Raw genomic sequence first — 120,585 nt, 5'->3', positions numbered from 1 at the left:
TGTTTTTTGTTTCACTCTATTCATGCCTAATTTTCGTTACTTGGTATTTCTTAGTCACAAAGAGGACATGTGAGAGCTTTATTTTGCTTGTAAAATTGACTTATGACCTTTCTGTACGCCTTCTTAGCTTAGTTAAGTGAGTTTTATTTGGAAGCATATCAAAACAATATATTTTTGTTTATTCCGTGGCACCTGCATCTGTATGAGCTCTCTTAAATCTTTTATCTTCAAAATTCATCACCGGTTTCATCAAGGACTGTCAATTTCTTCTGTATACACCCCGAACCAAGATGAGTATTGAAGCCTGAGTTTGACATGTAAAAAAGTTTATAAATTTTAAAATATCTCATGTGACTTATGTTCTTTAATCTTGAGTAATGGTAATAATTAGTTTCTCGACAAAGCTCTCATGTGACTTACTGGATGTGTTTAATTGAGTTTTTCTATCTAAGAACACTCAAAATTCATCAATAATCTCATCGCAGACTGTCTGTTTCTTTTGCATACGTTTGCCTCATTTGTTTTGGCCTTTTACTTTTGTGAATTGTGCAGAATGAATGCTCACTATACTCCCAATTTTTTCAGAATGCTTTTGGTTATGCCGCTTGATAAAGAAACCTGAGAAAAAAACTGAAGGAGGAACTGCTGCACTGATATGTGATGAAGGGGAATCCAGTAGAAGCGTGGTTTCTGACTATGAAAATCAGGCGATAGCAGAAGGAGTTCCATCCGTAAGCTGATGCATATTTCATGAACATACATACACTGTGACATGCCAACATACCGACAATTGATACTTCTTCTTGTAATTATATATATGATTTCTTTTTTATTTTTCAGGGAGGTACTCTAACCGGAAATGGAAACAATCTGTCACGTAACATATCAGGCAGAAAAATGCATCTCCCTACAGAACCGTCACTAATTGAAATTGAGCAGGATGACGATGCCTATTTTAGAAATGAAAACAACAATGGGCGGAGTCCTTCTGAAATTATGCAGATTCCTTACGAAACTATGCACACTCCTTGTGAAACTATGCACACTCCTTATGAAATTATGCAGATTTCTTGTGAAACTATGCAGACTCTTTAATGAACTTTGCAGATTCCTTGTGAAACTATGCAAGTTCTTGTGAAGTATGCAGACTCCTTGTGAAACTATGCAGACTTCTTTTGAAAGTATGCAGACTCCTTGTGAAACTATGCAGACTTCTTTTGAAAGTATGCAGACTCCTTGTGAAACTATGCAGACTTCTTTTGAAAGTATGCAGACTCCTTGTGAAACTATGCAGACTCCTTTTGAAGTCTGCAGACTCCTTGTGAACCTGTACAGACTCTTTGTGAAAGTATGCAGATTTCTTGTGAAGTATGCAGAATCCTTGTGAACCTATGCAGATTTCTTGTGAAACTATGCAGATTTCTCATGAAACCAACCAAATTCCTTTTGAAATTTTGCAGTTTTCTTTTTGAAACTCCTTTTCAAACTATGCAAACTCCATTAGAAACTAAACAAATTCTACCTAAACTCCCGAATTCATTATTAGCCGATGAATATTTAGTCACTCAATCAAAGTCATTGAAAAGGGCATATTGCGAAAGCTCTTATAGAGATGCAGAGTCGTCCCTGAACGGGTAAATATTTTTCTGCAAAGTCCAAATAACATTGATGAGCGTATCTCCTTTCGTTTCTGAACTTTCATGCTGGTTTAGTAAGTTAAAAGTTGTAGTGTGCTTTATGTTGATTTGAATTTTGTCATATTTTTCACCAATATATAAGGATTTTCTCGAGTAGATTCTTGAAAGATACTCAAGGAAAATGCCTAGTTTGAGTTGGCTTTGATGTGATTCATGATCGATTGATGGGTTATTATGGAGACTATAGGACTTGAGAACTGCACTATTTTCTTGAATTTGTTATATTGTTATAGCACTTTTAGAATGAATTCATCTGTTTATTTTCTTTTGAAACCATTGCAGGACGCTAGTTTTGAGGATATTTCAAGTTTGTATACTGAGTATCTTAACTCAGAGGAATATCATGTATTAAAAAGGGTTTAAAACATCATATGATGTGGACATGGTGACACACATCTTCTATTTTCCGGCCAAGAAGCAAGTGAAGAGAAACAAGAAAGTATATTTCAAGATGATTTTTGGGGATTGGAGACATCCTCATGTGATCTACAACAAATAAACTTGTGGAGATCAATTACAGTGAAATATCTAGCTTTCTTTGCACTTAAAGGTCATGGGAAGATCAGTATCATCTAAGACCGAGCAACTTCATAGGATTCGAACTATGAACTTCGTAGCATGAATGGATTAGTAGACAAGAGTATATGTTATTAAAAGATAAGAGTATGTAGTGTATGCATTAAAATTGCTCTATAATAGCCACTTTATTAGAAATTGCATAATGAAATTTATGCATTAAAATTTAAGAGTATGTATCATAGGAAAACTATTAGAAAGTATTAGAAACTGCACGATGAAGTTGTGTATATTTAAGATAGTAGATTGTGTAACTGGGAAGTTTGTGTGGTATTTGTAGTGAATTTTTGTTGTAGGATACCAATTGTCTTGCTGATCAATTTATTATCTGTGATTTTAGTATTTAATATATAATTTCTTAGTTTTGGAACGCATGAAGAATACAGTTATTTTCCCAATCACTTGAACAGAGGATTGGTTAGACAACCACTTTATTTTTATATTGCTCAGCTGATCTTTGTTTTCTGAAGCAAAGATGGTTTATTCTTGATCATAAAATGGTAACTAGGTGCCTGATTATGTCCAGGGACTCTAGAGAAATATTCTAATTCAGCATGCAAAAATTAATAAAAACTTGGATCTTATGAAACAATCTATTTTGACAGAATGAGCTTCTGTTTGTTTTTGGAGAGAAGCATGAGGGAGCACAACAAATCACACCATTAAATGCAGCCTAAGGACAAATAAAATGACTTGGATTGCTGGGAGCTATCAGAAAGAAAAATTGACTCTAAAGATTCTATATTTCGTCATAATAAGTAAATGGATTTCACAGTGATTCAATTCAAAAATATTACTCTTTCTTTCTTTGACGATGAGTGTTTCTTTATATATATATATATTATCATTCTATATGAAATGTCTTACCTATTCTACATTATGGATTAATGGTGTGTTAAGTAAACACTCTCAAATTTTAATTCTCAACAAGAATAAGAAATGACTGAATTCCGTTTGGTTTAGAAATTCGTAATCTATTATCAAAGTTATTAACCTCTATAGAATCCAAATAAGTAGTGTTAATTTAAATATTTTAGTTATAATGATTTTTACAGGAATTTATTAAAATGAATCAAATTTATATTTATATATTTTTTAATTATATATATATATATATATATATATACCTTTAATAAGAGAGAATATTTTTAAATTTGTCTTTTTTTACACAATCTCTTATAAATCTAGTTTTTACACTTACAATGTAAGTAGGAGATATAAAGATCATATGTGAAAAGACCAAAATTTGAATTTTTGGAAGAAATTTTTTTTTTTTACCGACAAAGCAAATATGGTAGCACCTCAATCTTGACAAGACAAACACAAAATCTGATTTTTTTTTTACATTGAAATGCTCAAATTAATTTGTCTAGACCAAACCCTTCTCGGCATAAAATGCAGAGAAATCACGTCACATCAAATTACACATTTTAAATCCTTTATCTCCTAGCAACAAATAGACCAAAGCATTCTAATTTCACATCCTCAATGCAAAATCAACCACAATTGCATAGAACCCTATTATAAGATCATAAAAAATCATCCAAGATTATCACATTCCTCACCTCATTTATCAATTTGGACACATGATGCATATTCCACATTTTGCAACACATACTCAAGATTCACACCACATTCGACTACAGAATCGCATGCAACTCAATCCAAACTCAACGTAAGACTCACATACAAATTTCAACATATCATAGTCCAAGGCTCAACAACCATTCAAATCCGAGATTAAACATGAAAGTGCTATAATTAGTTCATCTTACCTTAGCCAAAGATGTTCCCTAAAAACAGAATTTCTTTAGAACACCAAACACATTGAATCCCATAGACAAACAATGAAAGCCTTAATTAGAGTTCTAAACTTACAATTCAGATTGGAGAGCAATAGAAAATCATCGAGAACCACTTTGAGTCACATGTATGACTTTAGTGTCATATGCAACTCTAAGACTCAAAACCTGGAAAAAGGAAAAATCAAAACTTATTCAATTCAACTCTTTGATAGGAGGTTCCGTAGAGTTTTTAATGAGAATCACAACTAGAATTCTTGATCTTCAAAAAATAAAGAACGGATGAGATAAACTAGAAAAGACGGAAAGAGTTTAAACAATTTGATTGTAGAGATAATGGTTTTATAAAATTAAACTTTAATTATTAAAAATCTTTATATAACTTAATCCTTTAATATTAAAATATTATAATGTTGTGTAATAGAACCATGAATACTCTTAAACCGTTTTATAGCCATCACATGCCCATTGAAAATGAAAAATTACGCGGATTCAAAATTTTACCACATTTTCAAGTAGGGCAGAAAAACGGTGGAGGAGAAAAAAGAGTAATTAAGTACCTGCCATCAATTTTTTGAGTTCAGCAGTGATGCGAACATCACTTATAAGTTTACATCACTCTACTCAAATCTTGAAAAGGATATCAAACTTTGTGATGAAGTTCTTAGCAGAGAAGCATCGCAATAAAAGCAAAGGTGGCCATATTTAATTAAATAAATTTCTGTTTATTTTTTGTTGTTGGGAGAGCAAGGAATTGAAATGATTGGTCATGGAATAAAGAAGCGTAGGTATCAAGACTAAAATAATAAACCACAAATAACAGTTAAAATTAGTTTGTCAACAAATAATTTTCCTTTGATTATTATTATATATAACCTCTAGAATCTTCTTTTCTCATCTGTTACATATCATATATTCGTCCACATGATAGATAATAAGATAACAAATATATATCCTTCACCTTAACAGCACAACATAGTTTTCTATGCGTTTTGTATTTTCCAACTATAACTTGTGAGCTAAGTAGTAAAGTCAGTCAATGACTTTTTTGCATTATAAATTCCTTTCCACAGCACAACACAACACAACATAAACACCGAGCTTTCTTCGTTTTCCTTGGTTAGTAGCTGCTTCACCACCTTTCCTTCCATCTTCCTATCTTTGTTACAAACTACTACAATGGATGTTATAGGATTCGGTTTTCGTCCCACGGAAGAAGAACTTGTGGACTATTACCTCAGACATAGGTTGCTCGGTAATGATCCACAAGGCCATGTCATCCCGACATTGACCTTTGTCAAGTGGAACCTTGGGACGTGCCAAGTAATAATATAAACGTTTAACACTCCATGCATCTTCATGCAACCATCCTTTCTTCTTTATCTTCCTCTTTCTTTTCTTCACTGTTGTTTGTTTTTCTTTTCTTGTTTGAAAACAGTGTATTTCGAGGAATCAGATGCACAATTTGATTTCCCAGAATGGTTTTTCTTTAGTCCTGTTGATTTCAAGTATCAAACAGTAAAAGGATTAACCGGACAACCAAGTGTGGCTTCTGGAAACCCACCGGAAAAGATCGTGAGATTAGAAGCTCCGACTCCAACACTCTCATTGCCACAAAGAAGACTCTTGTTTACTACAAAGGTCGCGTTTCACGTGGTCAGAAATCCAACTGGGTTATTCACGAATACCATGCTGTCACCTTTCACCAAAGCCAGGTTGTTCGCGTTTTGGAGAATTTTAACACTCATTGCAAATTATCCTTCTTCATTTTTCTTCACTGTTCTATAGCCTTGACATATATCAATATATTTTAGGTTTTAGCATTTATAACAAGTTTGAGCATTTTGCAGAGGACTTTTGTTTTGTGTCGTCTGATGAAGAAACCTGGGGGAACAACTGAAGGTGGGGGTGATGAAGGGGAGAGCAGTAGAATCATGGTTTTGGCTATCACAATCACTCATAGGAACCACCTTTCAGCAAGACCAACGTCTTTTCCAAACCCCTCATTTTACGATGCCCATTTTAGAAATGAATCTAACATTGAGCACAATTCATATGAATACCAGGAACAGGAATTCGTGAATTCTTTTTTGTTCAGGACAATTTGTTAACAATGAAGAAAGTACAAATACCTACTTCAATACTTTCACCCAATCGAAGTCATTGAGAAAGGTATATGATACAGATGCCGAGGCCGTCTCTCAACAGGTAAACATATGTTGTCCAAATTTTTCCAATCATACAGTGAGCATCTCCATCTGTTTCTGAACTGTCCCATTACTTTAGATTTGATTTCTTTATTCGAACACTTTGAATTCATCTGTCTATTTTCTTCTGAAATCATTGCAGGGTGATAATATTATGGATATTCCAACAGTGTTTACTAGATATCTTAACTTAGACGAATACCATTCATCAAAAGGGTTTGATTCTGAATTATCAAACGTTGATGTCCATGACGGTGTATGTATGCCATCTCCTATCCATGAAAAAAAACAAGAGAAAAAGAAGAAAAAGAAGAGCAAATTTTCTTTCTTCTGATCATCACAGAGGAAGGTTTCAAACAATGCAGTATTCCATGCAGAGGTGAGAAAATCAAGCAGCTTCATTAGAAAAATGAAGATTACTTTCTTGACGAATGAGGCAGATGCTTCACTTGAACTGATTTTCACTTTAACATATTATTGATATACCATGCTGCATGTGTTGCATTGTGTAGGCTGGGAAGGATTTTCTGTTTGTGAATCAGAAGAAAAATAGTTGAAGAGATAACTTGAAACCTGAAGCCATTAATCTTATGATAACAATAGAAAAGGTTCTTTCATCTATATGGAGACAACTTCATGAAGACAACGTAGTTTTAAGGTTTTTATGTGTGTATTATCAGTTAGTTTGAAGTATTATCACTTTAAGTAGATGTAGTATATGTGAAGGGGTGATGTGAGTGCTACCATAGTTCCTTTTCTTTTAGTGTGACAATGTGGAAAACTCTGTTTTAAGAATTTCATCCTTGAAAGATTGGTAAGACATGTATTTTGCATTGATGCATGCTCACTGCATCTTTCTTATTATAATTGAGTAGCTAACATTAAATAGTTAAGTTAGTTGTTGGAAGTTAGCATGATCCTGTTCAAACCTTGGAAAGTGTATCAAACTCTGCAATGATGTTTGTGCTCAGTGGTGGGAGCATAACAAACTACTAAAAGAAAGAAAAAAATGCATAGAAACTGTTTTATTTTTGTTCATTGAAATGGTGGGCCAAGGAAGAAACTTGGGGATCAAGGAGACTAAAACACTGAATCTATATTTCATCTACAATCACACAAATAAAGAGATTGATTTGAAAGGAAACAGTGTTAGTGTGATGGATACTCATAACAGATTATATACATATGTATTCATGAGAAGCATGTTAAATAAATTCCTTTCAATTTCATGGAAACCCGTGTTGTGTGGGAAGAAGATTCTTATGACGCGGCATTTGTATATAACAAGCGTGTTTAAGAGGCATAATATTACTTTATTTTTGTAAAAATTGGACTGAATTAAAACTAAAAACAAATATAAAGATCAAACTGAGTCATTTTAACATGTGATACAACGATGAAGTGACATGTGTAAAAAATAAAAAAATCAAAAAATCAAAAATTGACACGTGACATTGACTTTAATATTGTCTGGTCAAACAAACAGTAAGGACTAAATTGAATCATTTTTAAGTAAATAAGGATCAAATTGAAACAACGAAAATTTGAAGGACCAAAATGATATTACTTGATAAATAAAAAGATAAAAAGAGTAATTTAACCTAGTTTTAATAAACTTTACGAACTTATTAGAAGCACATGATTATTTATCATTAAATAATGGAAAGAAAATTTGATTCAATGTCATTAAATCAATAAATTTATAGGTTCATTTCTGTTTGTTGAAATTTCCAATCAGAGTACTTAATTTATAGGTCACACAATTTTGTTGTACTTAATTATTAGTCATAAATTGCATAAAAAAGTTATTAGTCCCAAATGACGGTGACACATTTAAATGTATATATTTATATTTTACCGAATTAAGTTTATCCAATTGATTTAAAAGAAAATTGAATGAGTGATTAAGGATGTTTATCCTTCATATTAATTTTGAAATAATTTTTTTTAACTTTAATATAGATAAGTATTTTGTAATAATTTTTATTACACATAGAATGGTAGTGTAATAAGTGTAAGAGATCTATACATTTGTTTTCCCTGTTTTTATTTTTATTTTTTGTATTTTTCTATGATAACTTGTTAGCGAAGGAGTCAATGTCTCTGCAATATAAAAACGAGGAGAGACCAAAGTCACAACAAAACATAAATTCTCCTTTATCTCTGCGATCGATTTCCTCTTCCGTTCTTATTTTCTTTCTTTGGATGTTTCATTCAAACTACAAACACAGAGTTCAGTATTCACCAAAATCAATGGGTAAAATTGTTGGTGTCGGTTTCCGTCCTACAGAACAAGAACTCGTCGATTTCTACCTCAAACACAAGTTGCTGGTGATGATTCCCGTGTCGACGTTATCCCTGTCATTGACCTCTGCCATGTGGAACCTTCGGATGTACCAGGTAATCTAGAAAAAATCGAATTACCGAACATCCCTTCTGTCATTTATATTCTTCTTCTCTTTATGTCATGTTGTGTGAGAGTGATCCTTTTGTTGTTTCGAACAGGGATACTTGCAAAATCACGGATTCGATTCGGTGACCCAGATTGGTTTTTCTTCAGTCGGTTGATTTCAAGTATTCAAACAGTAAAAGGGTTACAGAAAACCGAGAAAGGGTTCTGGAAAGCCACTGGGAAAGACCGTGATATTAGCAGCTGGAACACCAACACTCTCATTGCCACAAGAAGAATCTTGTTTACTACACAGGAATTGTTTCCTGTGGTGTCAAGTCCTACTGGGTTATTCACGAATATCACGCTGTTACCTTTCATGAAAGCGAGGTTTGTTTTATTTTCATTTTGCCTAGAACTTTTAACACTCATTGGAAATCATCTTTCTACTAGATTGTTATGTCTCTATATTGTATAATTTTAGGCTTAGGTTATTGTTCTGGCTTTAGAAGGTTATTGTTGGTTGTTGTTGGATTCTTTGCTTCAATCCCATGTTTTTGTTTCACTCTATTCATGCCTAATTTGGTTACTTGGTATTTCTTAGTGACAAAGAGGACATTGGAGACCTTTATTTTGCTTGTAAAATTGACTTATGACCTTCTGTACGCCTTCTTAGCTTAGTTAAGTGAGTTTATTTGGAAGCATCAAAACAGGATATTTTTTGTTTATTCCAGTGGCACCTGCATGTGTATGAGCTCTCTTAAATCTTTTATCTAAAAATTCATCACCGGTTTCATCAAGGACTGTCAATTTCTTCTGTATACCATAGCCTGGTTTTTGTTGACTTTTGTTTGTATGAACTCTATAAATAAATGCTGATTGTGCTCAAAATTTTGCAGAGGTGTTTTGTTTTATGCCGCTTGATGAGAAAATCGGGAAAACAACTGAAGGGGGAACCGATCCCACCAATCTGTGGTGAAGAGGAGCCCAGCATAATCAAGTTTTTGACTATGAAAATCAGGCAACAGAAGAAGGAATTCCATATGTAAGCTGAATAATCCGTGATAGACATATTTACACTCTGTCTTGTGAAACATGCTGAGAACTGTAGTTGTTTCTTACATGAATTTTTTCAGGAGGTACTTTTTCAGGAGTGGAAACAATCTTTCTGGCTGATCCTCAGACAGAGACATAGTCTCCCAAATACAACCGTCTCCACGAGAAGAAGCATCTTTTCCAAATTATCCACTAAACAATGTCTGTTTTGGAAATGAAAGAGCTTATGCAAGATGATACCTGAATCGAATTTTAGCCGATGAAACTTAGATAATGATGAAGAAAGTAGTTGTACTTTTGTTGATAATTTTTCTCAAAAGGTAAATCTTGATATTACTTATATTTCTCTTAAGCACTTCAAAAGTTGAATTAGTCTGATGTTTCCAATTGGAATGGTTACAGGACACAAATATCGTGGATAGTTCATTTGTTCACGATAATATTTCAATTATGACGAATACCATTCATCAAAAAGGTTGAATTATCAAAAGATGTTGCTGATGATGCATCAACAAATCAAGAAACAAAAGAAAGTATGATTGGAGATGGATTTTTGGAGAATGGAATCATCCTCTTGTGATTCAACTCCAAATGGAGTTTGGAGATTAATTGCACTGAATTTCTAGTTCTCGGTCCATTTCATGAAGAAAGGAAAAATAATATCATTAAAGAATAAATATGATCAAATATGATACAATTTATGATTTAAGTTAGAACAATGATATTTTGATAACTAATTTTTATAATTTTTTTTTATAGTTGAGTGTTATTTTTTAAGTAGTTTTGGAATAAGAGAAATAAAAAAATGAAAAATGGGAACTATTTAGAAGATACCACTCAAGTTATAAGATTAAGTTGTCATAATTTAGATGTTAAAAATCATTTTCTTTTAAATTACTTTTACCAATGTATTGGTAGTAGTTAATATGTTGTGTCCTCTAGTAGGAAATCAATTTCGTATAAGATATATTGTCTATTAAGAGTATAATTGGAAACAATTAACAGTTATACATTCTAAGTTTGTTAAACTCTGCAGGATAACTGCTGGTATGTATGAGGAGTATATTTGTGATATGTAATTAAGAAATGTGTATAGTTTATTTGCACTTTATGGAGAAAGAATACTCTGTTAGACTGTTGTCCTTGACAGAGGAAAGTGTATTGGTGTATCCATGTATTGTGTGCAATTCAGAGTTGAATTATGTAGTTTGTTAGTTTTTCTAGATTGAGAAGGAAAGAACTTTAAATTTATGAAAACTGCAGTTATCACAAGAACCTTTAAATTTATGCACTCTGAGATGACTGAGAAGGGTAAAGCATAACAAACTACCATTCATAAATGAGCCTAAGGACATAACAGAAACTATGATCTTATGATGGCTTTAAGAAACAATCATATTTTAACAGAACTGTGTATTATTTGACAGAAGAATGAGTAAAGATAACAAATCAAACCATTAAGTGCACCAATAGAATGGCTTAGATTGGTGGGGGCAACCACAAGGAAAAATTGATTCCAAAGATTTTATATTTTTGTCACAAGTAAATGGAGAAGGACAATGGATTCAGATGGTAGGGGAAGCCAAAACCTTGTAGAGCAAGTTTCACAGTGATGCAATAACAAAATATTATTCTTTCTTTATTTAATGGTGATATGAGAAACAGTTTTCAGTAATACCTTTATGTTATTCTATTCGAAGTTTCTTACCAGTTCTAAATTATGGACGTGTCAAGTAAACAATATCAAATTTGAATTTTTACATAATTAACAAAAAATAATTTCTGTAATCATCTCATAATAATTTTTGCTGTACATATTTCATTATAATTTTACTTTTATTGATATTTATTTTTAAAAAAATTAATTATTTTAAACTTAATTAATTACTTACAATAAAGAAAACTACCTTCAAAAAAATATTTATAATAAAAATTTTATAAATCATTCATTATATAATAATAACAATAATAATAATAATAAATACGATAACATTAATTATTTTTATAGTAATAAGAAAAAAGTGAATATACATTTGTACATATGCATGATATATTTACTTACACCTATTTTATATATTTGTAATTTTTTATAATTGTCTTTTTTTACATAATATCTTATAATTTTACTTTGCAACTGTTTTTTTTTTTTATATACATTAACTCAAATGTAAGAAGAGATGTAAATGATATACAGTAATAAAAGTTAAAAGACGATATCTGAAATTTTAGAGAAAATTAAATCTTTTTAGCAAGCAAAATATCTTAACAACTAATATTTTAAAAAGGACAGTGTAATGTTTTCTTTGCTCTTTGCATTTTTTTGTGATTGTAATGATAGAGTTTTTAACGAAACTCAAAACAATAAAATAAATTTTGACTATTAATTATATTATTATTTTAATTATATATTTTTTATATTTTAATTTAATTATATATATATATAATATATTATTTTTTTTTTACAATAAATTCTTAGAGATTATATCTAAAAAAATTATTAGAATTGTGTCTTACCTTAGTCAAATGGTGTGTATAAAGCAAGAGCGTGTAGACCAATAGAATTTGTCATCTATATTTTCTTTTATTTAAGAAGGCAAGAGTGTCAGCACGCACTACTGGCCAATTGCTAGTTTTATCTTCAATATAAACTTATGATGACAAGCAAAATTTGACAAAGTTAACAAAATTTCTAAAAATATAATTAAAATTGATTAATTTTTTATTTTTTAATTAAAATAAAATAATAAAATAATATTTTTTTATCTAAATAGGAAAGTTTGTCGAATCTTTGTTAAAAAATTTTGTTAACATATCATAACTCTGATAATAATAGCTAAAGTTAATGTTAAAAGTAACTATTTTTGAAAGAAAAAAATCAGAATTGATAAATTTAAATGGACAAAAATAAATGTGTTGAACTTTAGAGATATGAAAGTTATGTTTTTATTATATTCTTATTTTCTCATGCACAATAGAAAATTAAAATCTACGCGGATTCTGAAACCTTACCCCATTTCCAAGAAGGGACAGAAGTAAAGGAGAAGAAGAAGAATACTTGTGTAGCTGACATCAAACTCTTGAGTTCAGCAATGCTGAGAACATCACTTACACTTCTAAACTCTACTCTTTAAATTAGTTTATATATTAAATTTTTTATCTTATTATAAGTTAATTTAACGTCGATTTTTTTTACTTCCCTTGCAAAATGTTTAATGGAAATTTCGTGCCCAGTTTAATCTCATATCAACCACAAGGGAATTGCATGCGTATTTAATTTTTTTTAAATGGTAGATTTATTAGAAAGTTACATGCGAGTTGTGTGTGCGGTAGAAGTTTCTTGTTCTTAACTCGTCATTTACCATATAAATGATGTAACGAAAATAAAAATAGAAGAAAAATCATATATATATATATATATATATATTAATGTGGACATGGAGTAGACAAAAACAAATGGTTCTTAAACAAGTCAAGTATTACAGCGAGGTAAAAAATTTGATGTTATGATGAAACCCGAATATAACTTTTTAGGATATTGTTGAATATAATATAACCTCTAGAATGTTCGGTTTCATTTGCTACGTACCGATGATAATAAGATAACAAATATCCTTCATATAACAGCACAACATGGTTTCCTTTGCTTTTTGTTTCTTTTTTTGTATTTTCCAACGATAGCTGTCAGCTAAGGAGTAAAGTCAGTAACGACTTTTTGCATTATAAATTCATTTCCAAAGCACATCACAACACACAACACAAAAACACTGAGCTTTCCATTTTCCTTTGTTAGTAACTGCTTCACCACCTTCCCATCTTTCTTTCTTTGTTGCAATTGCAAACTACAAAGTTAAGTGTTCACCAAAACAATGGATGATGTTGTAGGATCGGTTTCCGTCCCACAGAAGAAGAACTTGTGGACTATTACCTCAGACATAGGTTGCTCGGTGATGATCCTCAAGTCCACGACGTCATCCCCGACATTGACCTTTGTCAAGTGGAACCTTGGGACGTGCCAAGTAATAATCTAAACGTTTAACACTCCATGCATCTTCATGCAACCATCCTTTCTTCTTTATCTTCCTCTTATCTTTTCTTTTTGTTGTTTAAAACAGTGTTATTGGGGGAATCAGATGCACAATTCGATTTCCCAGAATGGTTTTTCTTTAGTCCTGTTGATTCAAGTATTCAAACAGTAAAAGAATTAACAGGACAACCAAGTGTGGCTTCTGGAAACCCACCGGAAAAGATCGTGAGATTAGAAGCTCCGACTCCAACACTCTCATTGCCACAAAGAAGACTCTTGTTTACTACAAAGGTCGCGTTTCACGTGGTCAGAAATCCAACTGGGTTATTCACGAATACCATGCTGTCACCTTTCACCAAAGCCAGGTTAGTTCGCGTTTTGGAGAATTTTAACACTCATTGCAAATTATCCTTCTTTATTTTTCTTCACTGTTCTATAGCCTTTGACATATATCAATGGCTATTTTAGGTTTTAGCATTTATAACAATTTTGAGCATTTTGCAGAGGACTTTTGTTTTGTGTCGTCTGATGAAGAAACCTGGGGGAACAACTGAAGGTGGGGGTGATGAAGGGAGAGCAGTAGAATCATGGTTTCTGGCTATCACAATCACTCAATAGGAACCACCTTTCAGCAAGACCAAACGTCTTTTCCAAACCCCTCATTTGACGATGCCCATTTTAGAAATGAATCTAACATTGAGCACAATTCATATGAAAATACCCAGGAAGAGGAATTCGTGAATTCTTTTTGTTGAGGACAATTATGTTAACAATGAAGAAAGTACAAATACCTACTTCAATACTTTCACCCAATCGGAGTCATTGAGAAAGGTATATGATACAGATGCTGAGGCCGTCTCTGAACAGGTAAACCTATATTGTCCATCTGTTTCTGAACTGTCCCATTACTTTAGATTTGATTTCTTTATTTTGAACACTTTGAATTCATCTGTCTATTTTCTTGTGAAATCATTGCAGGGTGATAATACTATGAATATTTCCACAGTGTGTAGTAAATATCCCAACTCAGACGAATACCATTCATCAAAAGAGTTTGATTCCGAATTATCAAACGTTGATGTCCATGAAGGTGTATGTATGCCATCTCCTATCCATGAAAAAAAACAAGAGAAAAAGAAGAAAAGAAGAGCATATTTTCTTTCTTCTGATCATCACAGAGGAAGGTTCCAAACAATGCAGTATTCCATGTAGAGGTGAGAAAATCAAGCAGCTTCATTAGAAAAATGAAGATTGCAGAAGCTTCACTTGAACTGATTTTCACTTTAACGTACTATTAATATACTATGCTGCATGTGATGTATTCTGTAGGCTGGGAAGGATTTTCTCATTGTGAATCAGAAGAAAAATAGTTCAAGAGCCAGAAGCCATCAATCTTGTGATAACAATAGAAAAGGTTCTTTCATCTATATGGAGACAACTTCGTGAAGCCAAAGCCTATTTCCACAATTGTTATGTCTTGTCAACGTAGTTTTAAGGGTTTTTATGTGTGTTTGATCATGTTAGTTGGGAAGTATTATCTCATGTTACAACTTAAGTACATGTAGTAGTACATGGTGAGTGCTACTATAGTTCCTTTTCCTTACGTGGAAAACTCTGTTTTAAGAATTTCATGATTGTAAGATAGATATGTAAGACATGTAGTTTGCATTGATGGATGCTCACGGCATCTTTCTTAATCTAATGAAATATGTGTGCACATTTGTTTCCTTTAGTTTATTCATTTTGTAATTGCAATATTAATATCTTTTTACTATAGTGTTTCGAAGATTCTGTATCACCAAATTAGTATTTAAAAAATATATAATCTTATCAAGTTTGTCCTTTTGTTGCTCCAGTCTAGTTCTCCATAAAGACAAACGTGGTGACACTTTCAATATTTGAGGGACTATTTCGGTGACATCGTAATATTTGGAAATAAAATTTAGGAGTTTACTATTTAAACCTGTGATAACAAAAACCTTAAGGCTAAACAAATTTTGTTTTGTTTTATTAATTTTGAACTGAGATGAACTTTCTTATTCGTAGCTAATCTAATTGGTGGTTCTTAAAAGCAATGTCTAGTCGTTGAAACACATCTTACTAAGACTATGTGGCCTGTACTGAAAATGTTTTGTTGCTGTCACCCAAATTAACAATTCCTGGCCCATATTTTTCTTTTTTTGTTGTTGGGTAGAAGATTTTGATCTGCAACATGAAATGCTTAACCATAATGTAGAAATCTAAATTTTAAGGTTAATATTTCCTTTAAACATGTAATTTTAGCAGCATACAGACACGCACAACTCATCATACATGGTAAAAGTAAACACAACAAAGATATGACGTAAGAGTGAAATCAAATTTATATCAACTCACAGCTTGTATTTTGTTTTTGGTAGACACTTCAAAGAATAATAAAGGTTTAATTATACGGAAGGTTTCCGTTTTTATTACAAATCTTAATTAGGTTTTCATTTCAAAGTTATTTCAATTAGGTTCTATTATATAAAAATTTGTTCTAATTTTGTCCTTTCTGTTAGAACATCATTAACGACGTTATGTGTGTGTCATGTGTCAGCTCATGGTTTTTTAAATTTTTTTCTTGAAAAAAGAGCTGACACATATCAAATTAGGGTTTTGCGACATGTAAACTTGTGATTTTTTAATTTTTAAATTAAAAAAAAAATTGCCACATATCAAAATATGATTCTGCCACGTGTCAATTATTTATAAGAAAATATCGATTTGGTTCCTGTATTTGTTATTTTGTTTCAATTTAGTCATAATCTCTCTTTAATCATAATCTCTCTTTAACCTGAAGTAATTTTATCTCTTTCATATATAATATTATAATGATATTTTGAAAGAGAAAAAGTAGTGGGGAGCATAACAAACCAACACTATACAAACACCTTAAGGACATGGTGGGTCAACAAAGAGAATTGATTAAAAAGATTCGATGAATGAAGGGACAACGAGTTCAGAGCTTGAAATGGTAAACTTGGGAAGCAAGTCTCACAGTTTCATAAATTCATAGTACCAGCTTCAGCAATGCTACTCTTACCAATTTCCTTCTGGAACCTTCATAGCAAAGTTCATTTCCATCAAACCTTTTTAAAAAGAATTACGCGTGGAAAGTAAAATGCATAAAAAAGTAAACTTGCTGGGGGAAAAGCTGAATATGAAAATCCATTTACGCGTGGAAGGAGAAAAAAAAAATTGAGGTGATAACATGAATGGTTGGAGTTCACTATCTGCAATTGGAAGTTAGCACATGACTGTTCTAAATCTTGAAAATATATCCACCTTTGGAGTCATGTTCTTGACTAGCAGTGAAGAGCATAACACAACAAACCTCAAAAAATAAAAAATAAAAATGTAAATGGAAATTCATTACCAATAGTCTTGAAAGAACATTGAAATGGTGGGACATGGGAGAAACTTGGGGACCAAGGCTCAAATAACAAACCAATAATCAAAGTATTGCTTTTCTGAACTTCATGTAAAATCAGATTAGCCAATTAACTTTTGTACTTTTACCTAATTTATTTGAAAGACACTGATCCTTGTGATAGAGACTCATAACGGATTATATCCCTATCGAATTATTAAATATATTAAATAGATTTTTGTCCATTTCGTAGAAAGTGCTGTGAGCAGTGAGGAAAAAGATTCTCATTTTCACGCGGTTTTAGTACTATACAGTCACTGCAGCATTTGTTATTGTATCTCTCTATCTGTTATTACTTCACAAATTGAAAAACAAAAATTTCAAAAATTTATGTGCGTGATCTAACTTAAATTACATATGTTAATTAATTTTATATAGTTATATTACGAGCTTTTTATAAAGTTTGAAAGTATGCCTCAAACTCGAATCTTGAAATATTATTATAATGTATTTTCCAACGACAACTTCTTAACTAAGGAGTCGAGTCAGTGAATAGCGAATGTGGCATTATAAATTCAGTTCCGTAACACAAACACAAACACCGAAAACATTCAGTAGCGTTCTACACACAACTCTGTTTCATAATCTTCCCCTGTTCCTTTCTTGTTAACTACTGAAGTCAAGTGTTCAGAAAAACCAATGAGGATTGTAGGATTGGGTTTTCGCCCCCACAGATGAAGAACTCGTCGACTTCTACCTCAAACACAGATTGCTCGGTGATGATCCCCGTGTTCGCGTCATGACTGTTTTTTTTTTTGTATTTTTCTATGATAACTTGTTAGCGAAGGAGTCGATGTCTCTGCAATATAAAACGAGGAGAGACCAAAGTCACAACAAAACATAAATTCTCCTTTATCTCTGTGAACGATCTCCTCTTCCATTCTTATTTTCTTTCTTTCGATGTTTCATTCAAACTACAAACACAGAGTTCAGTGTTCACCAAAATCAATGGGTAAAATTGTTGGTGTCGGTTTCCGTCCTATAGAACAAGAACTCGTCGATTTCTACCTCAAACACAAGTTGCTGGGTGATGATTCCCGTGTCGACGTTATCCCTGTCATTAACCTCTGCCATGTGGAACCTTCGGATGTACCAGGTAATCTAGAAAAAATCGAATTACCGAACATCCCTTTTGTCATTTATATTCTTCTTCTCTTTATGTCACTGTTGTGTGAGTGATCCTTTTGTTGTTTCGAACAGGGATACTTGCAAAATCACGGATTCGATTTGGTGACCCAGACTGGTTTTTCTTCAGTCCGGTTGATTTCAAGTATTCAAACAGTAAAAGGGTTAACAGGAAAACCGAGAAAGGGTTCTGGAAAGCCACTGGAAAAGACCGTGATATTAGGAGCTGGAACACCAACACTCTCATTGCCACAAAGAAGAATCTTGTTTACTACAAAGGAAGTGTTTCCTGTGGTGTCAAGTCCGACTGGGTTATTCACGAATATCACGCTGTTACCTTTCATGAAAGCGAGGTTTGTTTTATTTTTCATTTTGCTAGAACTTTTAACACTCATTGGAAATCATCTTTCTACTAGATTGTTATGTCTCTATATTGTATAATTTTTAGGCTTAGGTTATTGTTCTGGCTTTTATTGTTGTTGTTGTTGGATTCTTTGCTTCAATCCCATGTTTTTTGTTTCACTCTATTCATGCCTAATTTTCGTTACTTGGTATTTCTTAGTCACAAAGAGGACATGTGAGAGCTTTATTTTGCTTGTAAAATTGACTTATGACCTTTCTGTACGCCTTCTTAGCTTAGTTAAGTGAGTTTTATTTGGAAGCATATCAAAACAATATATTTTTTGTTTATTCCAGTGGCACCTGCATCTGTATGAGCTCTCTTAAATCTTTTATCTTCAAAATTCATCACCGGTTTTCATCAAGGACTGTCAATTTCTTCTGTATACACCCGAACCAAGATGAGTATTGAAGCCTGAGTTTGACATGTAAAAAAGTTTATAAATTTTAAAATATCTCATGTGACTTATGTTCTTTAATCTTGAGTAATGGTAATAATTAGTTTCTCGACAAAGCTCTCATGTGACTTACTGGATGTGTTTAATTGAGTTTTTCTATCTAAGAACACTCAAAATTCATCAATAATTCTCATCGCAGACTGTCTGTTTCTTTGCATACGTTTGCCTCATTTGTTTTGGCCTTTTACTTTTGTGAATTGTGCAGAATGAATGCTCACTATACTCCAATTTTTTCAGAATGCTTTTGTGTTATGCCGCTTGATAAAGAAACCTGAGAAAAAAACTGAAGGAGGAACTGCTGCACTGATATGTGATGAAGGGGAATCCAGTAGAAGCGTGGTTTCTGACTATGAAAATCAGGCGATAGCAGAAGGAGTTCCATCCGTAAGCTGATGCATATTTCATGAACATACATACACTGTGACATGCCAACATACCGACAATTGATACTTCTTCTTGTAATTATATATATGATTTCTTTTTTATTTTTCAGGGAGGTACTCTAACCGGAATGGAAACAATCTGTCACGTAACATATCAGGCAGAAAAATGCATCTCCCCTACAGAACCGTCACTAATTGAAATTGAGCAGGATGACGATGCCTATTTTAGAAATGAAAACAACAATGGGCGGAGTCCTTCTGAAATTATGCAGATTCCTTACGAAACTATGCACACTCCTTGTGAAACTATGCACACTCCTTATGAAATTATGCAGATTTCTTGTGAAACTATGCAGACTCTTTATGAAACTTTGCAGATTCCTTGTGAAACTATGCAAAGTTCTTGTGAAAGTATGCAGACTCCTTGTGAAACTATGCAGACTTCTTTTGAAAGTATGCAGACTCCTTGTGAAACTATGCAGACTTCTTTTGAAAGTATGCAGACTCCTTGTGAAACTATGCAGACTTCTTTTGAAAGTATGCAGACTCCTTGTGAAACTATGCAGACTCCTTTTGAAAGTCTGCAGACTCCTTGTGAACCTGTACAGACTCTTTGTGAAAGTATGCAGATTTCTTGTGAAAGTATGCAGAATCCTTGTGAACCTATGCAGATTTCTTGTGAAACTATGCAGATTTCTCATGAAACCAACCAAATTCCTTTTGAAATTTTGCAGTTTCTTTTTGAAACTCCTTTTCAAACTATGCAAACTCCATTAGAAACTAAACAAATTCTACCTAAACTCCCGAATTCATTATTAGCCGATGAATATTTAGTCACTCAATCAAAGTCATTGAAAAGGGCATATTGCGAAAGCTCTTATAGAGATGCAGAAGTCGTCCCTGAACGGGTAAATATTTATTCTGCAAAGTCCAAATAACATTGATGAGCGTATCTCCTTTCGTTTCTGAACTTTCATGCTGGTTTAGTAAGTTAAAAGTTGTAGTGTGCTTTATGTTGATTTGAATTTTGTCATATTTTTCACAATATATAAGGATTTTCTCGAGTAGATTCTTGAAAGATACTCAAGAAAAATGCCTAGTTTGAGTTGGCTTTGATGTGATTCATGATCGATTGATGGGTTATTATGGAGACTATAGGACTTGAGAACTGCACTATTTTCTTGAATTTGTTATATTGTTATAGCACTTTTAGAAATGAATTCATCTGTTTATTTTCTTTTGAAACCATTGCAGGACGCTAGTTTTGAGGATATTTCAAGTTTGTATACTGAGTATCTTAACTCAGAGGAATATCATGTATTAAAAAGGTTTAAAACATCATATGATGTTGGACATGGTGACACACATCTTCTATTTTCCGGCCAAGAAGCAAGTGAAGAGAAACAAGAAAGTATATTTCAAGATGATTTTTGGGGATTGGAGACATCCTCATGTGACTCTACAACAAATAAACTTGTGGAGATCAATTACAGTGAAATATCTAGCTTTCTTTGCACTTAAAGGTCATGGGAAGATCAGTATCATCTAAGACCGAGCAACTTCATAGGATTCGAACTATGAACTTCGTAGCATGAATGGATTAGTAGACAAGAGTATATGTTATTAAAAGTAAGAGTATGTAGTGTATGCATTAAAATTGCTCTATAATAGCCACTTTATTAGAAATTGCATAATGAAATTTATGCATTAAAATTTAAGAGTATGTATCATAGGAAACCTATTAGAAAGTATTAGAAACTGCACGATGAAGTTGTGTATATTTAAGATAGTAGATTGTGTAACTGGGAAGTTTGTGTGGTTATTTGTAGTGAATTTTTGTTTGTAGGATACCAATTGTCTTGCTGAATCAATTTATTATCTGTGATTTTAGTATTTAATAATATAATTTCTTAGTTTTTGGAACGCATGAAGAATACAGTTATTTTCCCAAATCACTTGAACAGAGGATTGGTTAGACAACCACTTTATTTTTATATTGCTCAGCTGATCTTTGTTTTCTGAAGCAAAGATGGTTTATTCTTGATCATAAAATGGTAACTAGGTGCCTGATTATGTCCAGGGACTCTAGAGAAATATTCTAATTCAGCATGCAAAAATTAATAAAAAACTTGGATCTTATGAAACAATCATATTTTGACAGAATGAGCTTCTGTTTGTTTTTGGAGAGAAGCATGAGGGAGCACAACAAATCACACCATTAAATGCAGCCTAAGGACAAATAAAATGACTTGGATTGCTGGGAGCTATCAGAAAGAAAAATTGACTCTAAAGATTCTATATTTCGTCATAATAAGTAAATGGATTTCACAGTGATTCAATTCAAAAATATTACTCTTTCTTTCTTTGACGATGAGTGTTTCTTTATATATATATATATTATCATTCTATATGAAATGTCTTACCTATTCTACATTATGGATTAATGGTGTGTTAAGTAAACACTCTCAAATTTTAATTCTCAACAAGAATAAGAAATGACTGAATTCCGTTTGGTTTAGAAATTCGTAATCTATTATCAAAGTTATTAACCTCTATAGAATCCAAATAAGTAGTGTTAATTTAAATATTTTAGTTATAATGATTTTTACAGGAATTTATTAAAATGAATCAAATTTATATTTATATATTTTTTAATTATATATATATATATATATATATATACCTTTAATAAGAGAGAATATTTTTAAATTTGTCTTTTTTTACACAATCTCTTATAAATCTAGTTTTTACACTTACAATGTAAGTAGGAGATATAAAGATCATATGTGAAAAGACCAAAATTTGAATTTTTGGAAGAAATTTTTTTTTTTTACCGACAAAGCAAATATGGTAGCACCTCAATCTTGACAAGACAAACACAAAATCTGATTTTTTTTTTACATTGAAATGCTCAAATTAATTTGTCTAGACCAAACCCTTCTCGGCATAAAATGCAGAGAAATCACGTCACATCAAATTACACATTTTAAATCCTTTATCTCCTAGCAACAAATAGACCAAAGCATTCTAATTTCACATCCTCAATGCAAAATCAACCACAATTGCATAGAACCCTATTATAAGATCATAAAAAAATCATCCAAGATTATCACATTCCTCACCTCATTTATCAATTTGGACACATGATGCATATTCCACATTTTGCAACACATACTCAAGATTCACACCACATTCGACTACAGAATCGCATGCAACTCAATCCAAACTCAACGTAAGACTCACATACAAATTTCAACATATCATAGTCCAAGGCTCAACAACCATTCAAATCCGAGATTAAACATGAAAGTGCTATAATTAGTTCATCTTACCTTAGCCAAAGATGTTCCCTAAAAACAGAATTTCTTTAGAACACCAAAACACATTGAATCCCATAGACAAACAATGAAAGCCTTAATTAGAGTTCTAAACTTACAATTCAGATTGGAGAGCAATAGAAAATCATCGAGAACCACTTTGAGTCACATGTATGACTTTAGTGTCATATGCAACTCTAAGACTCAAAACCTGGAAAAAGGAAAAATCAAAACTTATTCAATTCAACTCTTTGATAGGAGGTTCCGTAGAGTTTTTAATGAGAATCACAACTAGAATTCTTGATCTTCAAAAAAATAAAGAACGGATGAGATAAACTAGAAAAGACGGAAAGAGTTTAAACAATTTGATTGTAGAGATAATGGTTTTATAAAATTAAACTTTAATTATTAAAAATCTTTATATAACTTAATCCTTTAATATTAAAATATTATAATGTTGTGTAATAGAACCATGAATACTCTTAAACCGTTTTATAGCCATCACATGCCCATTGAAAATGAAAAATTACGCGGATTCAAAATTTTACCACATTTTCAAGTAGGGCAGAAAAACGGTGGAGGAGAAAAAAGAGTAATTAAGTACCTGCCATCAATTTTTTGAGTTCAGCAGTGATGCGAACATCACTTATAAGTTTACATCACTCTACTCAAATCTTGAAAAGGATATCAAACTTTGTGATGAAGTTCTTAGCAGAGAAGCATCGCAATAAAAGCAAAGGTGGCCATATTTAATTAAATAAATTTCTGTTTATTTTTTGTTGTTGGGAGAGCAAGGAATTGAAATGATTGGTCATGGAATAAAGAAGCGTAGGTATCAAGACTAAAATAATAAACCACAAATAACAGTTAAAATTAGTTTGTCAACAAATAATTTTCCTTTTGGATTATTATTATATATAACCTCTAGAATCTTCTTTTCTCATCTGTTACATATCATATATTCGTCCACATGATAGATAATAAGATAACAAATATATATATCCTTCACCTTAACAGCACAACATAGTTTTCTATGCGTTTTGTATTTTCCAACTATAACTTGTGAGCTAAGTAGTAAAGTCAGTCAATGACTTTTTTGCATTATAAATTCCTTTCCACAGCACAACACAACACAACATAAACACCGAGCTTTCTTCGTTTTCCTTGGTTAGTAGCTGCTTCACCACCTTTCCTTCCCATCTTCCTATCTTTGTTACAAACTACTACAATGGATGTTATAGGATTCGGTTTTCGTCCCACGGAAGAAGAACTTGTGGACTATTACCTCAGACATAGGTTGCTCGGTAATGATCCACAAGGCCATGTCATCCTCGACATTGACCTTTGTCAAGTGGAACCTTGGGACGTGCCAAGTAATAATATAAACGTTTAACACTCCATGCATCTTCATGCAACCATCCTTTCTTCTTTATCTTCCTCTTATCTTTTCTTCACTGTTATTTGTTTTTCTTTTCTTGTTTGAAAACAGTGTATTTCGAGGAATCAGATGCACAATTCGATTTCCCAGAATGGTTTTTCTTTAGTCCTGTTGATTTCAAGTATCCAAACAGTAAAAGGATTAACCGGACAACCAAGTGTGGCTTCTGGAAACCCACCGGAAAAGATCGTGAGATTAGAAGCTCCGACTCCAACACTCTCATTGCCACAAAGAAGACTCTTGTTTACTACAAAGGTCGCGTTTCACGTGGTCAGAAATCCAACTGGGTTATTCACGAATACCATGCTGTCACCTTTCACCAAAGCCAGGTTGGTTCACGTTTTGGAGAATTTTAACACTCATTGCAAATTATCCTTCTTCATTTTTCTTCACTCTTCTATAGCCTTTGACATATATCAATATATAGTTTAGGTTTTAGCATTTATAACAAGTTTGAGCATTTTGCAGAGGACTTTTGTTTTGTGTCGTCTGATGAAGAAACCTGGGGGAACAACTGAAGGTGGGGGTGATGAAGGGGAGAGCAGTAGAATCATGGTTTTTGACTATCAGAATCACTCCATAGGAACCACCTTTCAGCAAGACCAGACGTCTTTTCCAAACCCCTCATTTTACGATGCCTATTTTAGAAATGAATCTAACATTGAGCACAATTCATATGAAAATACCAGGAACAGGAATTCGTGAATTCTTTTCTTGTTCAGGACAATTATGTTAACAATGAAGAAAGTACAAATACCTACTTCAATACTTTCACCCAATCGAAGTCATTGAGAAAGGTATATGATACAGATGCCGAGGCCGTCTCTCAACAGGTAAACATATGTTGTCCAAATTTTTCCAATCATACAGTGAGCATCTCCATCTGTTTCTGAACTGTCCTATTACTTTAGATTTGATTTCTTTGATTTGAACACTTTGAATTCATCTGTCTATTTTCTTGTGAAATCATTGCAGGGTGATAATACTATGAATATTTCCACAGTGTGTAGTAAATATCCCAACTCAGACGAATACCATTCATCAAAAGAGTTTGATTCCGAATTATCAAACGTTGATGTCCATGAAGGTGTATGTATGTCATCTCCTATCCATGAAAAAAAACAAGAGAAAAAGAAGAAAAAGAAGAGCAAGTTTTCTTTCTTCTGATCATCACAGAGGAAGGTTTCAAACAATGCAGTATTCCATGTAGAGGTGAGAAAATCAAGCAGCTTCATTAGAAAAATGAAGATTACTTTCTTGACGAATGAGGCGGGTGCTTCACTTGAACTGATTTTCACTTTAACATATTATTGATATACCATGCTGCATGTGTTGCATTCTGTAGGCTCAGAAGAATTTTCTCATTGTGAATCGGAAGAAGAATAGTTGAAGAGATAACTTGAAACCAGAAGCCATCAATCTTATGATAACAATAGAAAAGGTTCTTTCATCTATATGGAGACAACTTCATGAAGACAACGTAGTTTTAAGGGTTTTTATGTGTGTATTATCCGTTAGTTTGGAAGTATTATCACTTTAAGTAGATGTAGTATATGTTTTTTAGTGTGACAACGTGGAAAACTCTGTTTTAAGAGTTTCATCCTTGTAAGATTGGTAAGACATGTATTTTGCATTGATGCATGCTCACTGCATCTTTCTTATTATAATAAAATATGTGTGCACATTTGTTGCCTTTTATAAGTCATTAATTTTCTGATTGCAATCTTAATATCTTTGTAATAAAATATGATACAAACCCCTGTAGTTGTTGTCTAAGATGACAATAGCACTATTGTGCTTCAAAGATTTTTTTATCACCAAATTAGTATTTCAAAAACATATAATCGTTATCATAATCATCTACTTGGTTTCTTAAAATCAATGTTCAGTGGTCTCTCTCGTCTTGCTCAATTAATTGAGGTATGAAAAAGCGTGGGAGAGAAAAGAATAATTGAGGTGATGACAAGAATCATTAGAGTTCACTATTTTTACTTGAAGTTAGCACGTGACTCTTCTAAATTGTTAAAAAGTATATCAAACTTTGGAGTCATGTTCATGATTAGTAGTGAGGAGCATAACAAACCTCCAAAATAAAGCAAAAGATGCGTCGAAATTCACTACCAATAGTCTTGAAAGAACATTGAAATGGTGGGCCATGGAAGAACAAACTTGGGGACCAAGGCTTACATAAGAAACCACGAATCACAGTATATCAGTACAATGCAGTCACTGCATTTGCTACTGTATCTATATCTTGAAAAACAAAAATTGCATGAATATTTGTGAATTTAGATTTAGAATCACGATAGCATTTCATATGTTTAGTTTTTATATACTGATTTTTTTTTTTGTAAAATAACCTGCGAATAAGATCTATTAGAGCTACTTAATCACAGTTAACATATGTAACAAATGTGATCTAATTTAAATTACATATGTTGATTATTTTTAGTTATATTACAAACCTTTTATAAAAGTTTGAAAGTATATGCGTCAAACTCTAATCATGAAAGAGTTTTTTTCTACTTGTGCATTATTATAATATCTTTTCCAGAGATAACTTCTTGAGTAAGGAGTCAAGTCAGTGAATGTGGGATGATAAATTCAGTTCAAGAACACAAACACAAACACAAACAATGAAACCATTGAAGTCATGTGTTCACCAAAACCAACGGAGATTGTGGGATACGGTTTTCGTCCCACAGATGAAGAACTTGTCGACTTTTACCTCAAACACAAGTTGCTCGGTGATGATCCCCGTGTCCACGTCTTGACTCACATAGATCTCTGCGATGTGGAACCTTGGGAAGTACCAGGTAATAATCGAAAACCAAATGAAATCAACACTGTCCTTTTCCTTGCTCTGATCTTTGCTTCAACTTTTATTGTTTCAAACAGCGTTGTTAGCAAAATCAGAAGTACAATTCAAAGACCCAGAATGGTTTTTCTTCAGTCCTGTTGATTTCAAGTATTCAAATAGTAAAAGGGTTAATAGAAGAACCAAGTGTGGGTTCTGGAAACCCACTGGAAAAGACCGTGATGTTAGAACCTGGGACACCAACACTGTAATAGGAACTAAGAAGACTCTTGTTTTCCATAATGGCTCAGCTTCCAAAGGTGTCAAGGCCAACTGGGTTATTCACGAATATCATGCTCTTAACTTTCATCAAAGCCAGGTTCGTATTTCCTTTTCTTTTTAAAGAAATTTTTAACTCTGCTGGGAAATAATCTTTGTACTAAACTATAGTGTGTAGTAGGAGTGTAAATTAGCCGAACCAAGCTCTGAGTATTTGAAGCCTCTGTTTGATGAATTTTAAAATATCTGATGTGATTTATGTGCTTTAATCTTGACCGCGATGAAAATCTTGACCAGTTATAAGACCAGTTTACTGTATATAAGTAGTACATATCTTATTGATTGATTTTGTAAGAATGATTTAGATTTAATGTTCACTTGTTAACGATTTTTATTAATTAGTTTATGGCCGAAGCTTTAGGAGAATCTCTATGTGACATGCTGGATGTGTTTAATTGAGTCTTTCTATCTAAGAACACTCAAAATTCATCATTAATTTTCTTCCAAGACAGTAAAATTCTTCTGCATACGTCTGCATAATTTTCTTGCCTTTTACTTTTTGTGAACTGTGATGAAATGAATTCGGGCTCCAATTTTTGCAGAAGGCTTTTGTTTTATGCCGGTTGATAAAGAAACCTGGGAAAATAACTGAAGGAAAAACTGATGCAGTGATATGTGATGAAGTTGAATCCAGTATAAACCTGGTTTCTGACTATGAAAATCAGACAAGAACAGAAAGAGTTCCATCTGTAAGCTGAAGCATTTTTGATGAACATATATATACACTGTGTCATGCGAAAAATGCAGAGACTTGATACTTGTTTTGTGATTACGTTTACATTTCAGGGAGGTATGTTTACCGGGGTGGAAACAATCTGTGAGGCAACAGATCAAACAGACAAAGGCATCTCGCCAATTGAAGCTTCAATAATTGATGTTGAGCAGTATGAAACATCTTCTCTAAACTCTTCATCAATCAATGCCTATTTTAAAAATGAAAACAATAATACTAAAATTTCATTCAAAAGTATGCAGAATGCATATGACAATATCCAAATTCTAAATGAAAATAATCAAATTTCAAGTCCAAATTTAAAAACTTCATTGAGAAATTTTCATACACCTTCTGAGAGTACATGGATCCCATATGAAATGACTGATATTTCACAAATTCCATTTAAAAGTATCCAGAATTCATATGAAATTAGCCAAATTTCATATGAAATTTTGCAAACTCTATTGAAAAGTATCGGGAATTCAAATGAAATTAGTCAAATTCCATTTGACAATACCCAGATTTCACATGAAAAATTTCAGACTTCATGTGAAAATAACCAGATTCCATTTCAAATTACTCAGAATCCATGTGAAATTACCCACACTTCATTTGAAGTTACCCAGATTCCGAATGAAGATTCGCAAGCTCCATTTAAAATTATCGAGACTCCATTTGAAAATAACTCAATTACATTTAAAACTACCCAAATTCCATATAAAAATTCACAGATAACATCTGAAACTGTACAACATTCATTTGAAACTACGCAAACTCCTTTTGAAACTATACCGAAAGAGGAGTTGCCGAATTCTCATGAGAGTTTAACAATTGATGAAGAAAACATGTTCGGTTTTCTTAATTGCTTCACTCAATCAGAGTCATTGAAAAGAGCATACTACGAAAGCACATGTACAGATGAAGAAGTCGTCCCTAATCAGGTAAATATTTATTTTGCAAAGTCCAAATGATATTGATGATGAGTGTATCTCCCTTCTTTTCTGAACTTTCATGGTTTAGTAAGTTAAAATTGCATTGTGCATTATGGTGATTTGAACTTTTGTCAGATTTCTCACAGTGTATAGAGATCTTCTCCTACATAGACCATAGGACTTGAGAACTACACTTTTTCTTGAGTTTGTGAAATTGTTATATTTGTTTGAGTACTTCAAGAACTGAATTCATCTGTTTATTTTCTTTCAAAACCATTGCAGGATGCTAATATTGAGGATATTCCAACTATGAGTACTGAATATCTTATTTCAGACAAATACCATTCATTAAAATGGTTTAAAACATCATATGATATTGGACATGGTGACACATGTCTTCTATCTTCTAACCAAGAACCAAATCAAGAAAGTATATGGCAAGATGATTTCTGGGGGAGTGGAGACATCATGTTATGACTCTACAACAAATAAACATTTTGGAGATCAATAGTATTGAAATATCTAATTTTCCTTGCCCTTAAAAGGTCATGGGAAGATCAAAATCCGACAAGATCAAAACATCATGATATTGGACATGGTGAAACATGTCTTGTATTTTCTAACCAAGAACCAAGTCAAGAGAATCAAGAAAGTATATTTCAAGATGATTGCTGAGGAGCGGAGACATCATGTTATGACTCTACAACAAATCAACCTTTTGGAGATCAATAGTGTTGAAATATCTAATTTTCCTTGACCTTAAAAGGTCATGGGAAGATCAAAATCAGAAAAGAACAGACAACTTCATATGATGAGAACTAAGAACTTAGTTCCATTAATGGATTAGTGGTACTTAATTATAGGAGTATATGTTATTAGAAGTAACTTACTCTGTAATCGCCACTTTATTACAAATTGTAAAATGACAATAATGCATCAAAATTTAGAAGTATATGTGATATCAAATCTATTAGAAAGTATTGGAAACTGCATGATGGAGTTGTGTATATTTAAGATAGTAGATTGTGTAAGTATGAAGTTTGTGTGGTTATTTTCTATTCAATGGTTAAGAACACATCAGAGGGGTCAAGCTGATAAAAGTTTATGCAGGGTCTCTGCATACTCCTTTGAGCATGTAAATGCATGTTTGTGAATGGTGTACACATATTTGAAGCAAATCTTAACTCTAACTTGCAAATGATAAGCCTTTTTGTCCATGTTATATGTTTTGTTGGCACAGAATTAAGAACGAAAAATACTGGAGTCAAACAAGAGCAGAAAAAAAGTGCGAGAAAGATTGGGGTGAGAGAGGCTCGAACTCTCGACCTCAGGATAACTCAACGAAGCTATGAGACCTACGCGCTAGCCAACTGCGCCACCACCCCTTGATGATTCTTCCGATTTTTTGTTCAAAATAATCAATAATTTTTTTTGTAAAAACTAAAAACAAAATTAACATAAAATTATTGGGGTGAGAGAGGCTCGAACTCTCGACCTCAGGATCACTCAACAAAGCTATGAGACCTACGCGCTAGCCAACTGCGCCACCACCCCGTGTTGTTCATAGGATATTAAATGTTTTAATATATATTATCTATTATTCAATTGTAGCTATAAAATGTTGAACCAGTTAACATAAATTGATTCGGTTTAAGTTTACATTTAATAATCTCATTTATCATAATACATATGTTTAATTAATGGTGCGTTAGTTTTACGATATATTAAGATAAAAACCAAATCAGTTACCAGGGTTCTTAAATTTAAGTCAAACTAATTAAGAACTTTACTTTAATTCTTCAAATGTGTCGCACAATCCAATGCATTCATTCTGCTTTTTTCTTCAGTAAATTTATTTACTTCTAAAACACCATTCATAAAGACTAATATCAAAGGTGTGCATTACAACAAGAGAATTTTATTTTTTTGAAGTACCCTTTCATAACAAGGGAAATTTGACACTATAACTTCAACCCCCACCCTCATAAACTTGAGCATTCAAAATTTACCTTCTAGTTTGAGATTTTCAATTTCAGTTTTGGATTATGTAATATAGAAATTTTATAAAATAGAAAAAAAAGTCGTATAATTTAGAATTTAAAATTTTAATTTTGGAATGTAAAATTTGTATTACAAAATTGTGTATTCCAAATTGTATATTTTGGAATACAAAATAAGAAAAATTACATTTTGGATGGTCCATTTCGCAATACAAATAAAAATATATATTTCAAATTAATTCATAATATATCTTTTAATAAGATAATACATGGAGAGGTACTTTTAATATTTCTCACACCTTATGAAGGGTGTAAGAAGAAAATGTGTAAAAAAGGTTGTCACGAAAGAGAGGTACCGAATTGATTCACCAACAAATAGGAAAATTGCTTTTTCCACCCATCTTTTCTTCCTACATCTCCGTGAGGGTGTAGGAAAAGCCTGATATGTCCATACCTGAATTGTGAAATTTGAAAGCATATTTAGAGTTACACTTACTAAATTCATTAATATGTTTTTCAAAATTTTCGAATTAATCCAGAAATATATTTTAAAATGTACTAATTTTTTTACTATTGGTAAATAAACGGTTATAATATAGTATGATAATTTTTTTACTATTTAATTAATGACTTCCTTTTTATCATGTTTTATTTTATAGTGTTAAGTATCTATTTATTTTGTTACTAACTTGTTTATAATAAAACATAAATATTTTTAACAAGATTTGTTCTAGTAACATCTTTCCGTCTATAGATTTAAATAAGACTTTAAAGAATCCCCCTAATTTTATATAAATTAGTGTTGATGTAAATCAATTTTCTTTAAAGACTTTAAATAAAATTATTTTTTTAAAATTACTTCAATACTAAATATAAATAAAAACATAGATTTATAATAAAATTTTAAATAATTTTCAACTTTCTAATATTTTCCACCGATAATTTAACTATTACTTTATTATAAAATTTATAATCAATCTTTATCAAACTTTTTAATATCTAAATTTTTTCTTCCATTAAGCTTTTCACAGATATCAAATTATATTTTTCAAAATTGCAATTTGTATTTTTTATTCAAATTTGATTTACTTAAGGTAATGAATGTTATAGATATTCATATAGATATGTAGATACAACGATACTTACTTTTACAAGTATAATAATAGAAGCATTTATAACATAACCGTTGTATGGATATAATAGCATAAAGTTAATTTAACATATTTAAATTAAAAAAATTTTAGCTACTAGCCTATATATATACACGCTAGTAGCTAAAAATAATTCATTTATTTTATTGAAAATATTATTTATCAATTATAAATCGATAATAAAATTAAAAAGACATAAATCTATAATCTAATTCTAAATATTCATTTTAATTTTTCAATATTTTCCTAACCAATAACTTTATGAATAAGATAACTATATATGAAAATAAAAATTACAAATGACTAATCGTAAGTATGTATAAATATAACTGCCACAATAATCGTACTTACACTCTTAATAAACAAATAATTGAAATACTTACATCCTATATGCATCCTGAAATATATTATTTATGTCCACTATCCTGAAATATGTGTTTTATATCATTATGAAATTTATCATATATGTTAATGGACAGAAGAATAAGTTTATTACTCAATAAAAAAAACAAGATTAATTGCTTTTATATAATACAGTACTTTTGTACATTGCAAAAAGTGATCACTTCACCCTAATTGACAAAGGATTGTTAATCCTTTTTTTTTTTAATAAAATTAAAACATTTTTAACAAAATAACTAATAATTGATAGAAAAATACCAATCATTATTTTCTCAAATAAAACAAGTGATGAAATTTGAAACACAGCTCTTTGAAAACTAAATTCCAGCTAATAATTTCCTACAAAGAAAAAAAATATATACCCTTTGATTTCTTTGTTTTAATGAAATAATTTTTTTTATTCTCTGTGATAAATAAATGGTACATTGCATTATGGTAGCTCATTCAATACCTTTTCTGCAAAATTGTGGCTACCATTCATTCTCGGTCCCCTCATATAAAACCACGTACTTCCTTCAAGTCAACCATGCATTGCATTGCATTGCATCATCAAATCTTATCACATAAAAAAAACCTCTACAACACTGCAAATTTCTCATTAATTGTACAATAACTTTAAATGCATTTTCACTATTATCAGTTTCCTCATTCACATTTTACCTTGTTATTGATTTTCCCACCACCCAAAAGTTGCAGTGGCACCCCGAGACAAGAATAACACATTTGGATCAGAGTTCTCGAACGCAATGCTTATGAGAAATTGAAAAGTTGTGTATAGAGGGTTCTAAATTTTGCTTTTCCATAATTTTGTTCTCTCTGCCGTACAATTTTTTTGCTTCCAAAACATTGCTCTGTCTCATCAACCATTAGTGCATTACCTAACTAGAAAACGTCATTTATACAATTTCCACATGCACCTGTTCCATATATAATAGTACTAATTGTAAAAAATATATATATAAAATCCACACACACATACACATGCACTGCAACCGAGAGCCATGAGTCTGAGACCACATCCCAAAGTAACAACATGGGTGCCACTAAAGAAACTTCGTACACATTACATTCTCTTGTTCCTTTCAAATTTGGTGCAATAAAACGAAAACAGACAAAAGGAAAGAACAAGACATGTGGAGGCTAGCTAGCAAACCCTTCTCACACATATACTTGTAATGTAATAGCTTCAAACTTTCTACCTTTCCCCTTTAGCTTACGTTTTCAGAAAGCAGCCATTGTTGACTATCAGATTCTTTCAAACTGGAAGTCACGACACTTCTTATGCCTTTGTCCAAACACGTTTTAGAAATTTTCTATAAAAACTTTCACAATCTGTGTTATGTTATGTTGTGTTGTGTTGTGTTGCCACTGTTACATGTGAGCGAAGAAAAAAGAAAAACCTAACTCAAACAAAAACCATGTTGATGAAAAAGGTCGATTATTTTTACATTGGAAAGTAAGGGAAAGGGAGAAGAAAGATGATTTGGTTTGGTTTGGTTTATTTTGTTCTCTCTCTGGTCCTCTCTATCTTCTTTTTTGGGGTGCATGGTCCTCAATCGAAATCAATGTGCATGCATCTGATCTGTTAACTTATCATCTCGGGAAACATAGAAAGCCCCAGCAAAAACTTATACCCAAAGGATCTGTCACTTTTTCGGGTTCACTTCGTCCTGGTCACTCCCATGATCTTCCCCTTCACTCTCTCTCTCTGGTCCTGCACCACCACCACCATCTTCTTTCAAACACAAAAAGATTTCCTCAAGATTTTTCCCTTTTCCTATGATGCCTTTGTCCTTAGGTTATTAATTCATGATTACAGATCAGTGTTAATCATAGCTTGTTAATATCTTCATCACAGTTTGTTAATAAATTTGGTCCAAATGAATTTATTTGATTATTATATAAAGTTGGTGGTAGCTTTAAAAGTACTTGCATAAATCTTCTTTAGTTTTAGGGCTTTGAAAGTTACTGTAACAAGCATCAGCATTAGAATCAGACGGTGTGTATATATATATATATATATATATCCAAAAGAAAATCTAGCCCTAAAGTTGATCTTGCGAATAATTATTGAAAAAGATATACATTAAACCAACGAGTCTCACTTTCATAGAAAGGACTAAGAAATCCTTGACTGAAAAAATAAAAGAAAATAAAGATTCCTTTTTCCAGCTTGAAACTGATAAAAATGAAAACACGAATAGTTGTGTTGTTTAGAATATAGAAGAGTGGGAAAAAAACAAAAGAAGTTGTGTAGATGTGTATTTGAAGTGGTCCATTGAGGTTTGAGTACAATTACAATGATTTGGATTGATCACTGGTGTGCACTGCATGCGTCCAATGATCCGATTTACAGTTAATAAATGGAAGGCCACGCCATGGGAGGTAAAAGGTGAAGAACTTCTGCTGACTTTACGGTACAATCTACTTTATGATCATCGTCGTAAATATTATTAATAATGCAACCTCACACCTTCCTCTTAATTACCCTATATACACCCTACTTTTCTAGGGTGGGGCACCTTTCATTTCATTTCATTTTCAGTTTCATTTCAGATCTTCTTCACCTTCTCCTTCTCCCGATGCAAACCCATTACCACTTTCAATGGGGTAATGCTTCTTTCACCATTTGCCTCTAATAGAATTTTTCTCATCCAATAACCTAATTAGTTTTTCTCAACAAGATTGCGACTTCTCATCCCTTCTCTCCATTTTTTCATATATGCTTTCAGCTTGTCTTTTTTATCTCTGGGTTATACTATATTTTTAGTTGTTCTCTATGAAAAAGTGTTAAAACCGCTTAAAAGACGATAAGTTATGTTATGAATAAAAAAAAGTTATTAAAATTTAATAGTCAAAAATATTATTGTCCATTCTTTATAAAATTCATATATAATTAATAACAGATCTCTTATGTAACAATAAACTAATTCTCTATTTGTTTTATCTAACATTAATTCAAACTTTATATTATATAATATATAATATATAATATATAATATATAATATAATACATAATGAGATCTAAAACTAGTCCTACATATATAATATATAATGACAATCCAAAATGAAATTTTGTCAGTAATTTATGTATGAACTCTTTTTTTTTTTCTAGTTAGTTCTAGAAACAACTAAAATTCAAATGTTATATTTACCCGACTCTAACATTTTTGGTAAGGTTAAATAATCTTATATTTATTTATTTATTTATTACTATGCACATAATTATTAAGATTCTTTTATTAGAAATATCGGCCTGTCAATAGTTTTTTTTTTTAACCTATTCACACTTTTACGTGTTGATTTTCAGTCTATGTTGGATAATCATAGATTTTTTTTTTCTTGAAAAAGGTTTATATATATAATCCTTGTTTTGCGGATCAAATTTTAAATTTTATCTCAAGCATAGAGGAAATCATTGACTTTGATTCTGTATTTCTTAAATACCCCAATTCTAGTTTCAAAAGTTAATTCCATTAACTTAAAGTGTTGACTGTTTAACAGTTCTCATAATTAACTAAATCTCAAACCACTCTTTGCCGCCTAAGTTTTTTGTTTTCATTAAGGTGGTATGTATGATTGATGTGGAAAATTGATAAAATGGTCAGCACTTGTTTTTGAAATTAAATTCGAAAGACTATATTTGTAGATAGTTCAATGAATTTTATTTTATTTTAAAATACAAATGTTTCAATATAACTATACAATCTTTAAGAACATGTAAGTAAAATACAACTTTTTTTATCAGAAAAACAAATATATTGAAAATAAAATATTGCTATTATTTATATTTAAACCTAACAAAATGATCACCATAACATAAAAATAATAATAAAAAATAATGAGACTAAAGTTTTACAACAATCTGCATTTACTAAAAATAATTATCCAAAATTCATATTATATATATATATATATATATATATATATATATATATATATATATATATATATATATATATATATATATTAACATAGTCAATTTAGGGATAAAAATTGTCCGTTTCTAATAAGAAAATCTTTTGGAGACGGACACTTTATTTATCTTTAAGAACTTTATCTATCTCTTTATATCCTAAGCACCTTTTACTATTTTAATTTTGACTATTTTGAGGATTAATTTGATTTTTGTTACTTGAAAAGGATGTTTACTTTCTATAAAAAAGAGAAAGAGATTTTCATGAAAGCTTATAATAAATCAGTAAATTTTAATACACAACATTTTCAAATGTAAATCATGTTACATGAGTACATATTTGATTAATTCTCGTTAGTCTACAAATTATTTTTTATTTTTGACATTTAAACATGAAATCAAAGAGATGCTAAATTGAGGAAAAATACATTCATTGTTTTCATATTTTAGTTTCTTGGGCATGTATTACCTTGGATATATATATATATATATATATATATATATATATATATATATATATATATATATATATATAATATAATATAATATAATTATCTACTTTTAGTGTTTACAGACCATTCTTTATTTCTGGTTAAAATAGATTTTTTTTTAAAACTCCCATCTCAAGCTAGACACTTAGATACTATTTTTTATTTTTTTCCCAGAGAACTGACATATATGATGAAACTTACTTTAAGTTAAAACAAAATTTTGGGGTAATGCCAAAACTTTAAATTTCGGTCTATGATTAGAAACATATATAATATAATTTCTATGACTTTAAGATGACATTTCATATTAAAAAAAAAACAAATTAAACCAATTTTCTTGCTCATATAGCTGAGTTAATAATGTATGCATTCAAATCAAAGCTATTCACTTCTGCTATTCTCGTAGTGCAGATGGTAAAAAAATACACATATATGTAATTCTTCAATTTCTTTTTATCATTATATATATACATCAATTTAAAATTATTTTTATCAAGCAAATTTTGCTAATTAACGATTATATTTTTTGAACTAAGAACACACACAAAAAAAAAAAAAAAAATCAAAGCAATATTCATGCAATAAACATCATAGATTTAAGTAATTTATGCAAAAACTACCTTTAGTGTAAGATGTGTTAAAATTTACTTCACGTATATATTAATATATAATTTTGTAATCAAATTTAGCTGTTCTTAGCGCATATATATATATATATATATATATATATATATATATATATATATATATATATATATATATATATATATATATATATATATATATTATTAATTTCACATTATTAGTTACACTATTGATAAATTTTATTAAAACAACTTTGTTTATAAATATCTTTTAAATAGATGACATAAGAAAATAACCAAACTTATGGAAAATTAAAACTATTTATGATTAGTGACAGAGAACTTATATGATTTATATATGATTTTAGGTTTAATTATTGCTATATATAATTGTGCATGTGTTAAATTAAAGGAAAAAAAAGAAGATCATATTTAGTTAAGAAAAAAAACTTTCAGATGAAATGTTATATATTTTGTTGCTATTGTTAACAACAGAAATGTATGAATAATCACAACAGCCTTAATCATTTTACCATGTTGCTTTGGAATTTGGATTCCAAAAAAATAAATATTCAGCCTCTCCAAATATTCACACGCTTAAATCTCAAGCTCTAACATTTTTAAGGATTCATTATACATTATTTTATTCCTGAAATATTAATCAGTTTCATAGAAGATGTATGAAGAAACCAATTTTCAACTTTGAATAGGGTGTTGTTTTCTTTTTTTTTTCTTTTTTAAACAGTCAGGACATATTCATTGCAGCATCATATTTAAGATTATTATATGTTTAAAATATGGATCTTATTCTTAATTGAAATAATACTGGCATAATATAAAATTTAAGACAACTAAATTTAAATCACACTTTATCATAAGAATAAAATAATATATTTTTATCATAAAAACCTATTATCTTTCTTTCACCTACTAAATAGTACAGTAATTAAAATAAGTTTTCTAACACTTGTACATTAAAGTAAAAATTGAAAAAAAAAATTCAAAAGTAATTTGGTAGAGTAAAACTTTGACCTAATCAAATGACTTTCAATGAAAAAAATGGTCTTAATAAAGTATAATTATTAGAGGGATGAAAGATAAATATGTGAATGTGACTTTAGCTAATATTAACAGTGTTGAGATTATCAGGTAAAACTTAAAAAATAATTGTAAATGTATTTGGTCAAATAAAAAAAATTCTTAAAATTATGTACTTTTAATGGTTTGCAATGTATTTAAGATGACCTTTTTTTAATAAAAAAATATATAATAATTTTAACAGGACTCAAGAAAAAAAAATGTAAAAGGTTATATATAGTAAAAGGTAAGACTAGTTATACTAAACATTAAGAAATAATTATTTCTTGTGTTATGTTTTAGAATTAACTTTTGAAAGGCACAGAAAATACCATTATTAAGCACAAATAAGTATGCTTCTATTGCATGAAACTTTCATACTACAGGAGTAGCATGTGAAGAAATTTAATGGTTTTGAAGTTTTACTTTTAAACCAACAAAACTGGTCCAAGTATTCTTAAATTTACTACACTTACATCACATTTATCTGTCACTGCAAATTTATTTTCCCATCTATACCTGATTTTATGCAATAACTGCATTAATAATAAAATGATATAAATAATAAATTAATGGAAGTACTTTATTTAATGTAAGTATTGTAACAATGTACTAAAAATTAATAATGCATGACCAGAAACTCAACTAATACATTATGTATGTTGATATAGTGCATGACATTCCAAATTGTTCATATTTATATATAAGAGAGTGAATGAAGCCACCCTTATAACAGCCAACTATGCTCAGTAAAATTTAAATACAGGGAGCCAGATTATTAATTTACCATTAATGTGAAGGTGATTTTGCCTTCTGTTTTTTCAATCCCACACCCTTCAATACTTTATTTTATTCAACATGTATAATTTCATTGAAATAAATACCTATCACAAGTTCAGTATAACATCTAAATTACTTCCTAACAACAGTGAGGTTAAATGACTAGAAAAGTGCACTTCCAAGTTTAAAACATGATGAACCACTAAATCAACCAGGAACAGGGAAATGATCATTATCTACATTAGTTTTTTATGATGATTATATGCATGCATATATGTTGATAACTTCTTGAGAGAGTTATCAAGCCAATATCTGTTTTTCTGCCAAATTGAACATTATATCATGTTTTTTGACTTAAACATTAGTGATTGAACACTTTTTGTGATCTAGCTGATATATATAAATTGTGTACTCAGAAAAACTGTACCTTGGTTAAATGTTTCTAAAATCTGACTGAAATGGTAGGTGTGAGAGTCCTTATATCATAAGATCTGATTTTAGTGATTTGGTGGAGCTTCTATCTTTCCTTCTGCATAAAATGCATAAGTGACAAACATTAACTTATTAACTAAAAGTGGATATAGAACTAATTACATTGACATTAATACTGCAGTATAACTGAGAAAGAGAAACATTAATTGCTTTATAACACATTGTATCTTGGGATGATGCAATTCCCAAAACAATGATAACCTTCACGTTGCTAAGAAACAATGTTCATACTATATCATTATATGATCAATATAAAGTCGTGGTTTTATGATTAAACAAGAAACCTAATCCTAGCTAGGGAATAATTAAGCCCTTGAATTTATGGATAACTTTAATCAACCTATGACTCTAGGAGGCTCTTAATTATTAACATAAGGTATATGTATTTCATGCATGTATATGTATGAAGCATATATAAAGCTCTTGAATCCCAAATCTTCCTTGGAAAATGAGATATGATTACAAAAGTCACCTGCATATTGTTACCTCATGACCAAAAAACTAATATATTAATATATGTTAGTGTCTTTCTTTCTTAATATCGTTTTATTTCCTTATCTAATAACTTGATGTCTGCAAGATCATAAGCAAAGATGACAACATAATACAATAATATATATCAAAGAAAAGAATAAAGATTTTTGATGTTTGATTTGCCTAGTTTTATATATCCTGAGTAACTTTTACTGATTTTTCTTGTTGGTTTTGGAAGCATTTGAAATGAAGTAGATCGTCCCAAAAAGGTTTCATTTCTAGTCTCTTTCAGTCTTTAAATTCCAGCAGTGACAAGGATTCTTCCAAGGCTTTTGATGGTTCATGGAAATTGACTTTACCCTAAAGGATCTGAGATACTCCTATATATATTTTAATAGAAAAGCATCACATTCAAGTCTGTGTAGCCAAAAGAAAGGTTCTGCTCCTATATATGTCTAGTCTCGCTTACTGTTCATCTTACTGTCCTATATGTGTTGCTTTTGCTTTCCCATTTCACACCACATTCCATTTGATATCTCCTTTTTATGCCTTCAACACTGTATTTTGCATTCAATGCCACTCTAATATTTTCAACCATCTATATACTACTGGTTTCTATGAGTCAATTACTCCAAATAAACTTGGACAAAATATATAAATAGTAAAATGAGAAGGCCTTGCATCATTTTGTAAACCTAGAGCAAAGTGCATCAATCTGCCCCATCAGTTCTTCACACACAACACAGGATGAATCAAAATGATGAGTTTTGTGTTTTCTTTTCCTGGCATATGTTTTATATCTGTCATATAATATGAAGTTTTCAGGCACACAAAATCAGAGAGAGAAGAAGATATAAGCTAATTATTTATCACCTGGATCGTCAAAGTAAAGCTCTTTGATTCACTGTCCAAAAGCCTTAGCTGTAATGTAATTATTACAATATCTGTGACAAATCCAAAAAATGTATATAATTAGTAACGAGTGAGTTTGATTTTCAACTGTCGACAGTAACAAGACTGTTACAAAGACTAATTAAGCATCACATATCACATGAGGAATCTAAATCCATAAAAGTCTAAAGGCTGCATATGTTAAATTAAGATAAGAATCATAGATGAAAGGCAAAACATTGAAATAAGCATCAGAATCAGGCTACTTACTCTTTAAGGCATGAGTAAATGGGGACAAACCACTCCAATTTTTTCATTTTCCCAATATCACTTTGTGTGCAGTGCTAATCCAGACAAGAAGGCGGCTGATGAATAGGAGAAGTTACAAAAGCATATCAGCAGAAAATACAAATAAAAAAAGGTATTAGTAAGTAGCAATGTGGAGGGATATAGAGGTAAAACAATAGAGGGAAGAGGGTTAGTAGTCATTGATAAATATAATGAATAAATTATTTATGGTAACTACAGCATAGTAAGTGGAAAAAGGTAATGAAATTGGATGAAGGGAGGAGGAATAATATCAGAAAAAATTACCCTTTTACAGCTGTACAACTTTCTGCACTTTATCTGCAAAGCTAAAATGCCTAACTAAGCAGCAGGAGCAGAAGCAGCAGTGTGTTGAACGACATCAACCCAACAAGGCTAACAGAAACATTAGAGGAAAGAAGAAAGCAACAAGCTTTTCTGTGTATCATTAAATGCAGTAAACGGAAAGAGAGAGAGAACAGTGTTGAAGCAATATTAAAATAGAAAGAGCAAAAATATATAAATATATATATATATATATATATATACTATAATATTATTAATAAATAATAATATAATATATATATATTTGTGTTGTATTATACACAATTGAAAAAGGTCTAAACGTAATTGATCTCCATATGGATTTCATTTCCCTCTTTAGGTTGTGAAACGATGGATATTCCATTTCTTCAGGGCCCAAATCCCAAGCTAATTAATTCATTGAGCAGTTCTAAACGTACTAAAGACTCCAAAACGTGCAAAAGCTAAAAACTAATTACTGATCAAAAGAAGAAGCAGAAGAACAAGAAAGTCTGGGAGCCTTTTCTTTCCTTTGTAGCTGATGAAAGAAACAAAAGAGAAAGGGAAAAAAAAAATTTAAAATATAATAAAAATGCTGCAAAAGAAAGTGTAGCTAGCCCAGGTGACTTTAGATCAAACTCGTATCTTCTTGATTATTTGTTTCTTGATCAATTTGTTTATCACTGCCGGTATTGCAAAGAAGGATCCAGATCAAAAAGCATTGAAGGTTGTTGTTGTTGTTCCCCTCTCTGATCCCCAAACCTTGCCGATGATGGTGATGAAAGTGAGTCTTCCCTCAAAAGCTGAAGAGGTGGTAGTGAAGAAGAGGGAGGTGAATTGGAATTAGCCATTGTCGCATGTGCCATTGAAGATGAGGACAATAAGCTGAAGCAGTTGGGGTCTTCTGATGTTGAAGAAGCACATTCCATATTCACCCCAAACAGCCTAAGTCTTTTCCCTGCAGTGCTAGGACTTGTGCTAGTACTAGAACCACCATGGTGGTGGTGGTGGAGATGATGGTGGTGGTGAGCAACCGGAACAGAATCAATGATTATAGGAGTATGAGAAGAAACATTCCCCCCCTCTTGTTGTTGTTGTTGTCTTGTGTTCAAGGTTTGGTGATCGGCGAATGGCATTGGTGGGGGGGTAGACCTGAGGTAATAGACGGAGCCAGATCCTGAACTACTCATGTCATGATAGTTGTAGTGATGAGTTCCATTTCCTCCAGCAGCAGCAGCAGCACCTTGCAATTGGTGATGAAAGGGATGGTGATGTTGATGATACATGGTGTTGTTGTAATTGAGGTGTTGGTTCAAATGGTCATGGTGGCGTGGTGGGTTGGGAGAGGGGAGGGAGTAGAATCTGCCAGTGGCACCCCATCTGATGAAGTGAGGCTGATTGGGAAGGAAGAAAGGTGTGAAAAGGGAGGCTGAAGGGTCAGGGCCATGATGGTGATGGTGATCGGGCCTTCTCCTCCAATCTATGTACAACCTATGCCTATACAACTCCCCTACACCTCGCTGGAAGGACACAATGTCACCGGCATCAAGCTTCTTCTCCTTCACAAAACGGCTCCAGCCTTTGGTCATCACATAGCTCTGGCTGCTGTTCCAATAGGAGTACCTGAACCTCCATAACTTACCATTCCTGTCCTCAAAATTTAGCAGCAGCCCCTTCTCATTGGCCGAGGAATCAAGAGGGAAATACTTCTCAGCGTGCTGCTTTGGTATCACCAACCGGTTCAGCTTACCCACATCACTCGGCGTCACAACTTTGTCAAACATGTGCTCCTTCTCAGAAGGCTGCTGCAGGTTGCTAACGTTAGCATCGGCAGAAGAACTAGCAGTTGCATGATGAGGAAACACAGAAGAAGCAGCACCACCTCCTGATCCCTGCAAATTCCCCTCATCCTTGCTGCCCCCCAGTGTCAAGTCCATGAAATCTAGCTGCTTCGTTGTGTGGTGGTGATGATGATTATGATGATTGGTGATGATGAAATTGGAAGCTGCTGCATCCTGGTGTTGGTGTAACAACCCTAACCCAGATGATGAATTGTGAGATTCAGTGGTCTCTGGAGACTGAAGATGATGATCATGATCATGAATATTCATCCCCAGCCATGGATTTTGTTGGTGAGGAATATTTATTACATGATGATGGTGATGAGGACGTGCAGCAGAAGTAGTAGAAGTATAATTTGATATTGAAGGAGCAGGAGATAAAGACAAAGAGGGAGAAGAAAAGGGGTAGTGGTGCTTACTGCTGCTTTCTTCTCTCGTCACGATTTCTTCTGCTGTTTCCTCTTCCTCCTCCTCCTCTCTGCTATCGGAATACCCTTTCACTTCTTGCATCAACTCCATAAAATTACACACTGACCCCACCTTCAATTCTGCTAATTACAGCCTCTGGATCTCACCAAATTAAACAATGTCACCAAATAATTGAAAAAATATGAAATCATAAAAGAAGACAACAAGAACAAGAAGAACAAGAGGAGAGAAGGAAGAGAAGGAAAAAGAAGTAAAGGAGAAAATAAAAAAAAATAAAAATGCAAAATTTAGAGTCTGGAAATTGACAAGATTATATATATATATATATATATATATATATATATATATATAAGAAATAAATATATAGTTGGAGAGCTAAGAAGATATTTGAGTAGGCAGATAGATATGTGAGGCTGTGAAGAAAACAAAGAAAAGCAGGTGGTTATTTAGTACTAGAAGAGAATTGTAAGAGTCGGTGCCTTCATATTTGACCATGAGGCATCAAACCCTAAAGAAAGAGAAGGCATGGAGGATTCAAAACGGGGTTATTGTTGACCTAAACAGCTGAAGAATATGTTAGAGAGATGGAGATGGGAAAGAGGGTGATGTGAGTTTTAGCTAACACAAGTGTGTAGTTACCTCAAAGGAAGCTTCTTTACAAGTAACAAAAAAGAACCAAAAATATTTGTTGCAACCCAGTTTTATTCTTAAACACATCAACAACAACAACAACAGAGAGAAAAAAAGAAAAAAAGAGAGAAGGGGAAAGAAAAGAGGGTTACTACACTTACGTGGGGGGCCCATGAATAATGTGCGTATTGGGGTCATGTGAGCAAGTAGTCATTTTCATGATATTTGGGATAACAATAATAATAATCTGTACAATATATGCTTCCGGTTCTACACTAAAAGGCCACTTGTTTCCAGAAGCAAAGACCTCCACTTTGTTAAATCTCATCCCTCCCCATTTTTTTTTTTTTAGTTTCTCAAAATTATTTAATGTGGAAAAGGGAAAGGATATCTATGACAAGTTGTTGTTACTAGACAGAAGAGAAGTAGAGGGAGATGCAACACAACACAATGCAGTGCCAACGGTGTAGTAGAGGAGAGAGAAACAGAGAGAGTGCACAGTGTTAGGTTGATTTGAGTTTCTCTTTTTTTTGACTTTTGGTGCCATTCATTGTGTGCTCTCTCTCTTCTGGTCCCTCCCACCTTCATACCCATAATTTTTTTCACAATTACAACACTGTCAAATGTATATGTTTCATAACAAAACATCAGTTTAACTTTTAATAATGTTTTTTTTTTCATGGTTTTTTTTTACCACTAAACATGAGAATCTAATAGCTCTTTCTTTTTTCCTTCATTCTCATTGAATTATCATTTCATTTTCTCAGCTACTGCCTCCTATGCAACCATAGATATGATTCCCTCTTCAATATTCCTCAACTGTATAAATTTAAGGGAAAAATAAATATATTCCAGACCAATAACTTCTTCTTCAAAACCTCCAACTCCCGAGCTCAGTCATAATTTAATGTCCCGGATCCCAAAAAACATGCCAAATATCACCTTTTAGTTCTTTCTGGCTTTTAATTATATTACTTCTTCCTTATTGTCATTATCATCACGTATGCATAATTTATTTTCCTTTCCAATTTCTTCTCTGCATAAACTTTTCCATATACATCCATTTTATTACTTCTTCACACCACCTCAACTTTCGTTCTTATAAATTCGCCTTTATTGTTGTAAGGGAAAGTGGTGAACCAAAACGAACCTACTTCTGTTATGTTATGAAATATACTCATGTAAGAAAAAGAAGACAACATTCTTTATTCAATTATTGTTTTTTTTTAACTGATAAAAAAAATACAATTTTCATGTCGTATTTTATGAGCTTATGAAATTTATATTTTTTCTAGGAAAGGGACTTTTTGATTTTTGTTAATGTTTAATTAATAATTCTACTAATTTTGAATATGACAGTCTATATAATAATTTAATTTAAAATAAATAAATACACACTATAAAAAAATCACTTTAGATGATAGCACAAAATTGTGATATAAATTATAAAATCTGCGGTCTAAATATTAGACCACAGTTTTGTAGGCGTGGTATATGTGAGTGTAGTTATAAATTATAAGTAACGGTTTTTAATATAACAATACTTTAAAATCATTGCTTAAATTCCTCATAACAGACATCATTTTTTTCAAATCGATTTTATATCTCGTCTATGTTTTTAGACCACATTTTTAATGATTTTGTCCATACAGTTTAAAACAATAGTTATATAATTATAGGTTTTCATGATATTTATACAATATTTATAAAAATGTTGTTTATTATATGTTTAGACCATATTTATTTAATCGTTATTTAATTTAGTATGGTTTAAACTCCAAAATGTTGTAGTGAAATTTTAAGATTAAAAAGTTTAATTTATATATTTGTATTTCAAATATTGTCGCATTTGGGGTGGTCTTTATTTTTAATTTTAGTATGAATATGCTTTGACAAAACAAGAAACATAATTCATTTGTGTTTCCCTAAACACTAATGATTGAAATATCAAAAACATGCACATGTGATGATATTTAATTAATAATAAGAAGTAGCAGGTAGCTACGAGATTGTACCCAACAATTAATTCTCAATTTTTTTTTTTCCTTTCTATTGTTGATCAAATTTTCTAAATAAGACAAATTTCAATAAGCAGCTTTTGAAAGTTAAAAATTTCCTTAAGAAGATAAATAACTGGTATTTTCTATAGACTTATTGAATATGGATAAAGTATTTAAGATAGGAAAATAACTACAAAGTTGAAACTGAACCAAGTTGAAGTGTGTAACAAATTAAAACAAGTTCACATAAAATATGCAATTAAACATAACCGATGATTTAGTTCTCCTGCACATGGTTGATCCTTTTTCTTCCGTACATATTCATCAATTCAATTACAGTATTAAACAGTGTTTTCAAAAACAAATCACTAACTCAACTCACTCATTTAAGGTTTATTTATTCAGTATTTTCAAATATAATAAGTAAATCTGGTGAAGTTTATGTCATTAAAATATGCTAATAATATGGAAACTATAATAACATGATTTTATGATTTTATAAATTTTTACAAAATTTTAAATGAAATATCTTATAATATTTGAGTCTAATTTCAAGAATACACAACATTATCCGGGAATAACAACACATTTAAATTTAAAATTTATAAAAAAAAGTAATTTGTTTTCATTTTTCATCTTTGTATGAAAAAAAAAATAAAAAATGTGCTGAAACACTTTTTCCTCAATTTGACTCGTTTTATTAATTTTAGATCTTGACTCTTTCACCAATTTTTCTACATGTTATTTTTATGATTTGTTTGAATCAAACACCACCATGATCAGTTTATTGATTTTCTACCTCGACCGACCAATCGATTCAATTTAATTTTCAGAACGGTATTCTTATATGCATATGGAAGCAAAATAAACGAAAAAATTAATTATTTCAGATTTAAGCTTAACATGTACTTCAATATTTGGAACATAGTGTTTAAATTTTCAATGAGAGATTATTTTGTTTTAAAATGAGGATTAAACGAGTTTGTTTTATTGTTTAACTGAGAATTGGTTTAGATACCAATCTGTGTCAATTCAAAGTCCTATCTTGTTAATTCATGTGACACACAAACATCAATTTGGTTATTTTAATATCAATTCTCACATTATTAAATTTGGTAAATAATAATTCCTTAAACACGTATTAATATATTTATTTTAATTTTATTATAAATTTATATTATTTTATTACTTAAAATATCTTATAATATTAATAAATATTAAATACTACTACTGGTTTGAGCGTAACTTAGCCATGATTGAAGCAATAAAACAAGATAGTAATGTTTTATACTCTCTCTAAGTAGAATTCTTACACTTTTGTTGTAATTAAAAAGTTAGTTAACATTATTCAATTTTACTAATCACATTTTTTAAAACAAAATTGAAATTCAAAATTGAATTTTTTTTTTCACCTCTTTAAACATGCACAACACACAAGAATAGTATGTATTGAATGTTTTAAACCCTCTTTAAATGACCTATCATAATAAACCCAGATACCTAAAATATTGAAACATCACCTAAGTCTTTCATACCAAAACAAATGTCAAATATATATACTTGGTATGAATCAAGAGCACAATGAATTATTAAAAGAAAACAAATCACCAACGTGAAATATAAAAATCATAAATTTGGTTAAATTTTTAGAAATTTAAATATAAATTGAAAGTCTCACATCAAAATGATAAAGTTAAATGGTATATAAAAAAAATAAACTCGTAAATATTAAATCTTAGGTTTTATATTGAATGTGGTGTTAGATCTCTTATGGATAACTCATGCCTCATGGATGATCAATCTTTTTAATTTATCCAATAATCAATCTCCTTGATTTATCCTAGTAAAAAAAATTCAACATAATTATAGACTAAGGTGAGTTTCTATTTAGAAAATAATTATGTTTTTCAAATCAAAGCTTATGTTTCATGTATTTAAATTTCAATTTGTTGCAAACATCATAGTATTATCAAACAAGGAGGGTCATCATTGTAGAACTCAAATCCAAGTCGAGGGAAAAGAGTGGATATGAACATGGTAAATGCATATCTTTGTTTGTATGCACAATTTACAAGAAAGACAGATGGTGAAACTCTATCTAAGAGAAAGACCATGGTGTCTCATCAAGGACAATGAAGGTGGGTGGAAACAATGAAGTTGTAAGAGAGAAATGAGAGGGGGACTCAAAGTATGTAAGAGAAATATGTCTCAATTTAATATAAAAGAGTTCATAAAATCTTCTTACATCAATTAATTTTTTTCTGCAAAAATGTTACTATATTACTTTTTTTGGAGATCGATAACAACAACAACAAAAAAAAAACTCAAACTCATACAAAATATTTTTGTTATCATGAAAATAAATATGTAGTAATAAAATATATACAAAAATATAATAAGATTATTTTTTTTCCAACATATCCTTCTACTATTTTATATTGTACATTTGTTCCTACCCTAATAGAGATATAATTAAAATATCAATTCATACCTATATCTAATTATTTCTTCCAATTCTATATTTTAAATAAGATATTAAAATAAATTTTAACCCATATAAAGAATTTAACACCATTTCCAATTTGAAAATTTAACATAGCATGTTTACGAGTTTTTCTTCTTCTTCTTTATAAATAACTAAACCTTTTCATTTATATAGTTACATGAGACTTAAACTCACATTTAAGTTTCTAACATGTTTTATATTATATTTTTATTTAAGTAAAACACACCATAAAAAGTGAAAAGAAACTAAATAAATATCACAAAAATCAAAGAATTATGAAATAAGTATATTACACTAACAATATATTGATAACCATGAATTGGAAAGTAATGGGAAAGTTAGAAGACTAGTTACTGTTGTGAACAGTATACACACAATTGGTTTGTTTGAAATGATTGTGTGGTAAAAAAAAACAAAAAAAAAAACAATGGGGGTTTAGACATTTCACCTTTGGATAGATGTTTGTGTGTGTATGGTTATGGTTGTTGAGAGCAGAAAGCAAAGATGTCGTTGTCTGTTTGATGGGTGATTATATTGTTGGGAGAAGCAGTGGATTTGAATACTGTAGACTGTACAATAAATTGAAAATGGTGCTAGCTAGCTCTATACCAAATAGATGGATGGCTATGTTTATGAAAAGTAAGTATCATGTGGTCCAGTGTGTGATCTATGTGCCTATTTCTATGGTTTTGGGCAAACTCTCCAATCACCATAAATTGCACATTTGCATAGTTGATATAGACAACCAAAAAGATTAACATTGTCATACTCAACTTGTACCAGAGAGGTAGAAACATAATTCTTCTTCTTCTTCTTCAAATCCTTTTCAAACATCTCACTTTAATTTTCACATCAACACATTATTTATATATATACACTTCTCAAATACTTATATCATCAAAGTCAACAATCTTAATCATAACACATGACCTTCTTATAGTAGTATGATTTTACATTAACAAAATTTTCTAAACCTTCTTCTACACGTAACGTGACAATAACTTTATTATTAGTATATATTAGTGTTCTTTGATCTTCTTAATCACTTGTGCTTTTCTATCTTTTACATCTTGAAGTTACATTTGTTCATTCTTTTTGTAGAAACTCATGAAAACATGTGCAAATATGTACATTTTGTGAGAAAAAAAGATATATTATTATTATAAATTATAAAAAAGTAAATATAAGTAATTTGTGGGTAGTTTTCATTTATTTTATAGATATCTTTTTATCCTAGATATTAGTTTAAAAATAATAAAAAAATAGTTAAAATGATATTCCCTTAAAAATAAAATCGGTAAGAATTTATATAAAAAATTCTTTATTATTGTTATATACTATTAATAATTAAAATAATATTATATTATAACCTAAATTATTCTTCTAAAGAATTGAACATAATTTATATTTTTCAAAGATTTATTCATGACGAATATAATAAAAATATATATTTATTATGAATTATAGTTATTATTTTTAAATATTAAATATTTAGCATATACAATACACATGACGAAATACTAATTTGTACTAAAAAACAAATGTACCAAATAGACGTGTCCTTTATTCCTTTAGGGAAAAACACATCTTGAAAACTTATAAATAGTCATGATTTTTTTTTTCCTCATAAAGTTTTTTTTTTCTTCTAATATTAATATTTTTGTTACATTATCAATCAATAAAAATTAGGTCAAGAATGTAACTTTTCTAAGGGAACTATTATAGAAGCCGATAAATCTAAGTTACATATTTATAAAAAAAAAGTAATTTTTCTCATTAGCTTTAATTTTATTGTACTAATGAACTTAATTTATTTTATCTTTGTTCATAAATAATCATAAAAAATAGATATAAATCTAAAGTAAAGCGACAATAGAGGGAAGAAAGAAGAGTAATTTCCTGAAATAACGTTATCCTTGGTTTGAGAGAAGAGATGTGGAAATGCTATGAAAAGAGCAACACAGAGACTGATTTGATTTCCCTTTCTTGTTTGTTATTCGTTGGTGGAAAGGTGGACAACGCAATCCAGAAAGCGATTGAAATTCAAATTTACTAACTAATCCGAAGCCATTGAATGTGAAAAAGGAAATACATGTTTCATACCCGAAACAAATAGGTTAATCTGTGACCCTGCCTGTTACATATTTCAATTAATTGTAGTAATCTACCACAATATTTGTTTTACTTTTGTTAGATTCTGCAAACAGTTGGTAACACTTACCAAGAATTTCCGAGGAAATGTCACAAACACATGGTGTGGACAGATAGAAAGAAAACAACTGCATACCTAGATTCCATTTAAGGCCTAGCTAGGGCAATCGGAGAGAGAAAAAACAAAGGTGGTGCCGCCGTCCTCACCCATTCTCTTTTCTTTTAGCTTCTAACACAAATTTAAAGCCTATAAAGCTCAAAACCCATATCTATATAAAATATTAAAATAAAATATCATATCCATTGGGGACCCCTCTCTCTCTCTTTTATATTTCAATAAATTATTATTACATCCCATGCTTTTTCTTTTTATCATCAACAGATGCATAAATTGTTAATAAATGTATCAACAGTTCTATGAAATTACTTTTCAATTATGGAAGATCTCTTTAGTACAAGTATGTAGCATATAGGAAAATTTATATTGAAATTAGATGTCAAACTTTGTAAAATAGCATATTGTAAGATTTTATGTTTGTCTTGTGTATAATATGAACCAATACTATGAGATTTTAACTTTGAAAATTAATATGGCATGTATGTCTTGAAAGTTCTCATGAAATAAATTAAGTATAAAAAAATATTCATTAATTAATTTATACTTCATTGCACAATTTTTCCAACCTCTTTACGATATTCTATATGTAAAATCAAATACTTGCTGTATGATTATACATTTATAAATGTTTACTTATGTAAAGTTTTACATAAATCATTATTGGATTATATATTTATAGTAGTAAAATTTGTTTTCACAAAAAACAAAAATGTTAGTGGAGGATGTTGTTTACAAAGTTTCACATAGGCTAATGTCAATAAATTCCTCTTATATGCTTGTATATTTCCAATATCATATTACTAAATTTTATTTTGTTGTTTGGACATGCATGTATTAATTATTTATGTGTCTAATCTCACTACTTATTGAAACAGTGATAATAATTAATTATTTAATTTAGTAGTCATGTTTTTTTTCTATATTGCATTACTTATATTTTAGATAAAAGAAATCACATGGACAAATAATTTAAAAGTTTTAGAAATCTTAAAATCATAGGGTATTTCTGTCTCTAAAGATATCTTTGTTTGAAAAAGTAGTAGGTGAAATGTCCTTGTTTAGAGTTCTTAATGTCTTAACAATAAGGCATTAAACTCTACCAATCCAATTAGGTTTCCTTGGATAACCTACACCCTCATTCTCCTTGTCATCATCACACTACCAATAACTCAACCTCCTCTCCCAAAATCTGAAAATCTAAACTTCATAAACAACTTCAATTTCAATCCATGCTTCAAAATCCTTGAATATTTGGAACTTTCTAGAACCTTGAGATCATCCCCATTGTCTAGTCTTTGAGAAGGACCTATAACATCTATGAGTGAATCATTTTGAGGCTAAGTTGTCGTTAGGCATAGCTAACTTGTAGAATATCTATAAGTTGAAGTTGTTTAAGGACTATAACTTACCTTAAAGTTGTCAAAAATCTCAGGAAGTGTTTCCCTCCGAGGTGGCCTCACTTTCTGAACAATCAATTTCAACAATGCATTAGTAATGCCCTACATGATCTTAGGGTGTCGAAGGAGCATGTGATCTTATACAACTTGTTCTTTCGTATGACTATCTTACCAATTATTGATTTTGTTGTCCACTTAAAGTAAGGGAAAGACATGAAATTGATTAAATGTTCTTTATCTCTATCAATAATTAATTTCTTCTTTTCCAATATAGTTTTTATATAGAAAATATTCAGAAAAAAAACATTGAAAAAACAAAAGCTGAATAGAAACAATGTTGTATTTTAAATTATTCATAAAAAGTTATACAAAAAAAAGTACTTTTTATAGGAACAAAGTATACATTGTAGATATATGTTTGTAGTTTTCTTTTTTTTATAAACAAAACATCACCTTATAATAACTACTTTTTGGTAGATGGCGTCTGCTCTCTAATTAAATAAAAAGGATGTTTTTAACACTAATTGAAAGGAGAACTATAATTAAAATTGTTAAAAAGGAAACTTTTATAATATAAGAAATACCAAAGTATGATAAATGTTTTCTTTCTCAATAATTTTCTAATAGGATTAAATATGATCTTTCCCAAACTATTTGAAAAATTGCGTTCCATCCCTGAATTAAATATATAGTTTACCAAAATAATGTAAAACCTTTTCTCCATACCACATGGAGTGTTTTACCATATGACAAAATAAAGTTTTATATCACATGTAACAACGTAGAATATTTACTATGTAATAACAACCGGAATTTTATAGTAAACTATAATAATATAAGATCCACCTGTCATTCACTATAGATATATGATTTTTATAAATTACAAAACAAAATATCTATATATTTAATTTAGATACAAATTATATATTTAACCCTATACTTAAATCATTCATTAAAGCTGCTATTAAACAAAATTGGCATCTAAAAATACAGTTGTTGTGAATGGGTGTTGTTTAACTAGAAAAGTTGAAATATTTGATGCAGAGGGAAAGATTTATGGTTAAGTTAAGATGGGAGGGAGTAATAGTATAATAGATAGTGGTAGATATATAATGAGGGTAGAGTGATATGAATGGTAAGGTGCATTACAGCAACCAGGTAATAAATGGTTCCACAAGAGACGAGAATTGTGTAACACTGGCATGGATGACAATAATTCGAGGTACGGTGCAACTGTTGTCTTCTCAAATATAGCTAGCTTCAGCTATGTGTGTAGCATTTTTCGAGTTTTTGGACCACCTCCTCCTCTTTCTAACACCTCAATCCTAGCCTACCCTTATACACACTCTAACTCCACTTATTGCTTCAATAAACCATAAACCTAAACCTAATTAATCCCGCACCAGTACCATGATTTTTCAGTTTTTATCTGCATAATCAGATAAGTGAAACAACACTTGATTTTTGGCTGAGAAACCTAGGTTTACCAAAAATACAATAAAACTGAGATTGCAGGGAAAATGGATGTCAGCCATAATAATGACAATATACAACATTTTCTTCTCTCTATGTTTAGGTAATGGACTTGATTTTTAAAGCTCTTTAATTATCAAAGTCTAATTCTTTCCCTGACTTCAGGTTTATACACCACTCTGTGACAGTAATGTTTTCCGAATCATATGCAAATTTGACATTTACCAAAACAGATAATATGTATGGAAAAGTAGACTTCTGCTGTAGCTATTATATATCCTATGCTATTGCTATTGCAATTGCAATCACCACGTGGCTCTCGGTAGCGATACATATAAATGTAAACTATATTATTTGTCAGCTGTGAGTTAATGATCATAAAAACCGTAGAGTAAATGCTTTTAACAGCCAATGTAAGAATTAGCAACGCAAAGTAGTAATGTGAGACTAAATTTTATTGAATATATATGCATAAATAGTACAGTAGTGCATTTATAGAGTTCATCTTTCTATATGGTCAGGACTTTTGGTGGGGCTTTCAAGTTTCAGATTTCCATTCTTGGAGTTTGGGGAATCGGAATGAAGTGAGAAAAAAAGGAAGGGGTTGGGGTTGGGGTTGGACCAGTTTTTTTAACCAGCTAACACTGCAACTGTGATGAGGGTTTTTGAAATTCAAAGGAATGAAAACAATTAGGAATTTTCAACACAGTAGAGCTGGTTCTTGTGAAGTAGTACTTTAGAGACAGTTATGGGTCATTATTATACAACAAAAGAAAACCTCAATAACTCAACTTGTGTATATGCTTTCAATTTCGTCCTGAATTAATTTCTAGACCCTTATCTAGTATTGCTCACTGCTTTCTCTTCAATTCAATGTTTATTTGCCTGCACTATGTATCTGTTTTATGGTTCACATTTCAGGTAAAATTAAACCAAGTTTAAACAAAAACGTATACCTTACACACAGAATTTTATGATATCTATCATACCTACACCACATACTTTCTTTCTACCACTCTCACTTAATCTTCTTTCAACTATTATATGCCTTTATAATAATACTTCATCTGAACCTACACCATCTAGCTTTTGTTATCATTATTATCGTTACAATCCATGCGTATGTAATTCCAGAACAACATTAGCACTTTATTAATGATTATTAGTTTGATCTGAGAATTCTGTATTAATTATTATAAATTTGATTTTATGAGAGTTGTTATATGGAAAGTGTTACTCTTTTTTTTCTTACTTTCTACGAGAAACAGTGATTTTCTCAAATAATGTAACATATAGCTCTTCTTTACAGTTATGTTCTTTACAGTTATACATGCTATGTGCCCTAAAGTAGTCTACAGTTAGGGCTAAGTCAAAGTAGCTCAACTTTGATTTTAAAAAAGTTTAGTGTCCAACTCACACATGCAAGTTGGGGATAAACTTCAATTATAGAAAATCAGAGTATCTTTTTAGGGTTAAATATGTTTTTGGTCCCTCAAGTTTTAGTAAATTTTGAAATTAGTTCATTTTCGAAACTTTATACCAATTTAGTCACTCATCTTTAGAAATACGTAGATTTAGTCTTTCTAACCAAATTTTGTTAAGTTTATCGACGTTTCAAGCGTATTTCATGATAGTATTTGAATTGTTCACACCGTTTGACACATTTTCGCTTCAATATTAACTCAAATATTATCATAAAATGCATTTAAAATGTCAAATAAATTTAACAAAATTTGGTAAGAATGACTAAATCCACGTATTTCTAAAAATAGAAGGCTAAATTAGTATAAATTCGAAGAAAGACTAATTTCAAAATTCATTAAAACTTGAGGGACAAAAACATATTTAACCCTTTTTTTTTATTATTTTTATGGTTTTCTCAATAGACTTTTTCAATTTCCAGCGCAGAAATTTTTTAGTTGATAACTTCTATCTCTAGCAATTGGCTATGACTCCAATCTTACTGTTTTGCTAGGAAAACTATTATGAATATAGTTAATAACAAAATATATTTGTAATAAATATATATATATATATATATATATATATATATATATATATAATAATAATAACGTCAACTCATTTTAATTTTAAGATGAAACAAAATTAATAAATAGCATCCCGGCATTAATAAAATATAAAATAAAGAATACATAATATACGTTAAGAATTTTTCCCTCATGCTTCTTTTTTCATCTTGGGATGTCCTTATCTCGGATCCATGATTCAAAATTTTCTCAATTACCAACATAAGACATATTTTCCTAATTTGTATAAAATAATGAAAGAGTTTTTGTCTGAGAGTTTGAAGGGAAGACTCGAGGAGAGTTTGCTTTGTCGGTGACATGAACATGATGGTGTTTTAATTGTAAACATAATATAATAGTTAACAAGACAAAATTAAGAGAGAAGACATGTTTAATATTTAAAGTTTATGATACATTATATACTTTTTTTTGGTGAGGTAAGTATGAAGAATGTATCGACTATGAAGATGATGATATTTTTCAGCTAATTTTTGGAGAGAGGGTTAACTTCTTTAGAAAGTAAAGTGGAAGGTTTTAGTACCGGAAAATTCATCAAATTTTCATTATTCCTTAATGTAGAACTAGGTGCATTTTGTTCGTGTCTATGGTATTTTGTATTTATTATAAATGTTGCTTGATTTTATTTTCTTTATTAACGTTCATCAAGATTTTTGGCAAGTGATATTGACAAGTTTTCTCTATATATGTTAAACAAAATAGTTGATTTTTGTCGATCATGATTATTTAGAGTAGCTTTCATCAAAATTATTTTTAGAACATTGTTAGTTGTAGTTTTTTTAATCAATGTTCACCGGAAAACTTTTCAATTGACATTAGGAAAAAAATTATTGTTAATTTTGGCTGAACCAGTGTCTTACTTTTTCAATTGACATTAGGAAAAAAATTATTGTTAATTTTGGCTGAACCAGTGTCTTACTTAACATTAGAAAATTAATTATCACAAACTGTCGATATATATATATATATATATATATATATATATATATATATATATATATATATATATTAAATTCCATAACTCTTTTCTTTATTTTCTTTCACTATATAATTTTTTTTTTCTCTCATCTAATTGTTTGGCTTCTTCTCCATTTACATAATCCACTCACATCTTAAAAGTACTTTTTTTCTCTTATCATGCATATTACACATTTACACATTTTGCTCTCTTTTTTAGTTATATTTAAATGGTATATTATAAATTTTACTAAATCAAATAATTTTTAAATCTTATATTTGATTGTTTCTATTCTCTTCTAAAGAATTATTTACTATTTTTATTTCACATGAGATTGTTTGTCTCTTAATTCAAGTGTTCAATCAGGTAAACCCTTTGTTGACTTTGATGATATAAAAAACTTATTTTTTTTATTCTTTCATTCTTAATTTTTATATCATTTGAAGAATTTTAGTTTAACCAAAATAATTTTTATTTTTCTTAATGGTTAGACTAATTCAATATTTAGAAAGTTTTTTCAAATCTTTAAGATACTTTTTATCTTATGAAGTCCTTAATTATATTGTTTTTCTTTGAGTGATTTCGTTCAATGGTGTATCAAATCGTTTATAGGATACATATATGATTATTTTTACTTTTTTTATATATTTTTTTTATTATGTAAAATATTATTTTGATTATTTTTTACGTAATTATTTTTATTTTCTAATTCATTTTCATATGTAATTTTATTACTATAATTATATAAAAATATTTAATTTGTTATAATATAATAATTTAATGTTATTGTTATGAATCTTGCTTTTTGTTTGTCTGATTTTATTGGAATAGTGAATTATAATTTTTATTAGTTTATAAAATAAAGATATTTCATTAAAATTTAGAAAAAAGAAGTTAAGAAACATTTGAAATGTTTTTAAACTTGAATTGTTGTTTTCTTGTTATAATTTAAAAAAAAATTTAACTCCGTGAACTTTAAGTTTAAAAAGTTAATAGATATTTTGGTTGTTGTGAAATTAATTTTGTATAAGTTTAATTATATAATATTTTATATAATTCTTCCATCTTTATCCAATTGTTTTTTTATACTATAATTTAAAAGTTATATAATTCTAAATTTTTTCTAACTATTTGACATTGAATAAATAAGATTATGTCATTCTAATGTTGAATATAAGATCATTGAAAATTAATTGATTAATGTGATTTTTATATTTTTAACGAGATTTTTATTTTATTTTTTAAATAATTAATTGATATTAAAATATTAAAAAGTAACTAAGAGCACTACTACTGTATACCAGTTACCTAATTTTCTGGTAGAGGTAAAGATGAGACATAAATTTCATGCATGGAAAACATAGATGAACTTTTACTTCAAACATATGGGAATGAGATAATGAACCCGTTAAACTCTTTATTCTTGGTATATAAACCTAAATTTAGGTAAGAAAAATTAGTAACAAACGTTATTGTAGAAAATTCACATAAATGCATTCAATCCATTTCTAGGAAAGGGTCACCCATGGTTATTGAATTGAAATAATCTAAACCTCAAATTTTCAACTTCAATATTGGATTACGAATCGATTTCTTAGTGAACGTCAATCATGAGAAAACATTAAGCATTGATTCAATAGCTTAAGATTCAAAAGGGAACTCAGTTACAAGAGAGGATTACATCAAATTCAACCTAATCTATTGAAAATGAAAAAGTCGTCAAAAGAGAAAAGAAAACGAATATGAAATAGAGATAAGGATAGAGCCATGAATTCTATATTTGGTCATTTCCTTCAATCTTAAGTGAAAGAGAACAATTCTCAACTTTTTCCTTCCTTTCGGTCCTTAAGAAAAAGTAAAAGAATTACCCAATTATATATATATATATATATATATATATATATATATATATATATATATATATATTTCAAAATGAACCGTACACACCAAACGAGTGAACAATACTCATTAGACATCAAAGTCCTAGTCTAATTTATTGAGGTGCAATTTTTCATCTATAGTTCTTCAGAAAATTTTGGATAATTTTTGTCCTTAAAATTTTGGTTATAATCTGATACCATTTTTTATATCTACTACTTGAAATATGTTTTAAAAAAAGGCAAAAGAAAAATAAAAAAGAGAGAAACCAATCTTTAAGCTTGATATAGAAGGAAATATGGTTGACAAAAACAAAGTCAGCAATTTTGTTACTATAACCATGAAGGAATGGTGACATTAACATCAATATCGGTAGAATTTGTCGGTAAAATTTATCACTAATTCATAAATTTTATGATTAAATATATTTTTACTTCCTAAACTTTGACACGAAATTGGAATTTGTTCATGTCTCAAATTTTAAAAATGAATAGATATAGTACTTCTAACTCAACTTCGTGAAATTTTTTTGATGTGTTAAGCTACATTTCTACTTACATTTGAACTCTTTAAACAATTTGACACATTTTAACTCAATGTCATCCTAGAACAGCATTTATTATGTAAAAATAAAAGTTAACGTTGTTGAATTAAAAGAACTATATCCATTCATTTTTAAAGTTTGAAGACCAAAATATCTCAAAGTTTGGGACATGGAAGAATTCCAATTTCATGTCAAAGTTTAGAAACAAAAACACATTTAACCATAATCTACATTATTGACATATATTTTCATTAGTCAATTTCATTCATAAAATGGGTCATAAAATCCTCACTTTAGGTTTGACCAAGTTAGGATGAAATTCGTCGATATATCTATCGTAGTTATCTTGTTTGAAAATTCATCGGTATTTTTTCAGCAATATTTCTTAAAATTCGTCAGTAATTTTGTTGGAAAAATTGACATTAAATAACGGTATTTACCTACGGATTTACCAAAAACAAAATCCATCATTCATTATCGAAGATTATTTATCAACGAATTTAAGTCATTTGTGGTAACAAACCACTTTTTTACCATCAATAAATACAATGAATTTTTCTATATGACGGTAAAATTTATCGATGAATATTTTACTAAAATTTTTGTTCTCATCGCTAAATAGTCGATAGTTTTACTTTACTAATAGATTTTTATGATTGTCAACGAATATCGACTACCAAATATACTAGATTTTCTTGTAGTGTAATACATGATTTCTTTTTGTAAGTAGAGTTAATTATAGTTCTTCTTTAGTCATCTCCGCTAAGATTTGTTTTTGTTGATATATGTTAATTTATTTGTTAGTTTAGGATTTTCTTTTCGAATTCAACACTACGTTTTAGTTATTTTCAAACATAATTGGTCTTTAGTTGATGTTTGTCATAGTCTTTCACTAACATTAACTAATATATAATTTAGGTTATTTTTTTATCAACATTAATCAATATTATTTGATTAATAAATGATAAGAAAATATTTCATTAAAACCAATTTTAGTGATCAAAAATCGTTAATCACTATAGTAACCAATTTACAAAATAAAATAAAAAATTGTTACTAAAATAGTCATTTTTATGAATAAAAAATTATAATTAATCATTAAATTGTGTTTTAAAATAGGATCCTTCAAGGGTGGGCTAGGATTACTCTTCAACCATGGGTCAAGTTGACATATCTTGATAAAAAAAGTCTACAAGAAAAAATGCAACCAAAGAATTGACCAACATATATTACCTTTTATTTAAAACAAATCTTCATAGAAAACATAGATACTTAACATATATATATATATATATATATATATATATATATATATATATATATATATATATATATACACTATATTTAACGTCGGGGCTTGTCTAGGACTGACGTTAAGGGACGTCATGTTTTATATCTAACGTTAATTTTAACGTCACTCGATACGACGTCGGGATTTGTATAAACATTAAAAGTCAAAAATAACAAACGTTAAAAGACATTTTTGTGTTAGTGATTGCAAGTATATATTTAAGAGCAATAAAAAAAGTATTATAGTTTACTTATGCTTTCTCTTTTCATTCGTGTAGGTTTTAGCAACGAATATAAATTTTACATCTATTTTTATATATAGAATATATTTTTAGTCCCTAAATTTGAATACAAAATTATAATTCGTTCATATTCTAAATATTGATGCATTATTTGATTTCCAAACTTAAGAAAACGAATGAACATAACATGAGACATGAAAGTGATTATAACAATTTCATAAGCAGATTATAGCATCCAACAAAGCATGTAAAAACTCAAAACGAAAATACAACACAGAACATATATAGTGAAATTGTCTCAAATTCACAAAACACATATTCAAGTTTTGGGTTTCTATTATCCATGTTATATATTGTTCTTATCGAATTTTGCCAAACAATTCCTGAGATAGACAAAACTGATTGTTGACATATAATTAAACTTTGAATCACATGGACAAGAAGTTCATCTATAAAGACTTTGACACTCAAATGAATAAAAGATTTATGTAGTGGGAATACAAGTGATAATAAGATAGATTTTACTTTGTATTATATAAACATATATTTATAGTCCTTTTAAACTTATATGGACGTCAAGTATCTATTAACATGTAAATATAATTATGTTGTATCATATATCATGTAAATATATTTTCCTTATTTTAGAGTGATTAAAATATTATTTGGATCTAATATTTGGATCTTTGGCTATTAGGTCTATTTCAACATGCTAACATACATAATTAATTATAACAATTTATCAGGTAATTACATATATCAAAGTCAGGTATTTTGCCTTTTACATCCCAAACTTCACTTCTCGTGTTAGTTTTCATTAATCCTTGTCTCAGTATGTCTTCCTCCACCTTCCATTATATATATTATTAAGTATTTTCGGCACATTAAATCTATTTCCTTGAAATGAGAAAGAAAGCAAAGAAGAAGTAGGGATCAAATAGTAGCTTGTAAAGGGAAAAAGAAAAATCCTTTGAAGGAAGATTTAGGAGAAGCAATAAAAAAAATCATTGAAAATTTTAGTATCATGAGGTTTTTTATGATGTGAATATTCTAAGGAGCCATTTAGTGGATAAGGTTTCCTCAATCTTTGGCCAATGGTTCTGAGCGGTACACAACGGATATAGAGGTATTGAAATAACTATTTCGTTGGGTTTCAGAATTCTATTGTTTGGTGTAAGAAAGAACACTCAAAACTAAACGAAAAATTAAAAACTCATCCACTACATTAACCAAAACAAAATTTTAATTGTTTGTATTAATATTAAAACGTATCATTTTTAAGAATATAAGAAACTACAAACTAAATTAACTTAAGTATATTGATTAGCCATCAAGTATGTAAAGTGAGTACAAGATTCACTTACCAACTGGTTCTGTTCTAGAAGATTGAGTTAGTTTATAGTTTACTTCTTATGATGCATTTTAATCATCTAAAGTCTGTATTCTAAAAAAATTTGTTATTTATCGAACATATAGTATTATCCACTGTTGTATTGCTATCGGACTAATATTAGTGTTTAATTTTATGTTTGAAATATGTTTATATTTCAATACGAGAGATGTGTTAAAGATTTTTCATCGACCAAACATTAAACAAATTTGTAGTATATAAACAAATACAAAACTCAACTTTTAGAATATTGTCTGTATATACTTAGAGTTAAGTTCTTAAAATATAATTTATATAAAAAATTATTCACTGACTTTGCATAATTTATTTTTGTATTAAAAAGTTTGCTATCCAATTTTAATTTTGGGTGAGGGAAGAGTACAGGTCCCTCAGTTGCTCCACTGATCCGTCACTACATACATTCAATCTAGTTTACAAACTTTTTACCTAACATTTATAGCTAAATGTTGAACTCTCCTCCACATGGTGGTCCATGTCTTTTTTATCCATACCTTCACACCCAATTTTTTCAAGCAAGGAACCAATCCCAGCCATGAATTAATTACTAAACATTACCGAAAAATGTTGTGAGTGACTGAGCCGATACAAAGCTTTGTGATTAAACATGTGCACATGAAATATTGAAAGAAAAGGTCTTGTGTCAATTTCCACACAAGCCAGAAAGGGATAGAAAGAGAAAGAACATAGATAATAAAACAAATATTTTCACAGCAATTGAAGTTTAGCATCTTAATGTGGGCATGCATGAGGAGGAAGTGAGAGAAGTGAAATTAGGATATGAATATATGAAGAATAGGGCATGGTGAGAGAGAGAGAGAAAGGATAAAATGATCTGAGATGATCGATCATAAGAGGATACAGATAGCCCTACCAAAATAGCCATTAGGCAATGCATACAGATGGGACAAAATGATCTGATGAGGGAGAGTTTATCAAAAGGACAAAACATCATTGATCTATCACAGACTCAATGATCCAAAAAATCTGCCACCACCATGGGATAAAGGGAGACCACAGAAATAGAGGGTGGGACCATATGTAAGGGAATGGGGACACATTCAAATCAACCAGATTGCTGAGAAAAGGAACTTTATTCAGTGGTGGTGAGCTCACCCAATAATTCCATTTGAAGAGCATGTATAACTAAATGTAAGAGACACATCAAGTGCACACAATGTATATATAAATAGTATAGCTTCAGCCTGCACCTAGGTAGGTAGCTGTTCAACCATATGTTATTACAGTTTCCATGCCTTCGCACCCTTCATCTCTTTTACATCCCCTCGTTTTATTATAATATCATTATTTGATGTATAATTTTTTTGACAAAAACTGCAAACCTTCTCGAGATATATATAGATACGTGATTATCAAGTCTTTCATATATATATATATCTAAAAGATCTATTGAGTTATAATAACAATTATTCTTGTTATTTTCTTCTTTATATTACTCGATATGGAACTTTGAAGAACAGACTAAACAAACCAACAAAAACAAACCCTAAAGTGACATTATATGACAGTGTTATGATGATTTGGTGTGTTCATGTGATATATGAGATGGGAAAGTAAATAAGAAAAGATTTGAAGGGTGTTAGTGGTAGAAGTAGAGCAGAGGGTCTGAGGAAACCGTTGGGCTATGTTGGTGTTAGGTCGCTTTCGAAGCATGAATTGCGTAGGGTGTAGGAAGATTAGGCTTTGTAGAGGGTAGAGGGTTCTTGGTGTAGTTTCATTTATTCATGTATTGTAAACATGTCTTGGCTTTTGTTTCTCGCTTTTGTTGCTTTCCAGTACTGCAAAATTGTATGAGTATAATTATGATGGAGTGATCTGCCATATGCTCCCCTTTCCCCTTTCTCCTTCCACCATTTCCTGCATTAACTTCTCTCATCAATACTCTCCAATCCACACATCAATTTTCACCTTTCTCTCCCTGTCACTCTCTTCACTTTTTTATACTATCACTAACAACTCATATATTCTACTTAACTCCAAACTGCTCCACTTCTTCTATGCAATCTCTCTCTTTCACTTCTTCACAAAAATAACTAACTATTATAATGGCCTAGATAATCATCAAATCAAACAATATACACATTCTTATATATCTATGGTTTAACTTGTTTAACTATGTAGATATACTTTTCAAATTTTGAGATTACTATTCTTTTTTTTTTCTTTTTTGTTATGAAATAGACTAGGTCAAAGACAAGTTGTATGAACAAAAGGTCAAAGACATGTGATAAGCAAACTTTATCAAGAAATAGGACAAGGGACACTTTGATGCACATGAAAAATGTCCTGCAAAAATCGAAAAAAACTCCTTTTAAACACAATTCATTTGTTTTTAGTCAAGGCCCACAGTTTAGTATTTATCAAGTCTAAAACATCATTAACATAAAATACCTTAAAAGTTAAATAATGTGTGCATTGTATAAAAGTATCATTAAAAAAACTAGTATAGCAAAGTAATGTATAGACTGTGTTCAAAGTCTTGTTTTTTCACTATACAAAATAGGAATACCTTATAATTATCTCCTTAAAGGAAAATAAATATAATAAATTCAAATCCTTAACTTCTTTGACATACATATGCACAATTATGCATAATAGGAAGATGGCTTGAGATCATAGTATGCAGGCATAAAATCCAATGTTTTTTTATATTTTATTTATAATATATATATAAAGTTTGTGTAAATTTGTTCATAGTTGAACGAATTAAAGTGAAACATTATTTTTTAAGAATTTTAAAATTTGAGTTCAAACTTTTCTTTACTTCAAATTTGTACAACAGATTTATAGGTTTATTGATTAGGTAGTTAAGTGTCACATACAACATTTGTATTAACTTCATTTGGAACTAGACAGGTTCTCAGTGAACTAGTCATTTTAAGAATCAAATTGTACTTCTTTTTCTCTTTCATATTTAAAAATTGAATCATTGAACAACTCAAAGTCAATACCTTTATTGTATTTAGATAAATTTTTTCATTAATAAAATTAGATTAGGTAAAGATTATCTTATATAGTTTATCTAAATTATTATTTATAATTTATAAATAAGTTAATTTTATTTTATAAAGAATTACTTTGATATTTTTTAAACAATTAAAAATATTTATCCAAACAAACCCTAAATTAAATATAAGATATCATTATCTAATTACACCTTGTTTTAACCACTGCAATTTAATAATGACCCCTCTATGCAAAGTGTTTATGATCACAGTAGAATGTGTGAAAGTAGGTTTATGCAAAGTGTGAATAGTTGAATTTGATGAAAAATTATGTGGCTAGGTATCTAACTAGATACTACTCCTATTGTTGCCGTCCTAGTATGATTTGGGTAAAGATGATAATATTGATAAATTAATAAATATATAATGATGGTCCAAAACTCTCTAATGTCAGATAATGGTGGTCCAACAGATGCGTATAATAATGTCATACCCATATGTGACCCTATAAATAAATTATTGCACTCAACAATTTTCTTTCTTTAATTAAATTTGGCCCCCAACATGTATCATGATTATTAATCACATATATTTGTACAACATATATCATACCTAAATTATATACCTAACTATCTCAAAGATAACTTAATATTATTTAAAGAGTTCCAACCAGTGTCATCGTACAATATCATTTCAAATCTATAAGCATTTATTTTAAAAAATACATTATTGTAAAAAAATTTATCAACAAAATATATATATTATTCTTAGCTCATGCATGTGTACTTAATAATAAATAAGTTGAAATTATTAAAATCTTGACTATTTCAATTGGTACATCCCTTTTAACTGAGTTGTTTAGAATTTAAGTTAAAATTTATATTATTAATTAGTGAGCTAACTCATCCCGACTCATTTATTAGGAAAAAATTTTAAATCCGGTCTGGTTCACCACGAGTTGGTGAGTTAAACAGATGAGCTCACTAACTTAGTTAAAAAAGATATATACATATAATTTTTTTTTTCTTAAGTCTCAAAAAACCTAAATTATAATTTTGATTAAAATCTAAATAAACTTAAATGCAATTCAAAAATATGTTAAACTCTATATACAAACCAAAATCGCAAAATTGCAAAAATACAAATTATAAAATATGTTGGCTAAAATAATAACTTAACTTAAACGCAAATTCAAAGTCCAACATAATTAGAAATACTTGTATGACTCTTTATCTATGGGTTGGTGAGTCAACCCGACTCACCACGGTTCAACCCGAGTGAACTGGGATCTAAGTGGGCCGGATCAAAAATTAACCAGTATTAAAATTTGTAAAAAGGTTTCAACCCAACTCGTTTCAAACCTGTGGTGAACCGAATTGATTTGTAAATTTCAACCCATTTTAAGAGCTTTGTTTTAAACGAGAGAAAAGTCTATTGAAGCCAACAAAAAAAGGAGACAAAAAATATTCAGAAAACTAAGAAATTAAGAATAAATACCATAGATCACAATATGTAATTAATATTCTCATAGCTTAAGTCTATTGGTTTTAAATGCTTGAAATGTTTAAAATACATCAATAATACTCATAATTATTTTTATTTCAGAAAATGAAAAATCAAGATGACAGAATTTTGTTGATATTCAGATATAGCAGAAAATTCATACAGGTAGCAAAAAGTTGGAATTTGTAGTAAATAACTAGTTGTCCTTCCTCACATAGTTAACTTTTCATATATATAATACAATGAGTCACCATAAGAGTATGGACCAAATAAATTAAATAGTGAAATGTTCATAAAAAGAAAATTATAAAGGCATGTTTGGAAGATGCATAATGTTACAACTTAAAATTTATTTATATATCAAGTGTGAGATTTTTCTTTAAGATAAAAACATCTAAGAGAGTGACAAAACATGAATTTTCACTCCAGTTGCCAAACGTGACTGTCACTATATAAATGGATCAATCATTGGAATTCAGAGCAAAGAAATTTGTATGCCACAATTTTAGATAGAAAGAAAATTAGAAAAAGAAAAGAAAGAAAAGAACTATATACGTAAAGAAAAGAAGTTAGGATAATATTATCCTTTTGGAATAATTAATAGAATGCATGTAAAAGTCTCAATCAAATGAAACAGCTAGTTACACATTAATTTGACATAAAAACATGTATTTTGTGTTGGTAAGACTTTCATTCTGTGTTGGAAACTCTTGCTGCTGAGATTTGCAATGCAAGCAAGAGAGAGAAAAAGAATGATTTCAGATGTCAATAATAATAATAATAATAATAAAATAATAATAATATAAATAATAAGTGGGAGAGATAAAGTTGCCTATTGTACATGGCACCAAAATTAAATGATAAAATCTAGAAAAACAAATTTGACTTTTCAAAATTTTTAGTTCCTCCTGATGAGAATATTGTCAGACAAGGCAGCACATGAACAAATGCGGGTTATATACACCACATAATATTTATTTCCATAAAATTTGGTCATAGGAATAAATTTATAATAAGTGACTCTAATTTTTCCACATAACCAATTAATTAATTATATATCTAACATTGCCTAGCATACTTAATATATACAACATAAATATTTTAAAGAATTTCTGTGAGATATACTATATTAGATAATTTCTTGAACACCATCTTACATTGATGTCATAAAATATAGAACATTATTTTTAGATGGGTTAAGGTCATTATTAGTTACTTATATTTGTATAAATTCTTCATTAGACATATTTGTACATAATTTTGTTGGGAATATTATACATATTATTTTGTTGCTGATAAAAGAACACTTCCACTTTTCTTTCTATTTTCCATTCATGTGAATCACTTTTCCGTGGACCCAAATAATTTGATAGAAACTTATCTTATATATGTGGAAACCTCCCTAACTCCATATGCGAAAATAGTAAAAGAGCATAAAAGAACATGTGAGTAATGTGTGGTTGAAGATTGGATTTGTAAAATGGTATATATGGTTACGTGTACGGTTGAAATTGAAAGATGAAAATTAGGTAAGGAAAGTGCGAGGGCACATAGGAGAGTGCGCGTGAACCGCCGACCACCTGATTATCTAATCACTCTTACTTTATTCCCATTTTATGCCATCAGATCAAATCTGAATGCGTGATTCACATGTCATGCACTTTCAAAATATATACATATATGCCTCTCTTTCTCCATCACAAAACGTCACTCATCAAATTCACTTTCTACCTTTTTCGCATGCTCTTTTTACCATTTATGTTTATATTTATATTCTAAATAAATAATTCAATTATATTTGGGTTAAATATTTTATTTTCCTTCACTATGAGAAAATTTTAAAATTAGTCTATTTTAAAATTTTAGATCAATTTAGTCTTTCAACTTTCGAAATACATGAATTTAGTATTTTTAATCAAATTTTTGTTAGGTTTATTTAATATTTTGTACACATATCAGAATTGTATTTGAGTTATTTATATTATTTGACACATTTTTATTTTAATGTTAAGTCAAATACTATTATGAAACACGTTTGAAATATCAAATAAACTTAACAAAATTTAATTAAAATGACTAAATCCACATATTTCGAAAGATGAAGGACTAAATTAGTCAAAATTTTTGAAATAGATTAATTCCAAAATTTATTGAAAGTTAAGGGACCAAAAACATATTTAACCCATTATATTTTTATGAGTTACCTATCTTTTTGTCTTTCAGACTATTCTATAAATAAATATTGTATAGACATTCTTGAGTTTCTATGTTTTTTTGTCTTGTTTTAAATACATTTGGGACATGGTTTATTTAATCTTCGTATGAATAATTGATATTATTAATTCTCATTCTCATATTAAAGTTTAATATTGTCGTAAAATATTACTAGATAATAATAACTTTAATTTGACAACAACTTAACTCACAAAAAGTAAATCGAGTATACTAACCACGAAATGTCTTAAAAATCAAATGTCATGTGTATGTGTATGGATGCGTGTATGTTTTAGTTTGTAATATTATAATAATAATAAAGTTAGTATTGACATCCAAAATGTTATTCTTATTCTATGTAACTTTTTTTTCCTTTTTTATTTAATTATCAAGTTATCTATTCTTTGCATTTTTTTCTTTTTTCTTTTATTGTCTTTTAATGGAAGGAAATGTATTGTTATCGTTATTCCTCTTGGTTTTGAAGCACTTTAACATGTGACATGTGATTAATTGAATATCTTCCTAATATCCATAAAATTGATGTTGTTCAAGGGAAGTTCTTTTCCAACTATAAACCAATACATTGAACTAGCATCTCCTTATAGAATTTCTGACAAAAATACTCTTTGATTTTATTCATCCCTTTTAAGTACTGTTATTGTGTTTATACAGCAAAATAATGCATGCACATTGTACTTTTCAAAATCGTATCACATTGTCTTTGTCTTATCTTCTTCAAAACGAAATTATTAAGAATCCATTCATTAGTGATGTGAAACATTACAGAAAGTTAGTGCAAAAATAGGTTTGAATTGTTTTTTTTAATTGAATATAAATAAAAAAAAATTAAATGCATTAAACGCATCGTTAATGAGATTTATATATAGGTATATACTATTCTACTGTTTTATTCCTTATACAGTACATAACTTAGTCATTTAACTAACTTTTTATATATATTAATTCAACACTTTCTTTTTTATTCTATACGTTATTTTATTTTTTTGGTTAAGAATCATTTTTTTTGTATTTTTGTTAAAATATAAATCCATGCATTATGATGTATTTGATATATTTACCAAAAGTGTATATTTGATTTTGACTTAATATTAAAAAGTTGTGAAATTATATCTTTTACTATTATTTTAAAAATTCACCACGGTTAATCATATTTTTAGCAAATACCTTAATTAATTCAATAATCAATCTGTTTTTTTAAATGTTCATGTATAAACGAACTAAGTATGCCATAATTTTATTATGAAAATTCTATCTTCTAATGAATAATAATATTTAAAGTTAAAATTATTAAGTATACATAAATGTATGTCATCATTTGTTTATAAAAAAAATTATTATTGATAAATACAAATATTTAATTTCAAAATTATTTTCGGTAACATAGTTTGTATAATAAATATTAGAATACTACTAATGTAAATTTCAACTATTACCATGATATTTTGATGTTCTTCTACGCTAACCTTTTCAGGATTTTTGTTTTAAGGAAAGAATTTATTAACAAACAAAAAGCAAGCCCAGAACCAATTATTTTCAAATTTTTAGAATAATGCCCATGCATCCACTTCTTTCTGCAGCCCCATAGTTTACATGTACACCTTCATTGATGGTTAAAAGACCAAATTATCTTTATTCTCGTTGTTTATTTCGGAGGGTACATTTCAAAAGTTATTTTTTCCTTTTGTATTATATAATATAGAAATATTTTTTGTATAAAAAAATGTTCAGATTACCTAATTTAGGAAAACATTTTAAATTATGTAATGAAGAAGTAAAAATGACTTGTAGATTGTATAATCCAAATATAAGGAAAAATTTTCAAATTGTATAATGTGAAAGTCATTCTTTTAAGAAACAGGTGAGAATTGCCGCACTTATGAAGGTGCAAAAGAAACATAGGGAGGTGCAAGAAGAAAAGGCCTGCCTATTCCCGAAGTAGAATATACTGGGCCGATATGATAAAGAATTTAGATGGCATATGTGTTCAGGCCCATTTTTTAGAGTAGAGTGTGCGCCTTTGGATGAACTTTTTTCAGTACTTGGTTTTAGAAACAAAAATGGTTTGGATGAAATATTTTACAAATGTTTATTTTGAAAAATAAATGAACAGCCTTTTTTTTGTGCCATGAAAACTATCTTGCTTTGTACAAAAACCTAGTTATTTCAGGATTCACAACATCAATTAAAATTGATTCAATGCAACTTAATTTATAAATAAGAGCACGTATCTTAATAAGGATTTGAATTATGATGTCAGTATGACAACACGGATTTTGACCTTAAACTCCAAAGGCCTAAGTCCAATTAATGACTACAATATTAATTAAGCATGTGTTAGAGTTTATAGGATGTCATAAATACCACTGTAATTGCACAGATAATTACTGTTTCATTGTGATTTATCCTTACTTCAATTTAGGTCAATGTATTCGTATTGGACATATTTTCGTGTTTAATATTTTATGATATTTTACTGATATTTATCTATGAAATCTCTAATTTACACTGTAATAATACTTTTATAATAACACTAATTTATATTCTTTTTTATGTTAACAATTTTGATACATATGTTTTTAATTTGAATTCATACAATAACAATCATATATTTATCATATTTTTATAAATTATTATACATTTTTCAATATTCATATACCATATCTTAATATTTTTAAAATAAACATATCGACGTGTGAGATAGTGTCGTATCTAATACATGAATCTTTTTCGTGCATTATAATCAATAACACAAAACCCATAATTCAGTCAATTTTGTTTGTATTAAGAAGTTCGTACTTTTAAAATCTTATGTAATTATATTTCAAATTATCTAGCAAAATTTTCTTGAAAATTCCTTTTCCTTCGAAATCTCAATTGTTTACACTCTTAAATTACTTTTAAATTATTAAAGTGATTTTTAAAATGCATATTGTAACATCCCGTTTTCATAGTTTTTAAACTATTAAACAAAACATTTAAATTTTAATAATTCAGAAGCAGATGATGACGTAGGCCAGTATAATATATAATACAGTCATCCTCAAACTAACCATACATACACTGATCAATACATACAACCCATACACTACTAAAGGGTTACAAAACACCCGATCAGCTAAGCAAAAGAAAAGGGTACATCTACTACTGGTATGCTTAACATAATCATCTCCTGTCCCGGAGGGGTGTATCCTCACCTGCACCTATATCTGCTCACGCCATTCAATAAGGACGATCATTGCATAAACAGAAGACACAAGGAGCACACAACATACAAGAAGGGTAAACTAACTTGAACCAAGAGCAATTCATGCAATTGTTACACTTAGGCAGAAAACAGGATTTATTATGCAATTTATCAAAATCATCCAATCAATCTCAAGCATACACCACACACCATTCTAGACTCGATATCCGGATTATGTAAGTGGCATTGGAGCTTTTGGTGACTTGCACTTGAGATGGTTCCCAAACTCTACAGTTTTAGGCACAAAGGGTATTCACTCAACCACTCTCAAGGTAAATCCCATCACCTCTATGACAGATCGGATTCATAGACCAGGACCTCTTGCTACTCTCCCCGACGTAATCCATCATACTCTACTTGAGTCTTAATGGTTACTAGGAGCATCAGGATGCCACCAATCTGAGTCCTCATGCCCTTACATTCACTAAAACCATATTCCTTAGGATTTCCCTTGAAATCCTAACTCCAACATATTCCCATTCACATCAAATTCACACTCAATTCCATCACACAGTCTAACATGCATAAGGATCACATACAAGATCAACCATTATCATCTTAAGGCAATCAATATAGCATCATGTAATCAAAATAGTGAGAAAACTAACTTCTGCAGGGAATCTCGCTTAGGCTAGAGGGTCTCGCCTAAGCTAGAGAGTTTATCTCGCTTAGGCGAGTTGATCTCGCCTGGGCGAGACCTCATACAGTGGCAAATTAAAAATCCTGGGCGAACTCTCGCTCAGGCTAAACTGGCTCGCCTAGACGAGAAGTTATCTCGCTCAGGCGACTCCAGCTCGCTTAGGCAAGATTTCGTGCAGTGACAGAGGTGATCTTCTAGTATTTTTGCTCAGGCAAGAGCGGCTCGTCTGGGCGAAACTATCAGGAAATCCTCTCTGTTCTTCACATGCAAGCTCGCTCAGAATCATCCACCACCCAATTTCACACACAAACAGTCTCAAACACCAATTAAACACACAATCACATAATTAAATCACTCATGAACACAATTCACATGAATTTAGTCGAAAAGTCAGCTTCCCTTACCTATTTTCGATTTAAAGCTTGGATGAAGACAACCTAGGGGAGGAGAGCAGAATTCCTCAGTCCGACCTGGAAGAATTCATCATCCAGCCACAAGGAAAGGATGAACACATGGTTAAGCTCTGAATGGAAGCAGGAAATTCGAGTTGAATTTCGAAATTGGACATTAAACCACAAGAGAGACTTACCTGAGAGAAGAGAGGCTATGAGTGGAGGCAGCAGGAGGCTCAGGAGTGGCTTCCTCTCCAGAACCTGATCAAGAAGCAAGGTTGGTGAGACAGCAGCAAGAATTCAGAGAAAGGGAGACAGAGGGAAGAGCTGAGTTTGCAGAGGAAATGAGAGGGAGGGGGTTTGGCTTCTGTGTTTGGAAAAGAGGGGTGTTACACATATCAACCTCATAACATCAAACACTCCTATAAAAATTTTCAGTTTATATTTTAAAATTTTTTAAATTGAAAAAAAAAATATTACATGAATTTTTAATTAATTAATTTAGTTACTACTACTTTACCCTTATTTACGGATAGAAGAACCAGTAATTCAACCCATATTAGATATTCCAGCCCTGCCCCACAGCGCAAAATGCCTACTTTTTTTTTTATTTGAGAACAAGATAAAGGTCCTAACCAACCTAAATCAAATCAATAGACAACAAAAAATCAAGCTTAAAATTTAGTATGTAAGTTAGAATCACGATCACAGTATCGTAGTGAAATTTATTGTTTATTGTATTTATTGTTTTATTTGTTATTGAACTGTTATGAAATTATTTATTAATATTTAATCTCATTTTGTATATACTTCGTTTAGAGAAGTGTGTTAAAAGTTACACGTTAAAGATAAAATCAATTTATAATATATAAATAAGTGTAAATCTCATCTTACAAATTTTATAAACCAATTTTATAAAATTGAATTAGATTTAAAGTCTACTCTTAATACTTAAATGTAACACTTATAAGTGTCCAAAAATAAAGGTTATAATAGGATGTAGAATCTGACCTAATAATTTATTAACTTATTACCAAAATATTATTTGGAAACTGAATAATATAAGAAAAATAAATATATTAACCAACTGGGATTCTACATGAAGTATCACAGATTGTGACTTCTTCACTTGGTAAAACAAACAAAAGAACTATTATAGTATCCAACTCAATACAGAATACAATAACGTTTAATCAAAATATATTGAAAAGCCATCTAGAGTGTGGTTTATTCTAGCTTGTAGAGAATAATATTTTTGTTTATCGCCTCAAAGTAAGCAGAATATACTCCGCGTAAAGATCCCTGCAACACATCAGAGACAAAGTATAGTCATAGAGAAAATGAAATGAAATGATCCAGATTTCACCACACTATTTATGTTACATAAATAAATGAGAGTTAAAAAAAATCAAACCAGGTGTTCTAAAGATACTGACATTGAGAATTGGATGGCTTCAATAGCAGTAGATGCAGGTAAAAAATCATTAACTGCTACCTCCTTGTTCTCATTCTTCTTGTCTAATCAAATATGTTAAGAAATGCAAATTAAATATAAAGAATTTGCACATCTATTTACTGTCATCATTTTCTGCTTTAACCTGTTAATTTCAAAAGGGTCATATTCCTTTCAGTCTTTTTCTTGGTTTCGAAGATTTATGAAGGAAAAAGTGAATAGAAACTGTTCATTAAAGAATGAAAACATGAAGTGAAGGTAGAAGTAAATGTTTTCTTGGTTATGAAGTTCTTGGAATAAGATTTTTGAAGGATACAATCTTCAAAGAAACGTCTAATCTCAGAGAGGCGATGAGGTGCAAGTTCTTTCAAGTCAGTATAGTGTTTGTACTCAGGATCATCAGCACATACAGCAATAATTTTATCATCCTTCTCCCCCTGTGTTAATTGCACAAACCTGTTACTCTTCAAATGGTTGAAACAAAATAGCCACTGTTTTATCAACCAAAAGGCCAGAAAACTATACCTGATCAATCATAGGCATGAGTCCAATGGCTCTGGCTCTTAGGAAACAACCAGGAAGAACTGGCTCCTACCATGTCAGAAATTCAGTAAGTTTACCGATGGAAAACCTTGTTGGTGTATATAACTCAAACATTCGAAATCAAATTAAGTACTATATCTAGGAACATAATACGGCTAAAGCCGGTGACTGATGTAAGACCCTGAGTGAGTGAGAACAATATGTTGCGAGGGAACAAGTATATAAGACTAAAGAGGTAAAATAAATTTTTTTCATATACTTAGTAATAATTTTAATAAAATTAAGAGTTATGCTTGTCACACTCGTGTATATATAGGTTCGTTACTAGCTAAAGCAACATTTGAGTTTGTGACATTTTTGAATGGATGTTAATGTTGAAAGTTCCGCATCGACTAGAGATAAGACTAATTCACAATATATAAATAGGTGCAATCCTCAACTTACAAGCTAGTTTTATGGGATTGAGTTAAACTTAAAACTCACTTCTAATAGTTAAAAAATTGAAAAATGTGATATGAAGCCAAAATGGTAAGGATTTACCTGCATGAGAACCAAGACATCAAGTGGATCATTGTCCTCACATAGAGTTCTTGGGATGAAACCGTAGTTATGAGGATAAACTACTGATGAGTACAATATTCGATCAACCTAATAATTATTTAGATGGTAAGAAGAATATGAAGCTACAACAGAAAAAAAAAAGGCTCATAAAAATAAGAGATTAATATCTCAGTAAAATCTTTTTCAGATCACAGCATTAGATACTCCCATTTCAAAGTCAAAAGAGAAATTGATTCATACCTTAATTAATCCAGTTTTTTTGTCAAGTTCGTATTTGACCTTGCTTCCTTTAGTGATCTCCACAACCTACAAATACAAACTAAGCTATGGTAAGCATTGATCAAGCATATCAAGAACTGCAGATTTCAAAAATGTTATTATGCAGAAATAGAGCAATCATCAAGTTCAAGAATCTACAGCAATAAAATAATGCAGAATTGTGAAGCTTCTTTTCCAGTATCAGAACTTACACAATTAAAAATCATAGGTGCCCCAGGTCCTGCAAATGAAACCTAAGAACATTAACAACTCTTCTACGTGGTATAATATAATATAACATCAAACCAAACCAAACCAATCCTTGTTTTAGCATAAGCCAAAAGATTATGCAGCAACATGATTAAATGGCAATGAAGCAACACAGTGAAGAATAAATATACCAATTTCAAGATCATGCCAAGGGTGAGCAGCAACTGATCTCCTAGACAAAGATGACAGAATCCTTTCATTTAATTTAGGAGTTGGACGAGTTTCACGAACTTTTTCACCATTCTCCTCAGTACCCATCTTCAAAGACTAAACACAGCAAAGTCAAGTTCATATACATTCTTAACATTTCACTAGAAATTGATTACATAGCATTATAACAATAAGTGGCAATAGAAACTAAACATCTGCATACTTCATTGAAAATATGAATCTACCCTAAAAAAAGGCCATGACATGAAACTCAAAAAGGAAGCATGATATAAAAATAAATGGTATATTATAAAGTTTGGAACAAAAGAAGTAACATACCTTAAGCACTATAGTGTATGAAAATGTTGCTGAAAGAAGTTAAAAGAGATCTGAGAAAGAAGATGATGATTTGTTGAGAGTATATATAGAGGTCAAGGGAAGAAGAAGATGGTGTTTGTACGGAGACAAGTATGCTTATTACTCCACCTGTTCTTTGGAACTTTCAAAAGACAATTTCTAGCCAATAAAAAAATCAAAACAAAACAGAACACACCAGTACTCTTATTTATATTAATTTCCATTTCCACGTATATTTTAGATTTTTTAGATGATGTCGGAAGAGAAATAATTAAGAAAAAAAACACATGTTAAAAATATAAAAGTCAGTTTAATGTTTTTTGAAATAATTTATAATCTTTAAAAAAATTATGGATAATGTAATTCAAAACATTTGGTAGCAATCTTTACATACTAGTATATTATATTAATTTTCTTTTATCATATTTGGAAAAAAAAATTGGTTACGATTATAATAGGATTAAAAAACCATTTTAACTCTACCCTTCAGAATTTCTAGCAAGACTTGTTGCTTTTCTGTTTTAATTTTAACATCTTATGAATAAAATATAGGCACGTCAAAATTTGTTCGACCATAAAGCATCATCTTGAATTGTTGTTTTGTCTATTTTAAGCACAACAAATTATTTTCGAATTTGAAATAGAAATATATTTATTTGATGACAATAATAACTAAAACTAATAGTTGTTAAAGGATAATGTATTTTTAAATTATCAGAAAATATGAAAATAGGAGAAGAATAATTTTGTATTGTTTAAGAGAGGTGAAAATATTTGAGAAGAATGTTACATAGATTAACTATAAAAATAAAAAAAATAAAGTATTCTAAAGATAACATTGACTAATTAAATCACCTGAAAATGAATGTTATGAAGTTTGGTAAAGGTAGTGGAGCTAGCTTGATGAAGGGATGTTGACCCAATCAACTTTGGTATTATGCTTATCCATTGTAATCTAAAATAAAACTTTACACATATACATCTGAAATTGTTTATATCATTGTATTTATTTAAAAATTAAATTTTATATCATTACACATATATTTATTTTAATATATTAGATAACTTAATGTTATTAAAAAATCATTATTTATATTACATTCACAATATCAATATATTTATGTAGTTATTTGTTAATTATCAAATTAAATATATTTCAATTAAATATTTGTAGTCCTAATTAACTTTTTTTTTTCTTAAAATCCAAATAATGCTTATTAAAAAACATTTTACAACTAATATTAATAAAAATAAATAGCGAGTATAATATACTGGGCAATTTAGTTTAAATGATTGGAAATCATGATTTTAGAAACTATATTTCTATTTATACTAATTTATAATAATATGTATCATAATTTTAAGCGCATTTTTTAATTTCAAAGGTTCTCAACAAAAATTAAACAGAAACAGTCTGTCAAAATTATAAACAGATTCCCAAAATTATGTACAACCTCAAAACAATAACTAACCCATGCAGTTAAAATTCAGAAACAGAAATCAAGTTATTAATTAAAAATAAATAGTTATATAAATTAAATATAAAATTTCATCAGAGCATGAATTAATTTTTTTGTCTATAATAATATATAATAAAAACTACATAAATTATTTTTCTGTTTTAATAAGACACTCAGTTACAGTAGGAAAAATAACTGGAGGTAATTATATTATTTTATACAATAAAAACATTGCATATATATATATATATATATATATATATATATATAAACTAGGATACTCTGCTATAAAATATAAGATTTGAATTTGGTCACACCATTTTTTCAATTTAATTTAACATATAGAAAAGGCAAATAATATGTGGGAACAGATTTTCAAAATTGTTCATAGATTGAAAACAAGAAGCTTTTACATATATAGAAACAAAAAATATAAACAAAAAATCAAATCAGATTAACAAACCTGAAATCAAACCTTATATCAAGAGAAAAATTTGGAAGAAAAAAAAAGGAAGTGTTATAAATAATAAAGAGTTGAGGTTGGTTTTTCCACTGACATTCTCTGGTTTCACTGGGCAGCGTCATCTTCTTCACCCAAATGTTCAAGTTGGAATCTTTGGAGCGATTTCGAAGTTGGTATGGCTCTATATAAGTATTGTGCTGAATAAACACTTCTGGGTGGTGACGATGATAACCATGGAACCTAGAGTGATAGGGGATTACATAATGGGTCCTCCAATCGGGTCGGGTTCCTTTGCGGTGGTATGGCGTTCAAGGCACCGAGTTTCCGGTTTGGAAGTTGCGATTAAGGAGATTGACCAGAGACAACTCAGTCCTAAAGTCAAGGAACATCTCCTCAAAGAGATTTCTATCCTCAGCACCATCAAGCACCCCAACATCGTTAGACTCTTTGAGACAATTCAGGTAAGTTTTGATTTTTTAGTTAGTTCTTCGAGACAATTCAGGTAAGTTTTGATTTTTTTAGTTAGTTGACAATTATGAACAAACAAAAGATGAGTAGGATGAGTCTAATGGAAGAGTCAAGTTTCTGAAATGAAGTGACTCACTGTTGGGAGAGATGCTCACAATTTGTATGAGAGTATTTTGAATAGAATTATCTCTGCATAAAAAAACATTTTTTTGTCTGTAATGTTGTTGTTTGAAAGAACGTGGGATTTACTTGTGTTGGAGGTTTGTCTATATTTAGTTTTGCTCAATATGTATAATAGAACTGAGTTCAAAGGAGTTGGAATATTCTTGTTTTGAAAGAAGAATGAGTGTTTTTTTTTGTTGTTGTGGTTTAAGGCCAATGACAGGATTTACCTTGTTTTGGAGTATTGTGCTGGTGGGGACCTTGCTGCTTACATTCAGCGCCATGGCAAGGTTTCTGAAACGGTTGCACGCCATTTCATGAGGCAATTGGGTTAGTGAGTGCTTTTTCAATCATTTGGTCTTTTCTATACTGATTCTTTAGGGTGGACTATTTTTGCTGCTTGCTAATTCTTTTGTGACATATGTCACTATGGATTATTTCATTTTGCTTATTAATGTAGGTTTTTCCAATTTTTGTACTTTCTTAATGGTTATGTTTTTTTGCTTGTACTAAACTTGGTGACCTGTTTTATCATGCTATTCATTCAATGGTAAGCAATGGGTAAAATTCTAACCTTTATAATGTGGGTGTTCTTGTAGCTGCTGGGTTACAGGTGCTTCAGGAAAAGAACCTCATTCACAGAGATTTAAAACCCCCGGTATCTCACTGTATTTTGTGATGATATAGACTTTTCATTGTACTTACTAATATATGTTTGCTTTGGTGTATTTTAATTTATTGTCACTGTTAATTATTGCATTAGCTTGCTTGGAACTCTGTTATTTTTCCCTTTACCTGTGAGCTTTTATATTATTTTTACATAAAATCATCAATTTATCATACCTTCAAAGCTGTAGCGAAAAGTGCATAGTAAATAACAGACAGAGACGAGTACATGCAAGTAGAGAAGGGATTAATTTTGGAACTTGTGAAACCACTTAGTTTAGAAATCATACATTGGTATGCAATATGTTATAAATTATAAATCCATATAATTAACTACTTTTGAACTCATAATTGGTTTATGTATTATTGCACACATATTAACTCATTTGTCATGTCTTTACTTTTTTTCTCCTAAACATGCAGAATTTACTACTGGCATCTACTGCAGCCACACCAATTATGAAAATAGGAGATTTTGGTTTTGCAAGGTATGATGGTTTCTCGGATGTTAAACAATGGAAACAAAATTTTTCCCTCTGTTGCTGTTATAATCCGGGACGACCCACTACTTGCTTCTTTTTTTCCTTTTCTGATGTTTTATTTATTACTCATTTGGGAATATAGTTGATAGTTGTAGTCATTGAAAATTTGATTAACTTGACCCTAGGCCATCTTTATAAACAATGTATTTGCTTGTAGATGTTTTATAATATCTGTTTTAGTTTTATATGTAAAGTATTCAAACGTTTGTCATATTTGGTAATTGTTTTTCTTCAATCTGGTTGAAGCAATAAGGTAAAAAAGAAAAACATTAATTTCCGGATGTATCAATGTTCTAGGTCTCTCACACCCCAGAGTTTGGCTGATACACTATGTGGTTCACCTTATTACATGGCTCCAGAGATTATTGAGAATCAAAAGTACGATGCCAAGGTGACAATAGATAGAACTGGAAGCAAATTGTAATTGCTAACATCTGTTATTATTTTCTTCATTAAGATATGAATCATATTGTGGATGCAGGCTGATTTATGGAGTGTTGGAGCAATTTTGTATCAACTAGTGATTGGGAAGCCACCATTTGATGGAAATAGTCAATATCAGGTTTTGAGAAGGAACAATCAGTATTTCTTTTGGTAAATAGTGATGTGTCTTTCTTTTTTTCTTATCATAATTTTTTGTTACAGCTTTTCCAAAATATTTTGGCATCCACTGAACTGTACTTTCCGCCAGAGGCATTAAAAGAGCTACATTCTGATTGCTTGGATCTTTGCAGAAACCTTTTACGACAAAATCCAGGTATTCATTGTAACTTCATGTCATGGACATAGACATACATGTATTTTTAATAACAATAACAATTGGTTAGAGCTTATTCTAGAAATTTTTTAATGTTATGCTGTAATATGCAGATGAGAGATTAACTTTCAAGGCATTCTTCAACCACAATTTCCTTCAGAATTCCAGGTCTTTATTCTTCAATTTCCTCTTCCTTCTGTTCTTGTTTCCTGTTGCATTTCTTTCAATCTCATAGCTATTTGCAGTGATTTCTTGTCATTCATAACTTACAGGTCTACCTTAGGAAAATTGACAGTTCATCAATCAGGTGGCTCTCTGTCCGAGATGTCTCCAGCTATTGCAAGTGGTAAGATGGGAAAGGCTGTTCATGCTGGTACTCATTTGTCAAACCCTGTATACTGTATTCTCATTTTTGCATTTCTTTTCTTTCTTTTCAGTTTCTAATACTGGCTTTTGTATTCAGATTCCCGTTTAATGCAATCTGTAGAGAAAGACTATGTCCTTGTGAATTCCCATTTTGCATCACTGGAGGCTTTTTCTGACTACTTTGATGCATCTGTGCAAGATGATTCCTTATACGGTCTTTCTCTTACTGATTCAAAGATTGCTAATCCGGATATTGGAGTTCCAAAACAAACAACGAATCTGACATCTTCCTCCAGTAGAGGATTAGAGAATCTAGAAAGCAATAAACTTGAGGCATGTGTGGCATCATGTGAATTTACTGCTTTAAGGGAAGAGCATGAAAATTCCTCACTGCAACCTTCAAAGAGGTTAGAGTTGTTGCATGAGTATGTCAAGATCCTTAAAGAACTTTCGCAACAAAAGGTGAGTTTGTGTTCAGTAAACCAAAGGTCACTACATTAATATTTTCATATTGTAAATGAAAAAAGATTGTTATTGACTTTTTTCTCTTGATGGCATGATCCCATATCTAACCATTGAATTCTATGTTGGTTCCTTTGAATTTGTTCAGTTCTATGTTCCATCACTATAGTCAATCTAAAATTTAATGGTTATCTGGTGCAGTATGATACAGGACTGTATCTAGAGTCACTTGCAGTTGAGTTGGTGATTCTAGCGATATGGAAGAAGGCTCTAGAAATTTGTAACTCTTGTGAGTTGCCTGAAAGCAGTTCAACTAACGAATCCATATCTTCAAGTAATGTGGAGTTACCACAGACTTCCGAACTGAAAATAAATTTTAGTGATCCTCCATCTGTCTCCATGTGGGCCAAACATGAGTTTGTTCTTGCTGTTGATCGTGCTGAAAAACTATCGTGTTGTGTTCAAAATATGGATGGTAGGTTTTCTTTATGTTTCTGAACTTAAAATCCTTTCATGTCGTGTAAAGATATAATAATGTTAATGTTAACGTTAACTACCGACTCCCAAAAACATTGCAGGAGCTGCTGAGATGCCAGATGCAATGGAAATTATATTCCAGAACGCTCTCTCAATCGGGACAAGTGGTGCGGTATGTAACCCTAATATTCTTCTTCACTTTTAAATTTTCTTCCAAACTTGTAATCTTCCTCAAAGAGCATATGCACGTAAAAATGTGATCTTTATAAAATAATCAGCACTTCCCTGAGTAGGTAAATGAATTTTTTTTTCTTTTTTGCCATTTTTTTAGGTAGATGAATATATGGAGAACAGAGATAGGGCTAATGCATCTTACTCAAGAGCGATGCTGCTACTTTCATTTTTGGTGAGAGAAGCAGAGAACCTTCCACTGAACCCACCATTTTCACTCATTGCGACTAATAAAGAGAGAATATTACAATACATTCACACATTACAGTCTCGTAAGAAATCTTCGTTGGAATCCTCTTCAAATAAGCCACTTTCACGTACATCAAAGTAGATGTATAACTAACTATCATGGCCTTGTAAAGGGGACTTGCCTTTGTTGCATGGTTTTATGTATATAATGATAATTCTTTGACATGGGAATTTGTAAATATTGTATAGCTCATAGTTCTATACAATTTTGAAAACACTATTATCAATGAATTGAAATTTCTTGGGGAAAATTATATTTAGATTTCACTTCGAAAAATTTCCCTCTTGCAAATCTGATGAACTAGTTGTTTTAAAAATATTTCAAAAATATGATGAGCAGATTTTTTTAAGGAAAATTTTGTTTTATTAGTGTAACTAGTGTAATAAATCATGTCTAGCCTCTTTGTCTTTGTTCCACACCACAAACTTTCTATAATTGGTTTCTTAACGTACAAAATGCAAAAGGAAGAAATTGCTGGTAGAGGTAATACAGCCAGCTTAGTAACCACAAGCAATTTAAATCTATTATTTTGATATCACAGATTTTCATTTCAACATAGAATTTGATGAAGAACTATAACGGAATATACTGATAAAAAGAGAGAAAATTAAGATTGAGAATTTAGTAACATCTTTGAGGAGCAAACAAACTTCGAAGTCTAAAACGGAAAAAAGAAAATCACTTCAGTCACATTCAACGTAATGCATCTACCACATCGACATGCAAACATTCTGAAAATATTATGGTTAAATCAGGGCAGATTTTAAAGAAAATAGTTCATAGATAGTGATCAAAACAATTCAAGTAAAAGGTGGAAAGTGGCTGAATGAAGAAGGATCATAAATTACTTAATGTTCAGGCTCAAACAATACTTAATGTTTCTTATCTAAAGTCTATTTAGCGGAGTTTTTAACAGCATTAACACCAGTCCAAGATAGTAAAAGAGCGTACACAGTAATTTAATATGGTACACACATCTACACGATAAGTTTCGTGAGCTGCAGAATTAGAAATAAACAATATAGGTACACCGTTGAGGGGATTAAGAAATGATATGCAAAAACCAAAGGTTGCCTTTATGTTATTGCATGCATGCATGTATCAAACCTCAAGTCGTAGTATCCCCTTCCAAACGTATTCTCTTACAACCTTTCTCTTCACCTTGATTGCTCGCTCCAACCCTATTTTCCTTGGCCTCCATGGAACATCTTTTGTAGGGTTTAAAGCCTGTTCGACGAGTCTTAAGCTTTCCTTGTCCGAGCCCTAAGGTTAACAGTCCCACGTTATTTTCTACAAATGGCGGGTTTTTCTGCATTGGTTTATAGTTAGAACTGCCTTTCTTGCCGTCAAGGTCTTCATTTCTGTCATCTATGGTTTGCTGGTTATCATTGGTGATGCCCATTTGGTCCTTATTCTTCAAAGCATGAGGAGGTGAAAAGCTTTGAGGCAACACCTCTCTGGAGAATAGAGCCTGAAAGGCTAGTTTCCCCTGAAAACAAGTAGCATCAGAAGAGTTGCAACATATAATAATATTGTGTTAAGATTTCATTAAGGTAACTGGGATACCTCTTCAGAGACCTCTTTCCAAGAATCGGTAAGGTTGCAAATGCTTCTACGACGATTACTAAACTCAATGGCTAAATGGTTAGCATCGGGTGTTTCAGGCTCTTCCTTCCCTTTCTCATCCTTCCCTAGTGCATCAGTTTCCACATCGCTGCTTGAGGCTGTGTTGGAACCACACGAGGAACGGTCAACCTGTTTTCGGCCCTTCGTTTTGTTGGAATCAAGGTGCTCAGAAATTGTTTCGTTCGTCTCATGAACGGTAGCCTTTGGTGAAGTATTTAACTTGGCATCTCCATTCTCAGAATCTGATGAAATGACAGCCAGTGATTTTGAAGCTGAATGTTGAGCTTGAGGAGCTTCCGAGTACTCTGGATGCATCATCTGATCTTGCAGAGGAGGATTTTGTAGAGTACTTTTTTCTTGTTCCGCCTTTAGAGATGATGTTTCAGCAGTATTCATTGATGGGACTGCAGTCACAGATGCAGGAGGACAGCCAAAAGCAGTATGAAGAGGAGCACACAAAGGAAGCAGTCCATGAGCTGCCCACCACGCAGTTGCAGCAGCTACAGTAGCAGCTGCAATAGTTGCAACGCTTGGAGGGGAACCAATTTGTCTAGATGTGAAACCTCCTTGAGAGCACCTAGGAGAATCTGCTGAAGTCTCTGGATTTGCATAGGGCCAAAATGTAGCAGCGAAACTTGCTGCAGCATGGGCTGCTGGGTTTTGCAGCAAGGTAGAGACAATAAGATTAGAAAATGTGGAAGACATGTGAAGAAATGATTGGTAATCGTCCTGGTTGTGTTGTGTGAAGGGAGGATACGGAAGAAATGATTGATGAACAGAAGATCGTGCTGTGTTATTTTGACTTTCACTTGTGTTCGATGGAGCTGACTTGGTGAAAAGATTTGGTTGCCCATTAGCCCCTCCTATTGGCTGAAACATGCAGTCTCGAAACAGCATATCTTGTGATGGCTTTTGAGTACTTGTTCCAAGGTTCCCGTCAACAACGTGCACAGTTACATGTCTAGGGTAATTCTGATTGCCTTGCATCCCATCTATTGTTAATGCACTATCGAGACCATCTGTTTTCTCATTTTGATCCAATTTCATTTGTAAAGCATCAGAATTCTCTAACGTGGAGTTTTTACTAGTGCCATTAGCCTGTTCTCCATCATTGATCTCCAAATTCCCATTTTCAAGTTCAACAGTCAGAAATGATTTAGTTTTTTCATCTCGAGTTATTACCTCTTTCACTGAAGTTGTAATCTCCTTGAATACGCATGAATTTCCCAACGGCACTGACACAGATATTGAACTCCTGTTTGCTGAAGATAGAGAAGAACATGGTACCTCCTGAATAACTGTAAATACTTTTGAGCAGTTGTCATCCTTATTTTCCTTTACTGTTGTTGGCCCCTCGTCTAAATCATATTTCTAATAGAATAAGGAAAAGGCTGAATTATGTTACTGACCAAGGAAGCTGAAAAAAAAATGTGTGAAATTGAAATCTATGTATAAAAAAAAAATATTAACCTCCGGAAGTGGTTCTTTTTCCAAGTCCAGTGCTTGGTTGTCATGTGAAGATTCAACTAAATTGAGCTTTCCATCCTTTGCTCCACTATGTAATGTTGCGGTACCAATCCTAGTCTTCCGAGGATAAGGATTGCTTGGTTTTCTTTTGGGCCGTGGAGGGGGAATATCTATATCAAGAGCTTGCCCAATTGGAACACCCTTTACAAGGGCTTCTTTCTCCAACTGGAAGTAAAAGTCCAAATGGTATTCTCAGCAAGTGAAGTTTCATATAAACCATTAAAAGCACTTACTGGAGTATGATAGCGTTTGTTCTAAAGAATTTTCAAAATACTCTTTGGATAATAGAAATAGCTGTAACGCATCAGTGTATTCAAGCACGGAAGCTTAGAGAGGAAAACATCCAGAAATATTGTTCAACTATGTTGAGGCAAAAAATCAGCTATGGATGTAATCAAGATGCATATGGGATTTGATGGGGCTGCAAACTGTTTCGCAATAGAATCCAAACATGTAGAAAGCTTTCGGCATTACAAAATCATAGCTCTATGAAAGTAGATGCTGATAGCAGTTCCCAAAATTTGCAGAAGCCAACAACACTGTTAACTTGTGCGCAAACAGAACTTGACAAGTTTAGTTTGAATACTAGCTTGTGATCTTAGGTACCTAAATCTTTCATTTTCACAGAAATTAATTTCGTATGTTCAAAATCAAAGTTCCTTTCTATTATGATGGTGGTTAGAACTCCCGAGGAATTAGAGCCTTGGTGATCCTTAAACCACTACAAAATATCAGCATCGGAAGTTGGAGATGGTGTCAAACCATCTATATACGAAATTTCTGTTTCAAATTCCAAGATAAACAAATAGTTCTACCTCTGGTTATTTAACTACAGTGGCCCTGGCTAATGAGACCAAAACCCAGTCCCAAGGGGTTGGTACAACCAATACGCTTCCTTCCCTTTTCATTCACTATTTGCTTTACGTTCATACTTAAAGTTCCCAATGTAATTTTCTTTTCCTTTGATGTTTAAATTTTTTTCTCAGGGATATATAATCTCTTTTCACTAATTTGTTTAGCAACTGGTGTATAGGATGATAATTGACACCAGATGTGAGTCCACTGCCCTCGAAAGTCCTCTAACTATTCTCATGCAAGCCTTGCCAAACGAGAAATTGTTATCAAAGCCTATATCCCACCTTGAGGTTGGACTTCATAGATGCCTAATCCTGTAAAATTAACGTTCCAGATGTCCTATCCCGAAGATATTATGGGCCTTTTAAGACTCATGATTCACATCAGTTAGGTAATGGTCAGTTAGGTAATGGTCAAAGACAAGTATTCTTCATAAGTGATTTGAGTAATGCACACTTCTTCAGTTAGGCCTAGTTCATTATTCATAAAACAAAATCTACATGCACTTTATTTATCTATTGTAAAGTATAAAAAAGAATAGGCTTGAATTGGCTAACGAAAGAGGCCGTGTGTTTCTCACGTAGCACATAAATATGAATATTAATGGCCTCTCTTGTCACACTTAAACTGATCACTCTTGTTTTAAAGACATTCGAAGATTTGAAGAAGTTTCACTGTTCGAATGAAATTTATAGATTTCAGATTAGGTACAATAATCTTTATTTATAGACATGTTATCGGGCCATTCAAATACCCATTTTTCGGCATCAATCTGCTCTTCCCTTTCTTTAAAAGTGTGTGGGCATATTCCATTAATCTTTATATGCTTTAACATTTTTTCAGGGGGTAAAATCCTCTTTTTCCATATATCACTTCTGCACAAAAACATGTTTTATTCAGAAATGTTTCAGATTAGTCAGAGATCATTATCCATAGACGATAATAACCTTTTCCCTTCAGCTGTATAATGGTCGAGTTAAATATGATGTCAAAGCTTGGTTTTGTTAATTCTTGAGCCCCACAAATAAGCATTCAAATTAAGCATTCTGGTCTTCTTTATCGGGATTGAGCTCATGTAAGAATTTGTACTAAACTCTGTTCAGTTCCATGTAAGTTCAGGCGTGAGTACTTGAATATAGGGGCACTTCAAACTGTTTACGCATGCCCCTGCGCTCAATAGCACACATTTTGAGTTGTAGGGTGAACATTTTTTCTACTAGTCAGTCTAGTAGTCATAGCTTTGAGCAGTTTTATTCTGTGACACTAGCACAGTGAAATGTTCACTAAAAACAGCACAGTTAAATAAAAAAAAAAGGGGGGCTGGTTTGACAAAGATAATCAAATTGATTACCCGGCCAAACCAGCCCCCATACTGAAATGTGGAAATTCTTTTCCAAGGGAGAGCGATATAGAGCATTTACACATTTATTGTGCATCTTTGAACTAATAATAAGCAATCATATTTAGCTTTTAGCAATCAAATTATATAGACATTAAGCTCTTCTACAAATTAGCATGAGCAATATTAATATTCCAATAAATCGGATCACTTAGCTCTGAGATTGAAGACACTAATATAGAGGTCGTCTGGTCTTTCTGAATGACAACGCACAACAGCATCCCATAGCTAGAACTCCAGCCATCGAAGGATAACCTTTTCTAATTATATATAGATCAGTATCACGACGTATAACCTAACAACACTAATTTCATTAAAATCATCAAGCTCTTGAAGAATCCTTATTAATTTGGAAGGGAAATAATTGTTCTAGTAAATCTAATCTATGTGGCTGTTACTCCCATGATCCATAATTAAAAATCTACTCCACAATAAACATATCATATTCGAGTCACGTTCCAGTATCAATTTACTGTGTCACGAAACTTCCCAGTTCCCAAAACGGGTACTGCACTCTTGCCATGGTGATCAATCACCTGTGTATTTCCTCTAAAATGTGCTCCTGAAAATGAAAACCACCACTGTCTGCACCTATAGAAAGAAAATATCTGGTGAACTTCATATATAGAGACTTGAGTGACTCACAAAACTTCATCAAACAGATATATAGCTCTTGTCATCCACCTCAAAGTAAAAACAAAATTTTATCTGTTACACATTGCTTTCTAAAGAGCAACACTGATGTATTTGACACACACCATGGACGACCAGCCACCATCTTCCCCCCACCCTCAAATTTTTGCACTCACTAACCGTGTACTACCACTAAGCCACTTCCCTAAATATGGCTTGTCTAAACCTCTACACCATTTAGCTCTGGAATCTGCAATCTACATTGTGAATTTTGTAAGCAAATCTGGCAATATTTTATTGAACATAGTCCAGTGTTGAAGGCTCATCGCCTCTGAAAGGTATAGGGGAGGGTAACTATGCAGCCTTCCCCTTACATATATGCAAGCAGAATGCTTCTAAATTCAAGCCCATGACTAACTAGTCACCAATACCGTAGTGCAAGGCTCACCCTCTAAACATTTTACTAAAAGGGATTCTTTTCAATAAAGGCAAAGTTCCCACAATTACAGACAGTCTGAAAAAATTTTCCCATATGTTTCAGAGCTGAATTTGATCAAGGGTAATATACGTTTCTACAAGTAGGCAAATTGGCCAGAATATTTTTATCACAGTCTACCTTCCTTCAGTTCTGTTTCAATTCCACAAATGACCAATATCTATTCAACCTCCAATTGATGGTATTGCAGGTTACCAAAAATTTTCAGGAAGCCCTAAAGATGCCAAGTGTGAGTCAATTGAAATATAGTTTACGTTCCAATGTTGGGTAAAAAAAATCCATCCAAAGAAATAAAGTGAACACTAAACAGGACAACACAAGAACCCTAAAGGCCTAATCCAACGAAATACCAAACTTAACTCTGTCTTGCCTTATGACTGAATCAAACTCTGCAAGTATTGGCAAGTGCTTGTAGGCTACGATGCTTCTTCACCACAACACAAGCATATGCCAGTTTTCTTTTGCCATTTTTCAGAAGCAGTTATCGCCAAAACTAAATTGTTAGGTTAAGGCACGTCAGTGACCTTTTATTTTACATTTCTAATATGATCCTCACACAGGAACCTTTAAGGCATGAAGAACGGATAATGAACAAGTCCATATACCTTGTGACTATTTCTAAAGAAGAATGGAGTCGAAAAGGATCAAACTCCCAACCACGAGATTATAGAACCTCTAATGCCATGTTAAGAATCATGTCCAATGGCGTCATGTATTCCATATAATCCACATCAGTTAGGTAATGGACCTCTCTTGTATTAAACTTATCTTTGAAACATGTCGAATTGTATGTAATCCATATATCCATATAATCAACCTTACCTAGCTATTCTTGTTAAAATGTGTCCTTTAGAGTAATGGTTCTACATACAGACCGCATTCTTCTCCACTAGGAAACTCTATAGTTCATTGTCTCTATATTGTTACCATGAAACTTGGCCATGACAGTCAAGTTAACCTACTACATGTATGTTTAGTAGCCAAAGATCAAACACAAAACTTTGGCCAAGACTTGATGATACTTTCTTTGGCTGAAATGACCTTTATCCAATTTTATTGTCCAAAATTGTCATTCACCTCGGGCCTTTATATTAACATAATGTAAAGAATGTTTTCCTTCGTAGTGATCTCACAAAGGAAGTTTACTTTCGGCAACTTTCACTAATGGGATTAAAAATATATTTAACCCTTGAAGCCTGAAGTTCGGACCATGCAGAGACCCACCCAACTTTGTGCTTAAATTTAGCTTTTATTTAAAAAAATGATGGCCAACAAGAATCAAACTCTAGACTGCATGGTCATAGAAGTCCTGATACTATGTCATGAACCCACTATCTCAATATCTTAGGTCTTATTGTAGACAAATAATGATTTTATGTTACATCTCTAGCACACAATCTCAGAAAAATATTTTTTTTTCTTAATAAAACAAAGCACCAAGAACACAGACAATTTTTCCACCCTAACACCTTCCTATTTAGCTCAAATTCAGCTAAACCAGAATGGCCTGACCCAAAGTACTACCTAAGCAACAGAGGGACGAAATGATCAGCTTGTCAAAGTGCTACAGCTTTTCAGTGTTACAGATGAACCATTTGTTGATTTAGTATGAAATCATTCCTGAATGGCCTCCTCAATATAGGTGTAAGGAAAAAGCTATACCATACCAGTTAAGTATATCCGTTTGTAATGTGCCTTATTAGTTTTCCTCCTTCGCTTTTATATCAATGATTTCCTATTTTTTCCAAGTCGTTAAGATCTTATAAGATATTTTTTATCATTATTCATTACCTATGAGATTATAATATTTAATGGTTACATAAAATTGTTAAATAAATTAAGTAACATCATTTTATTTAATCATTGAAATATTGGTAACTCAAAAACAATGAATAATGATCAAATATCTGATAAGAGCTCAACAGGGAAAAAGATAAAAAAATCACTACTATATAAGCACAAGGGGAAAACCTGATACAGAGAAGGCCATTACAGAACAGAAAATAATGTTATAGAACACTACTTTCTTGGTGCAAGCTAAAGTATGCATCTGCTTGGGATCTATTTGGGATGGTTGCGAGATCAGGAAAAGCAGTTAATCATGACTATTGAGGATCTCTGTGTTTAAATAAATCCAGACTCTAGAGGTGTTCTAGTGTCAATTTAGTTATGAATTTCTTCATTTAGGAGTTCTATTCGATTGGAGAGGAAGCGATGTGGTTGATAAAAAAAAGTAAGAAGGTACCCATTGACCTTTGTGAAAAACTTTTGTGCGTGGCTCCTGATTTGCACGGCAGTCTTTGTTCCTATATGCTCTGTATAGCAGAAGTGAAACACCAAGAGGGGAACAAGCCATGGAAGAAAGAAAAAGAAAGTTCCAGTCAAGATTAAATCAAATATGGAGATCGTTTCATGCCATTTTCACTAATCTTTGGAAAGGAAGAAGGAAGGAAGATATTGAGGCAAACATGATAAACAGACAATCACCTTCTATGCGCTGCCATGCTCGCCCGTGCAGTTTCAAAGCTTCTAAAAACCTATTATGCTCCTCCTCTGTCCATCGTTCCCTTTGCTTTGTGATTGTATACGGTTTCCTCGTCTACAAAACGCAGTTACGTACTCAGACCACAATACCAAGCTTTCACGTATATCAAAATAACTCTTACCTTTACAATTACTTCTTCTCCAGAGGAGTACGCCTCCATTACAGGACGTAAGCAGCTACCGCTGCTTCAGATCTTCCCTGACAAGGAGTGGATACAGGGAATACCGTCTTTCATTTTTTGTGACACGAAAAACAGTAGAGAGTAAAGCCGTTGTGGTGAAAGTGAGCTAACTCTGAAGAGGGTATTGTGGTGATACTACTGCAAAAGAAACAAAGCGAGAACAATAGAAAGAGATCCGTCTCTGTTTTGTATCGGAATAAACATTCCAATTCACATGTCACACGTAAAATAAAACGAGATAGAAGATGAAGAAGAAAGAAAAATATTCATATTTCAGTATCACCCCAGGGGAGATAGAGAGAGCGAGAGAGACGCTTCTGCTCTAAATGAATAAAGGAAAATTTACTTAATCAGAATCCTCACCAAAACGAACTGGACAGCGCCAAAACCTTTCAAACGCGGAAAAGAGAGGGAAACTACAATTAGTATAAAAACAAAAAAAGTCATAACATCATCAATAACAACTATTTCTATTTTCACTTTCACAAATACTTTACTAATCACTGCAAATTTCGATTCCTCCTGTTTGGTTGCCGAGAAAAAATAATCACAAAGCAACTCAAAACCATCGAAATTCAGCTCAACAGCATCGCGCTGCGAGTACTGACAGCACCTGTTACATCCAAATCCAGATGAGGTAAATCTGTTCGCAGCAGTTCGGTTCAATTTTCTCGGAAACCAAACAGAACAAATAAAATAAACTAAAACAAAACAAAATACAAAAAGGAAAACGAATACCTTGGAACGAAACCATGTCATCGAAGAAGAACAAGAAGAAGGAGAAGAAGAAGAACCTCTGGCGTGAGCGATCATCACCGGACACTCGTCGGCGGGCTCATTTTCCGGCAATGGAGAACCGAATAGAGTTCAGATCGGAAACCGAAAAAGAGAAAAACGAAAATCGAAAGATAGCGTGATGAAAGTAATCAGAGGAAGAAGAGAGGTTTTGCTGGAAGGAAACCAGAACCGAAATTGCTACACGCACACTCACCCGAAAGTGTTTAAGCGCCAGGAGCAATCTCAGCCACTATAATTTTGTGTGGATTTATTATTTTCTTCCGAAAATTAACGACTCCTTATTTTTTTGAGACTGAGAAGACTCGGCTTATAGGAAAGCGACATGTGGCGCAAAACTACTGGTTCTTGGTGCTGATGCTTACCTTTGCACTTTTCCTAATTTTTTTCACTCTCTTTCTCTATTTATTTTCTCGGGGTTCAGCTTTTAATCTTTTCCCTCGCTCGAATCTCATCCACAAACTTCATGGCTGAGGTTTTAGGTCAGTAAAAGCGTCGCCAGCTTGTGATGGTGGGCCCGGGGTGACGTGGCCAGGTCAACCGCTTGCACCCGGTCATCCGGTTGCACCACGCTTGGGCCACTTCGGCTTAGTGGTGGCATATTCGGCCAGCGTGGCACCTCACTTTACAGTGACCGGCACGTGGTGTTTTATTGGAGGAAGTTCCCCGTGCCTGTGGTGGACTCGTGCACGTATTTGTGAGGTGCACTGTGATCAGGTCCGAACCTGAACTTGTACTGTTCTTGCAGTGTTTTTCTTTTACAATTTGGAAAAAAACTCTCATCGTGTGGGTTAATTATCCTTTTCATCTCAAATGATGTTTTATATATTTTATATTGGGATATTATTAAAAATGAAGCTCTATTTTTTTCTAAAAATATTACAAAAATAATATGAGTAAATCAATCAATATTATGTACAAATTAAGAACTAACAAATAGTAACTTTTGACATATTTCATCTTCATAATTTAAAAAAATATATATCAGAAAAAAAATACAAATGAAGTAGATAAAAAAAAAGTAAGTTTTAACACATGCCATCTTTAGATTTTTTGAAAAAAAAAATTAAAAATAAAAAGAAAAGAAAACTAAAGGAGGGAAAATCAATAAAATATTTACAATAAGGAAAAATCAAATTCAAATTTAAATGAAAATTAAGGTTTCTCTTAGTTATAAAAATAGATATAATTGTAAATCTTTCATATGTATGTAAAGTTATTCTCTAAAGTAGGGAGAGTAAATTTTTCATATCCATTAAATTGTATTCAAACAACTTTATTGATATGTAACTTAAAAAGGTTTTATGTACTTAGCAATGATATATTTCTAATGATATTAAAAAAGGTAAACAAAATAAATGTAGGATAACACCTTGATGCAAAGTCGAAGTTGGAATGCAAAATAATATAAATTTAACTTATGTATAATTTTGAAAAAAAAAATTATAAAACAAAGAAAGAAAAACTTAACATACAGGCTTAATTAGGAACTTGGTCCTTATATTTAGGTCTATAATTCATGTTTTATCCTATACTATTTCTACTCAGTTGAGTCTCTATGTTTTTTATAGAGAGTCAATATGACCTCTTAGGTTAAATTGATATTAACATTGTCTGAAAGGTGACCATGTGTCAGTTTAAACTCTTTTCTGACTTTCTTCGACGACACAACCTCAACACTTGTAACACCCCAATTTCCAGTGCTACAAAGTACATGACCAACTCTATTACACGTGACCAAACTATACTAATAACTTGTATAAAACAAAAAACAAAAATTTTTCGTATATTTAAATATCAAATTGTTCAAAATTATACAAAAATTGGAACAACATTGTTTACAATAAACATACCCCTTTTTTAGTAGAAACTACAACAATAATACACCCAAAAGAAATATTTCATAAACTCTCTCCACTCTTCTCACTTTTCACTGTTGTGCATCTTCACCTAGACTATATATTCTCTCATGATAAATAAAAATCATTGAAGTTAAACACAAACACAACAAATAGTAAATTAACATAAAAGTAAACCAAAAATAGTCTCAAATATATCATGCAACACTCATTCCACAATCTTCCCTATTGTGCATCTTCACCTAGACTATATATGCTTCCATGATAAATAAAAGTCATTGAAGTCAAACACAAACACAACAAATAGTGAATTAACAAAAGTAAACCAAAACTAGTTTCAAGTATATCATGCAACACTCATTCCATAATGTACATCAATATTCACATCAAAGTAAACCAAATACCAGTTCAAAATGCACCTATTCAAAGATGTCCTTCGTCTAAATTGACCACTCTAAGAACCTAACATAAAAATTCAAACACTAGTCCAAGGACCCTGACAAACAAGCTCCAATTCATAACCCTCTCAGTCCAGAGACATTCGTCCTTTGACCTCAACACCCAAGAACCAAGTATCAAACACCAATTAATGGAATTCTTTGTAATGAGACATTTGTTCTTTGACCTCGACACTCCAAAGACCATCACAAGAAAACTTCAATTCATAAAGTTATTGGTCCAAAGACATTTGTCCTCTAATCTCGACACTCAAGAACCAAGTTTCAAACATCAGTCAACAACTTTATCTATCTAGAGACATATGCTCTCTAACTTTGACATTTCAAATACCCTCAAAGAACACAATTCATAGACTTTTTTGCTTATAGACATCCATTATTTGGCTTAAACAGTCTAAAAACCTTTCACTCCACTAAGCTACCCATTAAGAGGGATTTTCTCAAGTCTACCCACTCGTAGAGCCCGCTCTAAAAAGAGCCCAAACAACACTTAAAAGATACTAGCACTACCAAACAACTTAGCTCTAAACATAATTCACACAACTCTCACTTCGACTTGACTACCCAGATGCATTCAACCAAAATTATAAACCCACACAACTCACATAAATACATAACAAAACTTGACACAACTCCCTATCAACTACTCAATGTACACTTCATTTGATCATTTAATCACCTCGTATGTTTTAAAAACACTTCATGTGTATTATCTAAAACTTATTGTGTGCCATAAACCATTGCAAACTTATTGTGTGCCACATACCCGACCGCCAGGTGACACATGTTAAATTCACCAGTTCTGGATTTTTATTATGAACTGCCTGGCGATGATGAGCAACCGCCAGGCAACGTGAACTGACTTTTATCGATTTTGGTAATTCTGGATTCAGGGGTGAGTATGATTGGATGAAATTAAATGGTAAATGTTAGGGGATGATATATCATGTGTTTTTAATGATTTGTAGTGTAATTAAAGTCGTAAATTGATGGAACAGTGTACATGAACTCTAGGGCTGAATGTTGGGATATTCTTAGTTATGATTCGAAATTGGATACTGGGAAAAATTGCAGTGGGATTAGCTGATTAATGTGATTAAATGTTGAATGGTTCTGGTTGTGATTGGATTGGAATTGTAAGTGATGGGAATTCGCAAAGAAAGAAAAGTGGTTGGGTTATGGGTGCTGGGAAAATCTGGAAAATGTCCAGATGGTAAGCACCGCCTGGTGGCACGGGACTAGCCGCTAGGCGCCAGCGCAGTGGCAGTGCTGCTGCATGGTTGTGATGTCATGCACTGAGGATGAGTTATGTTTCTGTTGAGTTAGGATCAGTAGAGGGGATTTTTGTGATATTTGTGGAAGTTTAATGATGGAGTTTCGTGTATGAACTAAAGAGGTGGGGACTACATTAGGAGGTAACGATATTAGATATTAGAGGTTTTGCTTATATTATGGCGTAGTAGAGATTCTGGATTTTGGATAAGTTGGGTGCAAGGGGGTTTAGAGAATTGACCAATTGTCGTGAATGAGAGTTTAACCCTAAGAGAACGCTAGAGGGGGAGGGAATCATGGAAGAAGTGATGGGATTTATGTAGCATTGGCGCTTGATTGTGTGAAGAGGACACTATACCAATGTAATAGACTTGGCAACAACTTAAGGGTAAGGAATCCCAGAGTAATAATAGGTTAAGAAGGAAGAAGCTTAATGTTATAATTGAATGAGGTAAGAAATTGTGCTAGACTTGGGCAGAAACCAGTAACGCGCAGTACTGTCATGGCGCCTGGCGGTGATACACGAACTGCCAGGCGGTAGCGGGAATACAGGGGGGTCTCAAGGTTAGGTGCGCCTGGCGGTGAGGACAGTTCCGCCAGGCAGTACCTGCAGCGAGAAGGATTTTTGAGGCGCTGTGCGCCTGGCGGTACGCGACACCCGCCAGGCAGTCTTGGAGCTGGCAGCACCTGGCGGCACGTGTCCCCCGCCAGGCGATTTGTACTGTTGCAGCTTGGAATTTTGATTTCGTATGTGTTGTCTACAAGGCTTCTAGTGGTGCTTTAAAGGTGGGATTGTTGGTGTTCCTTTAGTTGTGGCTCGGAACGTATCCCTTGAGTTGTGGCTCGGGATAGGGGTTAAGCACGTGGTATTCCTTGAGTTGTGGCTCAGAATAACATCTCTTGAGTTATGGCTCGAGATGGCGAATGAACACGAGGAACCCTTGAGTTGTGGCTCAGGTTGGCGAGTGTTGTCGGTATGAGTGTGCTGGTTGTGGCCAGTACGGATGGGTCCAGATAGATTGCCCTCCTCAGTTGTTGGCTGACGAGTTTGGTAGTCTTGGGGCGATGCGAACTATGTTCGTATATGGGAACTCTACCTGGCGTTACGGTATATGATCCGTAGCATTGTTTCCCGCACGTGCTCTATCGGTTGTGACCGATAAGTATGGCAGCAAGTCACCTTGAAGTAATCACTATGAGAGGTAGAACACGAAAGTATGGTGTGACTATAATATATGGTATTTTAAGGATGTTTGGACATGAGTGAATATAAATGTGTTTTATATGATGTATTGATTTTATATGTATTATTTGTCAAGCTCACCCTATCTGCTTGTGATTAACGATGATCGTGTATGCGGTACACGGGAGCAGATGTTGTTGATGCAGGTGGTTCAAGTGAAGCTTAGTCGCGGAGAGGGGATAGATTCGGGGAAAATCTTATGTTTTATTTTCCTTTAGTTTTGAGATCAGTTGTAAACCCTAATGGGTGCTATTATAACATTTGATTTTGGTTTTGGTGATTGATGGTTATGAACATTGTTTACTTATTTAATAAATTTTAAATTGTCCCGTGTTTTTGGGAAAATATATTATTAAATGTTGTGTTATTAATTTACTTCTTTATTTTATTAAAAATCAGTAATATCTTGGAGGGATGTTACAGATATCAACGAATCCAAGTGGCCATCTTAGGGTCTTGAATCCACCTTCTCTAGCGAAGGCGATGATAGTATGGTCAAAGACAACGATCTTCTAATCATCATTATTTCCTCTCTAATTTTAGAAATATGTCTTACTAGTGGTGGTAGCAATTGAAACTCCAACAAGTCCATCTTATGGAGTTCAACGCTACCCCATGGGAGTTAAAAATGGTGCAAAGGTAGAGACACTCAAAGTTGGTAAAGGAGGTGTTTATTGAGATAGTAGAAACTTCACAAGAGAAAAGGCGAATGCTATATCAAATATGAGGAGTTTCTTGTTAGCATAGTGAATGGTGGAGTTGTGCTCCAAAAGAAGAAGGGGTTCGAGTATGAGAAAAGAATTTGGACTAACATGAGATTACCATTCAAATAGTGTTAATAAGAACTTAACCAAAGAGAGTACATTGACTTTATTTAAAAAAATTAAAGGACAGATCGAGTAAAAAGATATAGGAAAAAAATGACTCACAAAGCTAGATAAAAATAGTATTATGACCGATCTATATTATGGTATTTAAAGTTATTTATAACCAAAATGTTAGTTAAACCTAAATTAACACAACAAGAACATAATAAAGGAAATCTCTCTATAAAAAACACTAAATTTTATTAATTTAAAGCTGAGCTTTGAATGTAACCAGAGATCATAATATGGGTTATACTAAACATTCCTCAACACAAAAATAATAAATTTCCACTTACCTTCCCACTATGCATTTATTTCTCATTAACCTTCATACTAGTCCATTAAGTCTAATTAATCACCACCATAATAGTAAGGAAAGTCTAACAATACTAAAACTGGCTTCAACAATCTTATTCCATCAAAATTAAAAAAGGAAAAATCCCATTAATATTTCTTTTTTTAGTTTGAATTTTTCATGTTATACTAGTCTTAAATGTTCCATTGAAGTATAATCTCCATAGTATAATTTTTTGCTGTTAGAGTCTGATGGATATACATAGTAGAAATTTTCAGTAAATTAATCAAAGGTTTTTAAAAAAATGAGTTTTGAAGTAAAAATCAACCAACTGTAACTTTAACGAATATCCTTGTAAAAAAAAACTTTATAACTGCACATATAGTTTTTTTTTTTGTCTAATTTATTTTTGAGTCAAATTTCTTTATTTGAATAAAGTCCATATCACTTTCTTTAGAAACTATGTAACAACATTAAAAAACGTACAGAGAAGGAAAAGAACTTTAAGGTAAAGACGATATGTACCATAAAGAATTTAAGAAATGGGAAAAGGGGTACACTCTTCTTCTCAATGTCTATCAGAAAAAGAGGATACTAGTTTAAATGATTCATCAAAAACAAAAAATAAAAAATAAAAAATAATTTATTTTCTTTTACATTCGAAGCGAATAAAAGTGGCTATCAGCTATGAACGCAGTGGCAAACAGCGACAATTTCAAAAGGACACCACCAAAAGGAAAAACAAAACCAAAGGAATCATACTCAAAAGTTACTTCATAGCATAGCCATTATCATGTATAATTTGTACGTAGATCAGATGAAAATAATAAAGTGGTAATTGTAACATATATAATGTTCGTGGTTCATATACCATCTTCCATAGTTATAAGGCAAAATATTATAAATATATATATATATATATATATACTGTTTTTAATTTTAATTTTTAATAAAATTATTATTTTAAATTAAAACAATTATTTTACTATTTTTATTTTGGGTTAAGTATGTTTTTAGTTCCTGATCTTTGACTCAAAATTGAAATTCGTCCCTCATCGAAACTTTGATAAATTTTGGTCCCTAAACTTTAAAAATGAATGAATATAGTTCTTTTAACCCAATTTTGTTAACTTTTTTTTAGGTTTCGAACACATTTCTTAATAAATATTGAGCCGAGAATGTGTCAAACGACGTAAACAACTCCAATATTAACATGAAACACATTCCACATGTTGAAAAAAAGTTAACAAAATTGGGTTAAAAGGACTATATTAATTCATTTTTAAAGTTTAAGGACCAGAATTTATCAAAGTTTCGACCGAATTCCAATTTTGGGTTAAAGTTCAGGGACTAAAAACATACTTAACCATTTTATTCTTTCGGTAACTGTTTTGTTAGATTTAAATAACTGTTTTATTTGTTTATTTTTTTTTAAAATTAATCATTTTTAAAATAAAATAAGTATTTTTAATAAAAAAATTATATACAAAATAAATAAAAATATATTTATAACAAAATTTAAAAAATTATTTATTTATTTTTACATATATACCTATATGTAAAAAATATATAAAAAAATAGCTATTGTAGTGTCTACATTTCTACTCTCAATTTTATCTTCTAATAAATAAATATTTTTTAAAATTAAAATAATTATTTTATTATTTTTATCTTTTAAATAATCATTAGATCTAACTTTTTATTTATTTTTTAAAATTATTAATTTTTAAACTGAAATAATCATTTTTATTAAAAAATTATCTATAAAATAAATAATAAAATTTTAAAAAATTATTTATATTTATTTTTAATTTAAAAAAGTGAACATATGTAGTGATTATTTATATATATCATTTTGACGACCACTAATTTCATAAAAAAAGATTGACTATGTTGAATAATATATTTATTTTGATAAATATTCAAATAAATTTTCGTGTAAATAGGTTTCAAATTATTTATTGTTATTTTTAAAGTCTTTTCAAATAAATACTTATGTAAATTCAAAAATCTTATTATTTTAGTCTAATTTTCTTTCCAAATTTCAATTTGGCGAGAAAATGCACAAAAAATATATTTCAAGAAAAAGAAATAAGGTGTTTTTTCAAAATGTGAAGAGAAAAAAAATAGAAAAAATGTTTTGATTTGAATTTTTGAGAAGAAAAATTATACTATTTTTTTAAAATAAAAATCTTAAATGCATTTTGACATTTTTTTTTTTTACCTTTTTATAACTAGTGGTGTTGGTAATAGCCACCAAGATTGATGGCTCCAGAATGAACTAAGGCCTAAACCTTACTCGTGAGCCCAACTCATATGTGGACTAGAATTATCAATTATGGGGGCCAGCCTATTAAATAATTTTAATTATATGAAAAGAAGATAATAATTCAGTATATTATTTAATGTATACTATTAAAATTATGTTTTAATGAAAAGTTTTATTATGTAAAATTAATCATTCTACCCATATATAACTTGATTACGCAGAATGTCAGTATTTTTTATATACATCATAAAACTAAATATATTTTCAAAAATATTTAAATTTTGACCAATTTTAAAAAGTACTTTTTGGAAGTCTTTAAAATTTAATAATTTTGAAAATTACTTATTTGGACTCCAATTTTTTGATAAAGGAAACCCAGTTACCTTAAAGGAGATTTTAAGATAGCGTTTGTTTAAACAAAATTTTCATGAAAAAATTTAACGAAGAAAATATAAACAAAATCCTTATTTGTACAAGTTAAAATTAATTTATACATGAATGAAAACTGAAAATTTAGACAAACAGGAGAACTTCAATAAATTAAATTATAGATAAATTAATTTGTAATTTATGGAAAATATTTTTTTTTCTTCATATTTTGCTTATAAGTCTTTGTAGAGAAGTAGTGATGCATATGCAGATTCTAGGTTTCCATGTTAAAATGTCGTAATTTCTTTTTTTTTTTCTCTGGGATTCCCTTAAGAAAATCAAGAAAACGAGTACATTAATTCATAACAAACGCAAAACAACTTTAAAATAATTGATTTTTTTTTTTTAAATTCCAAATAGCACTTTCCTCTGTAGTTATATTTGACCAAACTAGAGTAAAAAAAAAGTAATTGTAGATAAAATCTAGAGATTGATCATCGAAAGTACATGTTAAACATAAGTGTTTACTAAAATTGTCTGTTACAGAGGACAAATAAATGTAGAATGACAAAAAACAATACAAGTTTAAATATAATTTTATAACAATTTTAATTTAATTTTAAAATTCTATAGTTTTTATTTAAAATCGATTATGTTGATTACATTATTTAGCTTTAATTATTATGTTTTGTATTGTGTTATTCTATTATTAATGTCATACAATATAATAACATAATTTTAATTAAACTTAGATTTAATTAAGTTTTAAACCTCTTATAAATTTAAATAATTAAATTCTATCAATTTTTTGTTTATTAAATATTTATATTTTTTAATTAAGTTCTTATCATTTTTTTTCATTAATTGAGTGAAGTCACTATTTTCTTTTTAAGGGTACGTAATCAAGAAAGGGTAAGCATAAAGAGTTAAAATTTCATGCTTTATAGAATTTCTATTTTTGCAAATTGTAAGGTCAAAGATTTTTTTTTTTTTTAATTGATAACAAATAAGTATTTAAAAAGCTAGCTACTAATTAAGAGTAATCAATGTGTTGAATTTTTCACATTTTCGGCAACTATTTTTCCAAATGCTCAAATTTTAACATTTTAGAGAACACTTTTGGGAGTATGTTCAATTTTAACATTTTAAAAAAATATTTTTGAGAATATACGGAATCCAAAATGCAATTTTGATTGCTAAATTCAAAAATCTATTATGAATTATATAGTTTAAAATATATTTATAGATTATATGATTTAAAAATATAATATTGAATGCAAAACTAAAATTCATTTATTATGTAATATAGAAATATATTGTGGATGGTTCAATTCCAAAAATTTTCTAGAATATAAAATCTATAATATATTTTAAAATCTGAAAATGCACTCCCTCCATGAAATAAAAGAAAACATTAAAATGGCCTGTGACTCTTTAAAACCTTGTTATGCTTTTTCTATCATTAAGGTTGGTTCAGTTTAACCACATGCCTCAGTCAATTATTGAGCATTCGTTCTTATAATAATATTTTGCAATTTGAGTAGGATTTTCAAGTATGCTAAATATTCCAAAGAGCTTTATAATTTATATGGTGCCACCAAGTCCAGATTTTCAGCTGGAATTTTGGCATTGTACTACACATATTAGTATTTTAATATATTTTAAAATATTGAAAAATTCAGTAAAAAAATTATTTTTATATTTAGTTTCAAAATAAAATAAATTTAATTCATGAAAAAACTTATTATTTTTTCTTTTTTTTCTTTTAAAAGTCTTACAAATTAACTCTTTAATAATGAATTCAAAAAATACAACCATTGTAAAAGAAAATATCGATATTTGTTAAGGTTAAAATTACAAATGTTAGTGGTTAAAAATCGTCGTAAATGAAATTTCTGACAATTAAAAGAATCGTCACAATTACACATGCTAAAAATGGTTTGTGACAAAATATTTTAATCGCTAGTATTGTTGTTAGGAAAAAATAATAACCATTAAAAACTGTTACAAAATGCATTCAAATTTGATAATATTATATCGTATTTTAACGGTTAAAAATCGTTATAAAATATATTATATTTTAATAGTTAAAAATGATCACAAAATATATCATATTTTGAAGATTAAAAGCTATTACAAAATATACCATATTTTGACAAATAAAAATTGCCAAAAAAGATTAGAACTCTATTTTCATAAATTTCCCAATCCAAAAAGGTGTTAGTCTTTGTTTTCATTAAAATTTTCAATCTTCTTCATTATTTTATTGAATTTTCAAGATTAATAGATCTCAATTTTCAATCAATTTTACCAAACACGTTTACTATTAATAAATTACACAAAAAGGTATTATTGCATCTTTGTATTGTCCCAAAATATTCAAAGAAACACTAATGCAAAACAACCTTTTTAAGTATGTTATTTGGAACTTTTTATGTCTGTTTTTGAACAAACTTAGTTTTTGTGAACTTAAACTTTAAGTCTGTTGTTCAACGAACTTACACTTAAGTTGTAAGTTTGTTATTAACTAACAAACCTATAATTGAAGTATGTTATTGACCTAAGAGACTTAAATTCACATAGATATATGTATAAAAAAATAATAAATTTAAGTTTACTGTGACCATAACAGACTTAAATTTGTTACTTTTGTTTTTAAATTAATATTATTTTATTGTGAAACTAAAACTTTGTAATAAAAAAAATTTTCCATAACAGAATATATAATTCAAATTATTAATTTCCAGTGTATAATAAACAGTTCTAAAATCAAAATAAACAATAAAATATTTAACTTAAAATTGGTATTCTAAAACCTAAAACAACAAAAGTTCAACAATTTCCAAGTGGTCAAGAGTTCAAAAATCCAAACATAAACAAAATAATATTAAAAATTATTGTCAAATCATAATAGAGTTCTATTTTTAAACTTATCTCTAAATCAATTTGATTTTCCCCACATGATCGTGCTACTTTTAAGACATTAACTACTTTCAATATCCAATGAATAAATGATATATAAGTTATGATGCACGGATACGATATGTGTATCGGACACGACACGTATCCGATACGTCGATACGTTTATTTTGGAAATAATAGGATACGATACATGATAGATACGTGATATATAAATATTAAAATATGTACGTTAATTCTTAAAAACATAATAAATATGTGATTGCTATTGTGTGAATCCAAATTAAAACTATATGTACTAAAGTAGTCAACATAAAAAATATAAATTATTGTGATCATGAAAGTACTACTACAAGAAAACTCTTAAATAATGACCAATTTTAGTAACCAAAAATAAGTTAGAGATCAATTTCCTAATTAGGAACCAATTTAGAGAGATCAATTATTTTGGTAGTCAAAACCTTGGTAGCTAATGTTATTACCTAATTTAGAAACCAATTATTTTGGTAGTAGAAACCTTTGTAGCTAATGTTAATGACCAATTTAGAAACCAATTCATAATGAATACTATTTTAATTATCAATTTAGAAACCAATTATAATTTTGTGGAACTATTTTAGTTGCCAATAATTTTTAGTTTTTAAATTGATAATTAAATTGGTCACTATATAGTGACTATTTTTTTTTCATAAAATTGGTCATTATTCAAATATTTTTATTGTAGTGTACTATGACTTTATAAATTATATACCTCATTGATAAGTATTGATAAAGTATACATTACTCAAGTTGAAGTATCGATACATCATAGTATATAAGTAATGAATAATTTTAAAATATTAATACAATAAGTCTAAATAATTTTCTTGATTGCATAATAAAAAATTGATGTAAAATATACTTTACGCATTGATTAGTTGATGCAAAAAGTGTTGATGCTATGTCCTTCGTGTGAAAAACAAATTAATGATAAGAACCAGCCAAGAAACAACTTGTAAGTATTTTGAAATTAAGTTACTATTGTTTTGGTTTGAGAATGCGACTATACTTTATGATCATATATATATATATATATATATATATATATATATAAGAGGATAAATAAAATTTTTATATAAATTTAATGTAATTTTAATATTTAATTAAGATTAAGTTTACCAATATTCAATACAAATATTATTATTTAACATAGATGTTTTTAACAAAAGCCACAAAATTTTATGAAATTTTTCTAACAAAAGTTGCAAAGTTTAAGAATTTTTCTAGTAAAATTGTAAATATCCTGTTAGTAATAACCAGAAACCATGGATTTTTGGTTTTACTTACCTAAGCGGGACATTGCCATGCCACTCGGATAATATTTCTTGATTGATTAACAGTTTGAGGCATGTGTAATCGCCACCTGCACAAGTTAACCTTATTTGTCACCTTATTATATATTGTATATGATCAGGAATTTAAATACAATGATCTTAATGGCATGATGACAGACATATGTTATAATTACCTGAATTGTATGCTTGACCAAATAAAACCTGTTTAAGTTGCATATGTATTAGGATTTTTATCAGTTTCTTTTTTGTTCTAGGGTCAACGTCTTCTTCTCCTTTTGATTGTACCTCACGATGTGTGTTTGTTTCTCAGACATTTAAAGGACATAGAAAATTATACAATTTTTATTTCTGGTTTACTTCTATAAAAATATCCACTTAAAAATTTTACAACATATGAGGTTGAGGTTGTCATCAAGAGGAACATGTTCAGTTGCAAGTGATGGTGTTTCGGAAAACCGGGAACAAGATAATAGCCATGTTCAGTTTAAGTGTCTCAGCAGCACCTTTAGCCATGCATACACAATGCCCCATAACCTCTTATGCAGTTTTTCTCCTGTACTGCACAAACTTGTAGGCAATTAGACCTAACATCACACACCAAGCCACAAATTTGTTGGGTTGTTCCTTGAACTGATTATCTTAAGTTTGTTGATGACTGTCGGAAACCTCGACTAGAGATAACACCAATTCATAATATATAAGTGAATACAATCTTCACCTTATAAGCCGGTTTTGTGGGGTTGAGTTAAGTTTAAGCCCATTTCTAACATGGTATCAGAGCCAAGTTAGAGCGTATCCTACTGAGCTTTCTTGGACATTCTGTTCCACCCGATATCGGACCATAACGGACTACCCACTAATTTCTTGTTCTACACACGAGATAAATATACCTCGGCATGAAGGATGTGTTGGAAGTCCCATATCGACTAGAGATAAGACCAATTCACAATATATAAATGGATGTAATTTTCATTTTATTAGCCAGTTTTGCAGGATTGAACTACCCTTAAGCCCACTTCTAACTATGACAGCATGTGGCAATTGATGTTGACGGTATGTGTGTTATATTTGAAGATGCTTCAAGTACGTGATGTTATTGGTTGATAAATGAGTTTCTTTTGAGGCAATTTTATGTGTACTTGATAATACTGAGAGGTGCAATTTTTCTCTACCTTCCTGATCGTAATTTTAGCTTTGATTTTACTGTTAACTTTCTGTCTTGTGATTGGGGATGCAATCTTATTATGTTTACACATTTTAGGACCGAGGAGCGTGCAACTGGGTGGTATCTTTTGACCAGGGAAATTCTCAAGTTACCATTAGCATCACCAAAAGAGAGTTCTAAAGATAAATCTCAGAAGATGAAACGTCCTCAGCTTCTTATAAAATTTGTAATGAGAAGGTTCAAAAACTCTTGTGTATTTTCGATGCATGTTGATGTTCAAAAACTTAGTGTATTTTCTATGCATGTTGATGTTCAAAAACAAGAGTTACAAAGGTTCTTCAATGTTAAATTGAATTGTCTGGTTTTCATTTTCCTTTTGCTGGTATCGAACTGTTCATTGTGCTCTTTTGATGCAAATAACATGAACTTGCTTTCACTTTTAATATTTCTTTACAATTTCCTTCCTTGATCCAAAGTGAGCAATAAAACTACAAAATTAATAAGCTAAATATTTTTTTTTTAATTCGTTCATGTTTTTCTTGTCATGAGATCTTTTGTATAGCTTACAATTTTTTTAATTTTTTTTATTTTTCATTATAGTTCAATTCAGCCTTAAATATGCCATATTCATATAAGGTATAATTAAAATAGTTTATTTAATTAAAATGTAAAACATAAAATATATCAGCATATTTAAAATTTAAATTTGAATAAAATTATATATATATATATATATATATATATAAATTGCTGAATCATCGCTTCTTCGATGAACAGATAAAATATAATGAAAAAAATTCAAGGAAAGATTTATCCTTTGCTCAAAATAAAAATAAATTGGAGAAGTTTGAAAAAATAAAAGTTTTTCAATATATTTTTAGAACTCTATGAAAAGGTTTCTAAATCCAGTTGTAAGATGTAAATATTTAGTATAAATTTGAGATTTTTTTTATTCATTCATATGGTCCTATCAAGAAAATCTTTATCAATAATAAAAATTCAAAAATAAAGAAGACAACAATAAATTCACATTATAGATATAAAAAATATAAGTAAAGAATATTCAAAAAATCTTAAAAGATCACTATAAAGACGGTGCGCCGACTTGATATTTTAACATTATAACAAAATATATATATATATATATATATATATATATATATATATATATATATATATATATAAAGACTAAAACTATATAATTTTTTAAAATTTTTTTTAAAAAAATTCTTGTGGAATTTTTCGCAAAATATTAGTAAAAAAAGTCCACAAATTTAATTTCGCATAAAAAATTACTCACAATTTTTTTAAAAAAAATTACTTGCGAATTTAGATCATACAAAAAGGTTACTTTTGAGATTCAAATTTGTAAAAAAAAGTACCTATTTTTTTTAATTATTTTTTTTTGGAAAAATTGTTGCCATTTTTTTTCATAAGAAAATTTGCTGTGAATTTTATTTTTTTAAAAATGTTGCGATTATTTTCCGTACAAAAATTATAAGAAATTTTTTACAAATTTTTAAATTTTACGATAACCAGTTATCTACGAAAGTATTATTTATTGTTCAAAATTTATAAAAAATAATGACAGAAAACAATTTTCCTGCAAAATTTTGTAAAATTTTACAAGAAAATTTTTATAAAATATGAAAAATTATAGTTGTGATTCTATATCTTCTTCATGAAAAGAAATGGTTGAATTCAAATATTACACCAACAAGTTTAAAAAAAATGGTTGAGTTCAAAAATGGTTGAAAAAGAATGTAGGATTTTGTTGAATTTATAATCAGTTGCTGGTAAGAAGAACGGTTTCCTTTGAAATAAAACGAGATGAGCTGTTTCTTAATTTTAAAAAAGAAAAGAACGTTTTAAACACGACAATTTGCGTTGAAAATCGTATGCAAACCAAATTTTTCTCAATAAAAGAGCTCGACAATTTTAATTACAAAAGAAATCCCAGAAAGGTACTACCTATATTTTACTGTGTACCAAAGGAATTAGTTGCTTTTTTCCGAAGAATCAACGTTTTTTTGTCTGAATTCTTAAACGAGAATGTTAATATATAGGAAATTTATATTTTAACTCTATTTTTGGATTTCTATCTTTTAGTTTGAGGTGATTTAGTGTAGGGTATTAATGTCGGTTCTCAAGTGGGTATTCACCAAAGTTCCACATTGAGTAATATGAAAAAGAGAGTAGCAGAAAAATAATATAAAAGTAAAGAGTTGGTTTTGGAGTTGGCACTGTAACTCAATAGGTCTCTTGGGTGTATGAGGGGACTTGGGTAGTTGTGTATAATTGAAAAGTTTGCAATTTTTACAAGAAAAATTTCATTAGGAAGGGTTTGCAATTTTTGTCCACAAAAATTGCACTATGAAGAGTTTGCAGTTTTGGTCCATAAAAAAATTGTAAGAAGGTTTGCAATTTTTGTTAGAAAAATTGCACTTGGGTGATAATATTTATTATTGAGTTTGTAGATGTAAGTCTTGAGGTGTCGAACCACGTTAAATTTCCTGTATGCTTTTATTTATTTTTCCGCTCTTATTTGTGGGTGTGCTTATTATTATTGTAGTGCGTGAGATGCTCCTAGATCTACGGAGGAGGTTGCAAATGGTGCTCATGTCGCCTAACGAGTGATGTACGATGGAGATCTTATTTGTGTGAGTTGTGGTTTGCGACATGTGTGTGGAGGAAGTGCTCTGTGGCTTACAGATCTACTCTGGTTGTTGCGTCCAGTGGACTACGATATTTGGTAACGTTGGATCTGCATGGTGAGGGTGGAACTCAAGATAACTCAAGATCTCCAATGGTGGTGTTTTGCATGGCTCACGCGATGCATCGTCAACAATGGGTATTGTGTCGTTGTGTTGTAACAATGTCGTGGCTTGACCAAGGTGGCATTATGATGGATTCCCCTTGAGTATCAGTGAATTGTTAGCGATAATGATGTGAAATTTGTTAACAACGAGTCTGATGTGCAAGGCGGTGAGGGTCGATGATGGGTAGAGATGGCAAATAAACCCGTGCCCGTGGATATCACCCGAACCCGTCCCCATTTTGACGGGGAATCCCCGCTTTGACTGGGTATGGGTATGGGTATGGATAATACCCGAAATTTTCAACTGAGGATGGGGATGGGGATATATATATACCCGCCCAAATACCCGTCCCCGCTTAAATTACTAAACTATTTATAATTTATTAAATAATCTAAAAAATATATATAAATAAATAATATATTTACACATAAAATATAATATAATATAATATAATATAATATAGTATATATACATATAAATAAAATATACTTTTATATATATATATATATATATTTACACATATACATGTAATATAATATAATATAATATAATATAATATACATATAATATATATACATAATAATATAATATAATATATATAATATATACGTATAAAACAAATTAATCATTTAACTAGTGAGATCTTTTATAAACAAATTTATAACATTACAAATTTATAAAAATTTAAAAGAAATATATATATATATATATATATATATATATATATATATATATATATATAAAAGCATAAAATATCTACGCATATACATATAATATATATACATAATAATATAATATATATTATTATATTTATATTATTATATAATATAATATAATATATACTTAAAATAAATATATATATCTATAAAAAAAATATATATATATATATATATATATATATATATAAACATAAGATATCCACACATATAATATATATACATAGTAATAATAATATAATATATAATATAATATAATATATATAAATAATTATATATATATATATATATATATATATATATATATATATAAACATAAGATATCCACACATATAATATATATATATATACATAGTAATATAATATATAATATAATATAATCTATAACTATATATAAAGGGGATTCCCTCTTTTGTGTCCACATTTCATAATTCCAACTTTACCCTTTATAATTTAATTATTTATTAAATTTTTAAAAATTAACGGTTACTTTTACAAGTTTTTATAAAATTATTTACTTATCTCCTTTTTCTTTTTTTCTCTTACTATTCATCAACAGTTATTTTTCTCTTATTTTCTCCGTACATTTTATTTTATTTTTTATAAATATACTTTTATTTTGTTTATTAAATTAATAACATTACAATATCATCAATTATTAATATAATATATAATATAATATAATATAATATAATATATATATATATATATATATATATATATAACATATTTCTCATTCTCTTTGTTTTTTGTTATACACTTTGTTTATTCTCTCAATTGTCTGGTTTGTTTTTCAAGATTTAATTTTGAAGGTAATTTTTCTTCTTCTTATTACATAATTTTTACTCTCTGTACATGGTTATGTTCAAATAGGTGTTCCTCAATTTCATTCTATGAAATAATTTTTAGGTTACACATTTGATTATCTTTATTTATTTACTTATTTTCATGAAAATGTTTGACTCTTATTTTGTAGCTCTTCTTTTTGTTACTTTGGTTATACACTTTTTTACTCTCTTTTAATTGTTTGGCTTGTTCTTTAAGGTTTAAGGAGATCTTCAAGGTACTTTTCCTTTTATCATAATCTTAATTATACATTTTTTTTCCGTTATGTTATGTTCAAATGGATATTCTCAAATTTGGGTCACACATTTAATTATCTTTACTCCTTTATGATAATTTTATTTATTATTTATTTTTGTTTCATGATAATGTTTAATTCTCAATTTTAAGTGCTCAATTGTATAAATCCTTAATTTAATTCAAGATCAAAAGATGAAGAATCTATGTTTAAATTTGAATTATTATTAATTTAATTTTGTTATTTGTGCTATTTCGTTTAAGTGGTATAATATAAATTTTTAATAGTATAAAAAATATTTGAAATATTTTTAAACTTGATTATTGGTTTTCCTTTTATATTTTGTTAAAAAAGAAATTAACCTTTTTACTTTGTTTGATTTTTTTTTGTTACGTATGTTAGTTTCTAGAGAAAATGAGCACAGGAGATCAAGATTTGCAGGTACCAAGTCCACCACAGTGTTCACAACAACCAACTCCCTTTCAAAGTTTCAATAATGACAATCAATCTCCATTGAATTCATCTACGCAAACACCTTCAGAAGTTCATGATGAAATACATTCAACAACACAAGTAGAGTCTGAGAAAGGGAAATTGAAAAGTGTTGTGTGGGAACACTTTGAAAAGATAAAAGTTGATGGAAAATACAAAGCTAAATGTAACTATTGCAAGAAACTGCTTGGTGGAGAAACAAAGAATGGAACAAAGCACTTGCACCATCATACAAACATATGTATTCAAAAGAAGGCTTTAGCAAAAGGAAAAGGGGGACAAAAAACACTTTTTTCTAAGATTTCAAGTGGCAAAAAGGAATTGGCTTGTGGAGCTTATAATGAAGAAAATGCCAAGAGGGAACTTGCAACAATGATTATATTGCATGAATATCCATTGTCAATAGTGGACCATATTGGTTTTATTAGATTCGTGACAACAATTCAACCATTATTTCAACTTCCTTCACGAAATACGATAAAGAAAGAGATACTCGGCATCTATGAACATGAAAAACAAGTTGTTATGAAGTTGATAGATACAAATAAAGGAAGAATAGCAATTACATCAGATATGTGGACTGCAAGCAATCAAAAGAAAGGGTATATGTCTATCACAGCTCACTATATTGATGACAATTGGACATTGCAAAATATAATTTTGAGGTACACCTTTTTTAATTTATAAATTTTCCAGTAATTTTTTTTATGCACCTCTAGAAAGATTATATGTCTTACAAAATATTGCTTAATTTATAGGTTCATTTATGTTCCCGCACCTCACACAGCTGATCGACTTTGCAATGTATTAGTTGATTGTTTGTTCGATTGGAATATTGATACAAAATTGTCTACTATCACTTTAGACAACTGCAGCACAAATGATAGCATGATTGAAAAAATTAAGGATAAGTTGAAGTTGGACACACTCATTAAGAAAGGGTCTTTGCTTCATATGCGTTGTTCAGCACATATCCTTAATTTGATTGTGAAAGAAGGGTTAGCCGTCCTAAAAGAAGGGGTGGAAAAAATTCGAGAAAGTGTAGCATATTGGACAGCAACTCCTAAAAGAATGGAAAAATTTGAGGAAACAGCTAGACAATTGCGAATTTCTTTCACTAAAAAGTTAAGTTTGGATTGCCCAACTAGATGGAATTCTACTTACAAGATGCTTGATATTGCCATATGTTATAAGGATGTGTTTTTTAGGTTAAAGCAACGTGAAGCTCAATACACTTCTTTGCCAACTGATATGCAGTGGGAATTTGCAAAGGATGTTTGTCGAAGGCTAAAATTATTTAATGACATCACAGAAATCATTTCTGGCTCCAAATACCCAACTGCCAACATCTTTTTCCCAAAGATTTGTGAGATCAAGATTGCAATAAATGATTGGGTTAAATCTCCTGAGATAACCATTCAAAATATGGCAATACAAATGTTAAAGAAATTTGAAAGTTACTGGAGTGTTATTCATGATATATTGGCAATTGCTTCAGTTTTAGATCCAAGGTACAAGATGGACATGTTAGAATATTATTTTTATAAATTGTATGGTAATGATTTTGATCTGAAACTTAGTAGGATTCGTCAAATGTGCTATGATTTGGTTTTGGAATATCAATCAAAAAAGAATGAAACTTCTTCTTATAGAGCTACATCATTGGAGTTGGGAAAGGATGTTGATAATGATGCGAATGAATTTTTAGAGTTTATGGCAAAAAAGAAAAAATCTAGAACTACAGTTATGAAAACAGAGTTGGATTATTACTTGGAAGAAGATAATTTGCCGGTTACACAAGAATTTGATATCCTATCATGGTGGAAAACAAATGGGTTAAAGTTTCCAACCCTTCAAGCAATTGCAAGGGATGTTTTAGCTATTCCAATAACAACTGTAGCTTCTGAATCTGCTTTTAGTACTGGTGGTCAGATATTAACTTCTCACCGTAGTCGACTTCATCATATTACTATAGAGGCTTTGATGTGTACAAGAAGTTGGATATGGAACTCAAACCATCTAGGTAAGTTACTCAAATTTATTAATATTTTTTGTTAGTATTTTTTGTGAATTCTCATCTAATATTCTACATTTGGTGTTTGTAGGTGTTAAAAAATTAAAAGGAAAAGATGTTCTCATGAGTGAAAATGAATCTGATGAAGAAGGTACATTATATTCTAGTAATTAAAATTTTCAATTTCAATTATTATATCATATCTAATTTTTCATTTTTTTTCTATGTGTAGGTGGATCGAATGCAAATGAAACCACTGATCATTTGTAAAATTAATAAATATTTTGGTTATTATAAAATTTTAGTAATGTGTAATTTTTTAGCTTTTATATAATTATTTGAATTTTATTTAGTTGTTATTTGATACTTTAATTTGAGATTTATACTATTATAATATTTTTCTTAATATTTGACATCATGAAAATCAAAAAGAGTATGTTATTTTAATATTGAATATTTTGATAGTATCATGATTCCGTTGGTGTGATTTTTAAATTTTTTTTATAAAAAATATTTAATTGATATATGGAACAATAAAAAAATGGGTATGGGTATGGGTATAAGAAAATACCCGTTACCCGGTGGGGATGGGGATGGGTCAAAAGTTGTATACCCGTTGGATTCGGGGATGGGGATGGGGATGAATTTTTATTATGGGGATGGGGATGGGATCATGATACCCGTACCCGCCCCGCCCCGTTGCCATCCCTAATGATGGGAAAAGATTATCATCGTCAGTGAATCCGTGCAAATCACTAGTGATAAGAGTGGTTCAAGAAAATATGTTGGATCACTAATAGCAGCAAGAGTGGTTCAAGCATATCTGTTGGTGGTGTGTCAAATGTTTGTTTCATAGCATGTGAGACTTTTGGTGAAGGGAGGATATGTTGGTTCTCAAGTGGGTATTCACCAAAGTCCCACATCAAGTAATATGAAAAAGAGAGTAGCAGAAAAATAATATAAAAGTAAAGAGTTGGTTTTGGAGTTGTCAGTGTAACTCAATAGGTCTCTTGGGTGTATGAGGGGACTTGGATAGTTGTGTGTCATTGGAAAGTTTGCAATTTTTGCTAGAAAAATTGCATTACGAAGGGTTTGCAATTTTGGTCTACAAAAATTGCACTAGGAAGGGTTTGCAATTTTGGTCCATAAAAAAATTGTAACAAGGTTTGCAATTTTTGCCAGAAAATTTGCACTTGGGTGATAATACTTATTATTGAGTTGGTGGATGTAGGCTTTGAAGTGTCGAACCACGTTAAATTTCATGTATGTTTTTATTTATTTTTCTACTCTTATTTGATTTGTGGGTGTGTTTTCGCTTGAAGAGATTATTATTTTTAGTGTGTGATTTCCCAACAATTAATTCTTTCAAAGAAAAAGATAGTGATATATTAATCAATGACACACACTAAGTCACCTCAAAAAATAAAGAAAAGAAGTTAAAAAATGAGAATCATAATACCATTGTCCTAATATATAATATGAAAGATTAAGATATTGACAACGTATAAATAAAAATTTTCCCATTAAGTACCTATTTTTAGTGACATGATTATTGGATGAAATGTATGGATGTGAGGTTAGTTATAAAGTTTATTATTTAAAGTTTTTAAAGTTGCTAGATTAGAAAAAAGTGATTGATTGAATTAAAAAAAAAGAAGGCTTGAATCGTGCTCTATATGGGACCTATTCAATTGTTCGATGATAAGTTTTTTCCCTTCATGTTTTTCTTATTTTTACCCTGTTGGAAATTGTATTAATAGAATAAAACTATACCACTTTCTTTTTCATCTTCTCTTGTTCTCAACCATTTGTATTGTTACCGATAAGAATCTCAAAGCGAAAAGAAAACGAAGCTCTAGGGAAACATTTGCACAAATTTATAATTAGTTAAATAATAAACTGAAAAGAAAATAAAGGTTCGATGAAAAATATATGGCAGCCAATATTTGATATACAGTTTTGGTCAAAATAAATTTAATAATATTCGGTATCAATCTCTACTTAAATAAGTATAACACGTGAATCAAAAAATTAATCCTCGTAATAATAATAATAATAATAATTTTTTTATTAAATGTTTTCATAAAAAATAAGAAGATATGTTTGTTTGTTTTTTTCAACTTTACCTGAAAATGGATTCTCATCTGAAATTGATGGGACCAGAACGCAACTTATGCAAGAAGCCAAACAACCATTGTCCACTGGAAGAAACAATAACGAATGAGTGATAACATATTAATAGGCAGCATCTCTTTGTACTGTATACATGTTAAAGAAGCGAGAGGAGAAAAAAAAAAAAAAAGGAGAAAAAGGAGATTTTATAAGCTTATTCACTAATAATATGATGTTGATAACCATATTGTTTTAAATTGAACCTGAGATTAATCATCAAGTTAATACAAATGAAGATATTTAGATATAAATTTAAGTTTCATATTGAATGTAGATAAATATATATATATATATATATATATAAGTTAAAATTTGCTACTTAATTAATGTTAAAAGATTTTACGTCAATTAGAGATTTCATAATATAAATTTTACTTTACAAATCGATTTTTATAAAATTAAGTTAGGTTTAAAGTTTACTTTTTAATATGATATCAGAATTATGAGTTAGATTTGTTGTTTGATGGACATTGCACCACTCACTGTCAAAAGATTTGTTGTTCGTTGGATCTGTCACGACAAATGCTATCAAATTACTATTGGATCATTATTAAAAAAAATCAAATTTTTTGCCAATTTTGTTTTGAATTTTTTTTGTAGAAAATATTTACAAATTTTGTTGTAAAAAAAATTTACAAGAAATTGTTACCAATTTTCTTGCAAAATATTTTGTATAAAACATTTTTCGCAACAAATTTTGTAAAAAATATTTGCAAATTTTATAATTTTGTAGAAAATGATTACCCATGAATAAATTACCTGCCAATTAAAATTTTTTAAAAAAATGGTAGAAAAAAAAATTTTCTTATAAATTTCTTTAACAAATTTTAAAAAAAAATTCATTTAAGAATTTCTAATAATATTAAAATATAATTTCACATTTAAAATATGTATACTAATTAAGTATGAGAAAACATAATATAAATCTTACATCGATTAAAAATAATACAATTTAATAATATATAAATGAATATAAATTTCATTTATCAAATTAATTTTATAGGATTAAGTTAGTATTACTTTTCACTTCCTGAGACCTAAAAGTCTTTATATGATAATTAATTTACTCGTTAAATCTCTAATAAATTTATTTCTCAAACAAATTCAGAACATCTGAGATAACTCGTTATCCACATGCATCAAATTTCAATTTTAGTTAACAGACCCTCGAAAACACGAAAGTTGAACTACCTTATACACGTCAAATAGCTAGAGTGGCACGTAAACTAAAGTTTGTATAAATTAAATCGTTTGTTTTCTAAATCTGATGTACAAGATAACTCTAATTACAGAGATTATTGGCATCCACTCCAATGTTTTCTACATTAATAAAGAAATAGTTTTAATATTCTGCAAAATTTGCCGGTGCACATGTTAAATAGTAAAGAAGTATACGTAACTGAGAGTTGAGAATTTAAATATGGACATTAATATTTTGACCTCATTTATTTATTATCATTTAATATTATTTTTTATAATTATATATATATTTTTAAAAATATAAAAATTAATTTTTGTTATGACTATTTTATTTCTTACAAATTGTCAAATAATTGTTAGATGATTTCATACAACTTTTTTCTTTAAATATATACGTTAGTGGGTGACGAAGGTGAGTGATGTCATGAATTATGCAGTGAATGTGACGCCAGCGTGCTGCAAGGTTTCTTTGTTTGTGAAAACTGTTTAAACAGTGAAGTGAAAGGAAATGATGAAGCCATGCAAAACTAGAAAATATCAGTGATAGTTGCTGTGTGGTCCATCTCCATATCCATGGCCAATAATGTTGCAGTGAAGTTTGGGAAATGTTATTTGGCAGAGACACGTTAGGTGGATGTTGGTAACCTATAAAAGAACTTGGATCTGCAGATTTCAATTCTGATATTTTATTATGCATGTGATTTTATTTGTACATCACAGCATCTTGCAGATGTTTGCTAACAATAATTTATGAATCATTGACATGTATTGAAAAGTGCATCTCTTATTAGCAAGGTATCTTATTTTATGAACATGGATTTACTTTAGACTTTTGGAAAATATCAAGAATATATTATTATAAACATCACAATTTTTGTGATCTGTTTGATATATAAATATATTGATAAAAGTTTTGATTCACACTTTTCAATATTGTTTCTAACTTTTCAAAATTATCAGGCTAAGAATACATTATCATATACCATGTATGTATTTAAAATACAATAATTAATATATATTATTATTATCGTGTGTATCCAAATTAAAATCATATATATTATAATTATTAACATAAATTATTATAAATTATTATTATCATAAAAATACTTACGCTTTATTTATTATGATTAGATATTTTATTGATGATTATCAATAAAGTATCTTAAAGTATCAGACACGGATACATGATCAGTGCATTACTCACAAGTAATTAAAATAAACAAGGAGAATTATGGTCTATTTCTAAATACTTATCGATCTAGTTTTTCGAAATATTTTGTATTATTTACCTCTTTGAGAGATTTGGTGAGAATTTTAACTCTAAACATTTGCCATATAAGAGGTAGAAGATGGAAATGAATATAAATTAATAGAAGATGATTTTGTAGGGGGGAAAGAGAAGAAGTGAAAAAAAAATGAACCAAAAGCTTTAGTTTTCTTCCAAAAATATGAAAAAAGTGTGAAAACATTAAGTTGGATAAAATATTAGGACCCATAATTAATTATATTATATTTCTTTTCAGTCTCATAATCTATTATGAAGTTTTTTTTTTAATGTAAAGAAATAAATATAATATTAGTAAACAAATTTAGAAAGAACAACATTACGATAAAATGTTTCTCTTCATTTGATATTAAACAATTACTTCTATTTAGTTTGTTTATTCTTATGTTTCTTTCCTTTATGTAATTACTTTTGTTCTTGTTGGTATCTCTCCTTCACAATTGCCATGTCTTGGACCAGTCAGTTCAAAAAACCATTATAATGCTAAAGTCAACAATAATAAATGTTATTGACACCTTCTTTATATAAATCTCTGAAACACGAAGGGGAGAAGGGAACATCTAAATTAAGGTTTGGAGAAGAAATAAAAATAATTCAGATTTTTTATGTTAATGAATCTTTGTATTTGACCAGCATTTAGCTCGATCTATCTCTTCCCACACTATTAAAATTTTATTATTATGTTTTCGTTTTGAAAATATTCAATTTAAATAAACAGAATAAAAGTTTTTCTACAATCTTAAATTAATAATTAATGCCTGATTGAATTAATTAATTAAAATTCAAATAAACGAAATAAAGAGCTTGCTATAAATGAATTAATTAATTAAAACAAACATAAAAAAAATAATAAAATGTCAATAATTAATGATGAAAAAAATTATACCGTAAAAATAAATTAAATTTGAGATAATTTTTTTATAATTAAAATTATTTCTATCA

The 120,585-nt window shown here is 30.2% G+C and overlaps 7 protein-coding genes and 1 long non-coding RNA gene across 27 annotated transcripts; 4 read left to right on the top strand and 4 right to left on the bottom strand.

The window, feature by feature from the left end:
- Window positions 1–17,725: 17,725 nt before the first annotated feature.
- LOC114166210 (NAC domain containing protein 52-like) lies at window positions 17,726–21,468 on the top strand. The gene is made up of 5 exons (XM_028050902.1): window positions 17,726–18,298; window positions 18,403–18,680; window positions 19,422–19,568; window positions 19,678–20,475; window positions 20,822–21,468. Exons 1-5 carry the CDS (start codon window positions 18,103–18,105, stop codon window positions 21,086–21,088), a joined length of 1,686 nt encoding a protein of 561 aa, XP_027906703.1. The 5' UTR covers window positions 17,726–18,102; the 3' UTR covers window positions 21,089–21,468.
- A 2,644-nt stretch (window positions 21,469–24,112) lies between these two features.
- Window positions 24,113–26,015, top strand: LOC114165635 (protein NTM1-like 9). The gene is made up of 3 exons (XM_028050210.1): window positions 24,113–24,257; window positions 24,374–24,651; window positions 24,791–26,015. The coding sequence occupies exons 1-3, from the start codon at window positions 24,113–24,115 to the stop codon at window positions 25,025–25,027; spliced, it is 660 nt and encodes a 219-aa protein (XP_027906011.1). The 3' UTR covers window positions 25,028–26,015.
- An 837-nt stretch (window positions 26,016–26,852) lies between these two features.
- Window positions 26,853–30,273, top strand: LOC114167597 (NAC domain-containing protein 35-like). Of its 3 annotated transcripts, XM_028052701.1 has the most exons (6): window positions 26,861–27,138; window positions 27,221–27,498; window positions 28,001–28,147; window positions 28,245–28,755; window positions 28,840–29,114; window positions 29,388–30,268. In XM_028052701.1, the coding sequence occupies exons 1-6, from the start codon at window positions 26,976–26,978 to the stop codon at window positions 29,580–29,582; spliced, it is 1,569 nt and encodes a 522-aa protein (XP_027908502.1). In that variant the 5' UTR covers window positions 26,861–26,975; the 3' UTR covers window positions 29,583–30,268. The 3 variants fall into 3 exon arrangements, with proteins under 3 accessions (XP_027908501.1, XP_027908500.1, XP_027908502.1); XM_028052700.1 differs by having other exon boundaries at window positions 26,853–27,138; window positions 28,004–28,147; window positions 28,245–29,114; window positions 29,388–30,273; XM_028052699.1 differs by having other exon boundaries at window positions 26,859–27,138; window positions 28,245–29,114; window positions 29,388–30,269.
- An 8,757-nt stretch (window positions 30,274–39,030) lies between these two features.
- On the bottom strand, window positions 39,031–42,141 carry LOC114167569. Of its 2 annotated transcripts, XR_003600266.1 has the most exons (5): window positions 41,958–42,141; window positions 41,634–41,728; window positions 41,346–41,416; window positions 39,934–40,035; window positions 39,031–39,262 (listed from the first exon to the last, which is right to left on the bottom strand). It is a non-coding gene; the product is annotated as an uncharacterized LOC114167569 (long non-coding RNA). The 2 variants fall into 2 exon arrangements; XR_003600265.1 differs by lacking the exon at window positions 39,031–39,262 and having other exon boundaries at window positions 39,274–40,035.
- Window positions 42,142–42,471: 330 nt separating this feature from the next.
- Window positions 42,472–45,052, bottom strand: LOC114166081 (B3 domain-containing transcription factor NGA1-like). Of its 4 annotated transcripts, XM_028050737.1 has the most exons (3): window positions 44,882–45,002; window positions 44,233–44,377; window positions 42,472–44,007 (listed from the first exon to the last, which is right to left on the bottom strand). In XM_028050737.1, exons 2-3 carry the CDS (start codon window positions 44,330–44,332, stop codon window positions 42,653–42,655), a joined length of 1,455 nt encoding a protein of 484 aa, XP_027906538.1. In that variant the 5' UTR covers window positions 44,333–44,377; window positions 44,882–45,002; the 3' UTR covers window positions 42,472–42,652. The 4 variants fall into 4 exon arrangements, with proteins under 4 accessions (XP_027906538.1, XP_027906537.1, XP_027906536.1 ...); XM_028050736.1 differs by lacking the exon at window positions 44,882–45,002 and adding an exon at window positions 45,034–45,052 and having other exon boundaries at window positions 42,472–44,377; XM_028050735.1 differs by having other exon boundaries at window positions 42,472–44,377.
- A 29,903-nt stretch (window positions 45,053–74,955) lies between these two features.
- Window positions 74,956–77,603, bottom strand: LOC114167419 (soluble inorganic pyrophosphatase 1). Its single transcript, XM_028052505.1, has 9 exons — window positions 77,437–77,603; window positions 77,079–77,214; window positions 76,890–76,918; window positions 76,660–76,725; window positions 76,399–76,506; window positions 75,841–75,906; window positions 75,632–75,752; window positions 75,299–75,380; window positions 74,956–75,164 (listed from the first exon to the last, which is right to left on the bottom strand). The coding sequence occupies exons 2-9, from the start codon at window positions 77,203–77,205 to the stop codon at window positions 75,122–75,124; spliced, it is 642 nt and encodes a 213-aa protein (XP_027908306.1). The 5' UTR covers window positions 77,206–77,214; window positions 77,437–77,603; the 3' UTR covers window positions 74,956–75,121.
- A 1,815-nt stretch (window positions 77,604–79,418) lies between these two features.
- LOC114165856 (serine/threonine-protein kinase ATG1a) lies at window positions 79,419–84,008 on the top strand. 4 transcript variants are annotated; one of them, XM_028050470.1, is made up of 13 exons: window positions 79,419–79,838; window positions 80,220–80,337; window positions 80,607–80,665; window positions 81,097–81,161; window positions 81,513–81,606; window positions 81,697–81,777; window positions 81,861–81,972; window positions 82,086–82,140; window positions 82,218–82,318; window positions 82,436–82,800; window positions 83,002–83,275; window positions 83,379–83,449; window positions 83,609–84,008. In XM_028050470.1, exons 1-13 carry the CDS (start codon window positions 79,602–79,604, stop codon window positions 83,837–83,839), a joined length of 1,863 nt encoding a protein of 620 aa, XP_027906271.1. In that variant the 5' UTR covers window positions 79,419–79,601; the 3' UTR covers window positions 83,840–84,008. The 4 variants fall into 4 exon arrangements, with proteins under 4 accessions (XP_027906271.1, XP_027906269.1, XP_027906272.1 ...); XM_028050468.1 differs by having other exon boundaries at window positions 82,218–82,345; XM_028050471.1 differs by having other exon boundaries at window positions 79,420–79,838; window positions 82,245–82,318.
- Window positions 84,009–84,581: 573 nt separating this feature from the next.
- LOC114165708 (protein LHY-like) lies at window positions 84,582–94,054 on the bottom strand. 11 transcript variants are annotated; one of them, XM_028050272.1, is made up of 9 exons: window positions 93,759–94,054; window positions 93,513–93,633; window positions 93,384–93,436; window positions 92,961–93,158; window positions 92,782–92,893; window positions 92,548–92,609; window positions 86,855–87,076; window positions 85,325–86,755; window positions 84,582–85,247 (listed from the first exon to the last, which is right to left on the bottom strand). In XM_028050272.1, the coding sequence occupies exons 4-9, from the start codon at window positions 92,997–92,999 to the stop codon at window positions 84,867–84,869; spliced, it is 2,247 nt and encodes a 748-aa protein (XP_027906073.1). In that variant the 5' UTR covers window positions 93,000–93,158; window positions 93,384–93,436; window positions 93,513–93,633; window positions 93,759–94,054; the 3' UTR covers window positions 84,582–84,866. The 11 variants fall into 11 exon arrangements, with proteins under 11 accessions (XP_027906073.1, XP_027906074.1, XP_027906077.1 ...); XM_028050273.1 differs by having other exon boundaries at window positions 93,384–93,409; XM_028050276.1 differs by having other exon boundaries at window positions 92,961–93,155; window positions 93,384–93,409.
- Window positions 94,055–120,585: the final 26,531 nt, after the last annotated feature.

The sequence above is a fragment of the Vigna unguiculata genome, chromosome 10, assembly GCF_004118075.2.
Source record: "Vigna unguiculata cultivar IT97K-499-35 chromosome 10, ASM411807v1, whole genome shotgun sequence".
Classification (NCBI taxonomy): domain Eukaryota; kingdom Viridiplantae; phylum Streptophyta; class Magnoliopsida; order Fabales; family Fabaceae; genus Vigna; species Vigna unguiculata.
Note: the sequence above shows the minus strand (reverse complement) of the source record. Positions and strands in the feature narration are given on the sequence as shown.

Coding starts and splice junctions, on each gene's coding strand:
- LOC114165856 (XM_028050468.1), top strand. CDS start 79,602: ATGATAACCATGGAACCTAGAGTGATAGGGGATTACATAATGGGTCCT. Junction 80,338..80,606: donor CCATTTCATGAGGCAATTGG/GTTAGTGAGTGC, acceptor GTGTTCTTGTAG/CTGCTGGGTTACAGGTGCTT. Junction 81,607..81,696: donor ATCAAAAGTACGATGCCAAG/GTGACAATAGAT, acceptor TTGTGGATGCAG/GCTGATTTATGGAGTGTTGG.
- LOC114167419 (XM_028052505.1), bottom strand. CDS start 77,205: ATGGGTACTGAGGAGAATGGTGAAAAAGTTCGTGAAACTCGTCCAACT. Junction 76,726..76,889: donor CACCTATGATTTTTAATTGT/GTAAGTTCTGAT, acceptor TTGTATTTGTAG/GTTGTGGAGATCACTAAAGG. Junction 75,753..75,840: donor TCATGCCTATGATTGATCAG/GTATAGTTTTCT, acceptor CAATTAACACAG/GGGGAGAAGGATGATAAAAT.
- LOC114166210 (XM_028050902.1), top strand. CDS start 18,103: ATGTTTCATTCAAACTACAAACACAGAGTTCAGTGTTCACCAAAATCA. Junction 18,681..19,421: donor TTACCTTTCATGAAAGCGAG/GTTTGTTTTATT, acceptor CAATTTTTTCAG/AATGCTTTTGTGTTATGCCG. Junction 19,569..19,677: donor TAGCAGAAGGAGTTCCATCC/GTAAGCTGATGC, acceptor TTTATTTTTCAG/GGAGGTACTCTAACCGGAAT.
- LOC114167597 (XM_028052699.1), top strand. CDS start 26,976: ATGTGTTCACCAAAACCAACGGAGATTGTGGGATACGGTTTTCGTCCC. Junction 27,499..28,000: donor TTAACTTTCATCAAAGCCAG/GTTCGTATTTCC, acceptor CAATTTTTGCAG/AAGGCTTTTGTTTTATGCCG. Junction 28,148..28,244: donor GAACAGAAAGAGTTCCATCT/GTAAGCTGAAGC, acceptor TTTACATTTCAG/GGAGGTATGTTTACCGGGGT.
- LOC114165635 (XM_028050210.1), top strand. CDS start 24,113: ATGGATGTTATAGGATTCGGTTTTCGTCCCACGGAAGAAGAACTTGTG. Junction 24,258..24,373: donor GGAACCTTGGGACGTGCCAA/GTAATAATATAA, acceptor GTTTGAAAACAG/TGTATTTCGAGGAATCAGAT. Junction 24,652..24,790: donor TCACCTTTCACCAAAGCCAG/GTTGGTTCACGT, acceptor AGCATTTTGCAG/AGGACTTTTGTTTTGTGTCG.
- LOC114166081 (XM_028050736.1), bottom strand. CDS start 44,332: ATGGAGTTGATGCAAGAAGTGAAAGGGTATTCCGATAGCAGAGAGGAG.
- LOC114165708 (XM_028050272.1), bottom strand. CDS start 92,999: ATGGAGGCGTACTCCTCTGGAGAAGAAGTAATTGTAAAG. Junction 92,894..92,960: donor GAGAAGAAGTAATTGTAAAG/GTAAGAGTTATT, acceptor TGCGTTTTGTAG/ACGAGGAAACCGTATACAAT. Junction 87,077..92,547: donor CACAAAAGTTTTTCACAAAG/GTCAATGGGTAC, acceptor TTTTACTTCCAG/TTGGAGAAAGAAGCCCTTGT.